Source organism: Podarcis bocagei (assembly GCF_964188305.1).
Source record: "Podarcis bocagei genome assembly, chromosome: 1".
Lineage (NCBI taxonomy): Eukaryota > Metazoa > Chordata > Lepidosauria > Squamata > Lacertidae > Podarcis > Podarcis bocagei.
The window spans coordinates 44,455,034-44,599,212 of NC_138125.1; the positions used below are offsets into that span (position 1 = coordinate 44,455,034).

Sequence of the window (144,179 nt, forward strand, 5' to 3'; positions counted from 1 at the left end):
ATATATTAAGTGGTTGAAAAATGTTTTAAATAACAAAAGGAATGAACAAATACAACAGGAATGAATTCTGGTAACATACTGAGAGCACAATCCCAAGTGTGCTTGTTCAGAAGTACATTCTACTGAGTCCAATGGAATTTACTTTCCAATAAAGGTGCAAAGCACTACAGCTGAACATGCTACTGCAAGAGGAACCACAAAGAGGAAAGTGTTGGGCATCCAAACAGTTTCTGGCATGGAATGTTGGGCTGTCTGCTGACTGTAAACAAGGGTTCTGCAAAGCCCTGGTAGATCCCTCCTCACTCACTATAACCAGATAAACCCCAAGTATATGGGGTTGATGAGCCTTCAGTTGCTCATCTGAAAGCTTATCTAGGGGGCAAATCAGAGAAACACATTGCAAAACGCTGCAGCTGTGTATTTCCTTGTGGACTCAGAGGCCTGTCATTCATTTTTCTGCTCTATTTCACACCACAGCTTAACTTGACTGTTAGTCATGAACTGCCGAACTCTGGAAACCTTCCCTAAGTCTCCCTTTCCTGCACCACCTTTCTGTCTTCCCTTAGGTCCACACCTCTTCCTCTTGCCTTGGAAATTTGACACCCAACAACATCTAAGGCAATTAAACTGGTGGGTGGAGATGGAGGAACCAAAGGACAAACAAGCCAATCCTTTTTCAGCTGCCTCTTAAAAGCTGTTTAGAAACAAGGCAGTCAACAGCTAGATGGAACAAGGTGAGAGTTTGCAGAGAGCAATCGGAGCAAAAAATTATTAGATAAGAGACTGCAGGCCGGAGATTGCCTGCTGCAGCAGACCATAAAGCATGCCCTGAACAACAGGAGTGATGTTGACAGGTTGCCCAGAGACATCTGGTGTATCTAGGCAACCTGTCAGCATCATTTTTGTTGTCAAAGGAGTGGGTGTTTTACAGTTTGATCCAAAAGGCACTCGCTGACCTCTTCAAGTTTTATGTGAAAGGTCAGGTTGCCTTTGGCTGCAAATGTTTCCTGCAACTTGAGCATCCTTCCATCCTATTGTTGCCTCTACCATGCCTTGTTTTTAGACAACTGGAATAATGGGGAAAGATGTCAAACCAAAATGAAGAAATGATCCAAAACAAAACCATTCTGCTTTTCTGACCGGTGAAAAGATTTACTCAGGTCTGCAGCCTATTTGCAGGAGCACTGGGGGAGCAAAACTTGGCTCCTCTTTCCTTCCATTAGTGGATACATCCCACACATGTGAGCCTAACCTGGATTCTGCCTTTAAATTTTAAGTTAGAAGAAAAGAATATAAACAGCTTGCTGCACATAAGCTTCATGTGGGCTAGCTTAGCTCTGAGTCATATTTAAGAAATCACTTCTGATGTAACCTGTAGCATGTGGTATGCCATATTTGTTTAATAACTATTATTGTACTAGACACACGTCAGATCAATCCATCCATGCAGACTAATTGATCATTTTAGAACTATAGATGCAAAAGCAGACATTTCTGCTGAGGCCAAAGATGTTTCACAAACATGCTCAGTCAATGTATAATGCCACATCACATTTAGACATTATGCTTGGCAATAATCTCCTATCACCCAAATGTATGAGCAGAATGGAATGTGCCATAGTCTGATTTATTTTAGCCTTATCTGAAAAGCGACAGATCCTGAACTGTGAATGACAACTCTTTCTGTTAGAAGGAGCTCTGAAAAAATATAGCTCTCTCTCTAGTAGAATCTTTTGTATGCAAAATCACAGCATCAGATTAATTTGTGGTGAGTGATTTGTAGTTCCTTTAAGGGAATAAAGTCATGGAAGCAAAGCCCCAAGAATTTTGACATGAAGTCAGTCACTACATGGCTAGTGGCAAACATGCATGCAATTCTGGGGGGGGGGCAGGCCTGCTTTGGGGTCCCCTGTGGAGGCTGGCATTGGTTATCACTTCATGAGACCACAATATATAAGAGTGTAGCCTATTTCCATTATCAAATCCTTACTTTAAAGTGGTTATTTTTGCAGCTACAAAAATAGGTCATACTGGGATTATACAAAGGACTGGTTCACACTGCCTTGTCTCCAAGCAATGAGCAGGCATTCAAGTGTCCTTAGGACAGGGCTCCACAGTATTGCAGCTCATACTGTCCTACTTTGTTATTATGTCTATCTATTCATACTGGTGGGAAGTGGGTGGTGCTGTGGGTTAAACCACAGAGCCTAGGACTTGCCGATCAGAAGGTCGGTGGTTCGAATCCCCGCGACGGGGTGAACTCCCATTGTTTGGTCCCAGCTCCTGCCAACTTAGCAGTTCGAAAGCACGTCAAAATTCAAATAGATAAATAGGTACCACTCTGGCAGGAAGGTAAATGGCGTTTCCGTGCGCTGCTCTGGTTCGCCAGAAGCTGTACGCCGGCTCCCTTGACCAATAAAGCAAGATGAGCGCCACAACCCCAGAGTCGGCCACAACTGGACCCTTTACCTTTATTCATACTGGTACAAATAAGCTACTTTTGGGGAGTCTGGTGGTTTGCGTGCCACATAAAAGAAATATGAAAAACCTAACTTGAAAATGATCACATTTTACCACCTAGAAAACAGAGTTGGTACATTTAAGGTCCTTGTGTGAAGGGTTGTGTCAATCTTCTGTGTGCATAGCACCATTTTTCGCTCTATAAGACGCACCAGACCACAAGACGCACCTAGCTTTTGGAGGAGGAAAACAAGAAAAAAAATATTCTGAATCTCAGAAGCCAGAACAGCAAGAGGGATCGCTGCGCAGTGAAAGCAGCAATCCCTCTTGCTGTTCTGGCTTCTGGGATAGCTGCGCAGCCTGCATTCGCTCCATAAGACGCACACACATTTCCCCTTACTTTTTAGGAGGGAAAATACGTTATTTCCCAATGTGTACAAACCTCTACTAGTTTCCAAACAGGGTGTCATCTATAGGGGAGGGCAGGGGGAGCAGGCCCCCCAATATGTTCAAGAAGGGGGTTGCCTCCCCAAATTCCACAGTGATCCTCAAAAGGATACACCAGGATGAAGATGCCACGTCCAGGGACGCGGCAGGATAAAGCTTCAACCCACACTTCCCTTTGGTGATTGCCAGAGTGCCTTCTGGGGAGGCACGCTGGTGATCGCCACCAGGAATGCGGCAGGGCATTCCTGTGATCTTTGTCGTAGTCCTGTGCTTCCAGCCATGGCAGAGCTTAGTGGAGGGAGCAGCCAGCCAGCCAGCCGAATCTCAGTGGGGTACTTGCCTGGAGGCAGACTCCATATGCAGGATTCAGTCCAATCCTAAGGTCACGAGCATCTCAGTTCATGTAGTCAGATGATCCAGGGGGCATGAAATCTGAGGGTCCAAGGTCACAAGAAATGAGAAGCAGCAAGGTCTGACCAGGAACGACAAATGTTGTTTCCAGCAACTGACTGAGGCTGGAAACCCTGCTTAAGAAAGCTGGAGCCAGCTGGTTCTCATCAGGAGCAAAAAGAAGAGTTTGGATTTGATATCCCACTTTATCACTACCCAAAGGAGTCTCAAAGCGGCTAACATTCTCCTTTCCCTTCCTCCCCCACAACAAACACTCTGTGGGGTGAGTGAGGCTGAGAGACTTCAGAGAAGTGTGACTAGCCCAAGGTCACCCAGTAGCTGCATGTGGAGGAGCGGAGACGCGAACCCGGTTCACCAGATTACAAGTCTACCGCTCTTAACTACTACACCACACTGGCTCTCTGATCAGCAGCAGTTGGAGTCATTTCGCCTTCTGCTCCTTCAGGCTGCTGCTCAGCAGGTGAAGCCAACTCCTGGCCCATGACAATCTTTGCCAGGGATGTGTGGGGTGAAACATCTTCGCCCCGCATGTCCCTTTTGCAAAGGTAAGGCGGCTGACGGTGGGGGGGGGGAATGGCAGGCCGAGTCGGCCTGGTCAGGTTGAGGTACGTGTGTCATGCATGTGATGTCATGCACAAGCAATAGGCCCCTCAACGCTGGGTGCAACTTGGTGCCTATGTTTCCACATACTGTAATTTGCAAGTTTTTTTCAACTTTAAACATCCTAGTGAAGTGTATACATTCAGTACTAGAGCAAAGTACTGTAACGGTCAAGTTGAAGCATGCTTCAACCATAGCTGCAGTTTAAGTACACACTAAGGTCCTTGGAAATTAAGAATATCCTTTGTTTGAAAGGGTGGTCCATTTCATTCTAGAACATCTGGATTTAGATGGAGCCTAATGTCCTGTATTCACATTTCCACACAGCATAAATGGATACTCTTTTTCAAAAGTGATGCTTAATGGCCTTCTGACTATGTGACACCAAACATTCTTGTCAGTGATATAGAGAAACTGAGACTGCAAAAAGTGAATCCTACTTCTCAGATATATCAATAGCTGATAGTTAAAAGAAAACTACTACCGTATTTTTCGCTCTGTAAGACGCACCAGACCATAAAACGCACCTAGTTTTTGGAGGAAGAAAACAAATAAAAAAATATTCTGAATCCCAAAAGCCAGAACAGCAAGAGGGATTGCTGTTCTGGCTTCTGGGATAGCTGCGCGAAGCCTCCTCAGGGCAGCGCGATGAAGGCTCCCCCTGCCCTGAAGAGGCTTCGCATGGCGAAGCCAGAAGCTAGAACAGCGAAAAGGAGTGCTGCCTGCACAGCGATCCTCTTGCTGTTCTGGCTTCTGGGATAGCTGTGCAGCCTGCATTCGGTCCATAAGATGCACACACATTTCCTCTTACTTTTTAGGAGGGGAAAAGTGCGTCTTATAGAGCAAAAAATACAGTATATGGCAATAGGATGAGAGGAATAGCTCAGTCAGTAGAACATGAGACTCTTAATCTCAGGGTTGTGGGTTTGAGCCCAACAGGCAATATATTTTTGAATTGCAGGGCGTTGGACTAGATGACCATCAGGGACTCTTCCAACTCTACAATTCCTTGTTTCTCTGATTCTATGAAATAAAACAGTTACTCTGTTTTCTAACCACTAGGCAAAACAATGCCTGTCTGAAGGACAGAGATCAATATGAGAAAGGCAGTGTTTTTGTCTGCTCTGGGCAGACTGTTTCCATGGAAAGTCATGCAATGTAATAGGCCCAGTATTTATTCTTGATAAGAATTTGTGACCTTATATGGAAACTGCAAACAAATAAAGAGTTAAGAGAAAAAGACAACACACAAATTAGTTGACCTTAGATAAGCCAGCATACTAGACATTCTGAAGCTGCCTATATTTATATTTTGGATTCTGTGTCAGTACGTTTTTCTTAGTGCCCCACTGGTACCAACAGTGGTATTTTAGAAGAAACCACCTTTTATTTTTTATTATTTAGAATGTTTATTATGTATTCATTATATTTCATAGACCGCCCTTTATTGCATCAGTACTATGCAGTTTTCAGCATATCGAACAGCTCAATTATAAATACATTTAAATAACACAATATCTATCTATATCTATCTATCTGTCATCTATCTATATATCTCAAAATATGCTTTTGCTGGCTAGCTTTGTCCTGTCTGTTAGATTAGGATGTTGATTACAATGTACAAGCGTAATTCTGATGCAGTCCCTAAGCTATCAGGTGTCTTATGTCACTATTTTCTAATGAGATAATAGCTGAATAAACCTGTTGTTGTTGTTGTTTTTACAGATGTGCATTTCAATGGCATGAAAATGTTTTAACTGTGCACTATAAGCAATTTTTAAAGCAATAATAACCTTGGGCTCTGTCTGTCAATCTAACCTACATCATGAGATTATTGTGATGATAAAAAGGGAGGAGAGAATTATGCACTCCATCCAGTGCTCACCTAGGAAAGAACAAGACAAAAAAATTAATTGAACAAACTTTCTTTTTGCAATCTTTCTTTCCCTTTGCCTCAGGGAAGAAAACTATTCAACCCACTGTCTGAGTTGCAATTGTCTTATACAAGTCAATGGGATAATGAAATGGACCACATCGTAAGCAGCGTTTAGAGACTATAAATTTCACCACTAAGCAAAATGCTTTATAAATTGAAAAGTAAGTTTTCCGCAGGGCACTGCTAAATGGAAAAGGTAGCATTGCACTGATTTTTTCCTTTTAAAGAGTTACTTGTGTATATACTTGAATATGCACCTGTCCTGTAACTAATTCTATCTGTTTCTCTAAAACTGTGAATAGAGTTTCAAAAATGCTGAATGTGAGAGGATCCGTCTCATCACAACTGACAGGTGCCAATTGCAGCAAGTGCTGGCAACAATTCTGGGTCCTAGTTTCAGCTCTTCCAGTCTCAGTTAAAACAACGCCATGCAACTGTTTGCAAAAACTTTCCCCCACCAGCCCACCATATGTTTCCATGCTTGGAACAGAGAAGGAGGAGGAGGTGCTCTCTGGCATGGCCCCATAGCTAGATAGCATAGCAATGTGGAAGGCTGGCAGAGGAAGGATGGAGAAAATCGGTCCCTCGTTTACCAGCCTGCTCACTCACCTGCATGGAATTCCTTGTCACCTATGTCAACCAGGTGAGCTAATAAATATAAGGCTGAGTTAGCAATTAATCTTTTGATTTATGTTTGGTGGTTCTTAGTACATTGTTCTACTAGAATAAAAGGCATGTTTAAATAAAATACAGGCATGCAAATATTACACACGCATGAATGTTTGCCTGCACATGTCTTTAACTGCTGACAAGCTTAACAGAGATTTCTGAGTATCCATTTGTGCAGGATATCCTGTTGCTGGACTAGAACTCCCATCACCTATGACTCTGACCATTGACTATGCTGTTGGGGGCTGCTGGGAGTGGGAGTCCTATAGTATCTAGAGGCCCACAGGTTCTCCACATTAGAGCAGGGAGACAAATAGATTTTACTGGCCTTGTGAATTTGGAAATGGTTGTTGTTGGAGGAAGGTAAGCAAAGACGATTACTCCAATAATCGAAATACTCTGGTATTTTCTCAGAAGGTTACTGTGTAGCAGATTTATTCAAAATGGGGTTTGTTCCTGCCCTCTCACGGAAGAGTGTTAATAAAATGCAACCTTTCTCCTTATCCTTATTAAGGCTAATTGTGTAGTAGTTGACCTAGCTGCAGTAGGAAAAATAAAAGACACAGTCATTCCTGTTTTCACACATTCTGGCATTGGAAAGCAATACGTAGTGGTTCTTCTGAATAGGTAACCACCCTTTTCTGGCAGGGCTCCAGTGACACTAACAACTTCACAAGAAGCAGAGATTCAAATGTAACAGGCCTCCTCTGAATTACTAGATCTTGATGCTGAGGTAAAGTTTCACCTGTAAGGTTTCGCCTATTAAGTACCGAAAGAGATTGGCAGCTGTCTCGTGCCCAATTCAAGGTGCTCACATTAGTGTTTAAATGACCCAGGCCCCAAATATCTGAAAGACCCCTTCCTACCACATAGTCCTTCTCAGGTGTTCAGATCTGCAGAGGGGGCCATTTTGGTTGTTCCACCAGCCTCAGAAACTCAGGGTGGTGGTGCTCCAGAAGAGAACATTCTCCATGGCTAGACTTAAGCCGCAAAATTCCCTCCCCACAAAGGTGCATATGCCACCTTCATCATACAACTCGCAGTGAACGCTGAAGATGCCCCTCTTTGCCCTGTCTTTTGACCTTTGGGATGTAGTTTTTAAGGACCCAGCTTATTTCTGTGATTGTAAGTTCTTTCAAACGGATTTTAACATTGTGCTTTAATTGTTGTAACCCATTGCTGGGACCTCAGGGTTAAGGGCAGGAAAAAATAATTGGCAAGCCCAAGAGGCTCATTGGTTTAAACCACAACGCCACACGCTACCCAGGTACCCCTTTAAACCACCCTTGGTACATAGGCTGCTTGACGGGTGACAAAAGCCAGAGTCTTTTCTTCCCTGACTTTTCAAACAATGTTGATTTTTATGTGATTATCCTAAAGTGGTTTTTAAGAGGTTCTTCAATTTACTTTTTTTTTTTTTTTGGTGGGTGGCAGGAGGAGGGGGAGTAAGCACTGTGGCAGCTATTGAGGAAGCATAATGCGGAAGTGTCCTTCATAACTTTCAACCAGCCAAACTCTGCAGTTTTGCTTTGTTTTAAATCACTTCTCCATCGAATCCAAATAAAGTCTCGAGACAAAATCTGCAGAAACTGTTGACATCATGATCCTGTTATAAGAGCCTGGGGCTATTGGTAAGGGGATGGGCAATGCCTTGAATCTTCTGCTGCATCTCACTCACCATCTGGGGACTGCAATTCTCCTGCTACCACACTGCCATGCGCTAGTTACTTGGCACTCCCTACCCTCAGCTGAATGGCAGAGGATGGAGGGTTTTGCCAGGGTGGCTCATATCTGCCTTGCAGGCTCCCACCTCCTAGGATGCATCAACTCTGATTCTTCCCATTGTTAAGCTAAAGCAACAGAGAGAAAAGCGAGCTTTCGTCTCCAGCATCAAAAAACTGGATCAAGATAAGTTTCATCTAGTCTAGGATTCTGTTTCTTGCAGTAGCTGACCAGATGCCCTTGGAAAGCCCATAGAAACAGGACATGAGGATAAGAGCCCCCTCCCCCTCTGTGGACTTACTCCAAATGTTGTTCAATGGAATTCTGACTCTGAATGTGAACCTACAGTTTAGTTATGTTGGCAATGAATCTAGGGGTTTCCCCATACTTCAGCAGGACAAGCCCTACGGATGAAGAGGCAGGGGGAATTTTATTCTCCCCACCCGCCATTCTGAATCACAGACGTGACCCAAAGTTGACTTTATCAGAGCAAAGTGAAGGATACATCTAAGGCAGGTGTGACGAACTTTTGCCTTTTTGGATGTTGCTGGACTACAACTCCCATCATGCCTGGCCACTGGAGCTGATGGGTTTTGTAGTTCAGCAACATCTGGTGGGATGAAGATTCCTCACATCTGATCTGATGTCCGCTGGTTTGCAGCACACATCTAGCTCCTTAAAGGATTTATACATGGAACAAAGAATATGCTTTTCATGTGATCTTGCTTTTTTTATTTTATTTTAGAAAAAGGAATTACTGGTACAGCCCTCCCCAGGGAAACACATCTGACGTACCATTATGGCAAGCTTTTAGGCACCTGTATGCTCAGGATTTGGGTTGTTAACTTGGATTGTACAGTGGCACGATTTCTGGCATGTTGCTGGGCGGGTGGGAGCCTCTCCCAGTCTCACATTGAATGTAACTGATCTGTAGAAAAGACATCATGACCTGGAAAAAAAAGAGACCATGCACATACAGTGGTACCTCAGGTTAAGTACTTAATTCGTTCCGGAGGTCTGTACTTAACCTGAAACTGTTCTTAACCCGAAGCACCACTTTAGCTAATGGGGCCTCCTGCTGCCGCCGCGCCGCCAGAGCACGATTTTTGTTCTCATCCTGAAGCAAAGTTCTTAACCTGAAGCACTATTTCTGGCTTAGTGGAGTGTGTAACCTGAAGCATATGTAACCTGAGGTACCACTGTACTTTTGTAACCTAAGAAAATCTTTAATTAAATTTGTTTGTTTTAAAAAGGTATTACATAACTAGACAAAATAAATAATTCTACAGTGTATAATATTGTGCAGTACAACCGTGTGGTGCAGCGGTTTGAGTGCAGGACCAGGAACCAGGAGATCAGAGTTCAAATCCCCACTCAGCCCTGAAGCTCACTGGGTGACTTAGGGCCCATCATAATCTCTCAGCCAAACCCACCTCATAGGGTTGTTGTGAGGTACATGATGGGAGAGAATCATGTACGCCCCCTAAAGCTCCTTGGCAGTTGGAACATCTTGTTTTTATTTTTGATTGTATCCCGCCCCTCATCGATATATCTCAGGAAGGTTCACAACATAAAAATACAATATAAAATATATATTATAAAATTAAGAACAACAAACCCATAATCCCTTTCCTAGAACATCGGTTGTCAATCAGCCAAAGGCTGCCGTTTTCGCCTGGCGTTTTCCACAGGGAAAAGCGGGCACTAAGAAATGGGCAGTACCGGATTTCCATTTCACATTCTCCCCCTGGCCTGAAAGGGCTTCCAAATACTTTCAGATCTGCCCGTCCTCTTCCCTTTCACAGGAGGCGGCTGGGGGGAAAGGCGCGCCTCTAAGCATCCTCCCCTTTCCCTTCCCTCTTGCCTGCTCAAAGTAAATAGGAAGGGCTGGGTGTCCAGGCGTTGAATTTCACTTCCTGTCACCTGGAGTCTTTTGTCTCTCCCTGAGCTCTTGCTAAAGGGCGCACCTTGAAGTTCAGGCGGCGGGGAAGGAGTTAATCGGAGATCCGCGGAAGGGAAACACCCCTCTTGGGCTGCAGCGTAGCCCGTGAGTCAGTTTCACCTGAAACCAGTCGGCAGGTAGTGAAAAAAAACCCGAAAAGGGAAACAGATCGCAGAGGTCCGAGGGAGGAAGTCGTCGCACAAAACAGAAGGGACGGCGCCCAGGGAGCCTCACTCTTCCGATCCCCGGACACGCGCCCGCCGCCCGCAATTTCTCCGAGGAGGAACCGAAAGGAAGAGTCGCCGTCGCGCATCGGCAGTTGGACTTTTTGGCGAGCCAGAGTTTAAAAAAGAAGAAAAATCTTGGGGGAAAAGTTGTTTAAAGAAATGCTCTTTGGGCTAAAGAGCCACAAGTAGAGGAGAGGGGAAACAACTCCCTTTCAGCTTTCCTAGTCGACGGCGCAGTCGACTCTCCTTGGCGAGCCCGTCTGCGCTTTGCCTGCTTTCCGCTCCTCGAAGCGCACCGCCCTCGTTCGGCTGCGGAGATCCACCGCCTGCGCGGCAGAAGGGGCTCCGCCTGCGTCACGATGCTCCCCCGTCGGATTCACGTCCAGGCTGGGCTGCTGCTTCAGCTCGTCGCGGCTGCCTTGGTAGCCGTCGGGCAGGAAGAGGCGGCGGAAGGAGAGTCCTTCGGAGACAGGTGCCAGGCCCATTTCACGGCCGGCTTGCCCGAGTTCGTCCTGGACACGGACGCCTCGGTGGAAAACGGAGCCACCTTCCTGTCCTCGCCGTCGGTGGAGAGGGGCCGCGACTGCGTGCGGGCCTGCTGCAAGCACCCGCAGTGCAACCTGGCTCTGGTGGAGAAGGTCCCCGGGGGGGACGAGGAAGACGGCATCCACAGCTGCTTCCTCCTCGACTGCCTCTACGAGCAGGCCTTCGTCTGCAAGTTTGCCCGGAAGGATGGCTTCCTCAACTATGTCAAGAAGGACGTGTACGAGGCCTATGTGGCCATGCGGGAGAAAGGCCATCGGGGTAAGGAGATGTGTGTGTGTGTGCGCGCGCGCGCGTGTGTGTGTGTGTTGTGGTTGGGGTGACTTGTGGGACGTGTCCAGATTTGCCCTACTGTGGACTGGAGAGAAGTATTATTTTTCCCACCCCCCAAAAAATAGTAGAATTCCAGAGAGACCCAAACAAAGCTGACTGGTAGACGGTCAGGGCTGGCAAGGAAAAGTAGGACTTCTACTGGAGTTAGGAGCTGGTTTTTGAAAAAAGGATTAGACCAGGCGTCGCCAACATTTAGGGGCCTTGAGTTTATTCACAAACTGGAGGAAATGTGGCAGGTAATACAACACACACAACCCCCCCCCCCAATCCTGGGAACTGTAGTTCACCCCTCTTGGGTTCAGTTCTCAGCACAAACTGCAGTTCCCTGTAAGACAGGGTGATGTCTAATTTTCAACATTGTGATACGTTACCAGCTGAGCACTGCAATATACCGATATATCGCAAAGTCTGAATTAAGGATGAAAGTATGTAGAAGCGAACCCAGGTTTCTTTCTTTTTTGCCCTTTAAGTTTAATGTGTTTATACAGCTGCTGCCACCCTCACAACCAAGTACACACCACAGCCTGTTCAGTTGGCTACAGCTAAATGCTTCCTTCAAGCCTAATTTCAGTAGTGGGAGGAGCAGGCACCCTGTGGGTGTCAAGGGCACATGTGTGCCAAGAGGTGCTACATTGGAGACCCCTGGATTAGGCAAGTGAATGGAGTGTAGGTCTATCAAAGCGGTTTAAACTACTCAGTTGAGCCCCCATGTCCAGGAGCAGTTTATACCTCTTGGGCACAAATGGCAGGAGAAAGCGACCACCTTCACGCCTTGATCATGAGTAACCAGAGGCATCTGCTGCCCCTGAGAACTGAATAGTGGAACCAGTTGACCTTGGTCTGTTCTGGAAAAAGTTAATATGCTTTTGTGAGAGAGACTCTGGCCAAGCATTGTTTTGAAAATTCATAAATCCAGAATATTTAACAGGAGGAAGGAAAAGCACATTGTTAGAAGGATGTTGGATAGAAACCAAGGGGTTTCCAGCTGTAATGCTTTAGGAGATACGGGGGGGGGGGAGGTTTATAAATGGGTAAAAGTTTAATGATAAGGATTTGCTGAACTAACAAATTGAAGTGGAATACAAAGAAGGGAGGTATGAGGAGGTCTGGGGAAATAAGCATAAGGAAGATATATTATGGAAAATTATTTGTTTTTTTGTATTTTGTTTCTTTTTATTTTTTATTTTTTTCATTGTTATATTTTAAAAAACTTTAATAAATATCTTTTGGGGGGGGGAAAGGAAGGGAAAGCACATATACAATGGTACCCCGGCTTAAGTACCGTATTTTTTGCTCTATAAGACTCACTTTTTCCCTCCTAAAAAGTAAGGGGAAAGGTGTGTGCATCTTATGGAGTGAATGCAGGCTGCGTAGCTATCCCAGAAGCCAGAACAGCAAGAGGGATCGCTGCTTTCACTGCGCAGCGATCCGTCTTGCTGTTCTGGCTTCTGAGATTCAGAATATTTTTTTCCTTGTTTTCCTCCTCCAAAAACTAGGTGCGTCTTGTGGTCTGGTGCGTCTTATAGAGTGACAAATATGGTACTTAATTCGTTCCGGAGGTCCGTTCTTAACCTGAAACTGTTCTTAACCTGAAGCACCACTTTAGCTAATGGGGCCTCCTGCTGCTGCTGCGCCGCCAGAGCACGATTTCTGTTCTCATCCTGAAGCAAAGTTCTTAACCTGAAGCACTATTTCTGGGTGAGCAGAGTCTGTAACCTGAAGCGTATGTAACCTGAAGCATATGTAACCCGAGGTACCACTGTATTAAAAAGGCTGAAATCTAAGCACAGGGAGGAAATCTCATTGGAAAAATCCACCAGAGAGTAAAACCCATTGAATTTAGTGGGATTTAATTGTGAGAAAAAGATGCTTAGATTATGCTGCATAACTGGAATGTGTAAATGAAAGCTTAAGAACTTTCAGCCTTTTCACTGTGTGATCCTGGCTGAATAATTTAACTGAACGTGTTATAGGGGTGAAGGGCAAGGGTCTGTAGTTTGTTGTTATTGCTTCTCTATAATGGCAGCCTTCCAGTAGAATGTCTACATAAAGATCTTTCAAAATACATGCAGCAGTTTCTAACAAAACTAATATGAGGAGTGGCAGGCAGGCAGGCTCTTCATCAATAACATAGTTCTGTACTTTTTCCTGGAAAAGTATAATATTACAGGAATGTTCCAGTTTACTTTAGCTATGGAACTTTTCCACATTGTGGCTTCTTGTGTGCCTATGCAAATTGTGACTGTGTAAAACATCTATCCCACATCCCCATGCAACATGGATTATGACGCAGAGTAGCCCTTTAACAAAAAGAATGGTAAACTCATGGGGAAATGCCACTAAAGGCCTTTCTGCACATGTTGATCTCTAACACTACAAATGTACATGTGCTGCCCATTATTTGTGTGCTGCCTGTGTATCCTTCCTCAAGACTGGGCTTTTGTTTGAGGGTGATTGCATTTTCCACCCACTAAATATGTTATATTTTATAGTACTTTGCAGACCAGGTGGCCTTTGGTTGCATACTAACTCTAGCAAAGAGTGCCTTGTTCAATTTTTTAGTAACTTGGAGTCTTTAAAAATTCATTTTAGCTTGCTTCAAAATTTGCATCTGTGATTTATCATTATTACTCGAGACAGTAAATTTGCACAAATGTATCTGATCATCATTGGTCAAGCACATACCATTTGTATGTTACTGATCTTATAAACATTCCTGCAAATAGCTCCTACCCCCAAACACACAAACAATGCAATATTAGGCATGCAGGTGAGTATTGCCAGATTTACAAGTAAAGATGATCTGCTTGTACTATTTGATTCCTCTATTGCCTTGCATGCCTAGGAAACTACATCCCATTCCACAACAATGCATCTATAGTTGTTGTGATTAGCTTCAGGTTGTGTTATGGGCAACTCCTGGATGTAGTCAGTGATGTAATTTTATCAGTTGTCACTAACTAACCAGCCTGCATGCCAGCTTGACTATCGCTTACCCCAGTGGTTTTCAGCCAGTGTGCCGTGGCACCCTGGGGTGCCTTGAATGATGGTCGGGGTGCCACGGGCCTCTGTCCCTCTTTCTTTCCCTCCCTCCCTTTGATGCCCTCTCATGTCTCTGCCTCCCAAAGGCTGGTGCAGCTGTTTATTGCAGCAGGCCTGGCTATAAGCTCTGCAGGTGAATGGTGCCTCTGGAAGACACCTCTCTTTGGGGTAGGGTGGGGGGCAGCAAGAAGGGCGGCAGCAGGAGAAGAGGAGGCTGAGGGAACACTCCACAGAGGAGGATGTTCAAAAACGGGTGAGTGGCAGGCATCTCTGTGGGCACGGGGTGTCCTAACTGGGCTCCTGAGCCCCACAGGGGTGCCGCAGAAAGAAGGTAGTTGCTTAAGGGAGCCGTGGACTCAAAAAGGTTGAAAATCTCTGACTTACCCAACAAGAATAATTCCCCTGCAACAACCCATGATGTGATGCTGTACTTCTTACACTCAGTCAAGGCTGTAGGAATGCCCTGTGTCATGACTGGTTGGACATTCCCAATGAGGACATGACTTGGACTTGTGCAGGATTTGGACCAGGGAAACTTTGTCTCTAATCCCTACTCAGGTTCCTTGTTGTAGTGATAAACCTTTTAGCCCCGTTGACTGCAGACATGAACTTCTGGGGGAATATTAAGGAGTATATCAACAAATAAGAACAGCGCATGCACAGTCATTGAAATGGCATGCAAAGTCCTGCACTACTCTAGTAGTCTGTAAAAAGGGATTCTACCACATTTCACTGGGGACAGAAGCACGGTGCCAGGCCCTAGGGAACATTTTGAATACGCACAACCCCAGACCTTACTCAGGTCATCTGCAGATACAGTGCTGAAGGCTCAAGGGAATGTGATATACCAATCCATACCCATAGTCTATAATTTTTTCCTTTGGCCTAAATGTGCTTTGACTCCTGAATGTCCAGAGACTTGTGGGAGAGAAACGGGAGTTTCAGATCTTGGATTACCTAAGAGAGCTTTGAGTAAAAGCTCATTGTGCACCTATCAAAATATCTTTGCAGGTCCAAACGTTTTAAAAGTGCCGCTTTAAGCATTTAATTGCACGGAAAGATGTGCCTTCCATGAAGCATTTTTTCCATTTCTGTTCTCTCACTATTTGCGGCCTGGCAACAGAAGTATCAAAGTCTTCAAAGAAATCTAAACCTAGGGCAAGGAGTCTCATGGGGATTAGGTCTGAGCCTTCCTGGAACCTAATTGCCTCATGCTGAACCAGGAGTGCTTTAATGGAGGAGGAGAATACAGTGCAAGGTCCTGTATTTGGAGGGGGAACTGCAGCTTCCTGGCATCTTGAGTTTAAAAAGGCTCAGGCAGCAGGTGGTGTGCGTGAAACTCTGGAGAGCCACTGCCAAAGGTCGCATCCACAACATACATTTAAAGCACTGTTATATTATTTTGACAGTCGTGGAGAATCCTGGGGACTGTCGTTTGTTTTGGGTGCTGACCCACACAGAACTATAGTTCCCAGGATTCCCCATGAGTGTTAAAGTGGCATAATAGTGCTTTAATAATAATAATAATATTTTATTTGTATCCTGGCCGAGGCTGGGCTCAGAGCGGCTAACATCATAAAAACAAGACAATATACATAAAAACAGACATCAGTTAATTAAAATACACCTTAAAATTAATTCAGACAAGTTAAAATCTGGGCAGGTGGCAATTATTAGGTTGGAATTGAGTACTTGCCAGGACCAACTGTTTCCACTGGTCATATAAGGACCTGTGAGCGGGTTGGGGCCTCCTTTGGGCTTGTTTTATACAAAAGAAAGTAAGTCAAACTGCATCCTGCCCAAAGGCCTGGCGGAACAGCTCTGTCTTTAAATATATAGCATGAAAGTGATCAAAGATCAATGGGTAAAGGTTTGATCTGATGTAAAGCAACTTCCTATGTTTGTATAGGAGGTCACAGCTCCAATTTACCAGTTGGATGTACCAATTTACTGTAAAAGCATAAATAAAACATTAATAAAGGAGGTCTCGGCACAGCCAGGAAGACCTTTTATTTTTGCTTTCTCTTCTGTTCAGAATGTTTCATGCATTTCTGTTACTGGAAAGAGGAGGAGATTAACACGATAGTGATGTTGGGTATTTTTGAAAGGTTTTGTCGTGTGTGCATGATGCCATCAATAACAGGTCTTGTTTGTGGGCTTTTCATAGGCATCTTGTTATCTGCTGTGAGAACAGGATGTCAGACTAGGTGGGCCTGATCCAGCACTCTCTTCTGATGTTCCTGAACAATCCACCACATTTTTTTTAAAATGTAGCTGTTGTAGTGGATGATATATACACAGTATATGAAAACACTGGTTTCCTACTTTCTATACTTTATGCTAGGCATGGCAAATACATGGGCATGGATGGCTTTGAAGGCTGTGAGAGCAATTTGCCCTGCACTCATTAGACGTTTCCCCATTCAAAATTGCTGCAGGATTTCTCAATAGTAACCAAAGCAAATTTAATGCTTTATCTGTTAATGGGGGCAGTTCCAAAAAAAGTAAGGAATGTAGATGTTTGTGTAAATAGACCCTGTCAGTATACTGAAACATATATGTGTGTGTGTGTTAGGAAAAAGTTTGACGTTATTGAAGCTTAACCTCCACCACCCAATTATTATAAGGGAGCTGAAAAACTGTTCCAAGCCAGGAGATGGGAAGATTGGTGAACAATAAACTAGCTCCCAAAAATTGAATGAGTTGGAGACTGTACGCAGTAATACCAATTTGACTTTCTCTTGTATAAACTCCCCTTGTGTTGAGGGCATATTCTGAAGCGCCTTCTCTGAATAACTATCATAGACGCTTGCTGGTCTTTCCAGCTTTTGGAATGCCTTTCTGGGAAGGTTTGCTTGGTGCCTGTTCTTCATTTTGACCCAGGATTGTAAATTCTATCCAGATGGGCTTTTGGAGATAAGCTAAACGCTTATTCTTTTGTCTACTCCAGCTTTAATTTGCTTCTTTCCTGCTTTGTTTTTGTGTGTGGCTTTAAAAATCTCCGCATGTTTATGTTTGCTGGGGGCTGATTTGTGGGATTGAGATATTTGAAAATGAAATACAATTGAAGCCGCTGACAAGGAATGGTGGTGGGATCTGAGCCAGAAGACAAATGTATTCTGTAGCTATGACATATGAACTAGGTCAGGAGGTGGGGAATCCCGTGGGGAATGGAAGGCTTGTTCGAACAGGACAAGTGAGTGCATCATTTCCGTTGGTTCCCCGGGAAGAGTGAGGTTACTATAGGTGTGTTTCTAGGAGACCGGATTAACAAAGCCCCTGAGCAGTGAGGTGACTTACCTACCTGGCAGATACTTTTTCGTTTACGTCACTTTCTCTCCATGACCTGCCTGAGACTTCTGCTGCGCTGGAGGGAATGTAAGAGACAAAACACAGAAGTTTGCCTTCAGTCTGTGCATGTCATTAAAACTTAGTTTTGGCAGGCAAGGCTGTGTGGTTGTCTGACTTAGGCAATGCATATGACCCCACCCAAAGAGTAAGGAACAGAGACCGCCGAGAATGTGTAGAATAGCATCCTGGTCGTAATGAACCCTGCATGCAGTCTCAAGAGGAACAGGTCAAGTACTGTATACATGTTGTCCACTCCGCTTGATCAGTTCTCCAAGCTTTTTCTCTGGATGTGTTTAGGTTATTGTAAATGTGAACGGATATGTAGAGTCAAAGAGGGAGAGGGGACAGCAAAAATGTAGGAGAGTTGACTGTTCAAATGATACAGTTTAGCACAGTGTTTCTCAAACTTGGGTCTCCATAGTTTCCAACTCCCATAATCCCTAGCTAGCAGGACCAGTGGTCAAGGATGATGGGAGTTGTAGTCCAACAACAACTGAAGACCCCAGTTTGAGAAACACTGGTTTAGCAGCTTTGCACCCCTGCAGCATGCAGTGCATATGTAATGTGTGCTTAGCTCTCGCGTTATTGGCCCAAAGAGCAATATAGCGGTCAGAAGTGCAGTAGTAAATAAGCTACATGGGTAATGGAGGAGGCTAGGCCGGAATATAAATCAAGCATGACCTGACGGATAGCTCAGGCAGTAGAGCACAAGACTCCTAATCCAGAGTCATGGGTTCAAGCCCCACGTTGGCCAAGAGGTTGCTGTATTGCAGGGGGTTGGACTAGATGACTCTTGGGTCCCTTCCAACTCTATGATTCTCTGTTTTTATGTGTTCTCCAAATGGTACTGTGCTCCTAGAGTAGGGATGGAAACCTGTAGCCCTCTAGATGCTGCTGGACTGCAATAGTCATCATCCATGACCATTGGCCATGTTGGCTGCGGCTTCTGATGGGGGCTGGTGTCCAACATCTGGAGGGCCACAGGTCCTCTCCTCTGTGCTGGTGGATCATTGGGCTGGATTGAGACCTGTGGGAGCTGACTTCAGAAATGCATCAGGGCAGGGTTCCTTTCTTGTATCCTCAGTTCCCCATCAATAAAATGGGAACAGGGCTGCTGCTAGGATAAATCTGATCATGACTGCAAAGCATTTGGAGCCCTAAAGAGTACCTTAGAGATAATTTCTAAGAATTGGTACATGCCACTTCCCAAAGTGTTAGTCTGGCAAAACATTAAGGGTAATAATGGGCAAATTCCATAATGTCAAAATAAGGATGGGCAGTTGGGCCATGCTACTTCCTCTTCCTGTAGGCCAAATGCCCCAACTGGTATGTCCAGTATAATTCCAGTATGATTTCTCTAGAGCCTTGCCCAGTTATGGTGGCAACCTTCACCCTCTTGTACAGCCTCGTGATGATCAGCTCACCAAGCACTGCCAATACAGTGCTTTTTATTTTTTAGCTGTTTTTATTTGTTAGCTGTCAAATGCAACCACAGCAAACACAGCTGAGGTTGCAACGTAACATTGCCATGCTCTTCCTTATCCAGCAGCCCAAGCTCGATATGTGCCTTGGCTCACATGGGTGGCCTGTTAATTTCTGTAGAAGCTCTGTTCCATCCCACAGAACAGAGTGAGGAACCTGTCGCCCCTCCAGAGATGGTTGGACTAGAACTCCCTTCATCCCTCATCACCATTCTGGCTGGGGCTGATGGGAGTTGGAATCCAACATCCTCTGGAAAGCCCATAGGCTCCCCTTCCCTACTGAAATAGATTTGCTTCCTTCGCTGAGATTAGCCTTCTTCCCTCTCTTGTGGTCCAGGTGAAAGATCTATGGGGATTCTTTTGATCAGCAGACATAAGATTTTATATACCAGAATAAAAATGGATGTGCAAAAACAGCTCTGGGGTGAAAAAAGGTGTGTGTGGAGGGGAGGCATTAGCTCAGTTGGTAGTTAGAGCATGGTGCTGATAATGGCAAGGTTGCATGTTTGGTCCCCGTATGGGACAGCTGCATATTAATCCCTGCATTGTGGGGGATTGGACTAGATGACCCTCAGGGTCCCTTCCAACTCTACAAATCTATGATTCTATGTGCCTAAACACTTTCTGCTCAAATGAGAAAACTGCTTTTAGGAATAGATGGGTATTTGAGTACTTGTTTGCTGACCGCTTTAAAAAAAAAATAGTCAGAAGATGATGATACATGATTGTGCTGAAGCTGAGCAAGAATTGAAATAAAAGCATTTTGTCTGGAATCTTTAGATGGAATAATATGCCAAAGACTCTTCTCCTTGTTTGTAATTCTTGAGCAATTCTGCGCCCCCTCAGCTCTTGCCACTTGTTTTGGCTGTTAAGGATTGTTTCTGTTAAGGATTCTTTTGGCTGCTAAGAATTAAGGAATAATGCTGCTCATCATAAACTGTATTCTTGGGTGCCTGCTGTTTTACCCTTTAGTGATGATGCTGTGCTCGTTCTGTTTTCTCCATAAAATGGGAATCCTGTGTTTTCCTTATGTGGAAGGGCAGGACCCAAAGATGTTTACTGGCAACAATCTAGAGCCTGCTATTTAAGTTATGACTTCATAGGTTTATTCTGGGTCTAGGCAAACCAGTTCAGTGGGAGTGGAATAATAACCTCCTCAAACTTTTGCCTATGTTTAGAACAGCAACTTCTCCTAATACTGTGAAATACTTGCAAACACAGCCTGCCTCCAGTTTTTCAGTTTCTTGGGTGGGAAGAAGTGTCTCCAGAACTGTCAACACCCGAGAAGCAACTGCTGGTGACTTTTGGTCTTTGATCCTAGGCACTTGCATGCAGGGAAGTGGCTTTTATTGAGAGAGATGGGGATTTCCTTCCAAGGTGTTTTTGCAGTGGAGCCCAGCAATTTGCCGTTTGTTTTCCCAACAGACTTTGCCATCCAGCCTAACCTACCTTGCAGGGTTGTTGTAAAGTACTTTAGCCCCTTCACATTTACCAGAAAAATAAATGGTGGGACACAGAAATTCCTCTTTCCTTTTGATTGCTTGCACCCGTTAGTAGCAGGTGTGAACGTTGCTGGACAAAAGTGTGAATCCTGGATTGGTCTGGATTTAATTTTGATTTAGCAACACACACTAGGCCTGGGCGATATATCAGTATATAGCCCAGGACCAATATGAGGAGCAGACTGTGATGTCGGCTTCACTCAGCGGTGTATCACTGGTGAAACCACCACCGCTCCCGAGTCCCTCTGCTAGCGATGTCCTCTAGCGAGTGTTGCTTTACCCCAGGGGCCTGCAAAGTTTTTGTGGCTTGGGCCGGTTCACGGTCTCACAGATGCCGCGGTGGGCCGGAGTGTGTGTGCGCATGCATGCACAAATGCTCCTTCTGGGGCGGAGGAGGCGTGCACAGCTTCCCATTGGCCGCGGAAGCTTCCTGCAGCCAATGGGAAGCCGGCCAGCGTCATGGAAGGCGGTCCCCGCTCTGCTCTGCGCCAGATTAGCGCGGTGCACAGGAGCTGACCAAGCAGAAAGGGTTCCCTGAGCGGGTGGCGGGGCTCCATGGGCTGGTTAAATAACCACCATGGGCCGCTTGTGGCCCATGGGCCTTAGGTTGCTGGCCCTTGCTCTACCCTCATACTGTGCAGAGGGAGAAAAAAGCTACACCGGCGAAGCGCCCATACAGCTTGTTCTCCCCACTGCATCTTTTAACTGCTCAGCTGAGGAGTGTGCGGTTGCTGCTCCCCTCAGAGTCCCCCAGCCTTGCACTGGCTCCAGGCAAGGGATCCCCGCTGCTCTCCCCGCTCATCCGCAAGCTGGGGGAACACCGGGGATGGCTCAACTGGTGGTGGGGAGCCCTCCCGTGCCCCAGCTGAGCTGTACAAACAAGCTGCCTTGTCCCAGCCCGCTAGGCGCTGGGGTGAAAATGTCTCAGCTCCTGCGGTGAGAGCTGCGGCAATTTCATCGGGTGCCTCGCAGCCAGTGCAGCTTGTTTGTTCAATATCGCGGTATATCGCCAGACCACGGCGTTTGGCTGGTGATATACTGCGATGCTGCAAAGCTGATATCGCCCAGCCCCAACACTCACCGTGACATAGTTGGCTGCTGCTTTAGATTAATATGAAATGTTCTGATACCTTTGCCAGTGTTTTTGCAGGAAAGCTTAAAGCCACTCGCTGCAATGGCACAGAACTCATACTGGCCAACATCACTTTCACAGCAGTCAAAAAAAATTCAGTGTCATGTGGCCGCTGAATTTCTTTGGATTTGCTGAAGAGAATGTGATACTGTTTGCCTTAAAACAAGGGAAGCGAAACCCCTGAAAATCCAAAGTGGTACAGACTAAAAAGAGTTGCAGTGCTTAGAGTCGGAAGGTATTTGTCATGTATACAATGCTAAAGAAAGTACGAACAACTGGACGATGCTGAACTTTGATCTGTGTTTATGATAGGCAAATGCTTACTTGAATCAAAGTTCGCAGATAAAGGAAGTTAGACCAGGATTATGTATCGAGGCGAGGTTAGTTTTTGTATAGTGTAGGTCATGATAAAGAGAGAAAGGACTTCTTTGAAACTCTGGTGTTGAAAGAGGCTGCATCTCCAGGGGCAGAGTACATGTTGCTGCAGAAGGCCCAATTTGAATCTCCAGCTAAAAGGATCTTGGATAGCAGAACTGCAAAAGGCAGAGACTTCAGAATATTGCTGCGTCTCAGAGCAAAAACCAAGGTGGTTCAAATGTTCTCGTCTGTAAAGGGGTTTGCCGGTGGCGTCTTGGCTACAGATTTTACCCAGTCTAACTGTTTTGGATCCTTTCCCCAACATAACCTTGGGAATTATAGTTCTGGGTTCAAACCAGGGCTCTTTCATGAAACTGATTCTTGCTACAAAAGCAACAACTGCTTTGGGTTTTGGACATTAACTGGTCCTAATAGCATTTATTATTTCCACTGACTCTACATACTCCTCCCTGGACTTATACAACTACCAAAATATTGATCTAAGCTTGTACAGTAGTACAATTATGTCCTTCAGTTCATTTAATTTCCGTGTTGGGGGGAAAAAAAGTTCCAGGTCGAGCAAAGGTCCAAGTGTGTGTGTGTTGTTGTTTTTGTGTGTGTGTGTGTGTGTGTGTGTGTTTGTGTGTGCATGTTGTCTTTCTCTATAAAGGTGAATGGCTCAGGCTTGAATGCTTTAATCCCTTAAAGACCAGACTCACCTTTAGAATCTGTCTTCTCTTTTCAAAAAGGAATTTTATTGGTATGAGTTTTGTTTGTTTTTCTTCATGTGTACCTTGAGTGAAATCTTTTGTCTGGAATAAAGTAGGCAAGTCCTGTTGAGGCAGATTCCAGGGATGGCTGCAACACAATACAATGTGCAGCAGGGCTTGCAGAGTTTTGAAACTGAGCTACAGATGAGGCCTACAGGAGTCCTCCTTGCTGGTCAAAATTCCGTTTTTCCCCATTCCCTCTTCTCCTCCCAGTTTCTCCCTTTTTTTTTTTCTTCCAACACTCAGACAGCAAGTATTTCACGGCCACTAAGCATGCTCAGCCATAGCTGTTTTGGGGTTTATGCCATGGTCTGGGCTGACTCTTTTTTGTGGTACTTCTGCAAACCTAGAGGTTCTCCCAAGCCTGCTGAGATTTACGCGTATATGATTAGCAAAAGTCTGTGGAACTTTATTTCAATATATGATCACAGCATCAAGACTTTTACATGCACAAGGAAGGAAAAATTCATCATTGTCTACAGTGGAGAAATGGTTGTTAGAATTACTGGACTTGGCTGAGACAGTGAAATTGACATGTTTAATCAGAGAAAAACCATTGTCAACATTGACTAAAGATTGGAAACTTTCTATGGGTTTTTTGCATGAAAAAGAAATGTACTTATGATATCTCGGTTTGAGGATTGAAGATAATGTTAGTTTATAAAAGGTGGATTTGTTGAGTGTTGTCTTAGAGTACATGTGTTGAACAGTTCTCTCTAAATAGCTGACAGATAAAGAATCAGAAGTTCTCTTTTCTATTTCTCTCCATTTCCCTCTTTTTCTTTTACCCCATTCATTTTTTCTTCTGTTTCTGCTCTGCGTTTTTATTTAGATTAGTGGTTTAGTCTTGATAAAAATATATCCGATATTGATCTTTATTTTTTTCCATATTTCAGTAAAGGGAAAGAACCTTCAAGATATTTGAAAACAAAAACAGATTTCCTGTTTTAATTGCTTGTCCTGAGCAGCCTCCTGGCCTAGGTAGAGTTGGCACAACACCTTCTTCCTGGGGTCAGGGCAAGGTGCAGTTGGGGACTTCAGCTGGAGGGCCCAGGTGATGTTAACAGTGCAAGAATAAAATTTTATTTTAAACACCTTGGAGGAAGGTTGAAGTACTACAGTAAATGAAACTGACCCGGCGACAGTTCCCAAAAGCTCACCCAGAGCAACTATGTGCAATGTGCATGAACTAGAGAGGCATAACGTCAGTGATACAAATGAATGATGGCTTCCAGCCTGGGCATGTAGCAGTGGTGCTCTGAAAGAGACAAGATCTCACCATCACGTCCCACATCAGGCAATTGCTTAAGCACACACCCTATCTAGAGCTTGGATAGATATATTTTCTAGCCCTGGTTTTAGTGTGGAGATTAGCAGGGCTTCCCCCCCCCTCCCGCCCCAGGTGTAAATCACTGGAACAAGGTTCTGACATGTCTCAGGTGGGCGCCATAGCCGTCCTAAGAGAACGAGGGAAGTGTTCATGGTGAGTTCTGGCACCTCTTTTTCTAGAAAAATAGCACTGGAGATTAGGAAGTATGCTCACACTTGTTTTGCAGTGAAGTACTCCCTGGAGCAATTATAAACCTTTCTGGGATGTTTCTGGAAGGAGTACTTCACTGTGAAACATACAATTTATGTAATCAAATGCCAAGTAAGTGCACTTGTCATGGTGATATCCTAGTAAAAACCTATGGGGACTTTGATGTGATCCTAACCATACTGCCTAGAGTATAAAAAGGGCCTGGGTCCTCTGTGATCTATAGGGAGCTAACGATTTCCTTATTTCATAACACTTCATGCATCATGCAGGTTGGTTTTCACAAATAAGTAATTTGAGCTGAGGCAGTATGAAAATACACACAAAATATATATAACATAGTAACAAACAAACAAACAAACAAACAAACAAACACAATCATGTAAATAACCAATTAATGCCTAAATAGGCCCACTGTAACTGTTTCTGATATACATGAAAGGGCTTTGTGGTCCAGTGTGTGTGTGGGGGGGGTAGTACATCAAGTAGAATAGTAATACTTTTATAAATAAACATAAATTAGATACAGTACAGTGGTACCTCGGGTTACATACGCTTCAGGTTACATATGCTTCAGGTTACAGACTCCGCTAACCCAGAAATAGTACCTCGGGTTAAGAACTTTGCTTCAGGATGAGAACAGAAATCATGCTCTGGCGGTGCGGCAGCAGCAGGAGGCCCCATTCGCTAAAGTGGTGCTTCAGGTTAAGAACAGTTCCAGGTTAAGTACGGACCTCCAGAACGAATTAAGTTCTTAACCTGAGGTACCACTGTATATAGCAGTACTTTCAGAATGCAATTTTTTATTTTTTGTTATGTGCTATTTATATTTTGTAAGGGATGTTTTGTGTTTAAATGCTGTGTAATATATAAATATATATATCACTGCGGAAGGAGGTAGTTATCATTGCCCTGCAGGCTATTTTTGTGATCAGCGCCCCACCCCATTGCTTTTCATGGGGTAAGGGAAATACATGCAGAAAAATGCTGGGGAGTTTTATAATTGATCTTCCAGATTCTTTTTTTGTTTGAACCTCTGTGTAAAGCACCTTTATGTTAGATTGTCTCCCTTTGTGACATGAGAAGAGCCGGTCGCCATGGAGAAACTCATCTAATGAGTTTCTGGGGAGAAGAGGTGGCATAATAAACATACTCAGGGGGCTATTCATTTATTAAGTCATGTTTGCTCTAATTTGAAAACATCTGATACATGTGTCTGATCTGTCATATATATGTCTGAATGCACAACCACAGTGCAGCATCATGCATATTGTTGTTGAAACAGGATGGGAGTGGGTGCATCAGAATCCCCTGCTATAAATTGGAGAGTTTTCTTCCATTGGCTTAGCAGAGGATTCCATGGAAACAATGCCTGTGTTTTAGAAGGAAGTAGTCTCTATCCATTCAGTTCCTTGCATCTCCAGTTAAAAGGGTCAGGTAGCAGATTCTATGAAAAACCTTTAACTGCCTGAGATCTTGGAGAGCCACTGCCAGTTTTCTAAGCACATGGCAATCCATGTGGGGAAACGACTTTGGGGAAATCCACGTGGGGAAACGACCTTGGGAAAATGATGGGAACAGTGTGCTTGCATGGATATAACCTATTGTAATCCTTTGGGTGTGACCTGAGCACTTGCTGGTCTTTGCCTGTTGTTAAAAAGTCTTGCTGTTCCGGCCACTTTCTGTAATGACGTTTAGGTAGCTGATTGAAAACTCTGGCATAACTGGCTGCACTTCATTCTAGTTTAAGGTCACTGGAAACTTCCCAGTATATTTCCATTTGGCGTCAAATGTCTTTGCCTGCAGCTTACTAGGTTTGGCCCTTTCCCTCCAGATGAACAGCCCTTATTGCTAAAGATAAATTGGATAGGAAAGCTGGAGTGAACTTTCAGAGGTAAAAGATTAGTCCGGCTTCTTCATCAACTGTCTCAAGGGCCTGTTTGTTGAGTTAGTAGGATCAAGTAGTAATACCACTCTTTGCCTGGAGGTTAAGTAGAGGTTGGATGGACACCTGTGACAGGTGGAGCGAGAACCAATGAGAGGTAGAACCGATGGATTATGATTTTGCCCTCATCCTCCACTGTGCTGAGTTGTACAGTGGCAACAATGAGAGGAAGGAGGACAAAAAGGACCATCAATGAGCTTTATAAAGTAAGAAGACAGGCAGGTAGGGGCTGGATAAAAGCAGACTGAGGTTAGTGGGGCAGTGCTCCACTGCTGGATGAGCCTCCCCTGTTTATTCTTCTATTTGCATATAAGAATGGGCACAGGCAAGGAAGTAGACAAGATGGCGGCAACAGTCACTGAGCCAACAATACGCTACAAAAGTGCTACTTGACCTCATCCCTTACTTGTCTTCCACCACTTTGAAAAAATGTCTAATATTTTTAAAAACTAAATAAACCGCTAATGTAGCATCCATTTTTTAAAAATCTCCTGCAGGTTGTGGGGTACATTTGTAGCTGTCATGTCATTTTAGTCATGTGTGTGTTCCCTTCATTCTTCAGAGTTGGATCCAGGCATTCTGTCGTCCTTTGTTGATTTTTTAAAAATGATTTTATTCAGTTTATATTATTATTGGTTATCTGTGCATGGTGCTGTATGTAGATTGTCAGGATATATTTTGAATTAATACATAAAAATGTTGTTGCTTCTCTCCCTTGTCAGATGATCGGCCGCCTGTGGCCCGTGCATGGATGGAGATGAAAGTGCAGCCTAACGAGCCAGTGACGCTGAGGGGTTCAGAAAGTTTTGATGACCATGGTATTGTGAATTATGAATGGACTCTTCTCTCTGGCGATGACTCTCTGGTGATGGAGGTAAGGAAGGCCAAATATTTGGCTTAGGTTTGCTTCCACAATAGCTTGCCAATCTACACTTATCAGCATTCAGGTGATTATATCTTCTTAATAAGCTGAGAGAATGAACTGCCTGCACATGAAACCCCTTCTCTCCTTCCTCTGTGTCAGCCATGATTAAACAAAGGGAATCACTTTGTAAACATTGTTTTTCATTTCATTCGAACCAAGAAACTATGGTTAGAAGTTTCAGAATCAAGGTATGATATTCAACCATAGGCCATAGTTTAAGATTGATTAAAAGCTTTAGAACAAGCCTGAATCTTAAACTATGGCCTATGGTTGAATATCATACCTTGATTCTGAAACTTCTAACCATAGTTTCTTGGTACGGATGAAATGGGAAACTATGGTTGATTCAGGGATTCCCTGATTTAATTGTGGCGCCTATTAAGAGAGGAGCGAAGGGGCTGCATGCTGTGGCAAAAAGGTGGTTTATGTCTTGGCTTATTAAGTCAGCATATGATCATCTGAATTGAGCCAGTGAATCATTTTGTCATGACGTCAGCAGTATGGTTCAATTAAGTTGTTACTCAGCATACGCCTCCTTTCTTTATGCAAAGAAACAAGCTCTGTGAGAATAGCCATCAGCTTTCCATCTGATATTCATTTACTCCCTTCTCCCTCTAACACCTTTGCTTTCCTCTCCTACTAAATGACCTTTTTATATCCCTGAAATCATTAATAGATGGGTTAATGCATTTTTTTATATTTAATGATATGGCATTGTTGAACTTTGCACAAAGATAAAAGACAATGAGATTAGCATTCAGTACTATTAATCCCAGAATATCGTTTAAGGGCATATGGTTTTCTTACATTATACGTAAGATTAAAGCAGGTCTGAGCCTGGTCAGTGTCTGGATTAGGAGACTGCCTGAAAGCCAGATCTGTAAGCTGTACTTAGTGTAAGTTTGATTATGTAAGGCATGCCTCAGTTCAAAGCTTGAACCTGTCCTGGGTTCGTGTACTCTAGATGTGTGCTACATACAATCCCTTGCTTGCTACTGAGTAAGTAAATCCAGTTTAGGCAGATTCCAGTAATGACTGCAAGGGAGGCAGGGCTCCAGCGGTTTGACATTCTGCCTTTCAGCAATCTTTAATGAGTTCAAAAACAAGAGGCAGGTCCTTTGCCACTACGAGTGCTGGGTCAGATCATCTGCCTTTTCTGGCCCAAGGAGATGGGCAGCGAACGACCTTTTCCCAGGGCAAGGGAGAGTCTTGGGGATTGTGACTGGGTGAATATCCTCATGTTCCTCAGTCACAGGATGCAGTGGTGTTCAATCTGCCTTTCAGACATGGCAGGTGGTAGCATTTGAGGTGGGCTTCGATCTAAGAATTGCCGCTCTATCCTTCATTGGGGAAACGGGGGCCTGACAGCATCACTTGCTCGTAATGGGCACTGTAAGTACCTTCCACTGGCGGGGAGGTATACAATAGCCACATCAGACCCGGCAGTTGCCACCTCAGTTGCATGCGAGAGGGAGACAAAGTGGGAGGACCAGTCACAGGGACAAATCACTACTGCTTTGAAGGAAAGGGGGAGGGGTCTGTGGCTGGGGTGGGGGGGGGGATGTCCCAAGAAAAATGCCATTCAAAAAACAGGCTTCAAGTGAAACTAGGCCTTTATGTGGTACAAGCATATGCAGGGGCAGCCTTCATGAAAAATCAGTGAAGGACTGTAACATGGTATAATTGCATAGAGCAGGCATGGCCAAACTTGGCCCTCCAGCTGTTTTGGGACTACAATGCCCATCATCCCAGACCACTGGTCCTGTTAGCTAGGGATGATGGGAGTTGTAGTCCCAAAACAGCTGGAGGGCCAAGTTTGGCCATGCCTGGCATAGAGCTTTTATACACTTCTGTATTACACACATGATTACTATTGACCAATCATATGACTGCAATAAATTTCCTATAACCCACTTTCATCACTCTAAACCAATTGGGAATCCTTTCGCTCCTTTGACTAGCCCTCCCAGCCTTCTCATTAAAATATTTAATTACGTATAGCTATTCTGCTCTGTCTTTTGTTATTAACCTTTGACTAATTATTCTGTTCGTTAGCTATCCACCAGCATCCTCTTTTATTTATTTGTGATTAATATTTTCATTCTTCTACTGACTTCAAGATTAAATTTAGTCAGTTGTTCCACCTAGCCAACTTTCTTCAATCATTGCTTATGGTACTAGTCTTCAGAGATTAATGGTGCATTCTTTCAGTATACTAAGGTACAGGTTTTTCACACTTCCAATCTAAAAATGGTGTGGGGGGGTTAAACTAGGCAGGGATGATGAGATTTCATGGTTTTGCTAGGCCACAAGCTACCAGGAAAATGGAGTCTTGGCTACAAAAATGGATTCAAACAAAACAAGAAGATGCAGATTTCAAACAGGACAAGGAAATTTGAGTTTTCTGCTTCAGGGGAGATGATGGGAGATGGGAAAGGGAGAAACTTGATCCCAGACTAGAGGTTGCTAGCTTCCCTTGTGGGTCACCTGAGGTCAAATGTAAATTCTAGCTTGTGGGACTAGTCTGGCAACCTTATTATGTCCAGTGCCTTTGCTTCCTGCTCTAAATTGTTGTATAATGCCATGCCATCTACATGCCCCATAAATTGTTACTGTCTACTTCATGACGCAAGAATGAATATAAAGCACTCATTTTATGTTGGACAAATGTGAGGTGCCAGGTTACAGTGCCATCATGGTATCTGAGTCTGTGTTCATATCTTGCAGTGTTTAAGGCTTGGTGTGTGTTTTTTCAAAACCAATGTATGGCTTCTAAACACAATTTTGAAAAGCTTTCCCAAGGTTGCCTTGAACTCTTCATCAGGTTACATTGTTTTTTAAAAAAAGAAAGTTGAGGGATGGGGAGGCAGGAGAGTTGGCTGATGTTCAAAGCCATCTGTGTCTACGTCTGGCAAGTGTGGCCTTTCTTCCTAGGAGGGAAAAACACATAATAGCAGATGCCCAATTTCTGCAAGTACAAATAGCTTTTACAAAGTTCTGTCTCCTTCTCCTTTGGCCACTCACTGTATCACTGTGTGGCATTTTGGTTGGAGTAATAAAGGTATTGCCCTAATATGGCTTTCAGATTTTTTCTTACAGCCAACATGACTTCCTTCTACTCTTTGTAGTAGAAAGGGTTAGTCTTTGGTCCTTCTAGTTGATGTCATCAGGAAGGGGCAGCTTTGATTGGAGGTCCTGTGACTTTTTCAAAGGCTTTATTACAACTATCTGTTATCCTAATAATACTGTGTGTTCTGTAACATTTTGTTGTGGTCTTTCTGCAAGACTGGTCTACTAAAATATCTCCAGTGCTGGGATCTATTGTTTGAAATGTCCTGTGGGGCAGTCCCAGTTGTCCTTGGCTCGCAGTGTATCAGTGTATGGACATTGAAAAACGTCCTTCAAAATTCCTGCGGCAGTTTGCCAAAGTAGGGAACCTCCAAATTTGCCTTGATGCTTTAGGTCATGGCTGTGGAACCCATGGCATCTCGAGATGATGCTGGACTCCAGCTCCCATCATTTCCAGAACATGGCCATTGACCAGTGATGATGGGAGTTGTAGTCCAGCAGCACTGGTGTGGTGGTTGTGGACAAGTTCTCCATCCTGAGTTTAGGTCAGGCATCCCCAAACTTGGCCCTCCAGCTGTTTTGGGACTACAACTCCCATCATCCCTGACCACTGGTCCTGTTAGCTAGGGATGGTGGGAGCTGTAGTCCCAAAACAGCTGGAGGGCCAAGTTTGGGGATGCCTGCTTTAGGTGAACTCTGAAAAACACCCACCACCATTACATTTCTTGAACCAAGATGAGAGAATGCTGAAGCTCTTGCTATATGTTATGTTATCATGCCTTCTCTACATTTTGCATCTTCAGAAAGAGACAGATCATGTGGTGCTCACCAACCTGCAAGAAGGGACGTACATCTTCCAGCTGACTGTGACGGATACTTCTGGACAGAAGGGCTCTACCAACATCACCGTCACTGTGCTAAATGCTGAGCAGACTGTAGGTGGGTCATTGCTAGCTGTACCTTTCAAAGATAGAGTCTAGAACTGGAACCCCGGCTGATACTAGTCTTAGGGACACCCTGGGGAACAGTGTCACATGCTGGGACCTTCCAACTAGTAATATTGTAAGATCAGGGGAATAAGCTAAACCTAAACCAGAGAGCCAGTGTGGTGTAGTGGTTAAGAGCGGTAGTCACGTAATCTGGGGAACCGGGTTCGCGTCCCCGCTCCTCCACATGCAGCTGCTGGGTGACCTTGGGCCAGTCACACTTCTCTGAAGTCTCTCAGCCTCACTCACCTCACAGAGTGTTTGTTGTGGGGGAGGAAGGGAAAGGAGATTGTTAGCCGCTTTGAGACTCCTTAAAGGGAGTGAAAGGCGGGATATCAAATCCAAACTCTTCTAAACCTAACCAGTGCTTTCTAACCAGTGTCTTCTCTGATTCTTACTGTGTGTGTTTCTTCTAGAGCACTGCTTGGCTCCTTATAAGGTGGGACGTTGCCGGGCTAGCTTTCCTCGCTGGTACTACAATCCAGAAACTCAGCAGTGTCAGGAATTCACCTTTGGGGGTTGCAAACCCAACAAGAACAATTACATACGAGAAGAAGAATGTAAACTTGCCTGCAAGAATGTCCAAGGTTGGTCTGCCTTTGAGGAAAATCCCTCCTTTCTGGATTTCAGAGATTCAAGTGAGAAAACATTTGGCATTTGATAGATGCCGCTGAGAATTAATTTTTGAAAAGGGTGGAGGAAGAACCTGTCTACCAAGTCTCGATGTGATGTGCTCAGGCTTTTTGAGGGGCTGTTTTTTAATCTCCATAAATTTGGAAGAAATAATTAGCCTGGGACTTGTTCCAACATCTTTAATGCTGAACTGATCATAAATTGTGGCAAACTGCTGGAGAGTTACAGTGCCTGCTATGGCTGTAGAGGCCAATAACAGAGAGTTGGTCTGCCAACAGGCCTGGTACCTGAAGCCAGCTCTCTGTAAATCACTTCCTTGGGGAAATTCACCTTCAATTTTGTGGTCAAATTGCCTGCAATCCTTTCAGGACGTAAACTCGGAATGCTGAGTTTTGCAACACACAAGTCATGTTCTTTCCCATACTTCTGCCCCCTGGCATTGGCAGAGCTGAATCTTAATGGCTTTAAATACAGTGAGTTCACTGAGTCTCTGAACCTGTGACTTTTTCTACTTTGCTAAAAGCTAGCTAGGTTTTGGAATCGGGAAGGACTGACAGCTGTTCCACTAATTCTAGAAGGGTGTTGTTGGGAAACCACATAAAAAAAAACCTCTTTCTCTCCTGTGGCCCCTCCAACACAGTAGTGTAGCTGGAAATGAATTGTGTGCATGCCAGCATTTAAAAGGAGGGGAAATGTTTTAACAGATAAAGTATTATTGTTTTGTCTGAATTTTTAGATGAGATCCAATGACTTTCATGTAATTTTCTGAAAAACAGCAATCTCTCTTTCTTTCTCTCTAGGTGCTGTTGAAAAGCGAAATGAGCCAGGTAAGCATTTCAGTGGCCTGGTTTGTCCAGAACACTAAGCCAAGTCTAGGCTTAGGAGATGGCCCACATGTGCAGATTCCTAGAGTGGAACCTGCAGCCACTCTGCTCTTCCCTGGTGCTTTCTGTTGCCGTGCTGTACTCAGCTGAGCCAAGGATTGGCTTAACATTCTGCCTGCAGGTGGGCTCGCAGTTAAGCAGAGGTGGATTTAGGGCAGCGGACTGGTTCTGCCGCACTGGGTGCTGGGACTAGGAGGCACCACAGAGCGTCACAACTACAACGTCATAAATTGAGCAGCACGGAAGGCGAGAGACAAGCTGGGGGTGCTGAAATTTCACCTTGCGCAGGACGTCGCTGAAATTTGAAAAACCACAGTCTGTCCCTGAGTCAAGTTCTCTCCTCACTAACCATGAGCTGTGAGCAGTAACACGCCTTGGTTACAGTTCATGGTTAGCGAGGAGAAAACTTAACCACGAGCCCAGATTTTGACAATACATTAAGCCAAACCATGGCCCGGCACAGCACATTGCAACACTTTTGTGCCCTCTCCCTAAGCCAAGGTTTGGCTTTGCGGGTTCTGCCTGTATATCTACATGACTCCACCCTTTCTCACTTTCTTGCTGACTTGAGCCTCAATGGCAAATACTGGTGACTGGTCTCTTGCCTCTGTGCTTGCCGCGTTGCAAAGAGGTAGCTTTCTTGGCATGGTGAAGCTCTTGTCTTTACTGCTCTCACTGGCACAATCATTAGTCCTGGTCTGGGTGATTGATCTGAAGCAAATGTCCCCATCCGGAAGGGGGCACTGTCATTGCTGAGAACCAAAAGGTCTGGTTTATATTTCCCCTATAGTGTGCAATGAAAACTGCCTGCCCTACTCTTTCAAATGTGACGATGGCTGCTGTATTGACAGCTTCCTGGAATGTGATGAAACTGCAGATTGTTCAGATGGGTCAGACGAGAAGTTATGTGATTCGTGTAAGTAGGTGTTGCTGTGACGTCTTTGAAAATGGGCATAATCATACCACACATACAGAAGAACCAGGCCTTGGCATCTCCAGGGAAAGGAATAAAGTGCCTTGAAAAACATCTGCCCAAGATTATGGAGGGCCACGGCTATTCAACAGTCCAGAAGTAGCATCCTCTTGCCCCCCTCCTCACCTCCGGTAACTTTTATATCTGGAGTCAAAAGGCCAGAAACACTCTAGCTGTTTTCCTGGCACTTCCTCCCTTAGAGAGATACCTAAGGGTGGGCCATGGCAGGTGGAAGCAGCCACCCTCTGATGGCAAACATGGTCCTTTTCTCTCCCCACCCCAGGAGAGGAAGTCATATTCTCTTCTCATTTTATGTGTTTGTACAATTTTGGGACAGACCACTGAAGCTACAGTGGTACCTCGAGTTAAGTACTTAATTCGTTCCGGAGGTCTGTACTTAACCTTGAAACTGTTCTTGACCTGAGGTACCACTTTAGCTAATGGGGCCTCCTGCTGCCGCCACGCCACCAGAGCACGATTTCTGTTCTCATCCTGAAGCAAAGTTCTTAACCTGAAGCACTATTTCTGGGTTAGCAGAGTCTGTAACCTGAAGCGTATGTAACCCAAGGTACCACTGGACTATCAAATCTACTATCTCTTCTGCTAGAACAATTTCCACAAGTTCACAGAACTGAAGCTGGAAAGGGCAGGATGGTAGTCTTCTTTCTCCCTCTCTTTCATCACCAAAGATGGATCATGCCTTTCTTCATTTTAATCAGTCCCATACAGATTTCACAGTCCCCTCTGAAATCTAAAAATGCGTAAGGACAGGTTCACTTGTGCAGATCAGGCATTTCTCTCCCCTCCACACACTTTTACATGAACCCTCCTCTCTCTCTTATTGAGTCCAGGATCTTGTGTGGAGAAATATAAGCAAGCAGGACTGAATATAGAGGCACCATCAATATATTTCCACCCATTGCAATCGCCAGCATCATTGCAGACTACTGCTTGTATCAGTGTATTGCCTTGTTTGTGCTGATGTACCACAGGACTCTGTATTTGGATTGAGTGGGGAGAGATTTTATGATGAGCCAGTATGCATGTGTGTGCACATGTGTGCACACTAGAAGCAGCCAGCTGGCATGTGTGAACTAGCTTTTAATGGCAATGTCCTGCATTTCCCTTTGCTAATGTTCCCGTTGCTCTTGTTTGTATTTCTGTTCAAAGTGTCGGTTGCAATTTCACAGGACTTCAAAATGTTGCTTATTGAGAACATGTTTTGCATTTGGAGGTGGGGGTGTTTTTATTTCTTGTATTTTTTTAGGTAATAAAGGGCAGCTAACAAATATAAGAATAATACCAGCTTTCATTGATTGGGGGGGGGGGAACTAAAGGAAAATGTTGCTGTGTAGAGTACACTGTTCAGGATTCCAGCCATTCCATTTAGTTTTCCTGTGCTCCAGTTTTCTGTATTCTGCACATGTACACACCCCAACAATCAATCAGCAATCTGTGGCCACGGAGAATACCCAGTCTTTATTGAATTGTTATATTCTCTCTCTCTCTCTCTCTCTCTCTCTCTCTCTCTCTCTCTCTCACACACACACACACACACACACACACACACACACACACACACACTTTTTGTGTAGTGTTCTGTTTTGTTTAACCACATGTCTTGCAAACCTTGGGTTTTTCCCTAAGTCTGCTGATACCTCCCTCTTGTGGGTGGTACTGTTTGGGCTACAGAAGCAACAGCACTCACAGTTGCTGTTGAAAAGTATGTGGGCAACATCTACTAAAATCTCAGAAACCAGAAAGGAAACCTTCCAGACAACATGTTTAATGCTTTAAAAATTGCCAGATACATTTTGCAAAATGAGAACATCCAAATCCGCTCCATTTCCCAGAATTAGTTTTATTTCAGCTTTTCTTGCTTTTCAGTTAAATAGATGCAAAAATGTTATTGTGGTGTTTTGTTTTTAAAGTAGGCCATACATACAGGTCTACTTATTACTGCCTAGTACAGGGGTCAGCAGCCTTTTTCCGCCATGGGCCGGTCCACCATCCCTCAGACCATGCGGTGGGCCTGACTATATTTTGAAAAATAATAACAATAATGAACGAATTCCTATGCCCCACAAATAACTGAGAGATGCATGTTAAATATAAGCACACATTCTACTCATGTAAAAACACGTGGGCCGGATTGAGAAGGCGATTGGGCCGCATCCGGCCCCCGGGCTTTAGGTTGCCTACCCCTGGTGTAGTATGTCTAAAACTGATAACAGAAACAAATACGGAGGTGAATGGGGAAGATCAGAGAACTACTAACAAAACAACAGGGAGAAACTATTTAAATAAGAGGTCAGGGAGTTTCTGACTTTATGCTGATTCTTTGCACTGTCATCACACCGAAAGAACCATTATGTGAACTATCCCCTCCCCTTTTGTGTTTCTTGCAGATGTGCAAGGGTTCAATCGATTACGTAATATCAATGTTACCACCAGCCAAAGTAAGTATATCCTGAATGCCTGTGGAGTGGGCTCTACTTTGGAGGAATGTGCTAATAACCAGTTTGATTACTTACATTTGCATCTCCCTAAGTGTAATTGGGGTTGGAAAGGGTGACTGTTCCAGAAGGACTGGAGATGGATTGCAGTTACCTTGCTCAAATTAAAAGAATAAACTGTACCAAAGGCTTTCCTGCAAAGGAACAGTAGCACTTCTCAGCTCCTTAGTATATGCATCATTTTGATGAACACTAAAGTTAGGCATTTTCCCAGTCAAAGAAGATGTGGTCAGTTCACTGGTCAAGTAGTGTTCAAGTATTTTAAATGCATTGATTTTTATTCCAAGAACAAAAATATATCTTAATCTTCAACTGGTTTGAAAAACCAGCAAAAGTTATATGGCACCTTAAAGAGTAACAAATTTATTCTGGCACATAAAGTATGACCGCACCCATGTTTTGTCCAATGCTAGCTCTGCACAGGGTAGACCCACTGAAATTAATGGGCATGACTAATTTAGGCTCATTAATTTCAATAGGTCTAACACTGAGCAAGACTTAGTTGACTACAGCTCTTGGTTACTGTGAAACAATGAAACTTTTGCAAAAATGTAATTGTAACTTTTAACAATGTGAGGTAAGGATTCTATAAATGTGAATCATTCACTGAACGAGTTCATTTTGTTTCTTATCCTCAAATACCTGGGCCAGCCTTGCCCAACCTAGTGCCCTTCAGATACTGTTACATTACTGCAACACACATTGGCCCCAGCTAGCGTGGCCAACTGTCAGCCATGATGAGATATGTAGCTTAATATCTGGAGGGGGTCAGGCTAAGGAAAACTGGGCTACAGTTGCCAAAAAAAGTTAGAACAGAAATAAAGTGAAGCAACAAGCGGTTATGGGGAAAGTCAGTTTTTGAAGGCAGTTGCACTAAGAAAGCAGTAGACCAATTTAAATAATTATTATCAGATGATCAGGTATTAACTAATGTCCTGATACAAAACCATCTCAATCATATTTTTTGGCAGGTCACTGTGTGGATATGCCAGATACTGGGAGATGTGATGATAGCATACCTCGCTGGTATTACAACCCGTTTGCTCAGAAATGCCGTCGCTTCACCTATGGAGGCTGTGAAGGCAACAAGAATAATTTTAAGGAGGAGGAAGTGTGTATGAAATCTTGCGAAGGTGTCACAAGTAAGTAGAAAAAGGGCCTAAAGAGGTGGGCAGGAGATGTGGGGCATCTTTTCCTTAGTAAATATTTTCTGAGTAAATTCTTGGCACCATGCAGACCAGAGGTCAGCAGAATATGGAGTCACAGACCCTTCTCCTGTTGCGTCTGTACTACCATGAAAGGCTAGTTGTTTAGCAGCCAGAGGTTCACATATTTATACCTTTCAGTACTAGATGGTGGGAACTAACAAATAATGGTGCTTATCATGACTTTCTCTGTTGCATCTATCTGGTTGCTATTAAAAGACAGAATGCTTAAATGCTCTTGATTTGACCCAATGTAGCATTTCTGTATTCTTGTGAGAAGCTGTCTGAGTCCAAGCAAGGCCAGTGGTTCATCTAGCTCAGTAATAGCCTGCTGGCTGTCAGAAAGTGCTGGTTCTGGTCCCTGGAAGAACCTGGTTTGTTGCTGGCCTCCCAATTGTGGCTTGACAGGAAGCATTTAACCCCGATCCCTGGTTCAGGTGTAACAGAAAGCCAGCTTCCTAGTTTGCTTATTCCACTTGCACCAGGGGGGAAGCAAAGTGGGAGCAATCAGCCTCTTCTTCCTGTGATCTTTGGATGAAGGGCAGTATACAAATTTAATAAACAATAAAATAAAATAAATATACCACAATAAGCCACAAAGTCTGGCTTATTGCATGATCATTGCCTGTGAGTATCTTTGCATCCCCGAAAGAACTGTTGGCCTCATAAGCCTATTTCAGGGGTCAGCAACCTTTTTCAGCTGTGGGCCAGTCCACCATCCCTCAGGCCATGTGGGGGGCCAGGCTATATTTGGGGGGGGTGAATGAATTCCTATGCCCCACAAATAACCCAGAGATGCATTTTAAATAAAAGCACACATTCTACTCATGTAAAAACACGCTGATTCCTGGACTGTCCACAGGTCAGATTGAGAAGGTGATATTTCATTGTCACCATATTCTTTTACCTCCCACACTCCTTTCTTTATCTTCCTGGTTTCTTGTTTCTTTTTTAATTGTTAATCCAGCTGTTGGAAAGCAGAGAAAGGCGGTATATAAATCTAAGAAGTAAAATAAAAATAATAAATGAACATATGATTGAACTGTTGGGGTGAAAATATGATATGACTTAAAGAGAAAGTTTTGGGAGAGTTTTAATATTAAAAGTGCACTGTATGAAACTGCCTCAGTGAAGGAGCATCTGCCATTATTCCAAGCATCATTATACAACCCTGTCTTTCTCTCCTCCACAGAGGAAGATCTGATTGGCCAGAGATGGAGCACCTATGAGGCCCGGCAGGCAGGTTTAAGTATGTAAACTGAACTCTACAATGCTCTAGTAGCACACTTATTTCTTTGCTCCTCAGTCTCTGCTGTCTGTCTCTTTTGCTTCGGCTGTAAGCTGCCATGTATTTTAGAAAATAGGATAACTGGGAGGAGGCACGGGAAGAATCCTGATACTTCTGTACAAAGAAAGTGATGACGCATAATTTGTTGCCTTTAGAAACATGTCACCATCACTTATGTGTGTTACATATTCATCCCACTGCATTGTTTCTTAAAAGTAATTTATGTTTTTAGTTAGCAAAAAGTATATGCCACTTATTCAGTAAAAGACCTAGGTGGCTGACAATTAGTCACACAGCTTATGACTACAAATCACAACAGTGAAATTTAAAACCAAAGGTTTTTCAAGCGAGTGCTCTAGAAATAACATGTATTTGACATGCTATCATAGGCAGATCTATTCAGAGTTGAGTCCTGTTGAGTTCAATGGGATTGATCTGTTGTAAGTATGTATAGGATTGTAGCCTTAGGCTGCAAGTCTGCACACCATATTTTTCCATGTATGAGACAACATTTTTTTCCTTAGAAGTAATAGGCAAAAATTGTGTGTCGTCTTATACACGGATAGCAGATGTGGGACAGGCAATTGGTGGCAGCAGGCAGCAGGAGATTGGCAGTGGTGATTGGGTGTGTGATTGGTTGCTGTGGCAGGTGGGCGGGTTATTTACAATAGCGGTGAGGCATGGTTGCTCCCTCCCCCCCCCAAAAAAAGCTTAACAACTCTGAGCAATCTCCCCTCAATATTTTTGTTGCGGTCCCAAAAAAATAGGGGTCGTCTTATACATGGGGGCATGTTATACACAGAAAAAGACGGTACCTTGGGATTCTGCTCCTCCGGGTATCTGCATGTTACATATCTTGGTGAGGCAATCGCACCATGGAGTACAGTGGTACCTCGGGTTAAGTACTTAATTCGTTCCGGAGGTCCGTTCTTAACCTGAAACTGTTCTTAACCTGAGGTACCATTTTAGCTAATGGGGCCTTCCGCTGCTGCCACGCCGCCAGAGCACGATTTCTGTTCTCATCCTGAGGCAAAGTTCTTAACCCGAGGTAATATTTCTGGGTTGGCGGAGTCTGTAACCTGAAGCGTATGTAACCCGAGTTACCACTGTACTTCTGTCAGGAAGTCCTTGTTGCAGAGGGCTCTGGGAAGAGACCCACAATCACCTTTTGCTTATTGTTTTTGAGATGGCTAGGCACCTCACATGAAAAGTGAGTGCATCTCAAGATCTGTGCATTCAGCCTAGGGCACCTACCCAAGTCAGAAGCGGTTCACTGGATGAACACCGCAGAAAGAGGACAGGTGCCATTTTGAGTGCGGAAAGGCAAGCAGCAAAATAACCAGGGGTGCCTCGAATCTTGGGCTGCTCCAGCCTTTACTGTAAATACGTTAACAGCACCTCCTTCTTAACGCTTAAGGCCCAAATAGCAGCTTTGGTTAACCCTGATTCTTCCCCCCCCCCTCCCTCCCTCCCTCAAATATCTCACAGGTTCTTTCGAAACGGCCATTGCAGTTCTCCTGGCTGTATGCATAATGATAGTGTTGGCAATCCTTGGCTACTTTTTCCTGAAGAACAGAAAGACGTACCGGCAACGGCGCCAGCCAGCTACTGCCGCCAACTCCACTCTCTCCTCTGTGCTCTCCACCACCGAGGACACGGAGCACCTCGTCTACAACAGTACTACGAAGCCTATTTGATCCGGAAGAGCTGCCCTCCACTTCTGGGAGTGGGCCAGTTGCCTTGACTGATGATACTTCTGAAACAAAAGCCTGTGGCTGAAGGATGTCCCTCTTCCTCCATGCTTCCTTCCTTAGACTGTCAAATTCCAGCCATCTTACTGCCCCTAGCGATTGTTCTGACTATGTGACAGCTTCTGAGGAAGAGGAAGGACAGTATCCCCCCCCCCACTCTTGTAATGACAACAGTGGCTCACTATGCTGTCAGAGGAAGCTGTCACTGAGGGCTTACTGTACCTATTGAAGGAGTCGTGGTTTGATTTTTGGTATGGATTTCATCCCTTCACAAACCTGCTCAAATCTACATTTCGTGTGTGTGTGCGTGTGTGTTAGAACTTCTGCCTAGTTCCTTTTTGTTTCTTTTGAAAGTCCTGCCATCTTAGAGCCACCCTCTCTGTGCTAAGGGTCTAAGTAGTTCAAACCTCATGATACTTCTGAGAGTCCTGAGCCAGGTTCTCATACTTGATCATTGTGAACTCAGGGTTGCACATGGCGGTCTTTCTAGCAAGACGATATCAAAAAGAAGTTTGATACACCACTGGAGTGAATCTGGCCTCTTCCCAAATATATTGCAGCCCTTGTTGCATGTTAATCGCTAGGCATGATTCAGTGCACGTAACATAAAATATATAGTATGACCATAAGTTATAAATGTAATTTGAACATATTAAGAAGTGCGGCTGAATTGTTCCTAAAAGACTGAAAATCAGGGTCTGCATTCATTTTCCTTGACATTTTCCCGCCTGTTCCTACCTCCCAAGGTTGCCATTTCTGCTTTTAATGTTAAAAGACTAGTTCTTGAGTTTGAATATTGCACCTGTATGTATTTATTTTTATAGAATCAAAATGTGACTAGAAAGATGTTAACTAGCTGGTCTCCCAAGTACATAGTGAATCTTGTGGAGCAGTAACTATTCCCCTGCCCTCATGGCCCCAATTATAGGGAATTCCATTTGCAAGCTAGTACCACTTACTGATTTCCCATTACATGCTTTCATGAGAGCTTCAGAAGGAGCACTGTGGAAGCTGGAGGACACTGCTTTTTGGTGGACTACAGTAATATATATATAGAGAGAGAAAGAGAGAAAGAGAAAGAGAGAGAGAAAGAGAGAAAGAGAAAGAGAAAGAGAAAGAGAAAGAGAAAGAGAGAGAGAAGCAGCTTCTGCCCCAAAGTGAACAGAAATGAACTGGGTGAATGAAGGACATGTATGCTCCGGTTTCTCATTTATCACCTGTCTTAGCTGTCAAAGCATATAATATATATATCCAATTGCAATTTACTGTTTTGAAGTTGCTGATGACAAGGCAAGCTTTTGTCCTTTTGCTGCTGTTCACCATTGTTCAGTATAACAGATCCTCCCCCCCCCCCCCGCTCAATTCTGATGGTAGGAGTTGGGAGTCCAGCAACATTCAGAGGGCACCATGTTGGCTACCCCTCATCAGTCCTGAGTATTGAATTGATTGTGGTTGTCGACGCTTGAACAAGATCCATCTTCCATGCGTTTCCCTACATTTTTGCAATGCCCTCCTCAATATCATGCCCCGTGTTGTCCCCCCTGCCCTCCATATAACAGCTGCTTGTGAGTAGGCATGCCATGTGAATGGGACCTCGGTGGGGCCCACACTGCTCCCCCATGCATACATTCCCCTAGGTATGGAGGATGCTTGTGAAAAGGATTCATGTGATAGGGGTAAGCTGTATGGTGAGCCTAGAGCAGCTGTCATTGAGAGTTTCGATGTGACTCCCAGACATTTTCAGGCACAGTTTGGGTTAAGTAGATGGGCCCGTTCTAGCTAATCAGCCAACTCCCATTTTCGCCCTACTAAGAATCCAGCCAAATGTTGCTTTAAGAACCAGGACAAAATACCCTCTCTGTGTGATGGGAGGGTGGGCTGCTGTCTGAAATGAATTTGGTACAGTTCTGTACTGGGAACGGAAATGTATATAGCTCTGTCTGCTGCTTTGGGAATGCCCTCTGCTATGAAGTTGAGAGAGCGAGCAGAGAATATTTGTGTCTTCATTTTGTGGTGTGTGTGTGTGTGTGTGTGTGTGTGTGTGTAGAAGGACTTTTTGCTGAAGCCAACAGGCACCAGCAAAAATAATTCTCTGAGAGAAGGGAGCAGCTCTTTCTAAGAGCCAGATTTCTTAATGCTCAGTGAAGTGGCAGAATGAGATTGAGAAGATGATGGTGAGGGTCACCAATGTGCCGGGAAGAAATGGGACAGGAGATAATTCATTATTTTCTGTGGTTGGCAGGTTACTCCACCTTTTTAAAATATATTTTATATCTGCTAGTTCTGCCCTCCTTCCATCTGCTCCCTCCCCCCTTGTTCCCTTTCTGCAAACCTCTGCTTCCTGAGCCCTTAAATTCTGGATTTCTCTCCCTCAGTAGATGTAAATTTTAATAAAATATTTTGTTTGTAGCAACTTACTTGCTTGGAAAGTTATTTTGTTGTGGTTGACTTGAGAAGGACTCAGGAGTCGCTGTTGTCAAAATGCTTCAGGGAAAGGAAGAGGCAGTCAGACATTTCATAAGACAGCAGCAACTTTGTTAGTCACTATAATGGTAGATCCAGCCCAGCTCTTCAGCCAGGTAGCAAGTAGGTCAGAGGGTTGCTGCTGTGAGGTCACTTCCTGCATGTTAGGACCCAAAACTGACTGAGGAAAAAGGTGTCACCTCAAACTGGGCCTTCAACCAGTCAGACTAGTTTGGAATAAGGAGAAAATGCAACCGGGCAGGATCTTGCTTGCTCAAATACGTCTCCTTGTAACCTATGGCTATGGGGTGGTTTATGAGTGACTGGTCTTTGTTAAAGCTCAAGGCAGCAGACAAGTCAATATATAAAACATAATTTTTAAACAATCATCAATCACGGCACTCGGCCCAGTAAAATAATAAAATCACAAAAATAAAGGTAAAACGACACCAAAGCTGCAACACCCTGATTATCATGAGAACACAGCAGATACACATTAAAAGTGCATTGACAGAAGTCTAGTGTCCTGATCAAGGGGTGAGCTTAACCGCTTGACTCAGTTTCTGCAGCCCTTTTATACACAAGAGTTACTTGCCAAATCTGCCCAGTAACAGATAGGAGAGAGACAAAATGCCTTCATTGTAGGGAATGAGTCACTTCTGCTGACTGATGGAGAATTAACCCATTAACTACATTCCTTAACTTAGTTGGCTGACTATTTTGAAGCCTGACTGATCCTGTGGAGCTATCTCTGCAGTTGATCATGGTTTCTTGATTCCAAGGGACTAACATGACTAAGATTGTCAGATTATATTGCCAACACAAGTACATAAGAGCCCTGCTACATAAGTTCAAATGCGTTTCCAAGCACAATTCAAAGTGTTGGTGCTGACCTTTAAAGCCCTAAACGGCCTTGGCCCAGTATATCTGAAGGAGCATCTCCACCCCCATCGCTCAGCCCGGACACAGGTCCAGCTCCGAGGGCCTTCTGGCAGTTCCCTCACTGCGAGAAACAAAGTTACAGGGAACCTGGCAGAGGGCCTTCTCGGTAGTGGTGCCCTCCATGTGGAATGCCCTCCCATCAGATATCAAGGAGATGAAGAAATATACAACTTTTAGAAGATATCTGAAGGCAGCCTTGTTTGCGGAAGTTTTTAATGTTTGATGTTTTATTATGTTTTAATATATGCTGTAAGCCGCCCAGAGTGGCTGGGGAAACCCAGCCAGATGGGTGGGGTATAAATAATAAAATTATTATTATCTAGTCCAGTTTTCTCTTCTCACACTAGGCAACCAGATGTCTATAGGACGCCCATAAGTGCAATGTGAACACAATATGACTCCCACTTGTGCTGTTCATCAGGTGATATGCAGAGGCATATTGTCCTGTACTTCTAGCGTCACCTTCAAGAGGAAGCAAAGGAGGAGGACGTATTTTCACCTTTCCTGCTTGGAGTTGTATTTGTCTCATCCCAAATTATTGTGTGCTCAAGTTTTAGGCTGGTAGCGTAGCACAGCAGGATAAAGCCAGGAGTGAATATGTTCTGTGTCCTCTTCACACATCCCTTTTAGACCTGAACTACATTACAAGGGAAGGGACGCGGGTGGTGCTGTGGGTTAAACCACAGAGCCTAGGGCTTGCCGATAAGAAGGTCAGCAGTTCGAATCCCTGCGACGGGGTGAGCTCCCGTTGCTCAGTCCCTGCTCCTGCCAACCTAGCAGTTCGAAAGCACGTCAAAGTGCAAGTAGATAAATAGGTACCGCTCCGGTGGGAAGGTAAACGGCGTTTCCGTGCGCTGCTCTGGTTTGCCAGAAGCGGCTTAGTCATGCTGGCCACATGACCTGGAAGCTGTACACCGGCTCCCTCGGGCAATAAAGCAAGATGAGCGCCGCAACCCCAGAGTCAGCCACGACTGGACCTAATGGTCAGGGGTTCCTTTTACCTTTTTACATTACAAGGGTCCTGTGCACGGCTCCTTGGCACTGCGGTCTGTTCCCCTTTTAAGACACTGAATTATTGGGAACAAGAAGTATAATGGCTTAGTGGTAGAGCACAATGCTATGCATGCAAAAGGTGTTAGGCTCAATGCCCATCATCTTCTCTTGGGGTTGGGAGAGACCCATTTGAAACCAGGGAAAACTGCTGCCAGGCAGTATAAAAGGCAGCCTCCTATGTTCCTAAATCACTGGTGCATTTGCAACAAGCCTCGCGCATGGTGCAATATGGATTTTGTTTTTGCTGCCGTGCCATGATTCTCAATCTACCTATCTACAAAGTAGCTGCCTTATTACAAAAGAATTTCAGAAATAGACTGGAAAGAGAAGTTGCTGAATTGCAACTTATTACCAAACTTAAAAACATGGAGAGACCTGGTCTGAATAGAGACATTGGATTCTTATCTCATGATACATGATAAAGTCGTTAACAGTCATCAACAGGTTTACCACACCTATCAGCCAAACACCCATTTCCACAACGCCTTCTAAGTAATATCCCACCCCACCCTCTCACTATATATAAAGGTCTGGTGACTTCTGTTTCACTGTATCTGAAGAAGTGTGCATGCACACGAAAGCTCGTACCAATAACTAACTTAGTTGATCTCTAAAGTGCTACTGGAAGGATTTTTTTATTTTATTTTATTTGTTTTATTTTGTTTTACCTATCTACTTGTTTCAGGCTATTTGGAACCGCCCTAAAAAGGAGCACCACTCTCAAGAAATAAGAGATATGCGCTGCAACACTGCGTCGCAGGTCCCACTTATTAGACGTAATTGTCAGCCTTTGTCAAGGAACTGAAGTTCTTGAATGGACCACATGGTGGCACTAGTGCGCTTTGGCTGCATATATATGTACAGTATATATTTTTGAAAACAAATGTAGAGTCTTGTAGCGCCTGAAAGACTAAACAAATTTATTGTGACATAAGCAAACATGGACCAGAATCCATTGCATAATATGCTGCATCATCACTGGGTGATTCTTTGTCTGTTCTTCAACAAATACAATGAACCCTCTGGAAGTTATTAGCTTAAATTAGACAACAGCAGTTGCTCTGTTATTTTCTCTTCCAAGTTTTCTCTCTGCTTGAATCAGGGATTCCAGTGCAGATCTATGCATCTCCTACATGCTTCAGAGGTAGACAGTTTGTTTTTTTTAAGATAAAAAGCATGGCATATATACAGTTTGGGTTTTTTTCTTAAATTTTTTTAGGCGTACTCTCATTTTCCTACTCATATTGAAGTTCTGCCCCTCAATGAGGCCAAATTTAGATTCACAAAAGAAAAAAAGCACTGCATAAATATGTGTTCAATTAAATGGCCGTGTGTAATCAGGACTGTTTCCCCGCCCCCACCTCGCCTCCACGTCATTTTAATGGCTTCCACATAGACCAAAATCCTGCCAGTCCGAACATCCTAGTTAACTGGGTGGCCTGGATAGCTCCCTTTGCTGAGTCCATGGTGAGACACTTCAGCAGCCCCAATGCCACCCGTCACATGCTAGGAGAATCCTAAGAACTGTAATTCATCAAGCATGCTGCGAATTATAGCTCTGTAAGGGGTCACCTCCCTTAACAAGCATTCTCCACAAACTGGTGTAATAGTGCTTTAAATAGTGCTCCAAATAGTGCAGGTGTGCTGTTGTCAAGGGGACATTCCAGTCAGGAAAAGGGTTTAGAGCAGGAGCAGCAAGGGGGGGGGGGGGACGACTCGAGAGAGACAGGGCCAGACAAGGAGACCTGGTGGTCTGCATTCAATCCCCAGGCCTGAGGTTCCTGAATCCCTGGCCTAAAGTATCTCACAGGGTTCTTGGGATGATAAAATGGGCTGAACCTTAGGTGGGTAGATAAGGTGACATGGAAATCAATGAACCCCAAGTTTTCACACAAATACTTTGAGTGTTCTCGAAGCTACCATGAACATGACTAAGATAATTGGACAGTGTTCTCGAAGCTACTAACATGTGTTTGACCAAACTGCGGGAGGCAGTGGCAGACAGGAGTGCCTGGCGTGCTCTGGTCCATGGGGTCACGAAGAGTCGGACACGACTAAATGACTAAACAACAACAACAATGAAAGGTTTCCACAGCATCATAGAGTTGGAAGGGATTCCAAAAGCCATCTAGCCCAGCCCCCTGTCAAAGCCACAACATTCTTGATTGGTGAACATCCATTTTTTGCTTTTAAAATAATAGGGGCATGATTTAAGGCTTTTGTCTACTTTAAGGGCTTTCCTCCTTAATTCCAGCCTTCAGTTCATAAGGGGACATAGTTTTATACTCTGAATCTCAGTTAAAGTTGCTATAATAATATTTTGATCTGACCACTTTAGTTCCTAACAGAGAGAAAAAACACAGTATTTGTAACCCACTTCCTGAATTAGCTCCCAGTTCCACTGTTGTGGTTTTGGGGCTTTGCTTGGAATAGACAGGCTCAGTGATAAGTTATCTGCTTTGCATGGAGGAGGTTCCAAGTTCAATCCTTGAAATCTTCAAGTAAGGTTGAACTAGAACAGGCATAGGCAAACTCGGCCCTCCAGCTGCTTTGGGACTACAACTCCCATGATCCCCAGCTAACAGGACCAGTGGTCAGGGATGATGGGAATTGTAGTCCCAAAAATGTCTGGAGGGCCAAGTTTGCCTATGCCTGAGCTAGAACTCTGCCCCAAACCCCAAAGAGCCACTTCCAGTCAGACAGTACTGAGCTAGATGGCCAATGCTCTGACTTAGAGCCCCTCCAGATCACCTATTTATTGAGCATTTATCTTGATTTGCTTACACAGATATTGCATGAAGGTTAGATTTCATCCAGATTTTATTGAGCATCTGTTCTGATTTGTTTGCAAGGAGGTTATCCAACAAGGAACATTCATCCTGATTTGCTTGCAGAGTGTTTGCAAGTCTTCCTGTTAGTCATTCATTCATGCCACAGTTTTCAGTGCTTTTCCCCCGACACTTTCCAACCTGCAAAGTGTATTGTTGCTTTTTTAAAGCAAATTTGCTCTGCTACAATGACCGGGCACTTTCAATGCGCAAACCTAAAGCTCAAATATGCGATTGAATTGAATCCCACAAAACACCGACAGTCTGGAGACAGCCTTAGTACAAGGCAGCTTCCTATGTTCATAAACTGCATGCAGCAAAAGCATTTTTCTTTCTCGGCTTCCCATGACCAGGCTTTTCAAGTTCTCCTGTGCTGTGACATAGATGTGAAGAGTAAACAGTTCTTTTCTTAATTGGGTTTGTTGCCAGGGCAGACTCCTCAGCTACAAGTCCCCTGGGCTGCAAGGTGATTAATGGCCTCATCATCACAACTGTTGTGTTAGCCAGCTCAGCTTGACAGTGTCACAGCTCAGCACATTAGCCTAATCCTGGGCCACTCCAGTTCTTATTGCACTGTCTGTATAGACTCAAAGATGGCCACACCTAGGGCCAAAGGCATGCCTGGACTTGGTCAAAGTAAAACGCTTCCTGTCGTTTGTTTGTGCCCTCCTCCCTCATATATCTGTTGATGGATGGCCATCCTGACTCGGCCCCAGACACACTGATCAGATGTTTGGAAGCTGTGGCTGGATGGTTACGTGGGAGCCGGCTGAAGTTAAATCCTTTGAAGACAGAGGTCCTTTGGCTGGGTCAGGATGATATGGGATTGGGGGGGGGCAACTCCCATCTCTTGCGGGGGTGCAATTAGTGCCAGCACCGGCCGTTAAGAGTTTGGGTGTAATCTTCAACACCTCCCTTTCCATGGAGGCGCAGATTGCAGCTATAACAAAGGTGGCGTTTTTTCATCTCTGCCAAGCTAAGCAGTTGGCTCCTTACCTCTCTCGCCCTGACCTAGCCACTGTGATCCACGCGACGGTCACCTCCAGACTTGATTATTGTAACTCACTCTACATGGGGCTGCCCTTGAGACTGACCCAGAAACTCCAGTGGGTGCAGAATGCCGCGGCGAGACTCCTTACGGGGTCCTCGCCACGGGATCACATTCACCCGGTGCTATACCAGCTGCACTGGCTCCCAGTGGAGTACAGGATCAGGTTTAAGGTGCTGGTTTTAACCTTTAAAGCCCTATATGGCCTAAGACCCTCGTAACTACGGGACTGCCTCTCCTGGTATGTCCCACGGAGGACCTTACGGTCTTCAAGCAAAAACATCTTGGAGGTCTCGGGCCACAGGGAGGTTAGGCTGGCCTCAACCAGAGCCAGGGCTTTTTCGGCTGTGGCCCTGATCTGGTGGAACACAAGAGACTAGGGCCCTGCGGGACTTGACATCTTTCCGCAGGGCCTGCAAGACAGAGCTGTTCCACCGGGCCTTTGGCCAAGGCACAGTCTGACCCCCTCCTTTGGTAATCCTCACAGAACTCTAGCCCAATGGTTGCCATTAATTTGATTTTGAACTTATTTTAAAATGAATTGATTTTAGAATGCTGTGTTACTTTTATTGTTGTTAGCTGCTCTGAGCCCGGCTTCGGCTGGGGAGGGCGGGATATAAATAAATTATTTTTATTATCATCATCATCATCATCATCTCTTCTCTGCCATTTAATACCTCAGTCTCCCTTTCCACCTACTTTTGCCAGCAAGGAAAGAACTTGACTAATATCATGCAGCCATGTGGAATAATGTGTGTTTTCAGGGGCAGTAGAAAGAATAGTGCAATTAGGAAATTTTAGATTCTGGGCTTAATGGTATTGGGGCTCCCCTCTCTAGATGGCAATGTGCACTGGATGGCTTTAAAAGAGGATTACACTCATTTGTGGAGGATAAGGCTACTGGCCATGATGGTTATGTTCGACCTCCTGCCGTGGAATTCTGGACACCAGTTGCTGCGAATCACAAGTGGGTTGAGTTCAAGTCTTGCTTCTGGGCTTCCCATTGTAGCATCCAATCTGGAACTGGTTCTGCTTCTAAGGCATTTTTTTTTTTGCCTTCCTGCTAAGTTTAGTACTGAACAACAATATTGATATGATCTTTGAGAACAGGATGCTGCACTAGATGGGTCATTGGCCTGATCCAGCAGGTTCTTTTGCATTGCTTTACTCATTTCAAAATGCAGTAAGCCCACCCTGATGTGTTTGGAGGCCTTCCTGTTCATTCCTTTGAGTGGGGACTTGAATGCCTCTGTGTGGTGAAGCCCCAGGGACACCCCCCCCCTCAGTTTCCTGAAATAAATACACAAACACAAGAATATTGGGTTAATGGGATAAATAAGACCACAACTTTATTGGTTACAGATGTGAGCGGTTTGGCTTAGGCAATTGGGTGAAGCACAGGGGCGCCGACTTATAAAAAATATTGGGGGGGCCCATACCGGGGTCCTGCCGCTGGTTCGCTCGGGTAGCCGGGAGAACGCAGTTCGAGGTGGCGGTGTTGGGGAGAGACCCTCGCTCAGGGTGCCACTAGACTTGGCGGCTGGTGGCCTATCTGGGGGGTTTTGGAGCGTATTTCGGCGGAGCGATTGGGGAGGAGGGGGCTTGTTGCCGGATTCTTCAGCTGGGCCGGAGATCCGCTGCTGGGGGTCCCTGGGCCGAGTTGTGAGCACGGCCTGCTGAAGGGAGATCCAGCCGATTGCGCGACGGGGACGGCCGGGGCTCTCCGGCTAGGGCGCGCGGCTGGCTGGCTGGCGAGGGAGCAGGTGGGGAGGAGGCGGGGGTCCTCACTCTCTTAGGAAACGCACCCGCGCGCCCGATTGCCACGAAGTCCGAAGGGTGCGTGTGTGGAATTAAAAAGCAAAAACGAGATACGGGCAGGGCAGGCAAAGAGTTTTCTGCAAGAGGATGGAGGGCAGGTTGAAGAGAAAATCACTCAGGATGAGACAGTCAAATCAGCCATGATAAAATGGGCTCAGGATATTGGGTATAACATCATGTTTGAGGACTGGGAAAGGTTATGGACCACCGGAATGAAATTCACGGCATGTAATGCCTTGAAGGAAAATATTATGAAAATGATTTATAGGTGGTACATGACCCCAGTCAAGCTTGCAAAAATATATCACCTGTCTGATAATAAATGTTGGAAATGTAAGGAGGCTGAAGGGACATTCTTTCACCTCTGGTGGACTTGTCCAAAAGTGAAGGCCTTCTGGGAAATGATCTATAATGAGTTAAAAAAGGTATTTAAGTATACCTTTCCCAAGAAACCAGAGGCCTTCCTCTTGGGCATTGTTGGCCAGAAAGTGTTAAAGAAGGATAGAACTTTCTTTATGTATGCAACTACAGCAGCAAGAATACTTATCGCAAAATATTGGAAGACACAAGATTTGCCCACACTGGAAGAGTGGCAGACGCAATTGATGGACTACATGGAACTGGCTGAAATGACTGGCAGAATCCGAGATTTGGGAGAAGAAACAACGGAAGAGGACTGGAAAAAATTTAAGGACTATTTACAAAAACAATATAAGTTGTATGAATGTTAAAAATTTACATGATTCGGAAACTATAGCTTCAGCAATTAGATTTGGGAAACAGGAAGTTATATTTTAAGTAAGAAAAGGTCAAAATCTAAGGTAATACTATGTTTAATTTAAGATATAAGTAACTGATGAAAAGTATGTTAAATTTAGAGGTATAGTATTTGAAAAGTACAAAATAAGGTACGAAACAAGGTAATAATTTGCTGATATCTTTATTATAAAGAATGCAGGGTAAGGGAGATGCGAGGAAGTCCAGTTAGTTATATAAAAAATGTGTTGAATGGTTGGTTTTCTTTTCTCCTTTTTCTTTTTTTCTTTTTCTTGTTCTTTTACTTTTTTCTTCAGTGTATGTTTCTAACTTTGTATTTGAAAACTTAATAAAATATTTATAAAAAAAGAAGAAGAGAAAATCCTTTCGCTTTTCTGGGGCTCAGGGAAGTCTCAGAGCCGGAGGTTGGGGAAGGGACCCCCTTTGCTCTGCCCTCTTCTCCCGTCTTAGATTCGCATGGGGGTCCCCGCCCAAGCTTGCCTGGCCACCGGGCCACACAAGGGCCGCGCTCTACGCGGCACGCCTTGCTAGCCGCGCAGCTGTCCTCCGCGGCTGCGGAGCGGCCCTGCGCCGGTGCCCAGCCCCTCTGGGCACCCGCTGCGCTGCCAATGACAAGCGGGCGACGTCGCGGGCGGGGAAGGCGTCGCTTTCTTTCCCGATCCTGCATCCTCCCAGTCTTCCAGCCCTTTTTTGGGTTGGAAGCTCGTCTCGTTCGCCCTTCTCCTTTCTTCACCCTGCGCGCAATTTTCCTCCCTCGTCTCCCTCCCCATTTCTCCTTCCTTCCTGACTGACTGATTGACGGGCTTGGGCTCGGGCTCGGGCTCGGGCTCCGGGTCGGGCTCAGGCTCAGGCTCGGGCTCCGGGTCGGGCTCAGGGTCGGGCTCAGGCTCAGGCTCGGGCTCGGGCAGCCACAGCGTCGGCGGTGTTGGCGATCGGCGGCGCGGGGGGATGGCCCTCCCGGGGGAGCCGGCGCTGCTCAATGGGGTTGCCAAGGAGACAGGCCGGCCGCCCTCCTCCCCCGGCCCGGCGCCCCCCGCCGCGCCGGCGCCCTATAAAAGCCGCGGACGCGCCCACCGCCGCCCGAGATTATTGGGGGGGCTGAGCCCCCCCAAACGAATTTTTGAGGGGGCTCGGGCCCCCTCAAGCCCCATGGAGTCGGCGCCTATGGTGAAGCAAGACTATAACCTGACTCCTGCCAGACCGCAGGAAGTCTCTTTTAGGGTCAACCACCAGAAGAGGGGAGCCTTATGATCTGGATCCCTTTAACGGGATACCCTTAACGTGGAGGGGAGGCAACAACCTCCCCTCCCATAATAAGGCTTACCCAATGCCTAACCTTAGAAAGTTGTGACGATTGCTACTAGGTAGGCGGAAACCAAGTGGCTAGTGCCAGTTATGCCAAGTGGAAAAATTCCTACCTGGTCCCGACAACCAGGCGACCGACATAAGTCATAGCAATGCCATAGTCAAGCCAAGCAAGAAAAGAGGGTGGGCGGGCTGGGAGATCTCGAGTTGGAAGCAAAGGAGGCCACCTCCCCAGATGCACCACAATTTAAACCGTGGGTAGCCAAGCCCCCAAGCAGCCCAATTGGCTGGCCGGGGGCGTGATGCGGTCAGGGATGCTACTGACGTGGGTAGCATACCTCCGCCCACAGCCAAGTTTCAGGGAGGCCCCAGATTCCCATCGGCAAAGCAGCCCTCCAAAAAGGGGAGAGAGCTGACATCTCAAAGCCCTGCCTTGCTCTGACGACAACATGGCTAAATCTCATCTACCTGCTTAGGTATGGCTTTGATAGCTCGCTCTACTCATTTCTGAGTAATGCTCTGACCCAGTGCAACAAAACCCTAGTAAGTGATTGCTGATTGGCCATCGTCATTGGAGGTCCTCCTCTGTATCCCCCGCCCTGGCGGTCCAGAGGGTGGCATCACGAGAACAGGCAGGCCTTTCAAGTGGTGGCTCCTTGGTTGTGGTTTGCTCTCCCCAGGAAGGCTCACTTAGTGCTATCATTACTTACCCAGAGCTGCCAAGCAAAAACATTTTTTTTCAGGCCTTTGGATTTTAATTATCTGTGGCCTCCTTCAGTGGGTAGGATGTTTTAGTTCCACCTTTTAAAAACTGAGGTTTAGATTTTTCTCTGTTTTGTTTTATGCTGGTTTTAAACTATCTGTTATTTATTTATTATTGTAAGTTGCTGTGAGTTACTTTTGCTTTAAAAAAGGGACTAATAAGTATAATAAATATGAATAATGCATTTATTTATTTTATTTATGTTGCACCTTTCTCCCAGTATGGGATCCAAGGCGGCTCACAACATAAAATTAAGACAAATACAACTAAGAGAACAAATAAATGTAAGTATTACGTTCAACAAGTGTAGTTATTTTTGGAGGTGCTGATGCACGTGTCGAATTCCTGTTATACACCTCTGTCAAAAAGAAATATCGTCATGCTGCTGTTTTCAGTGGAGATGTGCCAAAGCCCACCAGATGAGCTGCATTCTTCTTTGTGAGAGGAAATTTTCTCCTCAAATGTTTTTTGGTTTTTTTTTTCATTCTCCCTGGGGGAAATGGTGCATAAAATGTGCCTGCTTTTGGTTTGGCTCCATTAAGGATAAATACAGTAACAATAGCAGCTTCCAGCTATTGATGACTCATGCAGTGGCAGCCTCAGGGTTGCTGTGAGCAGAGAGAAGCAAGTAGTTGAAGCCATGGAGCCTTTTCACTTGAAAGAGTAGAATACAAGATTCCACCATGTCTCTTTTCACTAAAGTTGTTACCTGTCATGAATCTGATCAGAGTTCACATTAAAAAAATTGGATGGTGTTCAACTAAGTTTTACTCAGAACAGACCCACTGAAATTAATGATCTTGTTGTTGTCGTTGTTTAGTCATTTAGTCATGTCCGACTCTTTGTGACCCCATGGACCAGAGCACGCCAGGCCCTCCTGTCTTCCACTGCCTCCCGCAGTTTGGTCAAATGCATGTTAGTAGCTTTGAGAACACTGTCCAATGATCTTAGTCATGTTCATTAATATCACTGGATTCTCAGAGTAAAATGCTCATGATCTTACTTGGTTTCACAGTATATCTGTGAAGTAGCTGGCTGATAGTGGAAGTTAAGGCTTGGCTGGTTCTAGATGTCCCAACTGGAAGTGTCCATCTGTATTCCCCCAGCAACTAGAGTGGCAGAACCAGAAGTGGGAGTGATCAAGTGGGGGTTCCTACCAGCATAGTGGTTTGCACCAAGGACAACCAACATGGTATCCTCCAGAATGATATTGTGAACAAAAAAATCCCCTCCTTTTGGCTTGGCATGACCAATTGACTGCAATGATGGAAGTTGTAGTTCATGGCACTAGGAAGGATGAGACATTTGCCACCTCTGGTACACACCTTCCAATGCTGAACATTGTTCATGTGTATCAGTCCCTGCTAGATATTGGAGGGGACCAATGCTATCAGCAGAGAGCTTGCTTCCACTTGCTAATTCAACACGCTAGCAAGTATTACAAAAATCTTATTTCTGAAAGTGCTTTTGGACCTGTCCACTATGGGGATCATAGTGATCGCCAAATTAAAATCTAATACTCCAACCATTTGTGGAAACCATACATACAGTATGTAAAGCAATGAGGTAGATATGAACTCACAGATTTACATAGTCTGAAGGGATGTTGTGCAGGACATTGAGTCAAACCTTCTTCCCAGTGCTGGATCTTCAGTCATGAAAGATGACTCAGTCTCATAAAACCATTCTTAAGTAAAGGTAAAAAGGTAAAGGACCCCTGGACGGTTAAGTCCAGTCAAAGGTGACTATGGGGTTGTGGCGCTCATCTCGCTTTCAGGCCGAAGGAGCCAGCGTTTGTCCACAGACAGCTTTCTGGGTCATGTGGCCAGCAGGACTAAACTCTCTTCTTGCTGCTGAGGCCGCTGCATGGTGATTTTGAGGTGAATTCATCAAGACTGAGAATTTAAGCACAGAAGAAGAGCCTGCCGGATCAGGGCACATCAAGTCCAGCACCCTGTTCTCACAGTGGTCAACAGGGGGGCCAACTTGAATAAAATATTGGGGGGACGCCAGTAAACCCCGCCCCACTTAATCAATCATATGACACGGCACATGAACACCATTTGAATGGCAATGCCCATCAACTTTGGGGATCCCAGCCCCCTCAATTATTTTATTTGGGGGTGCTGAAGGGACCTCAGTCACTAGGAGTTGGCTCCTATGGTATCTACCAGATGCTTGTGGGAAACTTGCAAGCAAGGCCTGAGTACAGTACTTCTCTCGCCTCCGGAGGTTTATTGCATGTGCCTCACATGGGCGTAGCCAGGATTTTTGTTAGTGGGTTGTTATTATTATTACTGATTTAGGGTGGCAGCTGCCCCTTCTTGCCCCCCTTGGCCACGCCCATGGTGCCTCTCATGTTCTTTTTTAAGCATCCCTTACTGTCTGCCTGCACTTCCTTTTTCGGCCAAGGTTTGTGTTCCTTCTTGTTCTTTTTATTTGAACAAGACTTCCATTCTTTGAAGGAGGTATTCTTGCTTCTAATAGGTTTTTTTGACTATGTTTGTTAACTATGCTAGCATTGATTGCACTTTGTTGAGAAAGTTCTGCATTTTCAGTGCGCAACACATGTGTGGACTGGGCAAAAGGGTTCTTATGCAAAAACAAGTACAGTGGTGCCTCGCAAGACGAAAAGAATCCGTTCTGTGATTCTCTTCGTCTAGCGGTTTTTTTCGTCTTGCGAAGCAAGCCCATTGAAGGATTAGCGGATTAGCGCTATTAGAGGCTTTTAGAGGCTTTTAACGGCTTATCTGCTGATCGGATCAGCTGATAAGCGGCTTAGCGCTATTAGCAGCTTATCTGCTGATCGGATCAGCTGATAAGCGGCTTAGCGCCATTAGCGGCTTTTAGCTGCTTTTAGCAGCTTATCTGCTGATCGGATCAGCTGATAAGTGGCTTAGCGGCTTAGAAAAAGGGAGGGAAAGGGGGGGGAAACCAGCAGGAACTCGCAAGACATTGTCGTCTTGCGAAGCAAGCCCATAGGAGATTCGTTTTGCAAAGCACCTCCAAAACGGAAAATTCTTTCGTCTAGCGAGTTTTCCGTCTTGCGAGGCATTCGTCTTGCGGGGCACCACTGTACCTTTTCTTGCAGGCTCCAAGTGAAATTCCTTCCATGCACAGATCTAGTTGCTGGGTGGAGTTGTTGATTGGCAGGCGCATTCCTGGGAGCATCAGGATTGAGGTGGTCGGATGAATGTTTATTCCTTTCAAAATGCTTTCTAAATTGAAAAACCCTAATACACCTTGCATAATGATTAACCAAGACCTACAGAACACAATGGCCTCCTCAACTGTACAGCATTAAGCACCTAATCCAACTGTATTGAATTTCAATAAGTGTCTGGAATTATTTGGTTTATGTCTTACAGAAACATTTCCTCTCTCTCTCTCTCTCTCTGAATGCAGTTAATTCATTTGAAGAGGTGTGAAACGTTTGTCCCCTAATTGACTGCATTTCCTCCTGGCACAGTTCTGGAAGGTTTTTAAACATAGATCCCTTGCGGTTATTAAAGGCTTTTGAAGTATCATGTGAAATCTGCACTGTGAGTGCTGACTGTGACTGAAGCTCTGGGAGAGTCTCACCAACTCTTTCTCTTCTCTCAGGAGTCTATTCCCATGAAAATGATGATCTCAGGTGTGTGGTGCGTCATTGTACTGCCTGAGGCACCTGTCGACTCATGGAGGTGGCGGGTGGTAAGGTGAAAGCACAGTTCAGACAGTCCTTCTGACCATACTTAGAGATTGGAGAACTACAAGCCTGATTGCAAAATGTTCCTGCCTCTTCCTCAGGTGTGGGACACAGACAGACACACACTCCTCTCCAGCCAGATGTGACTTTCAGTGAGCATAAGAGGAGAAACTTTTAGTTTAAACTTGTCCCACAAACTAACCCAGCAATGCCCCTAGGTATTGCCTCACCTGCTATATTTCTTCCACAATTTCTCATGGCACGTTCTCCATTTCAATAAAGTGGAACTCCATGATAACTGAATAGCCAGTGTATCTCGTACCCCGTCCAAAATATGTCCTATGCCACTGCTATGATTATTTAAATTAGGTTAGGAAGTATAGAAATATATCTGTTTTGTTCATTTTTTCCTCACCGCTTTGATTCTGCTCTGTGTTCTCAGGGATGTATTCCTGTGGATGCTGTCTGATATGAACTTCGATTAAGTTACCTAGAGTTTAAAGGAAGTTAGGCATCTTAAATATATTTGCAGTTGGTGGTGAATGATGTTCATAGAAGTCACTTCACCCTTCTAGTTTATAATGTTCTGCCCAAATTTAAGATCTTCCTGTTTTGCTTTATTCTTTCTTTGAGGAACGATCGACACTCTACGTGGTAGTTGCATTTGCTGCCCATACAAACCTGCATTGTCACCTATGCACACACAAAATGAAGAGAGGGTATGCTTCTCTAAACCCTTGAGAACTTCTCACTGACCTTGTGTGTGTTCACTGTGCATTTGCAGATGGGTTTCTCCATTCACATTCTATAAGGATGGGTGTTAAAACCAGTGGTATCTGATGAAGGTGGTGATCCCTTTCATTCACCACTAGGTGATGGGAACATTGGTGGATAAAAATGAAGACAGGGCCTCACAGTTCCTCTTCTAGGACCATGGTTGTCAACTTGCATCATTGTCCCTGAAGGCTTTAGCAACCTACACCAGGGAGCAACTGTTCATTCAGAAACCACCTGGTCCTGACTGAGACATTCCCTATCTCCTTCCCCAAAAGGTAAAGATGGGAATTCTGTTTCCCTTGTGCACCACATAGTGGCTGCTGATTACAGGTAGGTAGCCGTGTTGGTCTGACGTAGTCGAAACAAAATGTTAAAAAAATTCCTTCCAGTAGCACCTTAGAGACCGACTAAGTTTGTTATTGGTATGAGCTTTTGTGCTCATGCACCCTTCTTCAGATTGTTTCACCTGGCAAACAGCACCCATTGCCAACCACCTAAGGCTAAACACCTGTGTACAGGTGGCAAAACTGACTACCATGCAATGTGTGAAATAGCTGTAGGAACACTGGAACACAGGAAACTGCCGTATACAGATTCAGGTAGGTAGCCATGTTGGTCTGACGCAGTCAAAATATACAAAAAATTAAAAACTTGTCCAGTAGCACCTTAGAGACCAACTAAGTTTGTTCTTGGTATAAACTTTCATGTGCATGCACATATGTGAAGAAGTGTACGTGCACATGAAAGCTTATACCAAGAACAAACTTAGTTGGTCTCTAAGGTGCTACTGGACAATGTTTTTATTTTTTTATATGCCATATACAGAGTTAGGCCATTGGTTTGTCTAGCAGTGGCTCCCTAGAGGTCTTCCTCAGCCTCTGCCAGAAGACACCAGGGACTGAACTGAGACCTTCACATGCAAGGCACTGACCTATGGTCCTTCCCCCTCAGTCTAACCCACTAGTGGATTCAGTTTTGTAGGCTGAAATGACTTGACTCATAGAGCAGGGTTTTTTTTGTACCCTTTATAATGAGTGGATTAAGGCAGCCATTTTCCCACATGTTCATTCCCCATATCTATATCGGTTATGTGGAAAAAATTCTACTTGCCACTTGGTGGGATGATTCAAATAGCCTCTACAAATGGTTTAGCACATTGGGGGGAGTTCTCCACCCCTCTCCCAATTGCTCATCCTATCCAATGATAAGAATCTGAGTAAACATGAGCTACAAATGTGTGGCCTCAGGCAGCTGATTTTGAATGTCACAAAAGGCAGCACATTGTTAATTAGTAGTTATTGTTGTGTTTTTTTATCTGCCAGTTTGTGGGAGAGGTGCTTGTTGGATTTTCTGCCTCAAGATGCCAAAATCGCTGGCCTGGCCTTGGTGCCTTGCAGGAGGGGCATCTACTACTTCACCTCAGGCATACAAATCTTTCCAGGCTGGTCCTAAGCAAAATGGTTCCTTAGGCGCAAAAGTGGCTATATCAATACAGTGGTACCTCTGGTTAAGAACTTAATTCGTTCTGGAGGTCTGTTCTTAACCTAAAACTGTTCTTAACCTGAGGTACCACTTTAGCTAATGGGGCCTCCTGCTGCCGCCGCGCCGCCGCTGTGCAATTTCTGTTCTCATCCTGAAGCAAAGTTCTTAATCCGAGGTACTATTTCTGGGTTAGCAGAGTCTGTAACCTGAAGCATCTGTAACCCAAGGTACCACTGTATCTTGTTAAGCAACTATTTGCACAACAGCCAGTTGTATCCAACTTACTCTAAAATAAGGCATGCTTCTTTAAGAGGAGTGATGTGTCTTTAAGGGTGAAATCCAATCCTGAACTCCCAGAGGTGAGGATCTGTGGAGTGGCATCTTTAGCCCGGCTATCCACAGCAGCTGCAGCAAAAGGCGGGAGCAGGACAATACTTTGGTCTCCATCAATTCACAGTGATTGAGTCCAACAACAGTCTCCTTGCAACAACAGCAAGACCGGCCTGGACTTCAGAGGATCCTGGCCTGGCTCAGGGGTCCCTGGCTCAGGCAGCCAATGGGAGGATGGCTGAGCAGTGAGATACCTCTACTCAATCCAACTCCCCCTTAGCTGAGCATAAGGGGAATTAGTATTGCTCTGTCCATCAGGGGACTGCTGACTGCTCTTACTTTGGGAGTTCTTCACCGTGCCCCAACGTGTGATTGGATATAGGCATTTAATAGGTTTATCCTCTTTGCCCAAAACCCCAGTATCGCCTTCATATTCCCAGTCCTTCTTGAGAAAACCCAGCAAGGGAGATTTACAGTAACTCCTGGGAAGCCCTTCATTTTCATTGTGTTTCGATTTTAATAGATTGCCTGCCCCGCCCAGGATTATCTCATGGGAAAGAAAAGCCTGGCTTGGTGACATGTGGCGAAACTTGTTTGGGAGCCAGATTTCACACACCCGATGATCCTCAGTCAGAGGGACAAAGGGAAAAAAACCCTCTCATGCTGCACTTCAGGTTCACAACACAGCCTCACGTGGGGTGGTGGTGTCGGTGGAAGAAGAGACAGGGCCCTGCAGCTGATCTTTCCCTTCCAAGACTGGTTAGACCAGTTTAGAGCATGGCAAGCTCTCTCACACACAGCGCAAAGGGCACAGTGTCAGCCTGGGAACCAGCATCACATGATGCAAAGGATGAGACTTGTCTCAGGGTTGAGCTTGAATCATTTCCCTCCCCCCCCCACCCCTTTCTTCACCCGCTTGCACAATGGACCTTCACAAGGGCAAAACAATACTGCACTTATCATTGTGCTGGGAACTTTTTGTCTAGCGCAGGAGAGACTGCAGTTTACATGATTCAGCAGGTTTCATTTAAGAGGCCCCAAGAGCAGGATAAGATGGCTTTCCGACATCCTCGCCTCCGGCCCTATCCTTACTGGAATCAAAGCCACGCTACAAATTGTACAGAAGGAGGAGCTTGTCACCTGTGGGCCTCTCGCAACATTTGAGGAGGCGGTCCGTGGCCTGAGTCAGTGCTGTCCACTGGGATGATTATTGAATGTTGAGCTCAAGTCCAATTCAGCCAAAGATTTTCACCAACACGCACCTTCCTTCTCCTGTGATAAACTGAACTTTGGACTCCTCCTCCTCCTCCTATTTGACCCACATCCATCCCCACACCACATACAGGCTTTTGATACCTGTCTTAAACCAAGCTGAGTCACACTGACTGGCTGCCTCCATTCCCCTTCTGATCACAGTGTTAGTCACCTGATCTTGAAAATGCTATCAATTCTGCCCCAGACCTGATTCTACTGTCTCCTTGATCCACCACACCACTTGAAATGTGCCATATTCGTTAACAATTAAGAAGCAGATGAAGCCGATAGGGAGGGGGTACTGAAACACCAGATCCCAGGTGTCCCCACCTGTGAAATGGGTAGACTTGGTGGCTGCCCTCGCTCAAGCAAGTCACTGTGCCTAACTTAAGAGTTGGTTCGTATGTTCCTTGACTCACTCTGTGTAATTCCCTTATTTTCTGCTGTTGTATGTGAAGTGAGACTCAAGGCGCTCACCTTTAGTGAAAATCTTAAGGTGCAACTTTGTGACTGAGTGGAAAGGGAATGTGCTTGCAAACTGAATGAACAAATAAAGAAAAATGAGATCCAGAAATCATCTTCATTCTGTTTCCCCATAGATGACATGTCATATACCTATGAAAAATAAAGAGTTTGTTGGCTTGCTTGCTTCTATAGTTTATATCTTACCAGGGTGGCTTATGAAAGCAAGCGAGCGAGCGCGCGCGCGCACACACACACACACACACACACACACACACACACACACACACCAGCCACAAAGCACAGATAAAAGCACAAGACAGGTAATGCTGTTACTTATGGACAGTAACAAAAGCACAATCCACTAAAAAATCACAAAGCAGCAAGAAGCTTCTGAATCCATCAAAACTTTTCATCAGGCGGGAAGTTAAGCAAGCAAATTGAACAATGAAGAAAGAATTAAAAAATTCCTTCCAGTAGCACCTTAAAGACCAACTAAGTTAGTTCTTGGTATGAGCTTTCGTGTGCATGCACACTTCTTCAGATGCACACGAAAGCTCATACCAAGAACTAACTTAGTTGGTCTTTAAGGTGCTACTGGAAGGATTTTTTTTATTTTGACTATGGCAGACCAACACGGCTACCTATCTGTAAATGAAGAAAGAGCCAGGGATTAAAGGATGTTGGGGTGAAATGAAAACGCCCAAGTTACCGTATTTTTCGCCCTATAAGACGCACTTTTTCCCCTCCAAAAATGAAGGGGAAATGTGGGTGCGTCTTATGGGGCGAATGCAGGCTTTCGCTGAAGCCTGGAGAGCGAGAGCGGTAGGTGTGCACCGACCCCTCTCGCTCTCCAGGCTTCGCGGACCTCTCCTCAAGCAGCGGGAACGTTCCCACTGCTTGGGGAGAGTTGCAGGCATCCCGAAGCCTGCGCGCGCTGACCTCAGCACGTGCAGGCTTCGCGGATCTCTCCCCAAGCAGCGGGAACGTTCCCACTGCTTGGGGAGAGTTGCAGGCATCCCGAAGCCTGCGCGCGCTGACCTCAGCACGTGCAGGCTTCGCGGATCTCTCCCCAAGCAGCGGGAACGTTCCCACTGCTTGGGGAGAGTTGCAGGCATCCCGAAGCCTGCGCGCGCTGATCCCAGCACGTGCAGGCTTCGCGGATCTCTTCCCAAGCAGCGGGAACGTTCCCACTGCTTGGGGAGAGTTGCAGGCATCCCGAAGCCTGCGCGCGCTGATCCCAGCACGCGCAGGCTTCGCGGATCTCTCCCCAAGCAGCGGGAACGTTCCCACTGCTTGGGGAGAGTTGCAGGCATCCCGAAGCCTGCGCGCGCTGATCCCAGCACGTGCAGGCTTCGCGGATCTCTCCCCAAGCAGCGGGAACGTTCCCACTGCTTGGGGAGAGTTGTAGGCATCCCGAAGCCTGCGCGCGCTGATCCCAGCACGCGCAGGCTTCGCGGATCTCTCCCCAAGCAGCGGGAACGTTCCCACTGCTTGGGGAGAGTTGCAGGCATCCCGAAGCCTGCGCGCGCTGATCCCAGCACGCGCAGGCTTCGTGGATCTCTCCCCAAGCAGCGGGAACGTTCCCACTGCTTGGGGAGAGTTGCAGGCATCCCGAAGCCTGCGCGCGCTGATCCCAGCACGCGCAGGCTTCGCGGATCTCTCCCCAAGCAGCGGGAACGTTCCCACTGCTTGGGGAGAGTTGCAGGCATCCCGAAGCCTGCGCGCGCTGATCCCAGCACGTGCAGGCTTCGCGGATCTCTCCTCAAGCAGCGGGAACGTTCCCACTGCTTGGGGAGAGTTGCAGGCATCCCGAAGCCTGTGCGCGCTGATCCCAGCACGTGCAGGCTTCGAGGATCTCTCCCCAAGCAGCGGGAACGTTCCCACTGCTTGGGGAGAGTTGCAGGCATCCCGAAGCCTGCGCGCGCTGATCCCAGCACGCGCAGGCTTCGCGGATCTCTCCCCAAGCAGCGGGAACGTTCCCACTGCTTGGGGAGAGTTGCAGGCATCCCGAAGCCTGCAAGCGCTGATCCCAGCACGTGCAGGCTTCGTGGATCTCTCCTCAAGCAGCGGGAACGTTCCCACTGCTTGGGGAGAGTTGCCGGCATCCCGAAGCCTGCAAGCGCTGATCCCAGCACGTGCAGGCTTCGCGGATCTCTCCCCAAGCAGCGGGAACGTTCCCACTGCTTGGGGAGAGTTGCCAGCATCCCGAAGCCTGCGCGCGCTGATCCCAGCGCGTCCAGGCTTCGTGGATCTCTCCTCAAGCAGCGGGAACCACCGCTGGGCTCCCACGGCTTGCAGAGAGCTGCCTGTTTGGGGGCTGGGGTCGGGGGAAGCTCGGGCTGCCCCAGCCCCGCGCCTGGGGGGGAAATAATTTTTTCCCTTTATTTCCCCCCCCAAAAAACTAGGTGCGTCTTATGGGCCGGAGCGTCTTATGGGGCGCAAAATACGGTAGTTCCTTAGTGTTTTGTGTAGATACATGAAATAAAAATGGTAAGATAACGAGCAGACTAATCTTTTATTATTTGAATGCATCATAGTATAATTACCTGTTCCTTGAAGTTTGTTTATAAGGGGGGGGAATACCCCCCAGGCTTCTGGGGGAAGTGAAGGACCATCCCAGTTGCATGTTATCTTAAAAGGCCCCCCATAATTAGCAAGGTTAAGTTAAGTTCCCTGTGGTCTCATCAGCATTTTTAACTGACAGAGGCTGGCTAAAGGACTCGCTTCATCACCACCAACCAACGTCTACATTTTGCCATGCATTGTAAATAAGGCTTGGAAGGAAAACAGCAGGAAGGGTGAATCTTTTGGAAGTTCTCAAAGCCTGGCCACACCCCACTTTAGGAAGAGGAACCCCACTGAACAGAACAATACTTGGTGTCCCAGGGCTTAATTTGCAGCCTGGGATCAGGAGGGGGAATAGGGTAGCTGTCCCAGCAGGAAGCTGATGAGGTGAAGCCAAGCCTTTTAAGGGATGCATTCTTTTGTAGTGAAACAAATGGGCGACTGCCTAAGGTAAGCAAGGCATTTGCTGTGTTTTTCCCACACTGCAAATGCTAGAGTTGGTAAAACCCGATACCCTCCTGTGAATAGCCCTGCAGATTGCCATCCCTGAATAAATTAGCTGGGATTTATGAGGAATATTACTTAGCAGCCAGCTGCAGGATTCTGCCATTCACATGAGTCTCACACTTGTGGGAGATTTTCAGCAAAAAATTCATAGCATAGATAAAGACCGCTCTTTTTATGGAGCCAAGAGAAGGGGTTTCAAGTGAGCTAAGGTGCATAGTTTCTGCTGTGGTCTGCTAACTATAAAGCTGTGGAAAGAATGCAGCCAGTATCAAGTATAATCTGGAAAGAGTGTGCCCAGACTGAAACTGGCCCTTAGGTAGCCCTCACTCTGTGCCTTCTGCACCATGATTCAGCTGTATCGCATGGCTTAGCATGATTTGAAGAAGAGTCAATGGATGGGTGGCTTTATGCTGCAGGCAGAAAATCAGCTTAAAACGCACACATGAAACTGGATCTCTCTGGAGGTATTGCTGACGAGTGGCTGCCATGACGGGGATGAACCTGAGAAATCTATAGATTCAAGTCCTTTTTAACAAGCCATTATTATTTGCTCAGTTTCCACACTCCCATCTGCAATATGGAGACAATTAATTATTCTGACCTAGTTTGTTAAGGATTATAGAGATAAACAAATGTGAAACACTTTGAAGTGTGTTTTGTAAATGCACTGTCTTATTACAAACTCTCAGCTTTTATGTCTGTAATAAAGATAGTAAGAGATTTGGCACTTTAAGAGAGTTTTTTGAATTAGTAATATTAACTCTGCGAGATGAATGCAATAAAGATTTAAGAGATTTTGTACATAAGAATGCCATAAGAATTACCATTATTGTTAAAAATATAGAACCTTTCTGTGGCCTAAAGGCTTTTATAATTGGGTCTACCAGCAAGTTTGGTTCAGCACAGGGGAACTGAGGAAGGTATCAGTTTACTCTTATATGGAACACCATAAAAATGCTTCTTACAAACTAGATCCCCTACCTCAAGTGTTTTCTTAGGCTTGCAGTACTCCCAAAAGAGTACAAAGGTTCTTTGACAGTTTGCTATCACTCCCAGTCAGATAGGTTTCCATCAAATTGCTTCTCATCAGCTAGTCTGGAAAGCAGCAGTAGCAGCTGACACAGCAACTCTAAAATCTGTGTCATTGTGGATTTCCTTTAGAATTAAATACACCAAAAACAGAAACTCTCCCCCCTGGCTGCCGCCCAAGCAGCAAGGCATGCTGCAACTTGGCCAGGTCAAGTGACGGTTGGTTACAGCAGGATCAAAGTGCTTTGTCTATGTCTATTTTGCTGGCGTCCAAGTAGCTCGCTGTGAAATAATGATTTTATCAAAGTAATGGCCTTTGAGCACAGATACGCTTTCCTCTTGCCAAAAGAAATAACGCAGAAAACCGAACTGGTTGCAAAGATGGAACTATTATAATAACACGACACTGAATTCCACCCAATGGCCTACTTTGTGTATGATGGCACCTGTATTATCTGTATTTATTAATTATGTCTGTACTGCTCCCAACAGTTTATTTTGCTTTTTGAGGGATATTTTGTGGCTTATTTATTTAGCAAACTATATAGAATGAGATCTTCAATAATTCAACCACACCCGTGGTTTGCCCAGTTTAATTTGGATCGCCGAAATTCACCTGACATTTTGCAACTTGTGTCTTGCTACTTCTGCGGGAAGAAAATGTTCTGTGACTCTTATTCATCGTCACTAGGCTTTCGCTACCTTGAATTCGTTTCCATTTAATCTGTGAAGGTATTTTCCACCAATGCAAATAATTCACAGAAACGCATTCATACTTAAACAAAACATCTTTATTTGGAAACAAAAGGTGTATGATACACAGTCCCTAGGGCAATAGGAACAAGATTGAGGATCCTTTCTTTCCCAGGAAGAACTCCTTGGAATCCCTCCAATGCTACAAACATGAACTGAAAACACCCATGCATCCTTCCCTAGTCCTGCAGGAAAAGGGAAGCATGCTTAGTTCCTTTGAACTCCTGGTGTTGGCACTGCCTTTAAGATTCAGTCCTCAACACAGGGCTGCCATGATGTCCAACCTCATTCCAGGACCTCCCCCCGTGTACAATGGAAATGCATAAAGACCCAACATGCAACGTTTTCCACTTGTGCAGCAAAAGTGTGCCGTGCAACTCGAGAATAGCGATGATCAAGACCTGCTTCAAACACAGCACATTTCCAACATGCAAACTGTCTGCTGATCATCACACAAGGCGTACAAATGCTGGAAAGTCATGGCTGAGCTTCCCAGGGTATCCACTTGTAACAAAAAGGAAATACGCATGATTACCGCATGCGATGATCAATCCCTGATCTGGACGCTGTTTTCTGCCTGTGGAGACATCAATTGAATAAGCAAAGCCACTCAGGTTCCCGCTTCTCATTCACATTTTCCGAAGCCTGGCATTTAAGAAACTGGTGAATTCCAAAACACTTGTGTATTTAGTGACACAGTGCCACTTCTTTTTCTGTGCTGAACAATTTGCAGGCACTCTCACCTCTTATACAAAGGTCCAGGCTTGCATTCAGATCCTTATCCAGAGGTGGGATCTCTGCTACTCCAGGGCTGCCAGAATTTCTGGCTCTCACGCTCCACCCATAGGTCGTAAAGACAGTTCTTTCCTGATACAGGAAGAACGACAGTCTCTCTCCTTGCTTTTAGTACAGCACATCAAAGATCTTATTTCCCTGACAATTCCCCTATTGCATCTTCCTTCATTTGAATCTGAGGTGTGACTAACCATCAAGAGGTGAGGTCACTGAAGGGTTTCTTAGTGCAAAAAAACACAACCCTCTGCCAACATTATCTAAATCCCATGGCGACATACTCTCCTGTCTCTTGGTTTCTCTATGCCAGCCTGGTACAACTTCCACCAGCCTCAGCCAGCTGTGCTGATGGGACCTGGAGGTTCAAACATCTGGAGGGCACTACACTGGGAAATGCTCCTTTATGCCTCCCTTTCACCTTCCTTAAACTCCCTCTGTATCTCTGCCTGCCTCTGTCTCTCTCTCTCTCTCTCTCTCTCTCTCTCCTCCTTCATTCCTACCACCTCTCTGCCCTTCTTGTCACATGCTTCTCCTTTATTGTCATTTCCCTCCTATTTTATCTTCTCACTTTTACAATATTTGTTTCACACAACAGTGAAATTTTCTTACATTTCTTTCAAATGCACCGGGTCCTTCTTAAGATGGAAATATTCACATTTAGATGCTGGAAGGTTCCCTACCCTACCAAAAACCTTAAATACATTTTTGGTGGAACTTTTTTTTTTTTAAAAAAAAAGTCCAATGAGGTCCAAAATGATGTACCGTATTGGAATAGCTTTGTGGAAGCATAGGGATCCTTCCGTGTCATTTCGCAAAAAATGCTTTGTCCTTTTAAGGATGTGCCACACAACTGATACTCCTTCATACAAACACCCTGCTGTCTGGAGGACTTATTCCGCTTCCTGAAGCAGGACTGAAAGCAAAGTATAAAAGATACTATTTCCTTGAGCAGGCCATGTTATTTGACATTGTTGTCTCCCAGGAGAAATCCCTCTATCCTTGCCTGTGCCTTGAAAAGGAGATATCAGCCTCAAGAATATATCTCAGGTTTAATCCTGTGAGGTGGAGGGCTGCTGCTTGGCTGAAAAAGGGACCACTTCAAATTATGGGGCAGGGCTGCGGGAAGGACAAGGCTGTGAGGGCACACCAGCACCCGGTGCTCCTGTCAGTCTGGCCCTGCAGCCCTGCCCTTGCCCCAATAAGCAGAAATGCCATTGTTGGGGGGGGGGCAGTGGCCTGGCACCACCCCACTGCATCGGCTTCTCCTGGGTTTAAATAAGATGCTGTGAGGAGGTTCTGGAAACTGCTCATGCTGTCTGGGTATCTAAAATGACAGGCTTGGCTCTTCTTTAATACTGAACTCAATACAAGAAGCTTCAAACCACCCCGGTTCTATTGAGATTGCATGAGCCATTTGGTATCCTGGCACTACTACACAAGTCCACTTCCTGTCTTCCAGGAAAGTTCTATCCCAACCCAGCAAATCTTGGGGCTCCAGGTCCCCTTGGCTCACGACATTCTCCTTGTTGGAGCCACTTTTTCATTCAGTTAGCCACTTTGCCCTCTGTGGCAGAAAGTGCAAAGTCCAATCCCGACTTCTAGGCCTCTTCATTCCCAAACCAGCTTCAGACAAAACAGAAGAACTTCTTCCACCGGCACTTGGAGAGAGTTTTTATTCCCTTGGCTGTCATTTTCTTTTCCTGTTGGGCCTTGTGCTCAACTGCGCTGATGATGGCTGTGTCAAAAACCTCCTTCAGGTTCTTTTGAGTCAGAGCAGAGCACTCGATGTAAGTCTGAGCCCGGATTTTCTCAGCCAGGCCTTCAGCCTGAGTTCTTAGCACAGGCCCGGCATGATAGTGGTCCAGATTGATCAACACATTGACGTCGTCCCGCAGATCCGACTGTGTTCCCACCAGCACCACGGGAGTCTGGGGATTGTGTGTCCGTATTTCAGGGATCCATTTCTCCATAATGTTCTGGAAGGATGTGGGATTCACAACACTGAAGCAGACCAGGAAGACATCTGTGTCAGCGTAACAGAGTGAACGGAGGCAATCAAAGTCTTCCTGCAGAGGAAAAATAGGAGATGTTGAATTTGGTTTGCGATGCATACCGGCAGAAACTAGCTGTGGCTGATAAGCTAGAGGGTTCCCATAAAATGTAGTAATGCTGTCTTTTCCACAAAGCTCTAAAGCAGGGGTCAGCAACCTAAGGCCCATGGGCCGGAAGTGGCCTGCGGAGGTAGTTTGACTGGCCCCTGAGCTGCCCCCGAACTGAGTTACCTGCTCACGCGCTGCGCTAAAACAGCACAGGAACTTGCTTCTGTGGTGCCGGAAATCACATCTGCACATGCACAGACGTCAAAAATCGCGGGCGCACGCAATCCAGCCCACAGAGGGATCTCCGTGGGACCGCTTCAGCCCAGGCAAGGTAAACCTTGCTGACCCCTGCTCTAAAGCATACGTTTTCATCCTTTGTCCCAGCAAACCTTCTCAAAACAATACAGTTTGAGCTTTCCAAGTGTAACCAAAGGGAAACAAAGACAACTTGGTAGCTCAGCCAGTCTCATAACAAGAGGGAGCTCAGCTTGGCCCATGTAAAAGAGAGAGACTTTAAGGTCCACTACAAAGAGGGATCTCGGCCAAGCAAAAAAAAGCCAGTTGTTCCAATTAACGCTTGGGAAGCTTCTCTAGCAAGGGCTGCACTTCTATACAGAGGTGCCCCACATTTTTCAGTACGCTGGCTGTGGAGGCTTCAGTAGATTTCAATTCCTGGAGCCCTCAGTTCTAATGTTACCTCAAACACAAACTCATCAGGTGACAATACTGCATACTCTCAGCTGCGGTACAGGCTGTGTTTCACTGTCTGAGGCAGTAGGTCTCTGAATACCAGTTCCGGCGAATCACAAGTAAGGAGAGTTTGGTTGCGTTTAGGTCCTGCTTGTAGGCTTCTGACAGGCCTCTGGCCACTGTGAGCACAGGATGCTGGACTAAATGGATCTTTGGCCGGATCCAGCAGGGCTTTTTCTTAATTTGGTAAGATTGGCCTAGTAAGTCTGTAGTAAGGATTACAGGGGTGATGTATCTGAAACATCTTTAGAACTTGAAATGTGCTGTACAAGAGCAATTATTAATGCCACTCATAATTTCAATTTGACCCAGATTTTCACCACCTTCTTCCTGACATTATTGGCACCCCATCAGAACTCAAACTTGTATTCTCCTTTAATTTATGAGTCTCACCTGTCCTGCAGTGTCCCACAGCTGGATACGAAGTGGGGCCCCATCTACCAGGACCTGCACTGCAAACAGAAAGAGAGAGAAGGTTGGGAGTGGGTAAGTGCTGGATATATTTCATACCTATCTACTAACATATCCCCTGTTTATATACCTAGGAGCTCTTTGAATGTGAGGAGCTGCACAGTGTCAAAAAGCAGCCATTTGAAAAGCAAGCGTTCCTTCATATGTCCAGCTACTCCCTTCTTTTGCTGCTACACTAATGAAGGGATGGAACCAGCCATGAATAGCCAGCGTAGTTTATTGTCAACAGTGAAACTGTACTGGCGGTGAATTATTTGTGCAATGTTTGCAACAACACTGTTCCATAATTGCAGTATGGTTTTAAAAAACAACAAACAAACCTAGCAAGTTTGGATTTCAATACAAAGGCCTCTCCCTTGCAGGTTTCGTGCAATCCCTTTGCAGCAGGCCAGTTTTCTTCCACTAGTGCACAAATCCCAGTGACTTAGGCTGCGTATACACTATCCCATTTGAAGCACAAACACAAAGTTTTCTCAGTTTGGAATCATTCATGTCCAAACTCAACATGATGTTTTCAACCTAGGTTTATTCTAGATCATCCACAAGGATGGGTAGATGTAGTTACTTGATGCGCATTTGAAAACCTTGCCCTTGATTTGATTATCCATGCCTTTTCCCTCCCTGCACATGCCCCAGATAAAGAAAGGAGGAAGTGGTGATTGTTATCTTGGTATAACTACGTCATTGCACAGATGCAGATACACCCTCCATAGCCAGGACCGCCCACATCTATTTTCAAATGGAAACACTGCAGAATAATGCAGAAGGGGCCCTTGTATATAATATTGTCCAATTTTCTGGTTAGTGCAGAAATGCAGAGCTAGAGAGCATCTCGGTCTAGCCTCTGTTTGAAGACTATCCATGAAGGAGAACTCTCTGCCCACCCTGGTACAGGTTCCATTGCAGGGAGTTGGACTAGATGACCCCTCAGGAGCCCTTCCAACTCTGCAATTTTATGCTTCCAGGACCGTTGTCCTCTCTGCCTTCCACCCTACCAGTCCCAATGGGAGCCAGCCCCCACTGGAAGTATGCCAAAGTTTTGTAGCTTCTCTTCACGATACAAAGAACAACACAGATGAGACCATGTAAGGGAGTGTGTGTGACAATATGCAAATGGAATGACAGATGAAGGGAAATATACCATGGAGGAATGTTTTTTTAAAAGTCTTATCAGCTACCTTGAGCTGCATTTAACTAACTGTTACAGAGTGAAGCTGTGAGCAACAGGAGCTCTGGAACATTAATAGATATTGGGGGTAGCTTACAGAGAATGTAGAGACAGGGTAATAAAGAAAAACAACAACCCAAGACAAAATGCATAATTAGCAGGAGTGTGTAATCAAGAGAAGCAGACATCCTGTGCTAAAGGCAACAATAGCCCATACTTAGCACCAACTAGTGATATTGCCACTGTGTCCTTTCCTCAGCTGGGGTGTGTATGGGTTCTTTATTTTGTAGAGAAACAGGGTCAAACTTTTCTCAGGCTTTATGCCATTAGCAGGTGACCACAAACAACCCTGCTTCAGAATTTACATTGATCTACTGAGCAAAATAACTCTCCCTTCCTTGGGGCCTTTCAGTGCAGTGGGGCAAAGGGTGCCCTGATCACATTTTCCCCTGTGTCTCAGCTCCTTCCCCACCCCAAATCTCAATGACAATGGAGTAACTAGATGGTGCCTTTGTTCAGCCCTTTCTTTTCCCTTTTTTCCAAGGTGAGATGTGCACTCCCACACAGGAAAGAGGGAGTGTGGTGAAATGTCCAATTTAAAAATAAATAAAACTTTATGTGTTGAGGGGGAGGGAGGTTGTACCCAGAGGACACCCCCCACTGACACTTTGGCTACCTCTGCAATAGCCATTCCCATGAATGGAGGGAGGGACCACTAATTTTTTCCATCTACAAAATATTGCACATAGAGCACTTAGAAAATGTGAGATCTCCATTCTCAGAAGCACAAGTTTGAGGAGAGATCTGCAAATGCATCAAAGGATAAACAAACAGGCGTTTTGGGACTACGGAATCAAGGAGCATTTTGGGACTGCAGAAAAACAGAAACGTACTGAAATGGAGACAAGAGAACAAAACAGCACAGTCACAGTGCATTACAGTGGTACCTCAGGTTACAGACGCTTCAGGTTACAGACTCCGCTAACCCAGAAATAGTACCTCAGGCTAAGAATTTTGCTTCATGATGAGAACAGAAATCGTGCGGCAGGGGGTGGCTCCATTAGCTAAAGTGGTACCTCAGGTTAAGAACAGTTTCAGGTTAAGAATGGACCTCTGGAACAAATTAAGTTCTTAACTTGAGGTACCGCTGTATTTGTGGAAAATCCTACACCACGGAAAGGCAGTAAGATACATTCAAAGTTACTGTTGACGATCCCACAGTAGTTTAAATATTAAATAAGTAGGTTAGGGGATTTTGATTAAAGAAAAATGGAGTACAAACTCCTCCTAGGCATGGGACAATTAGAAAGGAGCCATCAGTTTTCACTGCAGTAATTTCATTACATGCTGCCTCAGCGGGCAGGCAGGCTCCTAGGGACTGAAGGCCTCCAAGCTGTCAACTGGGCTGGGCTTGGATATTCCTTGAAGAGCAGCCAAGGTGTTAAAGGTAGCAAGTGAGACACAGGGAAAGCCAAAACACTTTGGTTGGCTCAATGTGGCAAAACAGATACAAAAGCAGGGTCACTGGAATGGTCAGGGGTATTGGGAGTTGAAGTCCAACAATGTTAGGAGGGCATCAGATTCCCCACTCAGGACTACGCTGGTGGATGTCTTGCCCTTTGCTGTTTATGTATGAACACATTACTGACAGAGTTAATGGTAAATTAAGCTTTAATATATATTGTGTGTATAGATATATGAATTACAAAAGAATGAGGCCTAGGATTCTGCAACAAACCCTTCCAGCTAGGTCTCACCTTCAGGAGTTGGCCTCCTGTTTCTTTCTAAGGGGCCATGTGCCAGATGGAATATACATGAGCACAAAAACAGGTAAAAAGGAGAGAGGCAGGGATAGCTCAAGGTCCTAGAGTGGCTCTTCAGCCATCAGAAGAGCTGGTGTGAAATACATCACTTCCTTATGGCTGAGCCCCGTTAGCATACAGAGAAAGAAGAGAAACCTGTTCCTGATCAAAAGATTCTACTTTGATCTTCAAGATGCTGACCATTTCCCTCTTGGTGTCTCATTTCTAAATATTTGCCAATCCCATGGGTGGGGGTTAATTAGGAAATATATAACTGGCATGCGCAGTGTTTGAGGGAGGATGCAGGACGTGTGTAGGGGGGGTGTCCTGTTGAGCAAGCGGAAATAAGGCACCAACAGGATGTGGTCGTTGTATACTGCCCCAAATACTTTATCAGAAATTCATGTGAGAACTGTGAACTAACAGGATACAGACCGTAAGTTCATTGGAGCTTTATTGCTTCTGTCACTTTGTAGCCTACCCTGTACATCAGGTTTGGGGGAATCTGTGGCCTCCCAGATGTTATTGGGATCCAACTCCTACCAGCCCCAGCCAGAATGGCATCAGTTAGGGATAAACCCTGGACTAGGTGGTTTCAGGACAGTCCCTCAACTATTACTGCCCTCCATTCTGCTGAAGTAACTGCCTGTGCTTATCTCCGTCCCCTTATCTGGGTGAAGCCCAACTGGAAAAGAATCAGGAAAGAGAAAGAAGTTGGGAGGAACACGGGTTCAATCGTAAATTATGGCAACAGAGAGAAGGGTACGTGGTGGCAGTGTGAAAAGGTGCAGAATTGTGACCCCCCCATTTCAGGGCATCCAAATGCATTTGGCCAAGCGTATAATGCACAGCACCTCGGTATGAGGAAGTTTGCTTCTTTTCTTCCCCATCACTACAATTTTGTAGGTCTCTCTAAGTTTAAACCTTGCATTGGCCACTCCTATACGCAGTGGAAGAATTTCGGCATAACGGAGAAGCAGGCTAAACAGGATAGTTTGGTGGTTGAAGGTCAATATTTATGCATATTTCTGACCCCGAGTGACGAACTAACTTGAAATGACAGGTTATCGGTAGCTCAGATCTAAACCTGTATGCATGGGAAACTAATTTCTCACCAGGAAGCCTGTCTGGGAACTGGGTTTGAGAATCTGCACCAGAGGGGCTAAGCTACAGAGCAGCCTGGGGTGTTGGTGATGTAGCACCCACCCCACTTCTTGACGCAGCCTCCCTGCGTCTGAAGTAGCAGAGGTTCTCTCTAGGTTGTTTGTGACATGGACCAAGATCTGTGTTAGGGCCAATTTTCTGCTCTGCCTCAGGACATGATAACCATGGGGCTGTCTTTGTACACTGTATGCCTTCTCGATGGACTGCCCCATGTTGCTTTTCCAAGTGGTGAATGGGCTGTTGAAATCCAGCCCTGAAGAGAAAGCAGATAACCATAGTAAAGCAGCCTTTGACGGCAATCAGCAAAATTGCTCGTATCCACATTTCACTTGCTGCCACAGTTAATGTGAAGGTGCTTAGAGCACTGTCTGCTTGAAGTTTGTGAGATCAGTTGTTGCTGCCTGAGGAGGGACAGGACCCTGGAAGGAATCAGGCCCATTGCATTCTCTCTTTGCTGTTTAAGCAGAGATGGATAGGGAGCACTTAATGCCTCACTTATGGAGGAGAAGATGCCCATGGCATTAAAGGACGCAGTGGTGCATCCCCTCCTGAAGATGGTCTCCCCAGAACCTGAGGTTTTAGATAACTACCACCCAGTTGCAATAATCACTTACTGGGCAGGGTGATTGTGTGGTGGCTGCTATCCCTGGATACAGCAGATTATCTGCACCCATTTCAGCTTGGCTTCAGATTTGAATATAGCATTGAAACAGCCTTGGTCACCCTGGTTGATTATATTTGGGAGAGTGACAGACAGAATGGTACCCAGTTGAGTCTGTTGGACCTCTTAGCTATGTTTCATACCACTGACCATAATATCCTCCTGGCGTAGGAATTGGGGGCACTGTGTTACGGTGGCTGTTTCTATCAATAGGACCATTACCAGAGAATAGCATTGGAGATTTTCTGCTTAGCCGTGGTGCACTGTGGGGCTTCATCTTGTATTGAAGAAGAAGAAGAAGAAGAAGAGAAGGAGGAGGAGGAGAAGGAGTTTGGATTTGATATTCCGCTTTATCACTACCCTAAGGAGTCTCAAAGCGGCTAACAATCTCCTTTCCCTTCCTCCCCCACAACAAACACTCTGTGAGGTGAGTGGGGCTGAGAGACTTCAGAGAAGTGTGACTAGCCCAAGGTCACCCAGCAGCTGCATGTGGAGGAGCGGGGACGCGAACCCAGTTCACCAGATTATGAGTCTACCGCTCTTAACCACTACACCACACTGGTAAAGGACTCCTGGGTGGTTAAGTCCAGTCAAATTCGACTATGGAGTGCTGTGCTCATCTCCGTTTTCAGGCTGAGTGAGCTGGTGTTTGTCCACAGACAGCTTTCTGGGTCATGTGGCCAGCATGACTAAACTGCTTCTGGCACTACAGAACACTTTGATAGAAGTCAGAGCTCACAGAAACGCCATTTACCTTCCCATCGCAGTGGTACCTATTTATCTACTTGCACTGGTGTGCTTTCAAACTACTAGGCTGCAGGAGCTGGGACAGAGCAATGGGAGCACACCCCATCGCAAGGATTCAAGCCGCTGACCTTCTGATTGGCAAGCCCATTAGGCTCAGCGGTTTAGACCTCAGTGCCACCCACGTCCCTATCTTGTATTATTAAATGCTTCTATGAAACTTGCTGGGTGGTGCTGGGGGTTTGGAGTGTGGCTTCATCAATATGCAGATGACACCCACTCTGTATTTCACTTGCATCTGAATCAGGGAAGCCAGGCCAGTGTGTAGAGTCAGTGATGGGCTGGACGAATTGAAACTGAATCCTTATTAGGTGGAGGTGCTGTGGATAGTAACAATATATACATAAATTTGCTTTGTCGAATGCCATTATCTTCTCTCTGGTCACTTACCAGGGAGAAGGTAATGGCACTTACCACTCACGATCTGTTACAGTGGTACCTCTGGTTACAAACTTAATTCGTTCTGGAGGTCTGTTATTAAGCTGAAACCGTTCTTATCCTGAGACGAGTTTTCGTTAATGGGGTCTCCTGCTGCTGCCGGCGCGCAACTTCCGCTCGCATCCTGGGGCAAAGTTTGCAACCAGGAGCAGCTACTTCCGGGTTAGCAGAGTTTGTAACCCGAAGCGTTTGTAACCAGAGGTACCACTGTATTCTAAAGGCAGCCACTTCCCACAAGTGTTAGCCTTGTTGTTGCAAGCCTACGTGTGTGTGTTTGTGTGTGTGGTTCACACAACAAAGATGTGCTGCCTGCAGACAGCCTCCAAACGTTATAATTTGGGTTCTGGGAAAACGTGGTTATTTCCATAAGAGAAGCCTAACCCTGACAGAAGGGCAGTGGACAGTGCATAAAAAAACGAAAGACAACTCTTTTGAGAAGCTTGTGGAGTGAAACAGACCTTAGTTTGGGTTTTGTTTTTTTTAGACAACTTATTCAGGTGTATAGCTGATCAGATTTGACCATGTGCAGGGGTCTGCAACCTTTAAGACAAAAAGAGCCACTTGGACCCGTTTCCAAAAAAACAACAACAACTGGGAGCCGCAAAAACATTGCAACATTTAAAACAAATATAACACTGCATATATTGTTTCTGGCCTTAATGCTATATATACAGGATCGTGCAGTCAGCTGTCAATCTCAAGAAAAAAGGACAAATTAATAGCTAATTAAAATATTTAATTTACAACCAGGTAACCAGGTTAATGGGACTTTTGCTCCTGAACCTCAGTGCTCAGTGTCTGCACATCAGGGCTGTAAGACGTCACCTTCATTTTCACACAGGCTTGCAAGCTGTCATCTGTGAGGCGTGATCGGTGTTTGTTTTTAATATAGTTCATGTTGGAGAAGACCTGCTCACATACATATGTGGAAGAGACCACAAGGGCCATCGAGTCCAACCCCCTGCCAAGCAGGAAACACCATCAGAGCACTCCTGACATATGGTTGTCAAGCCTCTGCTTAAAGACCTCCAAAGAAGGAGACTCCACCACACTCCTTGGCAGCAATTCACCAAACTTTCACCTGCTTAAGTTTAAAAGGGGGCTTCAAGCAACTAAAAAGGGGCTTCAGGCAACTAACTCCACGTGGAATTCCACACGACCGCGACTGCATAATCAATGCCACAAAATGCCAAAGAAAACTAACCAGGGCCCCAGTGAACCATAAATCATAATCAGTGCCTGATGTAAATAATAATTAATAATGAGGGCCCGATGTCATCCTCGTCATTATAAAAATAATCCCTCTCTTCGTGCCGCCCAGCCTCCCAAGAAAAAAACCCCACTTCAAACGGTCACAAAGCACAAATTCCACGTGACCGCGACTTGCTATGCCCAATAATCAATGCCCCAAAATGCCATAGAAAATTAATCAGGGCCCCAGTGTACCATAAATCATAATCAGTGCCTGATATAAAAATTAATAATGAGGCATTCGTCATTATAAAAATACCGTATTTTTCGCCCCATAGGACGCTCCGTCCCATAGGACGCACCTAGTTTTTTTGGGGGGAAATAAAGGGGAAAAAAATTCCCTTTATTTCCCCCCCAAAAGCAGGTCGGGGAAACCGAACCAGGTCGAGGAACAGCGGGATGGCGGCGCTGCGCCTCCCTGCTGTCCCCCGAGCTTGTGGGGCTGGCCGATGTCTGCCCCGCGCGAGGGGCGCTCTGCATCAGGGCGCCCCCCCTGCGGGGCGGCAGGCTGCTATCCGCAGCGTGGGGAGCCTTGCCGGGAAGTCTGGCAAGGCTCCCCACGCTGCGGATGTCTGCCTGGCGAGGGGGGCGCTCTGCTTTAGGGCGTCCTGCCCGCCGGGCGGCAGGCTGCTCACCTCCGCGCCTCGCCTCCGCCCCTCGCCTCCGCTCCTCGCCTCCTCCCCTCGCCTCCTCCCCTCGCCACCGCCCCGGAGCCGCAGCAAAGGCTTTAAAGAGCCGCATGCGGCTCTGGAGCCGCAGGTTGCCGACCCCCAACCATGTGCCTCAGACCTTTTCTTGCTCATAAATAAGATGATAATTTAAGTTTAGCCATGTATTGCAGCTTGGCCTGGAAGGCCGAACTCATGACAATGTCCTTATGGACTCTAATTTGATCTTCACCCTAATTTGAGGCAGCCCCTACATATTTAAAATTAATTACTATTATTTAAATATGAATACAACACATCTTGCCATAGTGGGGAAGACCAGGACCTGCATGTCTGCTGCCCAGCTGCTTTCAATGTTGAAGGGCAGTTCCAAGACCCCAGCTGTACTTTCTGATGGGCTTTTTTTAGTCTTTAAACCAGATTTGGACTGGGCAGCCCTTGAAACGAAGGGCACCTTTCAACAGAGGACCATTCCTCTGTAAAGCAGGGTAGATGGCCACCCTAGCATAGTGTGGACATAGTGTGGGCATAGGAACCAGGGATCAAATAAGTGCTTACCTATGAAAACTCATTGGCTGTCTTTAGATAAGTCACTATCTCTCGGGCTGCTATTGTGTGAAGAAGAAAAACGAGATAAGGGTGCATTGTATCCTGCCTTGAGTCCTTGGAGGAGTGTCAAAAACAAACAAACACATTTCAAAAAGATTGCAAAGCCTGTTCTGTGAGCACCGGGAACAACCGAGGCACAGGGCAGAAAGAGCAATTAAGCTGCTGTTGCCATATCTTGCAAATAAATTTGAAGATCAGGAAGATAGCCATATACAATAGCCCCTAATCAGGATGAGGCCTTGCCTGGTCTCCCAAAGGTTAGTCGTCAGCTGTTGTCGTTGAATTGGGTGTGGAGCAAAGCCGTCACAGCCTTCACAATATTAAATACCCAGCCCCCCCCCCCAGTTGCCAGTGAAAGGAACTGAGGCTCCTTTGCACCCTTGGCCAGGAATTGTAGTGGCGCCTCTGAAGCCAGGTGAGAACAAGGACCAGAAACTGAAAAAGTGGAGAGGCGTGAGGCGAGATTTCTGCGCTGCCATCCACCCTGCCCCGACCAGTACCCCAGGGGGGGCGGCAGCGGTGGCAACCTAACCAACCACTAGGTTTGCCCCTGAACATTTATATACTCTCCTCAACCATATTAAGATTTCAGGACAGTGCAGAAAATGACAGATCAATTCAGTAAAACACAACAATAAAAGCAACAGGTGAAACCTGAAAATAGATGAATGATTCTACTAAATGACCACCAGTGGAATGACCGCTGACATATGAAATTGGTGTCTGAGTCACAGTCTGCCTGCCATCTAAACATTACACATGCTCCCAATTAAAAGAACAGAGATATCGCCTCCAGACATTCTCAGCCTATTTGCACTAGACTACTCATTTTTTGAGGGGAGTCTATGTGCAGAGCAGGGGGAAGGTTCAACTTTGAATGCCTGCTGAAAACTTTTCTGTTCCGTGAGGCTTGTGCAGGCAATTAAGAATACATATTTTATATGGCTTCTATAGTATGGTTTCATGTATAATTGTTGTAAACCGCTCTGATTTTTTTTTTATGACTAGCTGGATGTAAATAATTTTTTCCCCATTTTATTTATTTATTTATACTTTACAAGTGTATACATTTCATTAATTTTACATTCATTTTGACATTTCAAAACTTGACTTACCGCCCCCTCTTTCTGTGGTTCCTTAATTTTTTTTAAAAAAAGTATCTTCTGCATATCCAAATTAAATTAATTTACTCATTTATTCATCTTCTTTAAATATATACTCTTATAAAACTGCAGGTTGTTACAATAATCCTGCCAAAGTTTTTATCTGTTTATAATTTATCTGTAAATATTCTATAAACCATTTTCATTATTTTAATTTTTTTATCTTGATTACTTATTCTTCTGGTAAGTTTCACCATTTCTGCATATTCCAAGCTGTATGTAAATATTTTATAAATAACGAAAGAAATAAAATAAAAGGTGAAACTGTTTTACAGCCAGATCCTAAGGTAAAAGTCAGCCTCAATTCTACTGAGCACTTTAAAGCGTTCAAAGTCTTACAAATACATAATCCTTGCAACCATCCTGTAAGGTAGATTTCTCACCCCATTCATTATGCAGACAGGAGGCTAAGCAAAAGAGAGTGCCACCTAGTGAGATTAGAGCAGAGGTGAGATTCAAACTGGGGCCTAGTTTAGCTAAGGTTTAGTTTCTTTACTTGCTCCACCCCTTTTACCCTACTTCAAGCAGCTCAATTAAAACATGCTTGAGATGTACACTCTTTACTCCCACTGCTGCCCCAAATATCTGTGAAGATGTGTTCTACGTATTGCAGGCTGATATACTACCACTGTTTCCAAAATATCAAGAGACAGACTTTTTGGAAACTTTCAAAGGGGCTGGCGGAACCTAACCAAATTGATACCAAATCATTTTCTGACTGTTTCAAAAGAGAGCTTCAGAATTTTGCGATTTCGTTTTCCGATTTGCAATGGTTTTATCCTTGAATTTTTATTTGATTGATTGATTGATTGATTGGTTGGTTGGTTGGTAAGCTGCCCTGGAACATTTGGTGAAGAAGAAGAAGAAGAAGAGTTTGGATTTGATATCCCGCCTTTCACTCCCTTTAAGGAGTCTCAAAGCGGCTAACATTCTCCTTTCCCTTCCTCCCCCACAACAAACACTCTGTGAGGTGAGTGGGGCTGAGAGACTTCAGAGAAGTGTGACTGGCCCAAGGTCACCCAGCAGCTGCATGTGGAGGAGTGGAGACGCGAACCCGGTTCCCCAGATTACGAGACTACCGCTCTTAACCACTACACCACACTGGCTCTCAGTGTGAAGAGCAGACTTCAGGTACAATTAAAAAACATAAATTCCATGGGCTTTACCCTCAGGTAAATGGATTGCAGCCATTTCTTTCTAAACCCCCATCCTCTCCCTGTTTGTTGTTGTTTAGTTGTTTAGTTGTGTCTGACTCTTCGTGACCCCTTGGACCAGAGCACGCCAGGCACTCCTGTCTTCCACTGCCTCCCACAGTTTGGTCAAACTCATGTTGGTAGCTTCGAGAACACTGTCCAAGAACACCCTGTTTACTCAGAAGTAAATCCCAATGTGTTCAATAGGGCTGGCTCTCAAGTTAGCCTGCATGGGATTGCAGCCTTTGCAGCATGGGTTAAGGAAGGCTGCAAGGAAAACGCATTGTGCCCCGATACCTTAAAGGCAATGGCCTACTTCATCAAAAATGTTTGGTTGATATTTTGTGCAGGGTTCCAACGTGAAATCTGCTACAGTCTTTTAAGACCCAAGAATGTTCCAATCCCTTTTTGACTTTGGAACCATCATTCCACACAGCTGCCTCCTGGCATCTGAAATTCTCCATCCCAATTAGAGATACAATAAACACTCCCTCCTCTTTCCACAGGTAATCTCTTTGCCTATGCAATTCACAGGCAATACTAGGAGAGTCCTCACACCTGGTTCTCACCCGCTGTGCCTTTTGCTGCCTTCTCCTTACAAGGCATCCAGACTGACAGAAACTCTCTTGAGGCGGGGACTAATGGCCTTTGAAGAGCCTTGAGAGTGTGTGGGGCAGGGCAGGCCCCAATGGGGTGAAAAGGCTGGGAGCCAGATAATTGAGATACACATGGCAACAGCTAGTGTTCTAATAAAATCCTTTTGAAGCCTAAAATTAATTCTTAATATTGAAAGAAAGAGGGTTGTGTTTGAAATAAATAAGCCCAGATGTTTAATTTTGCACTGTTTCAACGCCGATGCATTTGCTGTCCCTTTAGGAGGAATGACAGGAAAGAAATGTAATATATAAATGAATAAATATCCAATTCCATTTTTTGAAAATGCATCTGTTGACCATAACAATGATGAAATTGGACTTTCCAAATAGTAGAACAAACAAACTTGCTTCCTTAACAACTTGGGTCCAGAGCATCTCAAGGACTTCCTGATCCCGTATTATATTGGCAGAGACTTTTGGCAGGGAAAGGGGGTGATTTCCCTCATTGGTGGTTCCCCAGGTGCACGACTCACACCTATGGCGTTGACCCTGTATATTTGAAGAAGAGTCTCCACCCATATCATGAGATCCAGCTCCAAGGGCCTTCTGGTGGTTCCCTCATTGCGAGAAGTGAGGTTACAGGAAACAAAGGAGAGGGACTTCTCAGTAGTCACTCCTGCCCTGTGGAACACCACCCCATCAGATGTCAAGGAAATAAACAATTATCTGGGTTTTAGAAGACATCTGATGGCAGCCCTGTTTAGGGAAGTTGTTTAATGCTTGGTATTTTACTGTGAAACATACTGAGTAGTGGTATGGAGTAGTGGTTAGAGCATTGGACCTGGGAGATCAGGATTCAGATCTCTACTTTTTTCTCCAAGGAGCTCAGGATGGTGTACATGGTTCTTCCCTGCCTCATTTAATCCCCACAACAACCCTGTGAGGTAGCTTGGGCTGAGAAAGACAGTGTCTGGCCTAGAGTTACCCAGTGAGCTTCATGGCTGGGTGGGGATTTGAAGCCTGGTCTCCCAGGTCCTAGTCCGACACTCTAACCACTTTAATGTTCCAGTGGAAATGTTTGCTACCATAGTAAAATCATGCCTGATCTTATTCCCTAAGAAGTACAGAACTCAGAGCATGTTCTGTCAGTTGGCAAACAATCCCTCCAAATGTCTATTTCTTTTTCTACCTTCCATATGATCCTTCCTGCATTTCCAGTTCAGTGCCCTATCACATGAGCTGCAGTGTGGGAAACCTCCTGTCTGTATAGAGCTTAAGGCAATCCAGCCCCACGTGCTATGGGGAGTTTCATCCTAATAAATGAATTACTAACACAGCTTCAAATGTCACAACTGCTCTCTCCTCTTTTCCTATGCTTGAACTGGAAACACAATCTCTTGAGGTTTGCTCTCCCAATTAGAAACACCCAAAACCAGTTGAACAGTCTTCCACAGTTAGCTAAGCGAGAGTGCTGCCACCCATGTTTCGGGTAGAAGACCAAACCTGTTTCCTTTGTATTTTTTTTTTTTTTTAGGGTTCAAGATGTGTCCATTTGACAGCTTTTTAATTTTCTTTCAAAACCTCTTAAAGATATTGACACTGATTCAATGTTGGTGGGACTATGTAAGATACATATGGCTACTGGTGCTTTAAATAATGGCCTCATTCACACATCACTTTAAATCACACAGAAGCTTAATTATAGTTTAAAGGTAAAGCTTTTGTTGCTGCCCTGCTACCAGGAGCTAAGCCATGGTTTGGCTTAGCTTTACAACCAAACCAGGGCTCGGGTTTTTCTCTCCCAAACCATGAACAAACCTTGGTGACAGTTCATGGTTTATCTGTAGAGACACAAACCACAAGCTCATCAAACTTTGATGAATGAAGTGGTTGTACAGTGGTACCTTGGGTTACAGACGCTTCAGGTTACATACGCTTCAGGTTACAGACTCTGCTAACCCATAAATAGTACCTTGGGTACTTTGCTTCAGGATCGTGGGGCGGCAGCAGCGGGAGACCCCATTAGCTAAAGTGGGAAAGGTAAAGGGACCCCTGACTATTAGGTCCAGTCACGGACGACTCTGGGGTTGCGGTGCTCATGTCACTTTATTGGCCAAAGGAACCGACGTACAGCTTCCGGGTCATGTGGCCAGCATGACTAAGCTGCTTCTGGCGAACCAGAGCAGCGCATGGAAACGCCATTTACCTTCCCACCGGAGCGGTACCTATTTATCTACTTGCACTTTGACGTGCTTTCGAACTAATAGGTTGGCAGGAGTAGGGACCAAGCAACGGGAGCTCACCCCATCGCGGGGATTCAAACCGGCGACCTTCTGATCAGCAAGCCCTACCTAGGCTCTGTGGTTTAACCCACAGCGCCACCCACATGGTACCTAAAGTGGTACCTCAGGTTAAGAACAGTTTCAGGTTAAGAACGAATGAATTACGTTCTTAACCTGAGGTACCACTGTAATTCCTTCCCTTTCCCCCAACCTCGCCTGCACCAGCGCATAGCTAAGTTTAACTGTGGCTTAAAGCAACAGGCAAAGAAGGCCACTGTACTAAGCATTTATAGGAAAGCAGCTTTTCTGGGAGGAAGTGCCCCTTAACTTCTCTGAGCAGACATGCATTGGGTTTGTGGTGCCAATGAAGTTTTGTAAGGGATCAGGGTAAATTGCTTCCCAATCTATTTCCTGTACAGATGAACACCATCTGATTGCTGCAACCGGCTTGATATGATATGATACTGGGCTCAGAAGGCTGGTTGTTTGCAGCTGCAGTCCCTTCCACTACAGCTCCAGTTACACCCAAGAAGAGAAGATCCAAAAGTCTTTGCTTGGAACAGAGAACACGTGTAGGCCTCCCCCTCATTTTCTTCTGGCAAAACTCCCATTTGAAAGGAGATATTCAGTAGGCAAAGTTTTCCCTGTCTCTGCATCTGCCTGCTGGAGATAGCCTCACCTGGTGAATTTCTGTCTCCCATGCTACTGTTAAAGGCACAGCGGGTGGGGGGGGGGGAGAGAAAAAAGCAATCCTTTGCATGCTTACTTAATTGCTTCTTAATATGTATGTATATATTTTTTTAATCCCCACTCAGACTTCTTACATTGCAAACAATATTAAATTACAACAGCCTATTCTAATAAAACACAGTCATTTAAGCCAGCAGTTTAATAATATGTATCTCGATATATATCTCAATAATATACATCTCAATATATCTCAGTTGTCACACATGCCATTGCTCTATTAATTACGAACTTTGTATCCCACTTGTCACTACGAAAGGTCTTATGGCAATTAGTCAAGAACGCAGAGTGCCAAAATGACAACAGACCACAGTGTACCCCATTGTGGCAAAATGTACCCCAACACATATCAGGAAGGAAGGAGCTGCCCAGGTTGCCCTCTGCTTACCTGAGAAGGTGTCCAGCGCCGTGGGCTGGTACTGGTCTGGGTATCCGTTGGTTGTGTAGCTGACAATGAGGCTGGTCTTACCGACTGCCCCGTCTCCTATGAGGACACACTTGATGCCCAGCTCGGAGCCGCTGCCTCTGCTGGGGGTGCTGCATCTTCTCAAGGTGGGCGAGTAATCCAGTATCTCCTGGGGGGGCATCGCTGGAGGAGCGAGAAAGGGGACACTTGGCGTCCCTCTTTTGAAACAAAAAATGTTGCGATTGGATATTTAGTTCTTCTGGGCTTAAAAACACCACCACAACTGCCAAGCAGGAAGAAGTGAGAGCCAAACGTGGGTCAGTCACTCTGTTCCCACGCGCAGTGGTAGTATCTCATTTTCTGGGACGGCATCCCTTCAGGTGTCTTGGGTCTGGAGCAAAAGAGAGTTGCACCCGGGCCGAGGACTCCACCTTTTCACTTTGCATTTAACTCCCGAGACCTGTAATGTTTTTTTTTTAAATTCTTTAAGCCACCCAGAGCAGCTGTGATTTGCATGGGCCCACCCCCTTTCCCGGTAACCTGATGCTGCCTTATAGGTGCTTGAGCAAACGCCCAACTCCCAGCCGCCTTTCCTCCTTTTCCTAGCACTTACTGAAGGTGCTGTTTGTGGCAAACTGCTGGACTGACTGACACATGGGGGTAAGGTGGGGTGAAGCGCCGTCTCGCACAACAGACAGACAAACAAACAAACAAACAAACAAACAAACAAACAGGTGAAACAGTTTTGCTACTGTGGCTTCTACCTCCACTGTCCGAAGCAGTGCTGTTGTGGTCAGATTCTGTTTACAGGCTTCCCATGGGCATCTGGTTCGCACTCAGCAATGAAGCTCACGGGGTAACGTCTCTCATGGACTCTTAGCCCTACCTACCTCACGGGGTTGTTGTGAGGATAAAACAGGGAGAGGGAGAACCAGGTACAAGCAGGGACCACCCCCTCTTGCAAGGAGGCTTTAATCCCCTCCCTGCTAGATTTAGCAGCCAAGAGTCCACCTCCTTGAGCCTTACTAACTGAAACTTATCCAACAAAACAGGACCACACAGTGCTCTGGACACCCCTTGAGATTCATCTGCTATAACAGTGGAGTCAAGGTCCTGGCAGATGCAAACGATTTTTTCTCTCACCAACGCTGAGCAGTCTTTCAAAAGGGTGTTTCCAGAGGTAGTGAGACGGGGAGGCAAGTGAGATGATTGCATTTCAGAACCCCTCCGCCCTCTTGGCCCAAACAGAAACAGCTATTGATTTATGCTGGGGATTTCTAAAGAGGATCAGGAGTGGTGGCTTTGGTCAACAAGCAGAGCGTAGCAACCTAAAGCAAACGAAGGGGAGCTGTGAGCTCTCCTATATCCTGCAAAGGCAGCATGGCAAGCAAACAGGTCTGACTTTCTGGAAGAGGTGAAATCTTGGGCTCATTTCTGAAAAAGATACTTAAATGTACTTTCCCTAAGAAACCAGAGGCCTTTCTCTTGGGCATTGTCGGCCAATTGGTGTTAAAGAGAGACAGAAACTTTTTTATGTACGCTACAACAGCAGCAAGAATTCTCATCGCAAAGTATTGGAAGACACAAGAGCTACCCACTCTGGAAGAATGGCAGATGAAAGTGATGGATTATATGACACTGGCTGAGATGACTGGCAGAATCCGTGACCAGGGAAAGGAGACGACAGAAGAAGACTGGAAGAAATTTAAAATCTATCTTAAGGACTATTACAAACTTGATGAAGGCTAAAATGTCAAGGCTTTGAGAATGAAAGGGTTACAGCGATTTAAGAATAGATTGAAGGGAAGATTAGTAAGACATATTCTTGACAGAATCATTAGAAGTTGCTGAAAAATTTTGGACATTGGGATGCAGAAAGGGGAGGTATGGGGGAGTTCGAGAAACAAGGTCTATGAAAATAAGGTTATGAAATTATACGTGTTTGTGTGTCTTTTTATATGTTTGTATGGTGTTAAAAATTCTGTAAAACCAATAAAAATCTATATATATATAAAAAGAAATCTTGGGCTCATTTCATGCATATTTTCCTGGAGGAAACCCAGGTGGTCTCTTCCTCTTGCATTTGTTGCTGGGGGCCCTGTGACAAGCTGCATTCACGAAAACCAGCATCATCAATAAGCTTTCATATTATACATATCTGGGAATAAGTCCCACTGAACTCTATTACCTCTGAGTGCACAGGCTGTAAGTGACTTATTCCTGTGTGTTGACATTAGCGTTCCCAGTGACACAATCACTGGTGCAGCAAATGCAGTCATTGCAATGAACTTGGCAGGCAAGGATTAGGAAAGTGAGAGATGCACACACCCATCCCGTAGTGCTCCTTGAGAAAGCTAATTCTCACCCTCCCCCCTCGCCCTTCTTCAGAACAATGGTTGTGGTAGCTTTCACTAAGGATATTGCAACAAAATTTGATCTTTATTAGCATGGAAGCCATGCAAGACGCAGCTAATCCATACCAGGCAATACATAGAATCATAGAATTGCAGAGTTGGAAGGGACCCTAAGTATTTAGTTCAACCCACTCTGCAATGCAGCTGCTAACTCGAATAACTAAGAATAAAATTCTTAGGCCTCTTACTTCTATAGGAAAGTAGTGATGGGAATCAAACCTGCAACTGTGGCATTGTCAGCACCATTCTCTAACCAACTGAGCTATCCAGTCCATTCAGTCCAGCTCTGGGTTCCCCACCTGTTTATACTGCAAATGTACTAAGCCATCTTGCCAGCAAGGAGATACCACCCAGATGGCTAGCAACAATGCCTGATCCACATCCCCTGCAAGAGGGAGGGAGCTATAGGAACATAAATGGAGCCTGCTGGATCAGCCCAATGACCCATCTAGTGTAGCATCCTGTTCTCACAGATCATATTAATAGTGTCGTTTGGAACTAAACTTTCCCTAGAAGCAGAGCCAGCTCCAGATTGGACAGAGTCTCCTCTGTTGTCCCTACTGATCTGTCATCTGGGCCATAGTAGGCTTATCTGACTGTGGTTGGCAACACTCAAGAGGCCTGTAAGGTGGCTGGGTTTTGCTACCCTGTTAATTTAAAAGGGTGTCTAGACCCAGCCACTTGGAGCGGCTTAGAGTGCCAGCCAGAAAAAAACGACGACTATAAGTTGGTCCCCGGGGCAGGTATCATCAGTGCTCAAGGATGCCAGGCCCTGCTATACATTTGCCCCAGGTATAGCCCTCCAGATGTTGCTGGACTCCAACTCCCATCAGCCCCAGTCAGCCCAGCCGTCAGTCAGGGATGGTGGGAATTGTAGTCCGAGAACTCCATATTGGCCATTTCTGCAGCATTGAGCCTTTCTTGCCACCATTGGCACAACCCAGCTTCCTTCAGCACTCCGTGACTTCTGGCCAGCTGCCTGAGAGCGGCTGCTTGATTCTTCACTCACCTACCTCTTGAAATAATCACTCTTCATTTTGCTGGCAGACTCCTGCTTTCTGCCTTAGTTATATGTTTCTGACAACGATTGCCTAGAATGACTTCTTCACCTCTGTGGGAATTGTGCAGTGTCTCAATGATCTTTAATCTGAGCAATTAATTTATTAGAAACAAACAACCCTGCTCCCACAGGTTTCTTTCTCAGGCGTTATCTGGCTCCCAGCATCTAAAAATTACAGGTGCAGTTTCACTTCAACTAAAAAAAAAAAAAAGTAAAAAGCTTTTCAAACAATGGGACCTGACTTCAGCTAAGCGTTTTGTTTTTACAACCAGAGCATATCCTCACTCAGGAAAGGTGCACAGCTGATAGCTTTGGAAACTAAGGTCACATCCATGCCACACATTTAAAGCAAATGACTTCCTACAAAGAACCTTTGGAATTGTGATTTGTTAAGGGCCCTGGGTACTGTAGCTCTGTGAGGGGCAAACTGCAATTCCTAGAATCCTGGGAGCAGTAGTTTGTTGTGGGGGTAGCATGGGGGTAGCCAGGATTTTTGTTGGGGGGGGGAGGACTTTTTTGGAGGGGCAAAACTGATGTCATCGGTCAGTTAGTTAAGTATTTCTATTGTTTTACTTGACCTGGGAGGGCAACACCCCCGGCTACACCCATGGGGCGTGGGTATTGTAGCTCTGTGAGGGCGAAAACTACAGTTCCCAGCATTCTTTGGGGGAAGCCATGTGCTTTCAATGCACTTTTAGTACATGGTGTGGCTGTGAACTAAGACTTTGATCCTCCTGTGTACTTTTGTATGTCCCACTGAATTCTGTGGAATTTCCTTCTGAGTAAACACGTACAGGACTGGGCTTTAAAACACTTTTATTCACAGTTTTGTACACATTATGGAATCTTTTGATCAATAGCAGTAAAGACATATTTAAAGTAGCAATTAAAAACCCCTCTTCTAGTTAATTCCACAGCAACTGTGGAGGCTAACTGGTGTGACCAATCTAATGGTGGCATAAGCTTTCATGGATTTTGTCAGATGCATGAAGCAGTCTCCTCTGCTGGCAGATTGTGTACATAGTTATTTGGTTAACTATGACATTTCTATCACCCCTTTCCTCCAAGAAGCTCAAGATGGTGCACATTGTTCTTCCCTATGTTATTTTCACAACAACCCTGCGAGGTAGGTTAGGCTGAGAGATTGTGACTGGTCCAGCGTCACCCAGTGAGCTTCATGGCTGAGTGGGAATTTGAGGCTCTCCTGAGTCCTAGTTCAGTTCTCGAACCACAACACCACACTGGCCCCACATACACATATATGAATCCTGAGAAAAGGTATTGTTTTAGGAACACGGGAGCCAAACAGCTACAAAATGCATGGGAAGAGAATGTTTGTGGCTTTTGCGACTCTGGAGGCGCACAAACTAAAGGGAGGAGGAGCAGGAAAGTGTCTTGTGCTGAGTTACGTACAAGGTCTGCAAGGAAGATAAACCAAAGAAGAAAAACAAAAGGAAGAAGCTTGCAGTCATAACGGGGAATTTCCCCACTGTTCAGCATAAGCATAAATCCTTGATAAGACATAAAGGTTTATTGCTTGTTGAGCAGAACGATGCTGCCCTGTTGAATTGACCTTGCATAGTGTACTGGTAAAGAATGGAGGTGGATATAGTGAAGTCAGTTGTGGGGAAATGGAAGGCAAATGAGAACTGGCTTCAGCTGAGCCTGAGGGCTGCCCTTGTCCCCACTATGTCTTGCGACATCACTGAGAGGGGCATCTGGGGGGGAAGGATTCCAAGCTGCTTGTTATTCTTGTTTCAGGGAAAGAGGAGATTTCCACACTGTGTGTGAGAGGAGGGGAAGGCAGGCAGGTCCAGGCCACATTTACACCGTACATTTAAAGTGTTATGATACCACTTTAACCATGGTTTCCCTCAAAGACTTCAGGAAACTGTAGTTTATTACAGGCGCTGAGAGTTGTTTGCTCATATTCCCCTCACAGAGCTACAATTCCCAGAGTGGTTTAACAATCAATCCCTCTTACAGGGAAGTCTATGAATTGTAGCTTTGTGAGAGGAAGGAGCCAGGTGTACCTCCTTTGAGAAGGAGCTCTAGTGATATGGGGCCACCACTGAAAAGACCTTGATGGTGGGCCTGCAGACAAGGCCCCCACAACTGACCTTTCTACTGGATAATTATTTGTGTGTTTAAGTGGTGGTTGTGTTTTTAAAAAATGCTTCACCCCAACCATCCAATACAAAAGCCACAGCTGCCGCCACGATACATTGTATCTCCTATTCCAAATTAAATTTGTTTTTCATTTGTCACACCAAGGAATAATATAAAGATGGTCTTCAAGTAGGCCTCCTTGGAGACTGAAACTTAGTGCTGCAATTGAGGATATCTTAGCACAGGTCCCAGCTAGCCTAACCTAACAGACAGACAGACAGACAGACAGACAGACAGACACTGGAACAAGCCCCCATTCCCTAAGTTCTCAATGAATGGTGGGTCTCAAAATGATCTGGCTGAAGTCAACGGAAGCGTTGACATGCTTCAGAATCAGTGTGTGGCTCCTGAAGATTCACAGCTCCTTAAATGGTTTGCTCTGCCACACCCTATGCTTGAAGTAGAAGCAAGCTTACTTGGAATCAGTGGTTTGGATCCAGCCTAAGTTAGCTGCACTTTGTTCCCACTGAAAGCTAGTTTGGATCCAACCCAATGGAACTAACTTCCAAATTAGGGAACATAGATTGCATCCTGTGTCCCACACACTGATAAAGAGTGAAAGGTGTGTGGAGAAAGATTGGGATCCCTGCAGATGTGACTGTAGAGGCAGTGAAGTAAAAGGGATCTGGTGAAACCAAGATAGATCTTTCTGGAGATGAGCTATACACCTCCCTTGCCAATCACCTGCTTAATTATTATCTAATTAGTGAGAGAGCCGGCTAAAGCTGATTCACCTAGCGTCACTTTTGACAGCTCATCTCAGTCCAGTCGGGGGAAAGCCAACTCCCCAATTTCGACAAATAAATTTGCAGCATTGCTGATTAAAATATGATCTCGATGGACATGATGAGAAAGGCCCAAGGTTAAAATGTAATGACCCACTGTACAGAACAGTAAATAGCGTGAAACTTTGTAAAGACTGTATGCTAGAGTTATGACTATTAACAAAATGGATGCTGTTGTGTTCTGTTAAAAGGGAATATTTGCCAATTTGCTGGCTGATCCAAGGTCGGTTACTATTCCTAAAGCCCATTGTCACAGTTTTGACTAGAGAATGTGAATGCCATTTATTTATTTATTTAATATAAGAAGTCTGCGGCGTTGAGGTCCTATGTAAATTCCACAATCTTGGGACCACCACAAAAAAGACCCTATCTCTTGTGCTCACCAACAAAATCAGTCCTCCAGGTGGGCTCATAGGCAGGGATTCCTCCCCCTGCGCAGGGAGTGCAATGGATTCAAACTCTGAGGCTTTATAAAGATCCTCAGTGTACAGGCGGCTCTTATATTCTGTCATTATTTAGATTGCCTGCTATTCAAATAAAGCAACGCGGAACAGAATTAGACTTGAAATGTGCAGAAGGAATAACCTCTACATCACTCTTCAGTGTTCTCAAAATGTTGACTACTTAGATCTTTACAAGTTGCTTATTGAATTAAAGCAACAGGGTGTTTTTTTAATGCTCCAGAAAAAACAACAACACGTATATTAGTCTGATTGCCTTGGCTTGATTCAGATGTAGGCCAGCATTTACCCACCAAACAGTTATTTGTTTGAGTTGTCTTTTTTCCTTGATACTTTTCAGATGTGTCTTTTTAAAAATAAATCTTTGTTGCCACCTAGTGGACAAAAACCAGCTACGCTGAATCCAGTGACATTCACAAACACGTAAACCCCATTTAACGCAGTGGGACTTGCTTCTAAGACTACACAAGCCCATTTCATCAGAGGAACGAAGACTTCTTATGCATGTCGCCTCAGAAATGTGCCCCACTACCTTAAAAAATGCTTAATCCCAGATAAGTGCATTGCCGCCTTAATCTGTGGTAGCTCTTTGAGGTGGAAACAATATGATGTGATCTGCAACAAGCTTAAGTTTATAACATCTTATCAGCCCAGCTATGAGCGACAACATTTATTTATTTAAAATGTTTTGTGCTACCTTTGATCAAGAAGTAAATCAGGGCAGAGTACAACATATGTAAGAACAGCACAATACATGAAATATCATACAACAATGAATAAAAACGACCAACACTGTGCATAATACATTTTAAAATGCCATAAATGTCTTCCAGTGGCATATACAGTAAAACCTTCAACTAAAAGCCAGGGAAAACAGGACTTTTAAAAACTTCCCCAAAAAGAAGGCAGCCATATTTATTGGAAGGAAATTCCATAAGGTGGGCACCATTCATGGAATTCTACTCAATACTGATCCACAGTAGAACTCTGATGTATAGTTAGCAGAGTAAAAACTTAAACACATTGCAGGATTCCCAAAAAATAGACCAGAGGCAATTAATATTTCATCCAGCAGAGCTTCACTGCTACTGAAGGCAAATGAGCATAATGGTCACAAATCCAATACGTTCAGGATTGGCACTGTCCATAAGAAGTCCAGTTGCAGCAGACTTAACTGAAACTTACAATAACTTATAATAAGTCTAAACCTTAACACTAAGCATACTATGTACAGAACACCACACCATAAGGAAAAAGATAGAAAGAGAATGTGAAACCCAGGCTCCTTCTGGCCTTACTTTTATGGTCAACGTGACTGAAAAGAAGGCAGAACCAATCAGCTGTACTCAGCTTCTCTGAAGGAATAACCCAAACATCATGAACCTTCTGCTTGTTTCTTTCACACAGAGAAGCTTCCAGATCCCTCTTGAATTAATTAGAAGAGGAAAGATCTCTACACATCAGATCAAGACTTTCTCACTAAGAAATACAAACTGACAGCACCACCACCGAGAAGACCCTACCTCTAGTAGCCACAAGTCTAAATTGATCTTAAAGGTTGACACACAAGTTAGGCTTCCAAAGTCCATTTTAATAACCTGGACTCAAACTATTTATGGACTTAAATGTCAGAACCAGCACTTTGAATTGGCCCTGGAAACACACTGGCAACTAGTGCAACTGATATAGGAGCTGTGTGGTGTGGTTGAACCGTCTCGCCCCAAGAAGGGCTCAAGCAGCCCTATTTTGTATGAGCTGATGTTGCTGAGTAGTCTTCAAAGTCGGCCCCACTAAGAGTGCATTACAGTAGGCCAGCATGGATGCAGCTACCACATCCATGACTGAGGCTAGGTCTGTTTTCCCAAGATAGGATTGTAGCTGTCACACTAACTGAAGTTGGGGGGAAAGCACTCTTATCTGCCCCCATGTGGGCTTCCAGGCAGCTCCAATTCCAGAAGGATCCCCAGCCAACAATTTGGTGCTTTGGATGGGTGTGTGGGTCCAACACCAGATCACTCCATCCAGATCAGTTGATTTCCTCACCCACAGCACCTCCGTTTGAAGCTGACAGTGAGGCAGCTGATTTTGGAGCAGCAAATTGTTAGCATTCCCCCCCCTACTGTTAAGGAAGGGGAAGCCACACTTGTGGGATTTCAGGAGTCAAAACTGGAGGGATGGGGCAGCTGCTGCACTGTCTCAGGCAGCAAAATGTCTTCGTCCAGCTCAGAGTGATACTGAACATATTATTCATCTACAGATGTGCCACAGACAAAGCTGTTTATACACTATGCTCTGTCAGTATGAAAGAAGATAAAGCATTTTAATCACCCTGTGGAAAGAGCTGCTTCTTTCTCCCCTCAGGCGCTTAGTACCAGCTTACTTGTCTTGTTCTCAAGCCCCTCTTGGGAGCACTGGAGCCAGCTGGGCTTTCAAGTACCGACTTTCCCCAGCGGCTAATTTCAGTCCATGGGAAAAAAATAATGTTACAAATAGGCTTTTAAAAGGAGTTTAGTACTGGGCCTTCTTATTTGATAAAAAGTTTTAAAAAGAAACCAGAAGGATGTTCCCTAGCTCCTTCTAGCAATGTAAACAACACAATCCTACACATGTATCCCAAAATTAAATGAATTCACTGCTGTGAATTGATTTAAATAAAGCTTAGTCCCAGTTAAGTGGATATAGGATTGAAACAAGTTCAGCTGAGCTCAGCAGGGCTTGTCTCTGAGTAGACATTTATGGTGGACTGGATGAGCGCCAATACCCTAGGAAGATGGAAGCACTGTAGGTTGGTACAGTAGTTCCTATGTCCAGGAAATTGGCTAGCTCCCTGTTCTGGGTGGGGTGCACTCCCTCAAGTACAAGCTTGGAGTCTGAGGGTGCTCCTGGATCCACCTTTTCCCCTGGAAACTCAGGTGGTCTCAGGGTTAGGAGTGCATATTACCAGCAACATCTGGTACATCAACAATAGCTATGAATGGGGTGATCCGAGCCCCATGATCCATGCATTAGTAACCTCAAGACTCAATTATGACAATGTGCTCTATGTGGGGCTGAAGTTACCAGAGGAAGGGAAAGAGACCCCTTTGAGTGGGGACCGGCCCAACAAGAAGCCTTTGAGACTATCAAGCAATTAGATTCCACAGTGAAAGGCTGGCCACCCTGTCTGTGGGCTGTCACTGCCACCGCCACACTAGTGGAAGAAGCAGGCAAGTTCATGTTTGGCCAGGAGATGCATGTGAATGTGCCCCATTTGGTTCTCACCCTTATGGAATATAAGGGATACACAGGCTGAAACAGGCTTTGCCCAACCCATTGAGAAGTCTGCAGGCGCAGTGGAAGCTTGTGAAGCAGACGTGCCTGATGTTCTAGAGAGACCAAAGGGTCCTAGCCATTTTAAGGGCCAGCGTTGATTCTTGGCTGTTGGCAATACTCCAAGGGAGGAAGCCCTGGGTAGCGTGGCAGCCACTGAAGACAGCATGTCAGGCCACAGTGGCAGCCAGACCAGAGGGGGCTGGAAGCCCAGAAGGGGCTGTGGGACGCCCAGAAAGCCCAGAGGGGGCTAGAGGATGCCCAGAAAAAGTACCAAGCCCAGAGGGGGCTGAGGCTGTTTTGGGAAGTTGTTTCTACGCTTCAATAAATCTGTGTGATGGACTGTGGGCTGGAGAGAGGCTGAGAGCTGGGAAGAGGAAGGCAGTTACAAGTTGTTCCTCAGGCAGCAGAGCACCCAGAAGTGGGGGTGCAAACCAGGCAAGCCGTTCCAAGAGGTCTAAGAAAGCCAAAGTCTCCAAGAGTTGTTTGTGTTTTGAGGCGAAGTCCAACAGCAAAAGGCATTGCCCTGCAATTGGCAGCTGGATGCAAGGCTAATGTCCAGAAGTTGAGACGTTACTGGAAGCAGTATGGGGTCCCGAAGAGATTGCCGTGATGCACTGCAAAGGCCATGGGAGAGGCCGGGACATGGTCACTAGGGGCAACCAGAAGGCAGACAACGCAGCTCGTGAAGCAGCTTTGAAACCTCCACCAGCACTCAACGCAGCCCTCATCCCACAACTCACTCCAGACGATGTGGAACCACGCTACACACCGGAGGAGCAACAGTGGGCACGCCAGGAAGGAGCAACACTCCAGGAGGGATGGTTCCGTCTACCAGAAAACCGTGTTTTTGTGCCCCAACATCTGGCTACCGTGATTGTGAAGAATTACCACGAGTCCACTCATCTAGGGGGTCCAGCTGCCAGAGCACACCTTGGGAGACTTTTCTATATCACTAACCTTTCTCAACTAGTTGCTGCTATATCCCAGAGGTGTGTCCTGTGCGCCAAGAACACCCCCAGACCAGGCCACTTTCCCCCACCGGGTGTACAACACGTGGGCTTTACCCCTATGAAAAGCCTGATTGTGGACTTCACTGAACTACCACCAGCTAGGGGCATCAAATACCTGCTTGTGCTTGTCTGCACCCTGACAGAGGCATACCCCACTAGAACAGAGATACCTCGTGAGGTGACCAAGAAACTCTTGTATGAACTCATACCCCGATTTGGCCTCCCCAGAAGTATTGGCAGTGACAATGGCCCTGCCTTCATTGATAAAGTTGTGCAAGAAGTGTGCAAGGCGCTGCAGATAAACTGAAGGCTACACACAGCCTACAGACCCCAGAGTTTGGGAAAACCTGAGCGTATGAATCGCACCTTGAAGACCCACTTGGCCAAGCTGACCCAGGAGACGGGACTACACTGGATAGATGTCCTGCCCATTGCCTTGTTTCGGATTCGGAGCGCTCCAACCAAGAGACTGAGACTATCACCCTTTGAACTTTTGTATGGCAGGCCACCCCCTTTCGTCCGAGACATCCCCGCCAGTTTGGGGCGGGTGGGAGATCACATCACTCAGGAACAAGTGCAATTCCTGTCCCCGTGTGTGTTTGCTTCCCTTTCCAGGTACTACCTCGAGCCTACACCGTGCAGTCTCGCTGAGCCGGTCCACCAGTTCCAGCCGGGTGACAGCGTGGAAGCGCAACCCCCTCATCCCTAAGTGGCGAGGCCCGTATACCGTCCTCCTCTCCATCCCAACTGCGGTGAGAGTAGCCGACGTGATTCCCTGGGTGCATCACACGCGTCTGATCATCACCTTGTGTCTGACACTACCGGAAACGCGTTGGGCCACGGGCAACGAGACCCTGCGACTGATCATCACCCCTGCGTCCGACGCCACCGGGAGTGCGTTGGGCCACCGTGATCCTGCGACTGATCATCACAAGGACTTTCACAAGGACTTTCCCCTTTTCTCTATAATGTTCTGTATTGATTTGCTCTATGTCCTATTGCCCTGACTCCACCGAGCCATACCGACCCTATTGGCCTGCGGACCTCTGCTACGACTGGTTCGTCTTGCCAGTGGTAAGAAACGGCGTGCTCATTGGCTATTGGGAACAGGGCTTTGATGAGGTTGCCGTATTGAAACATCCCACTACCCCACTGTGGCTTCTCTTCCACACCACTGTCCAGCGCACATGGGTACTGCTCCTAAGGGAAGTTGCAGAGACGGTCGAAATCTATCGAGTTCTGGACCGCTCTTGCTGTTGTGGGGAGGGAACCAACTGTCACTCAGGGGGTAGAACACTGTACCAACCCCATCTGGTAGACCAGGTCCTAATCTTAATCCAGGTGTTGCATGAGACGGAGCCTATCTTAATGCAAATATTGCAGGGGAGGGAGCCTGAACCAGGTGCACATTGAAATTGCTGAACAAGTGCCAGTAAATCCTGCAGCCCCACCTGTGGTTGTCGTGGTGGCTCGAGCCTCCCATAATCCCAGAAGAATACCTGGCCTGGTAACTCCACACATAATACCCTTGAATGTGGTAGGGTATTCTTGTGGCTGCATAAGGGTTACCACCCCAGGCTTCAGCCTCCATAGGCCCTGGTCAGAGACCACGTAGGTGACCGCTACCCAGTAGGACCAGCCATTGAACTTTACAGAGTCTATTGCCATCCCTATGGCTCCCGAGGCCTAACAGTGTATCAGTGCCAGGCGGCCACTTTTCCCTGTGTAGAGTGGGAACGTTTTGTGTGTAGACGCTGTTCACGCCTCAGTAGGGCCAGGAGTTAGAGGCCCACATGACCTGGCCTTCGTGGGCCCCCATCCCTTTGGCCTGTGGTATTTCTGTGTTGGTGGTACAGTTCTTTGTTCTGGGCCACCGAACATCCCACGAATCAGGATGTGGATCATACCCTGCCTCCTGATGGTTCTCACCTCTCAGATGGCCACCGGGTGGAGGGAGAACACCTTCCTGAACATGACCACGGCTGTGGCCAAGAGTCTGAACAGGTCTGAGTGCTGGGTATGCGTGCGAGGTCAAGATTCTGAACACCACCTATGTGGTTCCCGAGCACCATATTTGAAGACTTGACAGGGTCATAGAGGGAGGCACATGTATCCACAGGAGTATTGTACCTATAGGTCCATCAAGCGAAAATGGAGAACCGTGACCGGTCAGCATTTTCGTGATGGAAAGGGGGGAATGGAGGGGTGAAGGTCAGGATGACCAATGGAGAGCCAGGCTAAGAATCTCTGAAGCCATATTATAGAGCCATCTAAAAGCTAAAGGCACAAAGCCATTTTAGAAAGCTAAAGACTATTTCTCTTTCTCCTGTTTGCCACCTTTTGCAGAGGCAGCTAGCTTGCAAGGATATGGTTAGGGTAGCTTGCACCGGCAGGAAGTTTGCCAGTTGAGGTTAAGCCATTTCTGAGAAACGACCCCTGACAAAGGCAAGTAGCAGGATGTTTGCTGACCGCCAGGCTCCAGATATAACGCTTAGGTGTGAAGTTGCTAAACCACAAGGACATTTCTTGGAAGCGGGGGGTTCAGGGGCACTTCCTGGAATTAGTAAAGAGGTTAAGTAGATTATAAGCCAGTAGCGCCACCTAGTGGAATAGGCAACTTGGAACCGAAAGGCCACCACCAAATTTATTCATTGGTTGAGCTTTAATGAATATGTATCAATGACCATAGGAAATTGTCAATCATTGGCTAAAGGGAGGCCAAGGGGCTGAACTATGCTTTGCAGAAAGGTATATAAGTTAACTGCTCCTAAGGAGGGGTGGGCATTTTCTCATTTTCTGAAATGCACCCTTTGCTTTTGTCTGACAAAACCAAATAAAAACTTTTTCTTTAAGAAACTTTGCTGCCTGATTTTTACATTCCTGGTCTGCATACCGAAGTCCCTTTCAGGGCTACCCTTGGGCCTGATCCAGAGTCTCCAGCTGATGGAAAACACTGCAGACAGACTATAACCAGCACATTACTCCAGAGCTCAGGGGTCTGCACTGACTGCCCACACACTACCAGTTCAAGGTTCTTGCATACATTCATAAGGCACTTAACAATTTGGCTCCAGCATACTTCAAGGACGTCCAATCCCTTGTATTCATGCCCAAACACTGAAGTCTTCAGGGAGCCACTGTTAGTGGTTCCTGTGGCTCTGATGCCCAGCTTGCATCAACCAAGTGCTGTGTGTTCAGTATTGCAGGCACTTTAACTCAAATTCGATTGCAGTTGAACTGATTTTTATTTTTTGTACTGCATCTTTGTAAACCACATAAGAGACTATTGCAGGTAAGTGATATATTGTTTAAATACATTTTTAAAATCCACCGAACGATTGCAAAAAGGTCCAAGTTTGTGTGCCTAGAAACACATTACCGCGATTTAACAACCTCCTGCCAGCCCTTTTTATGTTTTTTATATTGCAAAACTACCCTGTGATCCTCGGATGAAGGGTAGTACAGAAATTTAATTGGTAATAATAATAGTAGTAAAGCTAAACGTTCACTCCGCGTCAAACACAGGCCCTCATGCATAGGGAAAACATTTCATATTTTTCTGGATTTATTACTCTTTCTAAAAACACACACAACTGTCCTAAGCCCTCCCCTCCTGTGCCTAGAGAGTCGGGCGACGCAAGAGAAGTTGCCCACTGAACTCTCTTGCCTGCGCTCCCTTCTCTATGGTCGGGATTTCGACCCGGAAACAGGAAGCGCAGCCTGCGCTCGCGAGTCTCGTCAGCTGATCGGAGCAGGAGGAGGCGGTGGTGGGAGAGGAGAGGGCCGAGCCGAGCCTCTTGGCGGTCTCTGGGGACCGGAGCCAAGGAGGTGCTGCGGCGGCGGCTTGGAAGAGCTCTCCGGGGAGGCTGGGCGTGGCGCCTGCCGGAGCAGCCATGGCTTCCATTCTGGACCAGTACGTGGACTCGCTTTCGCACTCGGCTTCCTCGCAGCAGAACCGCGCCAGCCTGGGCATCCCGCACACGGGTAGGAGGACGGGAAGCAGAATCCATTCATTAGAGCACTTGAGTCTCTTCTTTCAAGCAGCGTGTCTTTCGGCTCTTTCTGCCTCCTCTCTGCTAGGAGCTGAATGCACATTCTCCCAATGCCCCCTTCCATGGGCGTAGCCAAGGGGGGCCAGGGAGGGGCAGCTGCTTTCCCCTCAAAAATAAATAAAAATGCATAGCAAACTGTGGGTCTGCCTCCCCCCCCCCAACTAAAGGCCTGCCCCCCAACAAAAATTCTGGATACGCCCATGCGCCCTTCGCTTTTAAGGCCGCTCTTTCCCGAGTAAGCAGCCATAGGCTTTGTTGAGCGATCAGAATACTAATTCTTCTGGATCCCTCGCCGGTGTGGCAAAACGTTTTCCTGCCTTCCCTCCTGTTTGTTCCTCTCAGATCAAAACCCCACCGCTTCTGCTTCTTTCTCAGTTCACAATGGAGGCAATTTATCTCTTCAAAATGTTTATATCCCATTCTCCTACCTGAGTAGGGGCCTCAGAGAGGTTTACAGCAAATCTAAAACATGATTAGAACTTTGAAATAATTGTGTTTGTGTGCCACCACACGAAAATGAAGCAGAAGTAATTGGTAAGCAGTACCATGAACGTCCTATTCTTGCTGTCCGAAGGCATTTGAAGATGTTTATATCTGGAATTTCATAGTGTAGAAGATGCTACTGGAGTAGAAATCCAGTCCCATGTCACTGTGTGCTAGGATGTACAACAGGATCTTCCGTGCTGGTTGCAACCCACAGGTAGATCTGTGGGGGAAGAGATGGTCCTTCAGACGCTACGGATAGTCTCAACAGAACAGAAATGATAGTTGAAAAAAGCCCACAGCTGACCTGTTGTTATACTCTGTCATACAATTTTTATTTTTCGTGTCACTCCCATTTGAATGAAAAGCAAACAGAATCTGCGGTTATCTAGATGCCGTCCTATTTTAACACAGGTTGTGATTTGAGGGTAACCTTAAAGCAGGGTCAAAATATAGAAGACCGCTGCCATAGTGCCGTTCTGTGTTTCAGTTCAGTGCTAATGGAACTTTCCCATCCCAGAATATAGTAAAGGAACTCTTTGGGAAGAACTGAGGCAAGTGGAACAGCATAGGTCAATGTTGCAAAGAATGAAGCCGGGTGATCTGGAACATTTGCTTTAGTCCGTGTCAGTTCTTCCAAGTACATGTTACTTGTGAACATTTTCCCAGGCTTGTATTGCCGCTTATATAAATTCCTTTGGCATCAGGGTTCTCCGCCCCCACATTTGCTTCCAGTGAATCTGATATTAATTAACTTGGGAAGGGACCCGCAACTGCTCATCCCATTTTTGTCATCCACCCTGAGGTGATATGGGCAGATCTTGTTTAAAGGGTTTTCTGGTGTTCTGCAGTCTTACAATAAATGTGAGTCTAGGAAAAATGGGTGTCTTTGAAGGACAGATGTGGTCCAAAAGCTTTGATACTATCTGTTTGTGGATGATAAAAAATGGCTCCATTTATGTGTTGTTTTATGAGGATGTCACACTATTTTCCAGTTCAGTGGAAAACTATGCTTTTCTCCTTGATCTTGAAAAGAGACATATTTACCTTGGAAAGGTTTCAAAAGTTCTTGAAACTACACATTTTTAAGTTTCCCAAACAGAAGGCTGTGTATCTGTGTAGTAAAATAACATCCTTGAATATTTGTATGAATGAAGATTCTGCATCTTTCTGTATTGGCCAGTGCAATTTGCTGTCAACTATCGTTTGCGGAAACTAGTGAGATGAAAGCCCTAACAAATGTGGTTAAGTGTGTTTAGTGAAATTGTTTGCAGCTGTCATTAGCGTGTGTGTTGTAACTTCCTGCATTTAACGGAAGACTTTTAAAATGGAAAGTGAACCAGAAGGAAAGGGATATATATTTTGGAAAGCACATTAGATTCATTTCCACTTTGAGTCATCATCTTTTATGTATGGTAGCTGTAGATTGAATGAGAGATAATGTTACAGCACAATGCTGTGCATGTCTGCTTGGAAACAAGTTGTATCTTTATTCTCAATATTTCCAGATTAATATCTTTTAACACTGAGATTCTTATAATAGTCTTTGTTTAACCTACTCCACAGTCTGCTTTTGTATGCATTTTTTATTCATTCATTCATTTTACTTGTATGCCACTTTGCCAAAAAAAACCCAACCATGCTCAAAGTGGCTTACAACAAATAAATGGATGCATTTCAAACACATACTAAGAAAAACAATTTCATATTAACAAAGCAAGCATTTCATAACATAGCAAAAAAAGCAATTAAAATAACATATCAAACAACCACACTCCAATACAATAAATATATCAAGATTACTTAAATAACATGCAGCACCCAGCTGTAAAAATAACAAGGGAGCTTCACAGTTTCACCGTAGTCCTAGAAGTACCCCTTGCATGATGTTGAATTTTATTTTCAGTGCATACATTTTGCAAACCTGCTTGCATTATTGTGTGCTGGTCATTCTTTTCTGGTTTATTCATGGATTATATAAAGCAACTGACTCTTCCTAGAGCTCTTTGGTGTTTCTCTGTTCTTTTGGCCCACTCTGCTGGCATGAGGATGGGCACTCTGCACATGCCTCAACAGGAATAAATTAATGTTTCTCTTTGTTTTATTTGGCACAAAGGACAGTTAACTGTTTTCAATAAATGCAGTGTATGTAATTGGATCACTTTTCCATGTCTAGTAAGTGCATGGCAGTTGAGGGTTTATACACAGGATTGTGCTGCAGTTTGATTTCAGTTTTAAAAAACCTAACTGTTTCCTTTTTTTTTAAGGGTATGTGAATGCTCGCCTAGAAAAAGAGACCCCAATTTTTAACAAACAGCGGATTGATTTCAACCCCCCTGAAAAGATTAATAGCCTGGTTGTCTCTTCAAACCAGCTGTGTATGAGTCTTGGAAAAGACATCATTTTTAGGTATGTGCAGTCCTTTGTTATCCTGTTTGAAATTTCATAGGGTGTGGGAAGGATGAAAGAAGAACATGATGCTGAATTCTTCCCTCCTATTATCAATTTATTAGACACTTTCTACTAAAAAAAAATCCCAACATAAAATTACAAACAATATAAAAATATACATGAATTGAAAGCAGAGATAAAGTCAACCCACAACTGTGTCAGTACAATTCTAAAAGCGACCCACACAACCCCAAGGAAAATAGATGTATCATAATTGGCACAAAGTAAATCCCTTAAATGTCCATCAGAACCTAAGGATGTTAACAGTCAGATGTCTGGGAGAAGAGGAGAGTCTTTATCTAGTGCCAAAATGATGTCGATGTCTGTGTTTGGTGGACTTTCCACATTCCACAAAATGGGGTCCATAACTGAGAAGGTCCTTTTTCTTGTCACCACCCTCAGAGGCACATGGCAAAGGGCCTCATATGACAACCTCAGGGTCTGGACCCACTACTTTACACAACTTGTGACTTACTGGGATTCAGTTTTATTTAACTGGCCCTCATTGAGCCCATTATGTTGACCAGAGAGTGGCCCAGCCCCTTCACCTGACTCAACTGACTTGGAGAAAAAGATCTGAGTGTTGTCAGCATACCAATGACACCTAACTCCCAAATATTTGCTCTCCCAGCAACTTTATACAGATGTTAGATAGCATGGAGGACAGCATAGAACCCCGCAGTACCTCACAGAGTAATGGCGACAGGCAGATCAGAAGTTGCCCAGTGCCATCTTCTGGAACTCATGCTGTAGGTAGGAAGAGAACCACAACAGCACAATGCTCCCATCTCACAGAGGCAGTCTCATAATATACCATGGTTGTTGATAACAAAAGCTGTTGAGAGATCCAGCATAAGTAACATCTAGATGGGGACATCAGGAACAGAACATCAGACAGGGCAACTGAGGCTGTTCCAGTCCCAAATCCCAGCCTGAATGATAATTATGCCCAGCAGCAAAGTTTCTGCTAGTCCCACCCAATCTCGCCCCCTAATTTTCAACCATTTGCTTTCTTTCCCCTTTTATGTAGGCTTGACCTGGCCAAGGCAGATGAGCCTAACCAGGTAGAGCTTGGACGAAAGGATGAAGCCAGAGTTCACAAGCTCTTTTTGGACCACACAGGTGAGGCAAGAAGAGGAGGTGCAAAGTGCTCTGGCATCTTCAGTAAATGCCACAAACATTATGTTACGGGGTTTGTTTGTTTGTTTGCATGCAATATAAATGTTTCTGTCTAGAAAAGCCATCCCTAGTTCACTCCATATACAGTATTAACAAAATATATTTTTCTCCCTTACGGAATTTTTTGTAAAGTGCACATTCATGTGAAAAAACACATTTGCAGTAGCCTCTGCTATTCTTTCTTCTTTTACCTATATTTTTGGTCAGACCATTCTGTAAGGGTATTCCTTCGGTACACTTTTTGCTGATTAAATGTGGTCATATCACAGTGATGATATTCAGACTTGGATGTCCACATGTCGTTATCTTAAGATTTATCACAGGGGCACTGCAGCTTGTATGGTTTCTGTCTTCTCAAAATAAACTGATCTTTGAGTGAAGCTGGTAAAGTTGAAGAATGTGTTTCTGTTAACTGAAATAAGGTAAAGTAATGTGTTAGCTGATATCTTAGTAAGGGTTTTAAAAATATTCAAATTTGTAGCAAATTTGACATCTACTGACACCAAAGAAGCCAAATTCTAAATCACATTTATGCATGGTTATGAGTGTTCTCATTTGGATGGAAACAGTGAAGGCAAGTAGGAGATTCCTGAAGAATAATTAGGATTTTTAATGGCCTTCCTGTCTAAATGTGTATGACAGATAATGTTATAGTGTTATGCTAGGTATTTAATGATAAGACAAATATGATGTGGAGGAGGGGAGTTGAATATTTTGTGCTTGTCAAATCTATTTCTAGAACCTTCTGAAAACTTTAGGCACCAGAAGATGTGTCTAAGGAGAGGTATTTTGCTATGATCCTCTGTTTTCATCTTTGTTGCGGTGTCTCTTTTTTACTACAGGTTCTCACCTTATCATTGCCCTGAACACCAGTGAGTGCCTCTATTTGAACCGAAGTGCTCAGAAGGTGCGAATCCTGTCACGCTGGAAAGGTCATTTGATTGAAAGTGTGGGCTGGAACAAGTTCCTTGGCTCGGAGATGAACACGGGCCCCATTTTGGTGGGAACATCCCAAGGCCAGATATACGAGGCTGAGGTCTCGGTCAGTGAAGGCAGTCTCTTCGGCACTAACCCTGACCAGTATTTCCGCCAGATCTATAACCTAGAAGAGGAGGCAGGACCTGCCCCAGTCTGCTGCCTCGAGATAGAACGAGGAATTGATGGGAAGTGCTTTATCATTGCCACTACTCGTAAGAGGCTTTTCCAGTTTGTTGGCAAGATTCCAGAGGGATCTGAACAGCAAGCCTTTGGAGCGATATTTAGCATGCCTGCAGATCACCTGCCTGGCTTCCGCGAGTTTCCAGCTAGCCTTGGCTACAGCGAAATTGCATTTTATACTCCTAAGCTTCGCTCCACCCCCAGTGCTTTTGCTTGGATGATGGGCAACGGTGTCCTGTACGGATCGCTGGACTACGGACGTCCCGACTCTATTCTTAGCGATGAGCAGGTCTGGGAATATCCATCTGACGTAGACGCGGTAGCCAACAAGCCCATGAATATAGTGCTCACGCAGTTTCATTTTCTGCTGCTGTTTCCCGACAGAGTGAAGGCTGTGTGTACCCTGAATGGGCAAGTTGTCTTCCAGGATGTGTTCTTGGAAAAGTTTGGCTCACTGAAGCGTATGATCAAAGACCCTGCGTTTGGGCAAATCTGGATCCACACAGAAAAGGCCGTGTTTCGATACAACGTGCAGCGAGAGTCCCGTGACGTGTGGAAGATGTATATGAACATCAACAAGTTTGATCTGGCTAAAGAGTACTGCAAGGACCGCCCCGAGTGCTTGGATATCGTGCTGGCCAAGGAGGCCGAATATTGCTTCCAGAACAAGAGATACCTAGATAGTGCAAAGTGTTACGCATTGACTCAAAATTACTTTGAGGAGATTGCGCTTAAATTTATCGAAGCCAAGCAGGAAGAGGCGCTGATGGAGTTTCTGATTAAGAAACTGGCTGGCTTGAAGCCTTCGGAAAAGACTCAGACAACCCTGCTGACCACGTGGCTGACGGAGCTGTACTTAAACCGCCTTGGCGTCCTGGAAGCAGACGCATCCAAACGGGACCTCTATGAGAAGACCCGGGACAAGTTCCGCAGCTTCTTGGGCAGCCCCAAAAACAAAGACTGCCTGTTCAACAACCGAGCAACCATTCACGAGCTGCTGGCGAGCCACGGGGACACGGAACACATGGTGTACTTTGCCGTCATAATGCACGACTACGAACGGGTGATAGCCCATTACTGCCAACATGAGAATTACAACGAAGCGCTGGAAGTCCTGTCCAAAATCAGGGACGACGTGCTCTTCTACAAGTTTTCTCCAGTCTTGATCCAGCACATCCCCAAGAAGCTGGTGGATGCTTGGATCGAAATGGGGAAGAAGCTGGATGCCAAGAACCTCATCCCTGCCCTTGTCAACTACAGCCAGAGTGGGAGCACTGAGCAGATCAACGAAGCCATTCGATACATGGAGTTCTGTGTGAGTGAACTGAAGGAGACTCAGCAGGCCATTCACAATTACCTCTTGTCGCTCTATGCTCTGTGTCGCCCTGACTCGCTGTTGTCGTATCTGGAACGCGCTGGAACCTACGCCGACAACATCCACTATGACCTGAAGTACGCACTTCGGCTCTGTGCAGAACACGGCCACCACCGGGCTTGTGTCCACGTGTACAAAGTTATGGAGATGTACGAGGAAGCTGTGGATCTCGCTTTGCAGGTAGGGGAACAATGACCCCGTTCGTTTATGCACTTGAAAACGCATTAGATTTATTTTAAGGCTTGATACTAGCAAGGGGAGGAGGCGTTTCATTTAGCTCTTCTATGTCACCTTCACGTAATTGCTGCTGGGCTGTGTACACTTGGCATCCATCTACTGTTGGAAGGCTCTTAGATCCAGCAGAGACTTCTGTCAGTGGAACAGGGAGTGAAGCCATCTTTGGAAATTCCCCCTCCGCCCTTCATCACTTCCAATCTGCTCCAGAGGGTTGGGAGTCCCTTTGGAATAGCACAGGAAGTAATGTAACGGGGAGGGCAAAATCGCCAAAGATCACCTTGATCTGTGTTCCCCTGGTGGAAGACTCCAAGCCTTTCATCCGTGGAGAGACATGAGTTTGATATAACCCACTGTCTGTACTGTCTGTACTTCTTCCATTTCGTTTCCCTCTGACTTCACTGCTTAGAATTCGCTCTCCTGGCCATGTGTATATGAGGCACTTCTTGTGGTTCCCCATGCCCCTAAGGTTCAGTCAGCCTTTATTAGGGACTGAGCCCTTAGCATGGCAGGTCCTGCCCTGTGAAACTCCCTGCCAGTAGAGGCTCAGCAGGAACCACCCCTGTCTTCACTGTCTTTCAGACAAGCGTTTGAAATGTGAATTCATCAACATGTTCCTCTTTAAGGTGCCATATGACTCTTGTTCTCGTGGGCAATTAATGAAAGCATCCAGTAACCTCCGTTTTGTAAGGAGAGCATCCAAATGGTCTTCTACATTATTAATTCTCTCTATGTTAATAATAATAATAATAATAATAATAATAATAATAATAATAACAACAACTTTTTAAATTATTTATACCTTGCCCATCTGGTTGGGCTTCCCCAGCCATGTTGGTTAAGAGCAAAAAGTGTGTCCCATGGGGAAATGCAACTCCTTTTGAATTTTTCTGTCTTGTTTCAACTCTGGATAGATGAGTTTCCAAAATGATCCCTGACCACTGAAAGCAGCAACCGAAAACAACATCAAGATTTGGTTGGGGGAGATGCGACACATCATCTTCCTCTTGTTACCTTTATTTTTATGTAACTATGTCTGGTTCCTCTTACCAGTGTCTTTCCTTTACCAACTGTGTATTTAGTGACAGGAGAGAGGGGTAAATGGTGACTAGTTCCTCATCTTTCTTTCCTTCCTTTTTGCTTTGTTCTTCCCAGGTGGATGTAGATATGGCAAAGTCCTGTGCAGACCTCCCTGAAGACGATGAGGAGCTGAGGAAGAAGCTTTGGCTGAAGATCGCGCGACATGTTGTCCAGGAAGAGAAGGATGTCAAGAAGGCCATGGCCTGCCTTTCCAGCTGCAACCTGCTGAAGATTGAAGATGTCCTGCCGTTCTTTCCAGACTTTGTCACCATCGATCACTTCAAGGAAGCCATCTGCAACTCTCTAGAGGCCTACAACAAGCACATAGAGGAGTTGAAGACGGAGATGGAGGAAGCCACACAGAGTGCCAAAAGGATCCGGGAAGACATTCAGGAAATGAGGAACAAATATGGCTCTGTGGAACCCCAGGAGAAATGTGCGGCATGTGACTTTCCGCTCCTGAACCGCCCCTTCTACCTCTTCCTCTGTGGGCACATGTTCCACTACGATTGCCTTCTGCAGGCAGTTTATCCAAACTTGCCTGCCTACAAGCAGGCTAAACTGGAAGACCTTCAAAAGAAGCTCTCGGCCACAAGCCAGCCCTCCAAATCCCACCACCGGCCTAAGGACACCGATACTTCTAGCCAAGGAAAGGGACAGTTAAGCCGTGAGCAGATGAAAGCTGACATTGATGATATTGTGGCAGCTGAATGTGTGTATTGTGGAGAGCTGATGATCCGGTCCATTGACAAGCCTTTCATTGATCCACAGAGGCATGAAGAGGAGATGCAGAGCTGGCTGTAAGACTGACATGTTCCTGCCTGTACTGGAGGATGAAACTGCCCGCAGAGAGCGCATGAGGCTTGGCAGCTAACCACCAGGCACCTTAGGCATGTGAGCTCAATGGGGATTTGAAAAAGTATTATGCGAGTCTCATAATCTGTAAGTTAGTGGGGCAAAGTGGGGTGTCAGTAAAGGTCATTGCTACTAAGGCAATTATATTGAAGCTCTACAAAGCACTCTTAACAGCTGCCTACACAAGGCTTCTTCAGAGACATCCTTAATATGAATTCTAAATGGATGTTTTTCTTGCTGAGAGGTAACCAAACATTACCACTTGTGTTACCATATCTGGATTACGCCCATCTTTCTATAAAGAATTGGGCTGTGCTGGGGATACACTTGTATTGTTTTCAAATGTGGAGCATCTCCTGCTGTTTTTCTTGGTCGCGAGACTGAGATCGCGTTCTGTGTCAGAAATATAAAAGGAGAAAATGTGCATGAAGTCCTGTTCCGGACACACGTCCATTGTCTTAATATGGCAGGCATAGGCAAACTCGGCCCTCCAGATGTTTTGGGACTACAACTCCCGTCATCCCTAGCTAACAGGACCAGTGGTCAGGGATGATGGGAATTGTAGTCCTAAAACATCTGGCGGGCCGAGTTTGCCTATAATATGGCATAAAAGCTTCACTTTCAGGCAAAGCAATTCCATGTAAAATGCTACATTTTTATTTTTCTCTTTTGAGGTTGTGTTGTTCTTTTCCTCCTTAGTTTTCTGAAAGCTTATGTCAGGTAGCTGCAAATTGTTAACATGCTGTAAGATTTCTTCATTTTGTTCACAGTATGCAGGAAAAAAAATTATGGCACTCTGACTTGATAGCATTTGTGCAGATCTAAGATGTTCCATGCTAGTTTTGTTGCCTTTTTATTTTTTACACTCTCTCATTTGAATGTTCACACTGCCCCTAATTATAGCAGCACCTGACCATTCCTGGTCTTAACAGCTGTACACTATTAGCTGCACATTTTTGTGGACTGATATTAAAACAGAGAATTGGAAACTCGCATGTCGCCAACAGCAAATCCATCCTGAAGCTGGAGCAGGACAGTTCAGGATTCACATCCTTAAATGACCATAGAAAAATTGTGTTGTTGGAACAACTGTTGGATGTAAGGTGAAAGGTACTTTTCCTCCCTCCCTCTTTAAAGGCAATAGTGTAATGATGTGGAATAGACTTTAGGTCACAAGGAAAGCCAGCTAAGGGACTCAAAGTTTAAATCATGTCAAAGGTACTATCTAACTAGAACTACATTTCCTCTTGGTTCTAGTCTCCTCCCCCCCCCCTTTTTACATTCTTTATTATTCTGTAAAATGTGGCAAAATAGAACTACATTTGGGATACAAGGTTTCTAGTTCCTTATGATTTTTCCTGGAAATATCCCAGCTTCTTTATAAAAGCAACCCACAGAACCATCGGAATGTCTGATGCAATTATTTTGTGGTGTTATTATCATAATCATTTTTAGACTGCCCTACTTTAAGAAACCATTCAGCACATACAAAGGGTGGAAATTTGAGGTCTTGTATGACCTACGAAACAAAAGGGATTATATAGTGACAGAAGTCAGTAGGAAGCCACCACTCATTCTTTCCAGGTACCATACAAACTGCGACAATCACAAAACAATGGTTTTGTTTGTTTTCCCATTGGTTTAAGATACAAGTAACTGACATGAAGATGTTCCATAATTAAATTCATGCTAAGAAACCCTGCATTTATAAAAGAGTTGAGAGAAACATTCCTCTCTTTACCAATACAGTATGGAGGTACGGATACCAAATGATGGAAATGAAGAGGGCTAAATTTGTTACTCAGAATTCGGCTTGTCGTCAGACACTTCAGCATCATCTTCCTTAGCATCTTCTTGCTTAGATTCATCTTTTTCCTTTGCTCCTTTCTTCCCTTTGGCTACCTTTCAGTCCTCTCTCATCATTTGCTCCTTTTTCTTTATCAGGTGCTTCTTTTGGGGGCTTTGACTCTGTTTAGGTGGGTGGGGGCAGGCTTAGCAGATAATCTAGCCGATCGTCTTAGTGGTGCCTCCATTTCCTCACCTGCAGTTGCCGCCTTTCTTTTGGGCAGAGTTAAACCTTAATAGATGCAACCAAACAGCATGAATGGGGAGCCCAGGATGGGTCTAGGCTGTGGCTGATCCACTCGCTCTTCGTTCTGGTTATGAATTACCTTTAATAATGAGCAAGGTTATGTCTGAACTAGAGGGTTTCTATGGTGAAGTTGCTTCTAAGGATGTGCCTCAGTTGTTATTTTTTAAATGCACATTAAACTTTTCTGAAATGGTCACCTGGCTTTTGAGGTTTTTGTTGGATGCTTGGAATATGTGTGTGGCTGCCTGCTTCTGGTGTGATGAGGCTGTGGAGCACCTGAGTGTCTCATTAGTTTCAATTAAAAATATTATTTACTACATGGACACTAAAAGTAATATGCGACACAGAAACAGGAATTGTTCATGGGGAAACTCAAATGTTATTATAAACTTTCTAGAATTGTGTACAATGATGCTTAGCGTTTCCTGCTGACCATGTTCATTATCAATATTAAAGATGGATTTCTTCTTGAGGTCAGTGGTAGCCTTCAACATGCCAAATCCAATTTCTATTTGAGTCAGACTTGTGCAATTATGTGCCATCCACACTTACATTTTGCCCCAGTCTTTACAGACACAGGTCTGTGCTTTAAAGCTGTGTGTCCAAGCACACACCCACACCCACACACCCTTTTAAAGCTCTAGAGCTTTCTCCACAAAAACCCGCTCTTTAAAGCTGCATCAGAATAAACTGTTATTGGGGATGCATTGTCATCTAGATGTGCTGAGAGCCTAGGTTGTCACCATGAGATGCTGGGAGTAAACATCCTGGTGTGTGGCTTCCCTTGGCCTTTTGGGTTTTTTGGTCAGGGCATAAGCTACAAGATTGTGTCACTAAAACACACACTAATTTTAGTTGGGATTTTTGAAATCTAGCTATGATGTTTTTGTTTTGTGTTTTTGTATTTTGATGTTGTGAATCAGTACATAGAAGCCGCCTTAACACTGAGTCAGACCATGGGTCCACCCAGATCAGCATTGCCTGCTCTGGCTGGCAGCAGCTCTTCAGGGTTTCAGACAGTCCAAGTCCTACCTGGAGGTGCCATAGATTGAACCTGAAACCTTTCCAGAGATTGAACCTGAAACCTTTGACATGCAAAGCCGATGCTGTGCCATTAAACCATAACCCGTTTCCACAGCTATAGCCTTTCCTCAAGAACAGCAAAAGGAAGAAAATGAAAGATGATACAGTACAAATGGTACAAATGGTGCTTACAGTAATCATGTCAGCTGACATTATTGTAAGACTGATATATAAACACCCAAAAATATACAGAAGAACCTTGCTAGATCAGGCCAAGGACCCATCAAGTCCAGCACCCACTTCTTACAGTGGCCAGCTGGATGCCTTACTCTCTAGATTTATTGTTTCTTGATGAGAGTGTTTGGACCACTGACAGGTGCTCTCCTTTTCTGTAATATCTGTGTCATATGGTGACCAACAAAGAAACCTCACACTCCAAAGCAAATTTTGTTACGCAGTTGTTTAAAGTTTTTTGTTTTTTTTAAAGCCATATTTCTGTTAAGCCAGCTAAACAATAACTGGAAATATATGAAATTCTAATTTTATATAATGTAATTGTTGAAACCGTTCTAGTTCAAGAATTCAATAATAATAATAATAATAATAATAATAATAATAATAATAATAATAATATAAAATTTATTTTTTATACCCCGCCCATCTGGCTGGGTTTCCAACCAAATATTAAAAACAATACAGCATCAAACATTAAAAACGTCCCTAAACAGGGCCACCTTCAGTTGTCTTTTAAAAGTAAAATAGTTGCTTATTGCCTTTGACATCTGCTGAGAGGGCGTTCCACAGGGCAGGCGCCACTACCTGGTTCCCTGTAACTTCACTTCTCACAGCGAGGGAACCGCCAGAAGACCCTCGGTGCTGGCATGTCCGGTCTGGACAAGGGGGCTAATCTGCCACTCACTTTGCGTTTATCCAGAACAACTAGGTTTCTCTACTCCCACCCCCATCTTCTTCTAAAAATGCTAAGCTGAAGTAAGAGTAAAAACTCTGGGACCAGCCACTAGATGCCACTGTTTTGTCAAAGACCGAGAAAAGGGTTTACTTAAAAACAAATTGATACTGATTATAAAGCAGAGGTTTCAGTTGTATGCAAATAATTAATTTCACGTGTAAAGTCCTGTGGATTTGTGGATCAATAATTTATTCCAATAGCAACTGCAAGAACAAAGTCTTTTATGCCCACAAGGGTAGCCTTGGCCAAATTAATTTCTCCACATAGCCTATCTCACAGTTATGACATTAGGTTGGTGTTTTGGGCTTTGGAGAGATTACTAATGCTGTAAACCTGTGCGACCCTGTATAGGTGTGCATCCATTTAAGTGCTTCATAGTTTGTTGGTTCGAGATCATGATGGGAAGCAAACAGAATCTGTTGGTCAGTTTGTCTTCTGAGTTTTGCAGTAATATTAATTAATATTAATGGTCACCAGCATATAGATGAGTACATTTTGAAACACTTCTCTCGCTTCAGCCCATTGCTGCTTCTGATTTCAGACGCTCATTGGATACTGTTGATACCTGAGCAAAGATGCAGGCGCAGCTTATCGGCTCTTGTAGGGTCTTTGCCCATCTTCAGTTACCTTCTACAGAAGCAGCGAACCAAATCTGGCAGCCTCGGCCTCTGAACCTGACCAAGATGATCTGAAATAGCATGTGCCTGCTGGATGAGGTTTGCGCCATCTCTGAAAACTCCCTTGCTGCTGAATAGGCTGCCGGTGCCTTGCAAAGCTTGCTACCTGGGTAGGCTTTAAGAGAAGTGTGTAATGTTACACCCTCCTCGTTCCACTGTTGAGGCTGAAAGTACATATACAATGACCTGCCTCAGCACAAGGCCTGTTTCTGACCCCACTCTCAGCCCTGCTTCTGCCTGCCAGATGTTACTCCCCGCTTCCTCTCTGTTGCTTCCCCTCCAAAGCAGGCTCGCGGACCGATCACGTCTCCCCCACCCTCAGCATCAACCCTCCTTCTCCGCCCCCCCCCCCGGCCCTTCCTCCACTCGCTGCATCGGTAAAGAAATGCCAGCACTATCACGTTCCACTCCTGCATCAATGTTTAATATGGGAAGAGCAGGTGGGGGAGAGAGTGAAACTCGCCGAAATTGGACTTGGGAAGCAGAGAAGAAAAGAAGGAAATAATTCTGAAAGGGGTGTGACTGATAGGGGAGGCCTGCTGGTTTCCTTGTTGGGTGTATTGTCTTTCCATAATATAGAGGTGAATTGGGGGCTTTATGCGCTGACGTAATGAGAATTGTGTCTGCCGGCCTGCAGGTGCCCTTTATTGGTACGGATGTAAAGTTGAGCTGGGCAGGAAGACGGCTTTATGCCCTCCCAACTTTGCTGCCAGATAGCCTCCAGGTCTCATCTGGGTGTCTTTTCCAGGTTTCATTGCTGTTCGCTGCCTAGGATCCATTAGAAGTCAGTGGGCAACATCAGCACTGCGTCATGGGGCTTGCGCAGTGGGACTTCCTGGGCCCCTCATCTGTTTCAGAGGGTCCCTCAGTCCTCTAGCATTTTGGGGGGCTGTGAAAGGGGGGATCTGTTCTGTCAGCTATGTCAATTCTGCTGGCCGACTGTTGGATTTCATGTAGATGGCAGGCACATAAATTTGTGTAGATCAGACATAGGCAAACTCGGCCCTCCAGATGTTTGGGGACTACAACTCCCACCATCCCTGACCACTGGTCCTGTTAGCTAGGGATGATGGGAGTTGTAGTCCCAAAACAGCTGGAGGGCCAAGTTTGGGGATGCCTGCTTTAGGTGAATGTATCCTACTTCTGCATCTTCCATTGCCAGTGTAGATCCCTTTTCTGTGGAGCAGAGGTGAATGTCATAGGAAATAACAAATACATATTACAGTTTGACAAACTTTGCCTTTGGTCATTTGTGGCCCTAAACTTGCCTACATATTCACACTTAACATTTTATTGTATGTTCATCACTCGCTTTATCCCACGCTGTTACTTTTTCATATATCCTCTTGAAAGCCTTCATAAAGGCTTCGTATTGTAGGCCTCATGTATTAGGACTCGGTGCATTAGTAATTTTTTTTGTGTACATTATCATAGCAATCCTTACAAAATTTTTGTAAGTTATGTCATTGGTATAATCTCTGTATTGCAGAACAGGGTGTATGTGTGTGTGTGGGGGGGGGATCTGAATCTGGGAAGGCAAGTGTGCACATTCCTGGCTAGGTTAGTGGAGCTTTCTGTTTCACAAATAGTAGCCCTGTACTTATGATGGACATGCCTGGAGTGAGGATGTGCATGTGAGGAGTGAGATCACATTAGCAAGCTCTACCCAGATCAATTTGGCTCCACTGTGTCAGGGGTGGCCAATATGGTACCCTGCTGATGTTGCTGAACTCCATCTCCCATCAGTCCCATCAACGTAGCCAGTGGCCTGGGATGATTGGAGTTGTGGCCTGTATCTAAAGAACAACATGATGAATACCGCTGCATTATTGCTTCACTGTAGTTCACTAGGCTGTCCCTATATGCAGACTATGCAGGAACAGGAATATTGTGCACAGGAAGTGAATTTCTTCCTGATTTCCCAACAAGAAATCAATCAGGAATCACTGCAGGGAATTACTGCAATTGAAAGAAACTGATGCAGCTGATCTTGGTCCTAGTCATTTTCAGGAAGAATCCTTGTCAGATATGTATTTGGAAGCAAGACCTTGACTCCGTAGAGTTCATCGCTTTTCACACCAGTAGCTTTCCTCATGCCCACTGCTAGGCCTGTCTCCACGAGCTTCTACCCTAATGATCAGAGGAGCCCTAATCAATGGGTAATTTGCCAGATGCAGGTTTGTTACCAACAGATGGCACAAAGCATTTGAGGTAATGAGGGAAAGGATAATGTTGACTGATCTGCATAATAATCAGCTTGTGAACTGGTTTCAAATGGTTTTTTACGTTTCTAGGGCTTGCACTGTGAGAAAATCTAACACTTCCTTCTCAGGCAAATTTCACCAAAGCAAATATTGCACAAGAGCGAGAAACTTGTGAAAGTAGTTTGGGGGCAAGTGGAAAACTGATGACAACACAATGTTTAAGAATGGAGGCCACATACTCCTCTGGGATGTTTTGGGGACATCTACTGTCAGCTTCTGTGCCCTGAACAGACAGTTGTCAGCTGGACCTTGGACCTTTCCCATGTTGGGTCTCTCTGGCTCAGGCCTAAACGAGGGAGAACTCCACAGTTATCCACCCACTGCTAACCTTTCAACCAGACTACTGAAATGCCATATACATGGGGCTGCCCTTGAAGACTTTTCAAACATAGCATAGCACAAAAATACTAGGTTGCTAATTGGAACAGCTATAAGGAAGCATCTTGTCAGGACTTAAAACAGCAGCACTACCTTGCTGCTTAGTGGGGGCAATTCAAAGCAATTTAGTGGGAGCAATTCATTGTTACCTATAGAGTTTTAAATGACTCTTGGTTACCTGAAGGCGCACCTTATTCAACCCAAAGGCTCCATTATTCACAAAGCTTTCCATGTCCCATCTCCTGTCCCACAATACAAAGGTTAGGTGGATGCCAGGTGATAACTGGAAATGGCTTTGAGGGGCATGGACTCTATCTATGAAATGCAGCCCCTTGAGAAACTTACCTGGTAGCCCATCTAGCTGCTCTCTCAATGCCAGGTGAAGACCTAAAAAAAAATGCCCAGATATTTCAGCACCTTATTGAAATGATTTTAGTTGAATGGTATAGCTCTGCTGGATTTTATTTATTTCGTGGCCAGCTACTTTTATGCTGGTTCCCCCGCCCCCACGTAAGGTTATGACTAATTGCATGCTGCCCTGGGAGTTTTATACCAAAGGACTGCCCAGAAATCATCTAACTCGGGAACAAGATTGGAAAGACGCAAAGATGGCACACAGCCGTTGGAAGGCGAGAGAGCAGCTTCAGCTAAAGGCTGTTTGTTTAGTGGATTTTATGCTCATTTCAGCTTAGTCCAAAGCCTTGCCAGTTGTTAGGAATGAAGCTAAATTTAGAAGCAGCTGAGCACCGGCAATAGCTCTTTGCACTTGCTTTCTGCCTGGCACTTGAGCTGGTATTGCCATGCAGCTAAGCAAAGATGCCTGCTGTTATTTATCATGAACTGTGTGCCACTGTATGCCTTACAGCTCAGGAGCAGAGAGCATCTGCTTTGCCTCCAGGTTACCTGGGAAGGAGCCCCACTGAACTCAATAGGATTTGCTTCTGAGCAGACATGCATAGGATCTCATTGTAAGACAACTGCCAAGCCAGCCTGTTTCAAATGCCTGCCATTTAGCTTCACATGTGAAGTAGATTAAAAGAGAGAGAAATGACTTGTCCCAGGCAATACAGTGGTCAAAGTGCCCTCTGATGGGTCTATCAGTGTGTCCTGGTGGGGTTATCAGGCAATGGTGGCAGCAGAACTCCAAGGAGGGCTTGTGCAGGCACTATTTCCCCACATTCATCCAAGTAGCAATGTTCAAGGGCAGGGGTAGCCAATGTGGCACCCTTCAGATATTGCTGGATGAAAACGCCCATCAACCTTGACCATTGGCTCTGCTGGCTGGGGCTGATGGGACTTAGAGAGCATCATGTTGCCTGTCCCTGTTCTGATGCAACATGGAGGGAGTGGGTGGTGGCTTGACCCAGTTGGGGCCCTGGCCCATATATAAAATATGGCGTTCAGGGGTGCCAGTTGCTGATGCTGGCCCTGAGACAATTCAATTTCAGGGGGCAAAGCAGATGGGAAGGCAGTGACCATGATTTTAGGGAAGGCAGCTCAAACTTTCTTAGGCCTGCAGAACACTTCCATATCTCAGAAACTGACACGGACAGTATAAAAAACCAAAACCATTTCCCAGAAGAAAAACTAGTGTTGATCAACTTACTTCCCCTCCAAGCATTAGCAGGCAAAACACCTACAAACCTCAAAACAGATGAAACACAGACCAAAAAGAAGCCCCCCCCCCAGCACCCCTAGCCAAGCAACCACAAAAGCCCCTCATTGTAAAAAATTAAAAATAAAAGATAGCAGGGGCTTTGGTGGTTGTTTTCAGGGGGGCTGTGCCATGTTGAGGACCTCCTATTTAAAGCAAAGGAATGTCAGGGAGAAAGCGGGGGTGGCATGCCCCCCATTTCATCATGTTATGGTAGCATCTAGTTTGGCCCTAGGTAGAACTTTGAACCTGAGCTTTCCAGATCCATTCCCAGGGTGGGGCTTCTACATTAGACACACTAGTGTGTGGCTCAGGCACTATAATTAGGTAGAAGGGGAATGGAAACAAAGTTTTTACACAGCATTTAATACAGCATTATGTTCTCTAGCAATGCAAGTCCCCACAGCCACAGTCGTCCTGTCGTGTTTACTCACATGCCATTCCTGTTCAGTAAAGTTTGTTCCCATTGTTTATAAGAAGCTTCCGGTTTTCAGGTTCTGTTCATTTGATGGTTTCCTGTTGACGGCGACTATGGGCCTGGTAAGGATTGGTCTTTAAATTGCTCCAGTGTCAGTGTCTGCTCCTGTGGACGGAGCAGGAGGCTTCAATTATTGGTCGTGTTGCATTATTCCCCCCCACTCCATTTTTATGTTTGTTTTTAAAAGGTGAAGAGAGGAAATGGGTATTTAAAGCCTTTCCACCTCATGAGAAAATAATATCGAGGCAGTTATGAAGTTATTCAGCATTAATCCACCATTTGTTTAAACAACAGGAGACCGTCAAACAGTTTGGATCTGCAAACAGGAAACTTTAAATTAAAAGGCACAGGAGCCCTGAAAGGCAAAAAGTAAAATTAAAGAAGGCCACCAATCAAATCAGAAATTGAATTGTCTGACTCTGTACTCAGAAAACACTGGAATGCAACACTTTGCAAATTACTTTGGGCATAAAAAGAATGAACAACCCAAGGGTGGCATTTCCAGAGAAAATAGCTAGTGTGCAAGCCAGCCAATGATTGTTTCAAGAGCTAGCAAAGGAGAGCTGAGTTCAAATCTCCACTCAGCCATAGTGTTCGCTGGATAACTTTGGACTGATCACCAACTCCTCGCCCAATTATGTCACAGGGTGGTAAAGGATAAAATGGGGGAGGAGACTGCAAGCCACCTGGAACTTCTTGGAGGAAAGGTGGGATAAAACTATAAATAGCCCCCCAGGCATTGTACATTGATGATGATATATGAATAAAAAAAAGCAGACTAGATCCTCACCTGTTAGTTCTCCATCCCAATTGTATCCTCTTTCAGTGGATAATATTATAATTCTACAGCGTGTCACATCAAAGGGCACACCAAGCCTCTGCCTAATCCTTCCTAGAGAGCTTTGAAATAGTAGTTTTCCACTTACAAGTATCTTCCACGTAGGAAGCAGGTAGCAGTAGCTGGACTTCTGCTGCTTGGGAGGTGGATACAAATGTTAGCCTCCCCAGGCTTTTTCTACCGCAGCTGGAGAACAGCAGCCTGTAAGAGGGGCAAGAAGCATTGACCAGCTGGCCCCACCCATGAAGAGCAAGAACTTTGCCACCACTGTAGCTGGTTCCCAAAGTGGAAATCTGTTGTTTGGAGACTGCTATTGGCAGTCCGTCGTCACTGCTGAGGCAGCCCTGGTAGGGCATCAATGAAGGGAAAATGTCTCTCTGTTGGAGCAAGGCAAGGGCTTGAGCTTGCTCCTAGATGAGAGACTGGAGCAGTGTTCTCTCTCTCTCTCTCTCTCTCTCTCTCTCTCTCTCTCTCTCTCTGTGTGTGTGTGTGTGTGTGTGGTGATGATGATGATTTGTTGTATTGATTGCGCTTTTATTGGATTTCTCTTTTTGTATTCTTCTGTATCTTTGGCAACCTTTGGACCATAAGATGGTATACAAATAAATCACAACATATATCCTACAAGTAAACATGTTTGGCTGTCAGAACAGCAGGTTTCTTGTTTCAGTAATACTTCCCTGATCCAGCAAGGATGATCCATGGTTGGCCAAATCATCTCTTTGATTTCCTGTGTTTCTTAGTGGAGATTAAATGGTCCTGCCTAACTTGAACAACAAAAAACCATCTCCTGTTCCTGTTCTAATCCTGGTAAATAGCTTGTGTCTTTATTTAAAAGCCAGAAGCTGTCCCTTTTATTTCATTTATATATGTAATCAAATCATACAAAGTTTAGCCTGGTGGATGATTTCATCTTTTGGTCTTTCTTCTGTGCTGGAGAGAAACTGGACAGTTGTCATACTTGCTAAAACAGTAGTAGGAGGGGTAGATTTCACCAGCAATTTATAGCAATCTTGTCTCATTCCTTGGCTCACTATTTCTCATGATTATGGAGCAATATACGATAAAGTAACTAACTACTCTGTCAGTTTAATAAATGTCCATTGGATCATGCCCTATTTTGGTGGGGAAATAAGTAGAGAGATGGGAAGGTAGTCCTGAGGTTAAGCTTGTTTCTGCTTTTCATCTCTAGCATAAATTTAAGAGATCCGCTGTAGTGAAGTCTAACCAGTGGCTAAAGTCTTTGGCTTGGATAGTTTTCGTGCAAGTTCAAATTCATGCACCAATGGACTCAGAAGCTGCTGCTACATGCTAAGTCAACATCACATTACAGCTGTAACTTTCATATAATATTTTGTGCTGTGAACTGCCATGGGATCTATGGCTGAAGGGCAGTATACACATTTAATTACTACTACTACTAATAATAATAATATCACTCGAATCACAACATACTGATGTAGCATCCATTCACATATTCACTTGCATACTATCAGGTGGATGAGAAATTACTTGATGTACATGAATGTGTGGGCCAGCCCAGGACTATAAAAGACTACCAGTGTTGGATGCACCTTTGAAATTTTGCAAAACTCTGCAAAATTTGGCCCTGTTGACCCTAAAGCTCTTGTCTTAAATTCCAACCTGTTTAATAAAAAAACATTGCTATGTAAATTCCTTCCTGAAATTATCTGTGTGTCCACCCACAGGTCTTTCACACAAGGATTTAGCTAAAGATCACCACATCTCTAAGCTTTTTGCATGCTTCTCTTCCATGGCCCAGAACTGACCAATGCTTCACTGAAATCTAGAAATGTCTTTCCTTTTTAAATCCCCTAAAGATCCGTCCCTTTGGGGCCAAAAGTGGGTTTTTAAATGTATTCTTTTTTTAAAAATAGGTTGCGGTTAGATTCTCCTTAAAACAACACAAAAATAACAACAGCAACAACAACCCACCATTGCCAGATTGGCACAGCTAATTTGAGGAGGAAATTACATTTATGACTTTCCCCAGCCAGTGAACCCTGGCTGTAATGCCATTTCGTGCAGTGCAAAAGCAGATGCAACTGAGGCAGCCCGTTTTCCTAATTTCATTTGCAAGGATCAGGACAGAGGCACCGTGCTGGTATCACAGGCTGGGGGCTTGGTGCTAAGGAGCAAAGCCCTGTTGGGTTCCTTTATTGATGCAGTCTATGGCATCGCCCCAAGTGCACGTTGTCCAATGACGTTCAAGGACAAAGCATCTGTTTCCAGCCAAACTGTTATCACAACAGCCTAAGGTGGAAGAGGCCCTCTGTTAAAGATGTGAAAACAACTGTTTAGGTTAAGGTAGCATTTTGCTTCTATTTTCTGATGCAGTCTCAAATTCTGGGGCAGGACTCTGTGTTACATTTGTATGCTTCAGCTACACATACGGTTTCCTTTTCTACATAAGTGTTCTAGGTCCCCTGAACACACGTGCACATCCAGCCATCCAGCAATATAGTATGAGAGCCAGTGTGGTGTAGTGGTTAGACTATGACATGGGAGAGCAGGGTTCGAATCCCCACTTGCACATGAAGCTCACTGGGTGACTGAGGGCCAGTTACTGCCTCACAGAGTAACCTACCTCACAGGGTTGTTGAGGGGATTAAATGAGAGGGAGAACCATGTACACCACCTTGAACTGCTTGGAGAAAAAGCGGGGTATAAATGCAACAAAGAAATAAACAAACAAATTCTCCATATTGTTGGGAAATGTGCATGAATATTCTAAGCATGGAATGAGACTGTTTATGTGGACTCCTTAGAGTTGTTGTTGTTGTTGTTTGTTTGTTTTCAACTGGAACTCACCAGAACTCAGTTGCCATTGCCATTATAAGAGAACAACTCCCATGCTATGCCTCAGACCTGTATACCTGAAGGAGCGTCTCCACTCCCATCATTCAGCTTGGACACTAAGGTCCAGCTCTGAGGGCCTTCTGTCGGTGCCCTCACTGCAAGAAGAACCAGGGAACCAGGCAGAGGGCCTTCCTGTGGCGTCCTCCCTGTGGAATGCCCTCCCATCAGATGTCAAGGAAATAATGAACTACAAAACTTTTAGAAGATATCTGAAGGCAGCTTTGTATCAGGAAGTTTTTAATGTTTTATTGTGCTTTTATGGGTGTTGGAAGCTGCCCAGTGAGGCTGGGGCGACCCAGCCAGATGGATGGGTTATTAATACAGTAATAAACTTCTTGTTGTCAGGGCTTTTTTTCAATTCTGGCACCTCTCAGGTGGGCGCCATTGTCATTATAAGAGATCATGGTGAGTTCTGGCACCTCTTTTTCTTTGTTATGGTTAATATGTGTATGGGAGAAAGGGGTCCTTGGTTTGATTTTCCCAGGCTGAGAGCTTCTCCTGTTGTTCTCCAGCTGTGCCTTGCTAATATCAGATCTTACCCTCTGAATCGGATCTTATCAGATGCATGGAAAATGTGAACAGAGATTTTTGCTTAACCGAACTTCAGTTCAGTAGGTAAGATCAGATTTCTATGGAGCATACTGAACATTTCTGAAAATACCATAGACATGGTAATAGGCTGATCAGGACTTTGAAAAACGTTATTTTGAATAATTAGGAAGTAAATGGTGTAAATGTGTTCCCTAGTGATGAATTGAGAACTATTTAGGCCCTTGTAGTAAATTTCAAGCCACATGTTAGGGGAAAATCCATGATTTGATCTTCTGGCTTTTTTTTTTTTTTTTAGGATGAATGGGTCAGCTGCCATGACTAGCTTCTGCAATTCTATTTTTCTTTCAAGTTACAAGAAATGAGAACTTTCTGACAGCAAGAGCTGTTTGACAGAAGGTTGTGGATTCTCCTTCCTTGGAGGTTTTTAAGTAGAGGTTGTATGGCTGAAATATACTCGGAGTCCTGTAGTGATTTCATGCTCTTTATTGCAGCTTGTAAAACAGTGATTGAATTGCCCCCCCCAAAACCTCAGGCTTTTATATACCATACATTATTTACACAATGAGTCCCATCTGATTGGCTGATTCTGCTTCCCTCCTGGAGCCTGACTGGTCTTTTCCTGCAGGCCAATCAGTTGTTGCATTCTAGGATCCTACTTGTCTATTGTTCTAGGATCCAAGCTTAGTACATAACAATGGTCATCTGCCATGGATGCTTTAGTTGAGATTCTTGCTTTGCAGGGGGTTGGACTCGATGACCCTTGGGGTTCCTTCCAACTCTATGATTGTATGATTCTATGTCTAAAGAGTCAGTCTGTATACTGCAGCCATGCAGTAAAGTACACAAATGTTACTAGCCTGTCAGCGTTTTCTGCCTAAAGGGGGGAAGAATAACCAACTTTCATAATACTATTTCTCTTTCCAAAACTCTAAAAAAGATGACTGCCTCCATTGCCCAGGCAAGTGACTATATGGTTGGGGGGGCAGGAGAGAGAAGAGTAAACTGTGATGGCCAAGACATAAGCAGCCTGTGGATGTGTCAAGGCTCATGCAATTTTGTCAGCAAAGGCTGCCACAGCTGCCACCAAGCAACATGGGAAAACAGCTTGCCGAGTGTAAAGCGAATCGGGGGCTCCAATAGCGACCTTTCCCATTGCCACAGGCTTGTCCTGTTCTTCCATGGCATTTGCGGGTCACCATACAAGGACATTCAAGGCCCAATGGGCTTTTGGCAAACACATCTGTATTGTTCTGTACTTTCACCCTTCTGAAAAGAACTAATCAAGTCCAGATTTAGTTGGAGAAACTCAAGCTGAATGTAACAAACTTGCCTTAACTGTAGTAGTTGGGTCTCCTGGGAATGCAGTTGCTCTTATATGGAAATGAACGGGAAGAAACTCCCGCGATGGAGCCAGAAGAAGGAAGAGTCGCTGCAGTTGCAAGACCATAATATATCTGTATTGATAGTTAAGGCTCATCCAGACTTCCTCTTGTGCCACATCTCAAGGCACAGGTTCACACTTTAAGGCACTGGGTCCAAGTGCTTTTTCTATTTGCCCCCGTGCTTCCCCTGCGAAAACCCTCTCCTTACTGCTGAAAATAATTCTGTGGGAAACCCAAATTACTGTTTGTTCTGATTCGGCATTAAAGAGCAGGTTTTCCTGGGGAAAGTGGGCGAGAAAGAAAACAGACACAGACCAGGAAAGTGCAGATCTGTGCCTATTGAGTGTGGGGCAAAAGGTAAGTGTGGATAATCCCTGTAATGGTTCTACTAGGGGTTGCTCGTGCGTAAATCGGCGCCACACCTGGCTGGGTTGCCTGAGTGAACCCTTTCTGTCCGGACAGCCACTCACCCGTGGCTGTCTCAATCGCTGGCAGAATCCGTCAGTGGGCGTTTCTTGAACTTCTTCCAGCAAAGAAGCTCTTTGACGCCTAGTCTCCACCTACTCTCCCTGCGGGGAAGCCTTCTGCGCAGGGAGGGTGTGGGCAGCGGAGGACCCGTGCTCTCCCCGCTGGTCCCCGGCGAGGAGTCATGGAGCCACCTCGTCGATTCCCCCATCTGCCCCCCTTCTCCACTGGTGTTACGCTGATTTCCTTCCCCAGAAGATGTGCTGCTTCTCTCCCTCCCGGGACGCTCTCCGGAATCCCTCTGGAGCCCTCCCTCTCCCTCTGGCTCTGATGGCAGTTCCCTGACAATCCCATAGATAAATAGGTGTGAAACCATCAAACAGCACTTCAGAGATTTTTTTCTGGATCCTGGTAGGATGCAGTTAATCACTACTACTACTACTACTACTACTACTACTACTACTACTACTGTTATATTTAACTGCTTCACCCTAAGGTCCCAGGGTGAGTTACAACATTAAAATACAATATTATCACTTCTGAATCCACTGCAAATCAGTTCCACTGAGTAACGACTAGCACTCTGGGCAAGAGGAGCAATGTCGTTCCACTCTGGTTTATTATTTATAATTTTTTATTGGGTTTTTGATAATTTTATACACATATGTCATTCCACTCTAGTTACACTGTTCATAATTTTGTGAACCTCTTTATTATGTCCGCCACTACTCCTTGGTCCTCTTTTATTTGAACTGAAAAATTCCCAAAGACTGGTTTGGTTTCTTTCCAAGTGAAGTTGTTCTGGCTATTAAGGATTTCAGTTACCCTTTTCTGTAAACTTTCCAATCTGTCAGTGTCATGCTATGCATTTTTCACTTGGAATAAGTCCCACCATAGGAGCCCACTCCAGGGGGCCGTGGGTGCTTGGGCACCCACAATAATATAATTGGAGGGACTGGGCACACACAATTCAACGAAAAAAGGCAAGATGGAACTTATCCTCCCATAGCTGTGTTTAGAATTGTAGCTAGGAGTCGATGACTAGCTCAGTTTTGGTTTCTGTAAGTTTATTATTTCCCCAATCTTAAATTCTCATCAACATTTTTCTGCATCAGTTTGCAAGTCCTCGTGAAAATATATCAGCATTTTAGTGCACACTTCTAATACACAGGTTTTTGTATGTAATTTTGCCTAATTTGCACATTTTTGTAAACTATCTTCCCTAACTTAATGCACTTTTGAATTTTTGTCACTAATACATAGGTTTTAAAGTGGATATATACAAATATATATCCTTTTTTCCACACAACTTGTATCCAGTAAAGTATCTAAGTTGAAATACTTGCTTGTTTAAGAAGATACCATTTGTTTTTGCTTTTGGAAATTTCACTGCCAACAGCATTGAAAAGGAACTACACACTTCTTTCACAATGCCCGTAATATTTTACAACTTGTCTTCCAGGCATATAGCTTAAACAAATAAAAATTGTTACCACTACGCTTGACAACTTGCAGCTAAATGTGTAGACTGATTCCATTGAAAACCATTGTACTTGTTACTTGAAAGTTCTTTCTTTGGACTGATGAATTCTGACGGCTCATTCACATTTAAAAGTCCCCATGCAATGCTGCTGAGCAAGTGCGCACAAACCACTCTCAGCTTAAGGACTGATCATGAGTGAAATGTGGTACTTGATCTCCCTCCATCACTGCCCACTTTTACCACTCCTTGCCAGTTGCTGTTTGTAGGCCCTAAGCCATCTGGAGCAGCAAGTGGTGCTGTTCCCCCAGATGCTTTCGGTTAGTGCAAAAGACAAAGACTTAGACATCTGCTCCTTTTCTTAGGAGTGTAATTACTTAGCCACCATGGCAGCAGCTTATACCCTTCTAATAACCAGCACTAACTTCCCAGCCTGCGCCTCCACCAAGTCATCTCCACACCTTGAGATCCACAAGGATGTTTCTTCTGAGTCCCTGGTGGTCTTTGCCAAAACTCCAGCGCTATTCGAATTCTGTAGATTTCCACTATCAGGTTGCCTAAACTGCTACTTTCGACGATCCAGTGTTACAAGGACATGATACACCTGAGCTAGAGGAAGGCATCTTTCAGAAGTGGATGGGCACAACTTTATGATTGTGGGCTGTTGTTGTTGTTGTTGTTGTTTTTAAAACACTTCTGCTTGCAAAGTAGTGTTGGCTTGAGGCATCCGTTTTATCAGCTCGGCAAGCCTAGGACACAGAGGGCTTTTCTTCTTAAGCTGACCCAGATGCTAGGGTCAGTGTGCAAGGGCACCCTGAAGGGGACGTGCCAGTTTTTGCCAGCACAGCTGCTCCTTCTTGCTGGCAGCTGGGCTTGAATATTCATGGCAGTAAACGATCACGGCTGGCATTTGTTTGGCACCTCGAGCGGGCAAACTTTTTTGAGGCTCCAAGAACACAGCTCTTGTTCCTTTCAGTATGGTTCTCTCCTTGCATCCCGGCTTTGTTTCAATTTAACACGGTGGCATGAGTAGCCCAATTAGAGGCTGGGGTGAAGCTGACAGCCTGGTTAAGTGTCTGTGAAATTGGCTTTGGAGGACAGATGACCACGTACAGCTATCTTTCACCTCCCGCAAGCAGATTTGAAACAAAGAGAAGACAGAAGAGTTGTTTTTAAGTTCTCCTCCCCCCCCAAATGATAACAAGTTAGCACATCTCAGCTGGTTGGAAAGCAGGAAGAGTCCTACAGGTATCACTGGTGGGACGCGGGTGGCATTGTGGTCTAAACCACTGGGCCTCTTGGGCTTGCCGATCAGAAGGTCGGTGGCTCGAATCCCCGCGATGGGGCGAGCTCCCATTGCTCTGTCCCAGCTCCTGCCAACCTAGCAGTTCGAAAGCACGTCAAAGTGCAAATAGATAAATAGGTATCGCTGCGGCGGGAAGGTAAATGGCATTTCTGTGCGCTCTGGCTTCCGTCATGGTGTTCCACTGCGCCAGAAGCGGTTTAGTCATGCTGGTCACATGACCAGGAAAGCTGTCTGTGGATAAACACCAGCTCCCTCGGCCTGAAGCGAGACGAGCACCCCAATCCCATAGTTGCCTTTGACTGGACTTAACTGTCCAGGGATCCTTTACCTTATCTTAGCTTTACAGGTATCATCACTGAGATGATTAATGATTTCCTGATGCAAATTTCCTGTCAATGAGGACTGAACAAGTTCTGAAGGGGGACAAAACCAGAACCTTTTGGAGGGTCTGATTTATGTTCACTTTCATTATGTTTGCTTGCCCTCAGGTAGACAGAACAGGGGTAGGTGAACCTGTGGCTGCAGAACTACAACTCCCATCATCCCTGATCATTGGACATGCTGACTGGGGCTGATGGGAGTTCGAGTCTATAGGTTTCCATCCATGATACAAAGCATAGGTTTGGTTGGATCAGACCAATGAACTATCCAGTGAAAGGAGTCTGAATAGGGCTGTCGCTTCTGAGTCATCTCCAAGAGCAGTCCCAAACAAAGGCAACCTCAGCCATGATGTAATCAGGAATAAGCATGGCAATTTCCTCAGTCCGAAGACTGTGCAACAAGTGCACTCAGGAGGTCCCTTGTTTGAATATTTCTTTTCCATAGATTCACTTGGTGTATTTGGCAAGCCACTCCCTCTCTTAAGTCTTGCTGTACAAATGTTGGAACACTTGAAAGGGCTATACACGTTTTATTATTGCATTGGGTTAGCACCAACATTCTAACAATAAAAGACACTACATAAATTTGTCTCAGTGGAGGCAGAGTCACGAGTCAAGCAGTTCTGGCAAGCCATGTAGGCCTTCAAAGTCATGCGATATTTAAGAGTTGATTATTTGCCACAAAGTGGGGAATGGGAATGATTTGGAGTTTACTCTGATTTACTGACAAGTGAACAACCAAAGCCATCATGCAGTCTTCTGCATTTCTGCTCGTTCTCCAAGGGCCACAGTGTGGCAATGACAGAGCTTCAGGGCAGGACCACCTGCTCCTTTTCCATCTGACACAGACTCAGCTGCATCCTGCCAAGACTTGGCCTCATCCAGGTCTCTTGTGGAGCTGACGGAAATGGCCTAATTAAAGCACAACATTGAAAACTTGCTGCAAAGGCTTCTGCATTTGGACGTGTTTAGGGAAGCAGACCATACATTTCCAGAGAAGACAGTGGCCGCAGCTCAACACAGATGTAGGTGCGCATAAACCTGTTGATGTCAGTGGGCTTCAGCAAACGAAGGGTTTCCCCAGACATGAGTGATTTAGCAGCACCCAGGAACTGCTGCTGTGCTTTAAGCTGGAAGTGGAATAGCAGCCCTGCTTCCAGACTCTGCAGCCAAATGAGCAGTCCACTTTCTCCACCCCTAAATGTTGGGGGAGATTGAATTTTTCCTTCAGATCATTGCAGTGGGAGGTGGGGAAGAGTTAAATATTCCCTCCGACACTCACTGAGCTGCACTCTCAATCATTAATGCCCCTACCACCATGCTACAAGAGGTGTGTGTGTGTGTGCGTGCTCACGCGCAACAGTTTAAATAGCAATTGCCATGTCTGGGTTACTTTAAACAGATAAAATAAATATAAAACTGGGTTAAAGTAAGTACAAAATCAGAAAACTTACTTAAAATCCCTGCTGTAATCAAAAGGGTTTCACTAGGTGCTGGATGTTGAACAGGGAGGGAGGCTGTCTGATCTCAGCCAAAAGGAAATTCCACAGAATTGGGACTCCAGTACTGAACACATGTTTCCTGGTGCGTACAATCTGTGCATTCAATCCATTAAAGGTGGGAGAGAGAAAAATACTCGTAAAGTCAATGCCGTTTGGAATAAGAAGGGTTAAAGTGATAGAGCTGAGTCCTAGAGAAACGAGGCAATCTAGAAAATGGCTGCAACCACCTAAGCAGGTAGAATAATGTCACAATAGGCCATCTATGCCTGGAGAAATTGTCCAGTAGTCTACTGTGTTAGAAAAAAAGTCAGTTATTCTGAGCTGTGAAATATAACGGAATCTAAACACACACAAAAATATGATGTTCATGAAATCAGATCACAAAACACAGTTTTCCCACAGCAAATGCCCTGTGTGGAAGCAGCCTAATTCATGTGTTAGGTTGCGGCTAGCCTATGAACTAGATTGTGAAGCCCAACACATTGGCAAGAGAGCAAGAAATGTTATGATTTTCTTTGGAAATCAACACAACAATCATATAAACAAGAGATCACATCATATCTTGGCCGATATAGTGAGGCAACAAATAACAGTTCCAGAAGTTCACAGCACATTTAAAGTCCTGTTTGGTGCATGTTACCGGAAAACATCCTTCCATGCATCTGGGGTGCTTTCCTCTGTGACTCTTGTTCATAAGTTTATGAAAGCTGTCCCACAATACACAGATGGCATTGCTGTGTATACTCACAGTACACAGTGTCCTTATAGTGCATGTTAGCTATTTGGCCAAAGCTATTCCACAGACCCTTTGGCACTTGGACTCCATCAAAAACTTCGTTGTATTTTTATTTTTTCCAAATTTTCCCCACTTCAAATCTAACAGCAACAGAAGGCATGTTAAAAAGGTCTTTGGGTATCAGATTCTCACTTGCACCCACAAATAAAGATAATCACAGGCTCACATGAACCTCCTGCACAGTGGTTGCAGAAATTTGTTGATGAACACATTGCCAAAATGCCTGTACCGGCAGACACATCTACCACATATGAAAATACTGTATTTTTTGCACCATAACACCCACTTTTTTCCTCCTAAAAAGTAAGGGGAAATGTCTGTGCATGTTATGGAGGGAATGCCTATGGGTGGCATGCCTACGGATTTTCCTCCTCTAAAAACTACGTGCGTGTTATGGTCGGGTGCGTGTTATAGAGCGAAAAATACGGTATATCCCATGAGTGTTACAAACTCTCCATCATTCTGGAGAACAGGTCACTGTAATTCTAGGTCTCTCATGGGAAGTGAGAGACCAATAATAGTTTAATGGAGTTCTCTCTTTTTTATGTGAACACTAATCTTGATTTTATTCTGTGAACTGCCCCGAGGCCTCCAGGTTTAGGGCAGTATATAAATTCAACAAACAAACAAACAAACAAACAAACAAACAAACAAACAAACTCACTGGGTTTTTATTCTATACCTTCGCCTACTCTTCCTTAGGCAGTTCCAACTCTAGATTTTCTCCCATATTCCTTTTATTCTCTATCTACTTTCTGTCTGATTGGCTCTCAATGGACACCAAAACCATAATGGTTGGACACACCCTCCTTTCCTCTCACTCTTGTTCCCTAAACTAGTACGTGTGCAATTTAGTACAGTGGTACCTCAGGTTAAGTACTTAATTAGTTCTGGAGGTCTGTTCTTAACCTGAAACTGTTCTTAACCTGAAGCACCACTTTAGCTAATGGGGGTCTCCCGCTGCCGCCGCGCCGCCGGAGCACAATTTCTGTTCTCACCCTGAAGCAAAGTTCTTAACCCAAGATACTATTTCTGGGTTAGCGGAGTCTGTAACCTGCAGCGTATGTAACCTGAGGTACCACTGTATACATGTTTGTGCTGCACACCAAGCCAGAGCAACTGAGGAGATGTTCATTAGCAGCTGGGAGCCCTAATTGAATTCTTTCCTCCCATGCAAGTCCCAGTGGAGGGTACAATCTTGTTGGCCTTCAGATTTGGCTCTCGCTCTCTGCTCCCTTCTGTATTTCAGCCAGGAATCTGAGGCACACACTCAGCGCTTGTGCCAAAGGGTCCTGTAAATTCCCCAATGCCGTTTCTGGGATAATTGCTGGCCTGACTTTATCTACGAAGCCTGAGGCTTTCATGCACTCTTGCATTTTAGGTCATCCCTGTTCCGATTGTTCATCTTTCCCATCATCTGTATCCAGGAGTAGCAGCAGCAACAACAGGGACCTTATGATGGGAAGAAGAGAAACACCTCCAGGCAATTATTTCTATGGAGGAACAGTAGTAACTTTCCTCTACTCTTGCAGAATCCCGTGGTAGCACTTTAAATGTGAATACCAAGCGGGAGGAAATCTGATATGGTACTTCCCCTAACTCAGGAGTGAAGAGCCCTTTTCACCCCAAGGGCCACATTCCATTCTGCACAAGCTTCTGCGGGCCACATGTCAGTGCCTGGCTGGGTCTGGGGCAAAAGTGCATGGAGCAATGGATGTATATAGTTTCTACACACATTTGCAACCCCCTCACTCACTCCCATTCCCACCACCCTTCTGAGTAAGACCCCTCCCCTCCTTCTCACTATATAGAAGGATCTGGCAACTTCTGTTTCAGTGTATCTGAAGAAGTGTGCATGCACATGAAAGCTCATACCAAGAACTAACTTAGTTGGTCTTTAAGGTGCTACTGGAAGGAATTTTTTTATTTTGACTATGGCAGACCAACACGGCTACCTATCTGTAACTCACCTCAGAGAGTGTTTGTTGTGGGGGAGGAAGGGAAAGGAGATTGTTGGCCGCGTTGAGACTCCTTAGGGTAGTGATAAAGCGGGATATCAAACCCAAACTCCTCCTCCTCTTCTTCTTCAGGCTGGACAATATCCCCCAAGCACCACTGTCTGGAGGTGGTTGTCCAGGTAGAAGCAGAGTCCCTGCAATGCAACTTAGCTAGTTGCCCAGAAGCATGCTATGACCAATAATACTGGAAGCCACTGAGAGATCAAGGAGAGTCAACAGGGTCATCTCCCCCATTTCTCTCCCAACACAGGTCATACAGGACAACCAAGGAAGCCTCAATGCTGTTTGAAATGGATCTACTTTCTACTCCAAGAGTACCTGGATCTGTTGGCAACCACTCACTCCCCAGGCCTCTGTCATGAAATTCTACTCAACATTGATCCAGAGCAGATTCCAACGTATAGTTAGCAGAGTAAAATCTTAAATATGTTGCAGGATTCCCAAAAAATAGACCAGAGGCAATTAATATTCCATCCAGCAGAGCTGTACTGCTACTGAAGGCAAATTAGCACAATGGTCACAAATCCAATACGTTCAGGATTGGCACTGTCCATAAGAAGTCCAGTTGCAGTAGACTTAACTGAAACTTACAATAACTTATAATAAATCTAAGCCTTAACACTAAGCATACTATGTACAGAACACCACACCAGAAGGAAAAGAGATAGAAAGAGAAAGTGAAACCCAGGCTCCTCCTGGCCTTACTTTTATAGTCAGCATGACCTAGACAGAAAGAGAGAAGAGAACCAGTTTGAATCAGCTGTACTCGGCTTCTCTGCAGGAATACCCCAAACATCACGAACCTTCTGCTTGTTTCTTTCACACAGAGAAGCTTCCAGATCCCTCTTGAATTAATTAGAATGGGAAAGATCTCTACATATCAGATCAATACTTTCTGTACTAAGAAATGGAAACTGACAGCCTCCCTGTCACAGATTCATTAAAGACAGCTTAAGCAACCCTGATGGAATGGTGCAAAGTGTGGCCTTGTGACCCACAGCATCCTCCAAAAGAACATTTTCTGCCTTCCAGAGTAATATCTGCACTCTGATTTTCTTTCTTCAACTATGTTTCTTTTCCATTTCATCTCTCTCTACTTTCCCAAGCAAGGAAGTAGGGTTGCATAGGCTTCGCCTCCTTCCTCAAACACAATCAGGATCCCTACATGTTTTTGGGGCACCTGCCACTCTTCCTTCCCCATATCTGGCATTCGCTCTCCAACATCCCAAAGACCTACCACTCTACGGAATGCAATGCTGTTTCTATTTTTGTAATAAATGGTATATTCTTCTTACTCTATATTCTGGCTTGTTGATTGATTGCTAAATTCCCTCTTCTACAAGTATAATTGGCCCTGTGGCACACTGTGACTCTTAGCTAAGGACCGAAACATGTATTGGTCAAGTGCCATGTGTACATGTACAGATGAGGCTATGCAGTAACAGTTGGGATCCTTCTTGAATTTAATTTTTAATTTAATATATTAGACCACAGGGAGCCCCCACCCCCAAATATGCTTCTGGGATCTCTATTAATCCTTCCAGCTGCAACCCGGCAGGCTTATCTGGGCAAGGCCTTGGAGACTACAAAGGCCAAGCAGAAATCCAAGCCAGCCTCTTGTTTTGAACTAAGCATTGCAGCATAAATATTACCAGAAGACTGTTGGCTCTGTTTCCAAGAATACAAACAATTTACCAGAGAGAAAGCTGAATGAGAGGATCACTGGTCCTTAGCAACACTTCACATTCCAGAAATCCCTGAGTCTAAATCAATAACCTTTACACAGCAAACTGCTACCCTTCAGTGCAACAAATGGGAAAGTTTGCTGAGTGGGGCCTTCAGGGAGGGAGAGGAATTGAATGTTGAAAAATAGGAACTGAAGGAAAATTTGGAAGGGGACCACCACTCAACAGCCAACCCAAAGTCCAGTCCCTGGTGTTTCAAGTTAAAAGGATCTCAAGGAGAAGATAATGAATCAGAACTCTACCTCTACCTGACTCCCTGGTGTAGGGTTGCCATATTTCAAAAAGTGAAAATCCGGACACAAAAGTTGCTGTTACAGCAGCTCTCCATGGTAGGGCACCCAGATTTTCCTGGACATTTCAGCGATTCCCCCAGATGCTGTTTATGAGGGCTGAATACCGGCTATGTCCGGAAAATTCCAGACATCTGGCAACCCTACCCTGAAGACCTGCTGCCAGTCAAAACAGACAAATGCTGATGTAGACAGATCAAAAATTTGACTCAGCATAAGGACGTTTCGTATGATCCTATATAATATGACATACCTTCATGTGAATTCTGGGTGTATCTTTTGGTTTCAAGATGGTTTCAAGAAACTGACCGCATACGCACCATATATTTAAAGTACTTCACTTCCCAAAAGATTCCAGGGAATGATAGTTTACCCCCACAGATTTAGAATTCCCAGCATGCTTAGCAAACTACAGTTCCCATTATCCTTTTGGGATTGGGGAGGGGGGTGTACTTTAAATGTGTTTTAGATATATGCTGCACATGCAGAGTCAGTTTGATGCAGCTCCTTGAAACCAGGCATAGCCAAGACAGTGGCTGCCAGATGTTGTTGGACTTCCACCAGGCCCAGCCACCAACGCCAATGGTCGGAGATGATGGGAACTGTAGTCCAACGACATCTGAAAGGCACCACAGAGACAGTTTTAGGGTGGCGCAACCAGTCCACACTGAGCACCATGCTGCAGGGGGTGCCAAAACAACGCTGTAGAATAGAACATGAGAGGCATTGGGGTGCCAAATTTTAGCACCACACAGGGCACCACTGAAATTAGAGAGCCCAAAGTCTGCCACTGTTCCCCAGGAGGGTAGAGGACAGCAGCAGTGCTGTAATTCGGGACAGGCAGCTGCAAATCAGCCAACACCGGATGCCCCGTTGCTCTGGGGGCCTCAGCATGCAGAGCACATACGCTGACTTGCAGGGTTTACACGGGATTGTAGTGGTTTGGCAGCTTGGATTCTTCATAGCAAGTGAGTGACTGAATGGCGTTACTTTTAGAGAAAACGACTGGTGTGGAAGCAACCCTAGAATACCTCTGAAAACAGCAGGAAGCAATCAAAACTCTGTCGGTCTTGGAAGGGAGAGGAGAGAAAGACTCAGCATTCCTTTTCTTTGTTTATGGATACAAAAATCACACAGACCGCTGATGCAAGCGGATATCAGGATCAGAGGAATTCCCCACTTTACTACAAGTTTGTGTCAATTGCAGTGCAGAGATGCTGAGAAAGGATGTCAGGGCCAGTCCTACTATTTGGCAGAATGAAATAGCTGCCTCAGCTGCTATTGGGGGGAGGGGGCATTAGTGGCAGCTTCCCTCACGAGCCGTTTCTTCTGAGTTGTCCCCCAGCCCTTCCCCTCTGTTGCTTTGCTGGAGGCTCCTAAGCTAGCCTGCTTCCCTCAGGTGCAGCAGAGGATGTTGAAATAAGGTCCAACTGCCAGGCTTCTGTACATGCAAAGTGGGTGACATCTTGCCCTTCGCCTCAGACAACAAAATGTCTTGGCTGGATCCTGAAGAGTATATATTTCATTTCATTTTTGTCCCTTGCAATCCCAGTATTAACATTCTGAATTTTTCTTATACCTATGTACCCCTTTGTAGTTTTCCCTTTAATCAATGGTGGGTTTGAACAAAGTCATGCATGCCTCAATGACATTCACACATAATGAAGAAAAAAACTCAGAGGAACCTTGGACTCCTTCAGGCTGTTGGTTGTTTTTTTAATGAGGTATCTATTTGTGTCTTTTTGAGGATGCGTGTTTGTGTGTATTCTTATATATAAGCACTCTTCTTGCTTTCCACATGCTAAATACAGTGATGCCTCGCAAGACGAAAATAATCCGTTCCGCGAGTCTCTTCGTCTAGCGGTTTTTTCGTCTTGCGAAGCAACCCTATTAGCGGCTTAGCGGCTTAGCGGATTAGCGCTATTAGCGGTTTAGCGGTTTAGCGGCTATTAAAGGCTTAGCGGCTTAGCGGCTAAAAGGCTATTAGCGGCTTAGCGGCTTAGAAAAAGGGGGGGAGCGGAAAAATCGCAAGACTTGCAAGACGTTTTCGTCTTGCGAAGCAAGCCCATAGGGAAATTCGTCTTGCGAAGCGCATCGAAAAACGGAAAACCCTTTCGTCTAGCGGGTTTTTCGTCTTGCGAGGCATTCGTCTTGCGGGGCACCACTGTACTTCATATTCCATTCTTAGGATATTATTTTAAATAAATTTTCTTCATATATGTTGTTCATTTGTTTTCTTTATTCTTTATTCCCCCATATATATATATATATATATATATATATATATATATATATATATATATAATATAAGCTTTCGTAGATTTTCACGGGTACAGGAATGTAGGGTCAGCTGGAAGGTTTCCTCCCCGTAGAGGTGAGATATTTGCTTTCACACCACCACCCTGCACAAATAAACTCCGTAGCCAAGACTCTCATCTCCAGAACCAAACGCCTGGCTGACAAAGACCACTTGACAACTGAGTTACAGAATCTCTCAAATGTGTTAGTCGCCAACGGATACCAGCAAAACAGGGTTACGAAGCTAATCCAAAAAGAAACACCCCCCAAAAACCAAGACACAGAAGAAAACAATGGCATGGCCCTCCTTCCTTATATCAAGGGCACTACAGATAAAATTAGCAAAATCCTCCATAAACACAATATCAAAACAGCCTTTTGCACCAACCAAAAAATAGCCAATATCCTCAGAAACCCAAAAGATAAAATCCAGTTAGAAAACCAAGGGGTCTATGAAATACCCTGCAAAGTCTGCCCAGCCACGTACATTGGACAAACAAACAGACGAATAAATGCACGTATCGCAGAACACAAGAATGCCGTCAAAAAAGAAGAAAAAACTTCCTCTCTTTACCAACACATGAAAGAAACAGGACACGAAATTAATTTTGCAGATTCCAAATTGCTCTTTAACATGGAACATCACCACAAGAGAATAATCATGGAAGCCACCGAGATAGAGAAACACCCTCACAACATGAACAAGCGTGACGACACGTCCCGCCTGCCAGACATCTGGAAATTAGCCCTCCCCACAAAAACCGACACCAGAACCAGAGGCACACAGAACGCCATCTCCAATCAACCACACCAGACCCAAACCCAGACCCTCTCCACAGATAAATTACAGACACCATCCAGTAGCCAAACCATAGTGGCACCTCCGGATGCTGCACCCCCCTGCAATCCCTACACAGATCTGGCTGGCACAGGGCACAAAACCACAGCTCGCCCCTATACACGAAGCCAAGCCAGAGCACAACTAAGTGCAGTACAACCATCTTCTCAGAAAAACTCTTCACAAGGTCAAGAGGTCAAGACACGAAAGCTTTAGCAACTAATCCACACCTAATGACCCTCCTAAGTGGTACTCAGAATATCACTCAAGTAATCACTCAAGATATCCCTCAAGTAATTAATGAACAAAAGAAGAAAAGGCACATTAACCTAGGAACTTCCTATCTGCCCAGAACGTTGGAGGCTATACACCACACCCCCTCAACAGTATTTATAGGAACTCAAACACTGAGATCCTGCTCTGTTCTAGTAACAAGAAGCCGAAAGCACCAGCCTGAAGATGACGAGTGAGACCTCGTCGAAACGTCGCCTAGACACCCCAACTCTTACACGGGAAGACACCCGAAGACACCAAAACCTACATATATAATATAAATATATATATATAACACAAAATACAGATAACAAATAATAATAATAACAATGCTGAAAAAATCCTGGTTTGTGACATTGATTAGAATGTTAATTCTAATGCTCTGTAATACAATATAGTGTAGCCCTTTGGATAACATATTGCATTTTCTCTTGTTTTGTATATTGTACAGTTCTGGATTGGAGAATATGGTGCTGTGTCTTTTTCATTCTAATTTCATCATTGATACCCCTAGCACTGATAGGAAAAACCATTTGACATATTATATCTAAATCCACTATAAAATCAAATATTTGTTCCCATCTTTTATCTATTTATGAAAACTATTTGTCATTTTGTCCCATGTATACTTTCCAACAATTCTGCTGCTTCTTCTGCATTCTGTATACAGTGGTACCTTGGGTTACATACACTTCAGGTTACATACGCTTCAGGTTACAGGCTCCGCTAACCCAGAAATAGTGCTTCAGGTTAAGAACTTTGCTTCAGGATGAGATAAGAAACTGTGCTCCAGCAGCACGGCGGCAGCAGGAGGACCCATTAGCTAAAGTGGTGCTTCAGGTTAAGAACAGTTTCAGGTTAAGAACGGACCTCCAGAACGAATTAAGTACTTAACCCGAGGTACCACTGTATATATTCTGCATACCTATTCTGCAACAAATTATTGCCACAATACAATTGCATTAGGGGTGGATTTATCCTGGACTGTCAACATATCGTTCCACTTGATTAGTTGTTTTGCGATGCTTCCTCAGTGTTTTTACGTTATTGCCATCTAGAGAGGCACTCTTGCGCTATAGTGCAACAAAGCATGCAGACATAAAATAAACCAGAACATTTGTAGTATAAAAAGTTACAGTATTTCAGCAGGACATGTACCAGTATTTCAACAGTACATGAAGCAGTATGTCTGCCCCAAAGCAGCATTGAAAGTGGGATTGTGTATAGGCACCATTAAACTATCATGAACGTGCTCTAAAAATGATGTTTAAAGGATTTGTAAACATTGCTGGCTCCCCACCCCCATACACAAAGGTATGAACTTCCTTGCACTATTCCTTCCTTCCCCCTTGTGGAGATTTTCGGGATTCTTAGGAAAGGCTAAGGGGAGTTTTGTCTTCAGCTGCTTCTGTAGAAACGGACTACAGATTGAATTAAAGATTAACGAACTTTATTCTGACGAAGCCTGGAGTAGTAACACATTTCTCCAGCAAATTCAACCTTCTGACCCAGCTGTTCATGAGCTGGCCTCTTGTTTCTCTGAAAGGGGCTACGAGCCAGATATTTAATTAATAATGTATATATTACAAATTCCATGTAATGGATTCTTAAGAAAAAGAGTTCATTTGTTAGCAAACAGTTAGCAGAGTTTCTCAGAAAGGCATTGGTTTCTCATTTGCTTTTTGCCACCACAGGCCACAACTGCAAAAAAATATTTTTTTTGGGGGGGGGGGAGATTCAAGGTCTGGCAGCTCGCTGTATTAGAGACATGATCTCGTTTTTAAATTAATGAGAGGACAATGTAAACAGGAATGCATCTTTTCTCAGCTTGAATTACCTTTATTGACTATATTAGCTGAGGAGAGCAGAGAAGTCTGGCTCCCAAAACATACCCTCCAAGTGTCCTGATTTTCCAGAGACAGTCCCAGAATTACGAAAGCCACCCCAACTTTAGATTTGATCCTAGAGTGTCCCTATTTCCCCATGCCCGTGCTGCCACCACTGAGCTCAGGGAGGAGGATGAACTGGTGCTTGACCACAGCAACAGCGGTGGCGAGGGAGCATCCCATTGCCTCTCAATGGCCACTGCTGCCAGCCTTCTCGCTTGGGCAGCTTGTAACGGCTGCTGGAGGCCCAGCCCTGTGTAAAATGCCAGCTCTGAGGGGCAGGGAGAGGGCAGAGCTACCCTGGGCAGGAAGAAACAGGGAGCAGAGCAGAGCACAAGGAGTCTTGATTTTTTACTTTTATTTTTTTTTTAAAAAACCCTTTGTGTGTCCATTTCTAATCCTGCCCCTAAATTTTATTTATTGGTGTGTGTTTTTCTTTTCTATTTTGTAAATAAATTTTTCTCTGCAATGTTCGTCTGTGCGTGTGGCGATTTGCCGCTTCCGTGCATGTGCGTGATGTCATTTTGAGCATCTGCACACACGCAAGCGGCGAAACCCAGAAGTAACACGCTCCATTACTTCCGGGTCGCCGCAGAGCGCAACCTGAAAATACTCCTGAAGCTACTTCAACACGAAGTATGACTGTATAACCATATTTCACTTCTTGTTTTCTTCTAATTGACTTCCTTTGTCCCCAACGCGTATCTACTTTCATATTTAATACACTGTTTCCTTCTCATTTCATTTTTCCCTACTTTTCTTTCTATTTTAGACTTTTGTTTTGCAAAAGTTAATCAAAACAAGTCCAGGTATTAATTTGAGGGCACTGCTTTTTAAGATAATCTCTATATTTTCTCCATTCCTTTTGAAATTTTTGTTTAGACTGACCCCTAATTGCACCTGTCATTCTAGCCAACTCAAGGTAATAAAATAATTTTTCTTGCCATTCTTTTTTTGTTGGTGCTGAGTCGTTTTTCCAATTTTTGGCAATTAGGATTCTTGCTGCCAATGTTGCATACAGGAATATGTTTGTGTTTTCCCTAGCAATATCTGAATCTAATATTCCCAATAGAAAAGCTTCTTTTTTTGTTTTATTTTTTACAAAAGTTTGTTTAAATATTTTCTTCAACTCTTCATATACCAAATCCCAGAAGCTCTTAATTTTATCACAGGTCCACCACATATGTAGTAGCGTCCCCTCTACTTGATTGCACCTCCAACACAATTTAGATTTTGTTTTATACATTTAAAATATTTTGCTTGGTCTTAAATACCATCTATAAAACACCTTCAACAAATTTTCCTTTATCGCCTCACAAGCTGTAAATCTCCAATTCTCCTTCCATAATTTTCCCCATGATGATAATTGAATAGGTTTGCTCATATCCATTGCCCATTTAATCATTACCTCTTTTACTTGTTCATCCTTCACCTCCCACTCTAGTAAAGTTTCATACATTTTAGAGATTACCTTTGTCTTATTTTGTAATAAGAAACATTTTCCAGTTATCAGTAAGCTAGACCATTTCCTTAATATGTTGCCTGTGTCATATCACGTCCGTTTCTGCCGGCTCACTATTCCTAGCCTTGTTTATTTTACAAGGGTGAATCATGTTTGTATACTGTGCGGATATTGGGCAAGATCCTGCATCTCGTTCACGCTGATGAGAGCATTGCCTCAAGAGCAGGAGCCGATTCAAGTATCTGGGGAAACACACACAAACACAGGGGCATGTACACGCAACACTTTTATGAATTGCAAATGTGTTTTCTCTTGTAGTGATGAAATCAGCAATATGGTTCCAAGATGCTTGACAGGGTTTCCAAGAGAACTAACCACCAGGCCCAGCTAGATGTGACATTAAATGTTCTTTTGCATTTAATATACGCCATTTTAAAAATGCATATAGCTGCCATGGGGAGAGGGGATGAGCAAGAGGTGAACTGTGGTGGGCAGCAATGGAGAGTTTAACACTTTCTCCCCTGGAGTACTGTAATATCACATCCCCAACACTCCCGTTTGCACTGCAAGTAAAGCTTGCAATAGCAGCAGTGGGGGGGTGATTTTAATTAGGGTTGCAGGAGGAGGAGAGAAAGGGATAAACTCCCCCTCCCTTCCCTCCTACACCTGCTGCCATTAACATTTTTTAAAAGCACGTTAAATGGCATTTTGGGTAGGGTGTCTCCCAAAGCTATTGCCTCAAAAGAGAACACAAATCACACGCAAAGAAGGACATTGATTTCCTTTTTTTAAAAAAATACATTTTAATTAATTTTTTAACATATCATTTCCAACAGTCATTTAACATACATTTTTGTCTTATACAATATTTTAGACTTCTGTCAACTACCTCTGAAGATTTTCCATTCTTTATCACTTAATTTGCATTTCTTAATTTCTCTATTACTTTTAATTATCCTTAACTGATATTCTCTTCATAATCTTCCTTGCAATATTTCGCATAATCCTCCTTACAAAACTTCTTGCACTCCTACTAGCATAATCTGTTTATTACAATTGCTTTTCAGATAATTCAAATATTTACTCCAGTCCTCTAAGAATCTCTGGTCCCTCAGGTTTCAAATCCTTCCTGTTAATCTGTCTAATTCTGCATAGTCCATTAATTTCATTTGCCACTCTTCTTTCATCGGTAATTCTTCTGAGAAGGACATTGATTTCCATGCAACCTGCACATGCACATTTAGAAATAGTTCCTGCAATTTAAAATAGAAATGCAATACTGTATATCTCGCCACGGTAGGGAAGACTGTGCCAGGTGACCAGTAAGAATTTGTGCATTGTCCACCTGAGGAAACCTTTAAAAATGGGATCAATCTCATGTGGATACTTGTTTGGACTTCTGGGTGGCTTATTTTGACTTATAGGGTTAATTTCAGATAACTGCACTGATGGTTATTGCATCCTTAATGTGAACCGATGGTGTTGGCTTTCTTTCTTTCTTTCTTTCTTTCTTTCTTTCTTTCTTTCTTTCTTTCTTTCTTTCTTTCTTTCTTTCTTTCTTTCTTTCTTTCTTTCTTTCTTTCTTTCTTTCTTCCTACCATTAAAAAACAAGGAGGAGGAAATGTGGACGTGTGCGTGCGATTATGCATGTAAAATAACGGTGCAGCTCTTACATAGAGAAGGCCTCACCTGCTGCTACACTCCCTGCAACTGCAGTGACCGATCTTCAACCACTAGGTGGTTCTAGTGGTCCAAATTCTGGTCCCTTAAAAGAGGAGCTGCACTGCCTGGGCTTGAGCCCTGCCCCTGCCCTGCTGTGTCCCAAGTTGGGGGTCAATATGAATACATAATCAAAGTTGTTTGGTTGGGCATTCTGTGGTTTGTATAGAGTGGCTTTCGTTCCTTCTATCCTGGAAAGCGCTCTGCATCGTAGGTGTGACTCATTCCCCTACACTTTCAGGAGCAGCTCTGTGCTACCTGGGAATGTGCATTCCTGTGGTCCTCCAAGCAAGACACTCTCCACCTTCCATCTGAGGCAAGCTGAGTGCAGTTTGCCCTGGTTTGCCAAGAGATGCTCTACATTGGCTCGGAAAATTGCTGAGTAAGAATGGAAAGAGTCCCAGTTACACACGTGAGCGGATGAGCAAGGGATCTTGCTGATTCTGTCTGCACTTTAACATTTGAGCTCCACAGCCTTATCCTACACATGCTTGCTTGGAACTAAGTCCTGCTTTCTCCAAAGGGCTCCCAGGTAAGTGTTCACAGGGCAGCCCAAAGCACCTCTGGATTTGGTTGGTTTGCAGTGCCTGCCAAGAAGGCCAAGAAGCCTCGGTCACATTGTAGATTCCTCTCTTCCGCAAGAATGATGGAGAAATGTGCAGACAGGGCCCTCTTTTGTGTTATGTTTGTGAGCTGCTTCCCATGACATTTGGAGAATGTGAGATGCCCCTGACTCAAAGGGTAGAACTTACAATGTTCCTCCTCACCTGTCTTTCAGGGCTGGGGCTGGGGCAACAGTAAGGTGGCTTCTCACTTTATCCAAATGGTATGAGGGAAAGCTGCTGTTCTGCTGCAGCTGGGGCAGGGGAAGACACCTGCAAAAGATTCCAGGTTCAGTCCCTACCAG

The 144,179-nt window shown here is 44.9% G+C and overlaps 3 protein-coding genes across 5 annotated transcripts; 2 read left to right on the top strand and 1 right to left on the bottom strand.

Annotated features, from left to right (window-relative positions):
• The first annotated feature begins 9,867 nt into the window (after positions 1 to 9,867).
• SPINT1 (serine peptidase inhibitor, Kunitz type 1) lies at positions 9,868 to 43,054 on the top strand. Of its 2 annotated transcripts, XM_081209117.1 has the most exons (10): positions 9,876 to 11,218; positions 27,130 to 27,281; positions 31,205 to 31,340; positions 31,804 to 31,974; positions 32,821 to 32,847; positions 33,695 to 33,820; positions 36,286 to 36,336; positions 37,365 to 37,535; positions 38,791 to 38,847; positions 40,375 to 43,054. In XM_081209117.1, exons 1-10 carry the CDS (start codon positions 10,774 to 10,776, stop codon positions 40,581 to 40,583), a joined length of 1,545 nt encoding a protein of 514 aa, XP_081065243.1. In that variant the 5' UTR covers positions 9,876 to 10,773; the 3' UTR covers positions 40,584 to 43,054. The 2 variants fall into 2 exon arrangements, with proteins under 2 accessions (XP_081065244.1, XP_081065243.1); XM_081209118.1 differs by lacking the exon at positions 33,695 to 33,820 and having other exon boundaries at positions 9,868 to 11,218.
• A 23,446-nt stretch (positions 43,055 to 66,500) lies between these two features.
• On the bottom strand, positions 66,501 to 86,013 carry RHOV (ras homolog family member V). 2 transcript variants are annotated; one of them, XR_014012112.1, is made up of 4 exons: positions 85,531 to 86,013; positions 70,519 to 70,577; positions 67,777 to 69,342; positions 66,501 to 67,057 (listed from the first exon to the last, which is right to left on the bottom strand). XR_014012112.1 is itself a non-coding variant. In XM_081210458.1 (3 exons), exons 1-3 carry the CDS (start codon positions 85,727 to 85,729, stop codon positions 68,902 to 68,904), a joined length of 699 nt encoding a protein of 232 aa, XP_081066584.1. In that variant the 5' UTR covers positions 85,730 to 86,013; the 3' UTR covers positions 66,501 to 68,901. The 2 variants fall into 2 exon arrangements, 1 of the variants encoding a protein (XP_081066584.1); XM_081210458.1 differs by having other exon boundaries at positions 66,501 to 69,342.
• A 14,493-nt stretch (positions 86,014 to 100,506) lies between these two features.
• On the top strand, positions 100,507 to 111,914 carry VPS18 (VPS18 core subunit of CORVET and HOPS complexes). The gene is made up of 5 exons (XM_081201861.1): positions 100,507 to 100,743; positions 103,562 to 103,703; positions 104,776 to 104,867; positions 105,767 to 107,637; positions 108,847 to 111,914. The coding sequence occupies exons 1-5, from the start codon at positions 100,653 to 100,655 to the stop codon at positions 109,573 to 109,575; spliced, it is 2,925 nt and encodes a 974-aa protein (XP_081057987.1). The 5' UTR covers positions 100,507 to 100,652; the 3' UTR covers positions 109,576 to 111,914.
• Positions 111,915 to 144,179: the final 32,265 nt, after the last annotated feature.

Coding starts and splice junctions, on each gene's coding strand:
- SPINT1 (XM_081209117.1), top strand. CDS start 10,774: ATGCTCCCCCGTCGGATTCACGTCCAGGCTGGGCTGCTGCTTCAGCTC. Junction 27,282..31,204: donor ATGACTCTCTGGTGATGGAG/GTAAGGAAGGCC, acceptor TTGCATCTTCAG/AAAGAGACAGATCATGTGGT. Junction 31,975..32,820: donor TGCCTGCAAGAATGTCCAAG/GTTGGTCTGCCT, acceptor CTTTCTCTCTAG/GTGCTGTTGAAAAGCGAAAT.
- RHOV (XM_081210458.1), bottom strand. CDS start 85,729: ATGCCCCCCCAGGAGATACTGGATTACTCGCCCACCTTGAGAAGATGC. Junction 70,578..85,530: donor GGCGCTGGACACCTTCTCAG/GTAAGCAGAGGG, acceptor TTCTGTTTGCAG/TGCAGGTCCTGGTAGATGGG. Junction 69,343..70,518: donor TGTGGGACACTGCAGGACAG/GTGAGACTCATA, acceptor TTTCCTCTGCAG/GAAGACTTTGATTGCCTCCG.
- VPS18 (XM_081201861.1), top strand. CDS start 100,653: ATGGCTTCCATTCTGGACCAGTACGTGGACTCGCTTTCGCACTCGGCT. Junction 104,868..105,766: donor GCTCTTTTTGGACCACACAG/GTGAGGCAAGAA, acceptor TTTTTACTACAG/GTTCTCACCTTATCATTGCC. Junction 107,638..108,846: donor CTGTGGATCTCGCTTTGCAG/GTAGGGGAACAA, acceptor TGTTCTTCCCAG/GTGGATGTAGATATGGCAAA.